Raw genomic sequence first — 141,933 nt, 5'->3', positions numbered from 1 at the left:
AGACCCTGTGGTGGCGGTCTGTGTCAGTCCTGGTTCCCTCACGCTGTGTACCAACGTGCACTTTTCCATCTCACCGCTCACGTCTCAGAAACCCTTCCAGGCGTCAGTGTCAACGTCATGCTTTTGAATGTCTTAATATCTTTCTGATTGTGTCTTTTTGCCCTTTTATCCTAAAACACTGAATATTTTGATTATGAAGACTGACCAAACGTTCAACTCTGTCTGAATGCAATAAATCACTGATTAACAGAATAAAATGTGATGTATTTATTTATTGTTGCTGCTGCTAGTTTTCCTCATTAATTTACTTCAGCATTCTCAGTTTTCCTTATTTATAGATGAGTCATAAATGTGCATTGTGCCCGTCAGCTCGATGTTCAAAGTCCTCTGCAGTCCCTCTGCACCGCTCTGAACTTCAAACACTATTACCAGACTATATTGGAACGCTTTTCTTTTCATACACTGGAGAATATGAGCCTTAAATAGTCCCCACGGCTCTGCAGCTCTAAATGTGCTGCAGGCTGTTTGTACTCTGTCTCTGATTATGGATCACTTTTATCAAAAGTGATCATAAAGTGAGTTTCTGGTGTGGACCCATACAGCACCAGAGCGGTGAAGGCTCAGCAGCTGGATGGAGAGAGGACAGCTAACCTGATGTCTAAGAGTCCTCTAACAGGGACAGAGGCTGTTGGTTTTAATGTCTGATTGTACATTTGTTCACATACAGTTCTATTAAATTCATCTTCTGTTATTTCACTTGAATAAAAACGTAAGAATGCATTTGGGGGGTAAAAATGCTCTATGACCATAAATCCACATTCAGTAATCATCGGAAAAAGTAGTCCGGTCCCAGTTGTCTGCACGAGAGAGAGAGAGAGAGGGAGGGAGAGAGAGAGGGGGAGGAAGAGAGAGAGGGAGAGAGGAAGAGGGAGGGAGAGAGAGAGGGGGAGGAAGAGGGAGAGAGGAAGAGGGAGGGAGAGAGGAAGAGAGAGAGAGAGAGAGAGAGAGAGAGGAAGAGAGGGAGAGAGAGAGAGAGGAAGAGAGAGAGAGAGAGGAAGAGAGGGAGAGAGAGAGAGGGAGAGAGAGAGAGAGGGAGGAAGAGAGGGAGAGAGAGAGAGAGGAAGAGAGAGAGAGAGAGAGAGAGAGAGGAAGAGAGAGAGAGAGAGAGCGCGAGTGTGAGAGAGAGAGAGCGCGACAGAGAGCGAGAGAGAGAGCCAGAGAGAGAGAGAGAGAGAGTGAGGTAGAGAGGGAGAGAGAGAGAGAGAGAGGGAGAGAGAGAGAGAGAGAGGAAGAGAGAGAGGAAGAGAGAGAGAGAGAGAGGAAGAGAGAGAGGAAGAGAGAGAGAGAGAGAGAGAGAGAGAGAGAGAGAGAGAGAGGAAGAGAGAGAGGAAGAGAGAGAGAGAGGAAGAGAGAGAGAGAGAGAGGAAGAGAGAGAGGAAGAGAGAGAGAGAGAGAGAGAGAGAGAGAGAGAGAGAGAGAGAGGAAGAGAGAGAGAGAGAGAGAGAGAGGGAGAGAGAGAGAGAGAGAGAGAGAGAGAGGAAGAGAGAGAGAGAGAGAGGGAGAGAGAGAGAGAGAGAGAGAGAGAGAGAGAGAGAGAGGAAGAGAGAGAGAGAGAGAGAGAGGAAGAGAGAGAGAGAGAGAGAGAGAGAGAGAGAGAGAGAGAGAGAGAGAGAGAGAGAGAGAGGAAGAGAGAGAGAGAGAGAGAGAGCTCTTTCAAAGCCTTGCGTGGAGCATCAAACACATCAAAGTCTAAACCGTGAATGTCCATCTGTGTAGATTACACAGTAATAAGACACACCCCTTTCTCCTCGAGGTGGATCTTCTCACCTCTGTGGGTCACGGTTCACCCATTGGTTCAGGCTCATGACGTCACACTGACAACAGCCAGGGAGAGAGCGGGCGGAGGAGGGGGAAGGGGAACAGCCGGCCGGCCGCACGTGTTGCGCACGCGCGAGTCGGCCACGGTGCACACGCTCCCACGTCATTTGTAAACATGTAAATACTTCAACTCTTTTTAAAACCAGACTTCCCTTTCAGTCCGGAAGTGCTCCGCAGCTGTGAGCGGCTGCTGCTCGTTACACCCTACAAACACCCCGGTGGCCATTTTCAGACCCTCAGCTGAACATGTTCAACGCGTTAATTATGAGAGAAGAAGAGCATCTGTCTCGTGTCACGTCCTGCATATTGAACCATGACATTCATCTGTAGTTTCACCTATCATTAAGAGGCGGGACTATTTCTTGACCCATTATCCATCCGCCAAGAACTTCCTGCACAAGTCTCCCTTTACAAGCCAGTGATGGCTATGGAGCAGCCCACAGCCACCTCCATCACACAATTCAGTACATTTACATAGATGCTGTTTTTAAAATATATATAATATAATTGTTGCTCATCTAATAGTTGTCTCGTCCATGTATTAAGTCTAAAACAAAACCCATTAGAACAGAAATGATCTCAGGTTACTAAATTCCTGCCTTTGGGTCTCCGCCAAGTTGCAGTTTACATCCATGTCTGTACAACATGTCATCACTTCTTTTATCCTTTTACACATTTATGACAAATTGACATATGTACCATGAATTCGTGACAACCCAAAACCTCTTGTAGAGATGTTTACAGGCTGTAACTGGTACGGCCCTGTGTGTGTATCATCCAGCATGTGAGTTTAAATGTTCACATGCTCATGTAAGATGCTTTTGCTCTCTGCCGTTGTTTGAACAAGTCAAACTTTTAACCTGTTGGTGGAACAAGATGAAAGTTAAAAATAAGATCATTAAAGTCTTGAGGATTCATCCTCTGGGGATCAGGAATGTCAGAACCAAACTTCCTGGAAATCCAGTGGTCCTGATGAAGGAAACAGTGCGGCCGAAAAACCTCCACAGATCCTGTTGGCTAGAATCCAGACCAACTTCTACACAGGGAAATAAATGGCCACACAATGACAATAATTCTCTGCATCATTTATTCAATAAACTCAATCATCCATATTAGTGGTATTTGAATTAACAGACACCGATTCTATAATGATCCTCCAGTCATGTATGATTAAAATGTGTAAATAACGGGCTTGTGTAATCCTCAGTCCCTCCTGAGCAATGGACTGGGTGAGATACAGCAGTGTGTAAGTCCTGAACTTTAACATCCATAGATTCATCTAGACGGGGTTCCTTTTCAACGGGCTTCTGCCCATCGCCACAGTGACACACATGCTCCATTGAGGTAGAAACATGGCTTCAACATCAACTATTCATGAGAAAGCACAACTTAAACTTTGAAATGTTGTGAATAATACAGTACTGCAGGGTTCCCCTTGAGGAGCTTAGAAGAAGCTTTAAAGTGCACCATAAAAGCATGATTATCACAACCACTCCACAATCTGGTCCTTACATACCCATTCATTCCATCATGCATATTTAATAACTCAGCTTTCATCTCGAAACAAGTGAATGCAATCGAAACATAAGTTAATGTGCGGATAAAAGTAGAACTAATACAGTGGTAATCATAACATTTCTGAAATTCGACAGGGACCAACATGAGTTCAACATGTCAATTCAATGAGGGAGTAAGAACTAACAAATTAAGAAGCCACTCTTGACAGGACACAATCACTGAGGACATGACACATTACATGAAAACACATCTTCATCCGAGCGCTGATTGTCACGGTCCATTTTTCAGTGTGCAAATTAAGTCAGAACAAAAAGGAATAACTGTTTATAATTCTCTATTACAATCCTATTTCCTCCTAATTCAGCAGATGGGTCTTGAACACACCACATGTCGAAGGTGGAAGATACCGAGAAGATTGAACCTGCCAGTAAATGTGACCCAGCAGAAATGAAAATGCCGAACATTGTCAGCCAGTAATGCTTATTATCATTGACCCATTACTGAGCCTTAGCTTAGCATTAGTGTTCCCCCTTCTGGACACTGTGCTTCTACTTGAAACACATGACAAACACAGACAATTGGCACAGTCACAGAGAGTAAAGGAGTTTCTAAATAAATTCAATTTATGACGACCAAACATGGCTGAGTCTGGAGCTAGAAGCAAGAAAACAGTCAGGGAGCAGAACTCTGTAGAAACAGCAAGACGTCGACATGGGTATTTCAACAAGGGGGTGGAAGCTAACATGTATGCAGGCAGGATATGATCCTACAACACAGAGAAACCTGCACGCAATAAGGCTAAAGACTGCATCATGCAGTTGAACGTTGAATAAAGAGATAGTTTCTCCGTAAGGACAGCGTTTGATCTGTGGACCCAGTTTGTGCCTCTCATGAACCCAAACTCAAATGATCAATACCTCAGTCTTTGAAAACCCTGAAGGTCCTGAACAACATTTAATGTTGTTGTTATGAAGATAATTCCATGTTCCTCAATCACCTTCCTGTCCACTGGGATGAACAAACATCCCATCCACAGCATGAAAGAGTTCTTTAAACCTGTTCCCAAAGTTGCATCTGTTTTATATTCACACAACCAAAGAAATCACATCTCTTTTCCTGTTTGGTACAGCACCAGAAAAAAAAGAGACTGCGTAGAAAAAAAAAGAGACTGCATAGCCCCAAAGTCCTAAATGATTTTATATTTTCTTTATCTTGTTAAAAAAATATATTTTGGGGGGAACTTCAAGGGCTCTGAACAAGAGCCACTGAGGAGTACAGAAGTACCTTCATAACAGCGTTAAGTGCTAATACAGGACCTTCTGGGAAAGATTGACAGGTATATATATAACAGATGCTTAGCTCTGTGACTTGAACGGGTACATAAGTAATACATAAGGTACAAACTGCTCGGTGAAACATTGCTCTAATCTAATCTGTCAAGTGCAAATCTATCCAGGAAGTTCCTGATGATGTACTCTAGTACAACGGTATAATATTGCCAGTATTTCAACTACCACTTTTCAAAAGTATGGCTTTAGCTCAGAGGTTGCACACAAAGCAAAACGTCTGTCTTCATTGTCCTCGGTTCATCCATCTATCACCATCATCCATCACCACGCAGGCCTTTACACTGGAGCGGTTCCATGCCTGTACAGAGTGTACCAGGTCCAGTATGCTTTTCAATCTGATTAGAAAACAGGACACTCTGAACTAGAGCACTTTACGCCGTGTGAACATAACCGATGAGGAACTAGTCATCAGTGTAATGAAAACATACATAAAGCAGATGTATTCTAAATAACCCAACAGAACACGTCAGCAGGACATCATTGTACCTTCAGTCATGAGAGGCGTCCTTAAAGGTTTAGAAGAGAGCACGGCTTCACTGTACGGCTGATATGAGCTCAGCTGTTTCTGTTGCGTTGTCAAGGCCACGCCACTTCCTGCTGCAAGGGTCACTTCGAAAGAGGAAGTGAGACTGCGTGCGAGCATCAAGAGGAAGAGGAGGTGGGGTCAACAAAGGCCAGAAAAGGATTCATTCAATGTGAAAGAAAAGGTCCTTTTCAAAAGATTCTGGTTAAGATCTGAGGAAGTGCAACAGGAGGAACTTCTTCACAACAGACTACACATCAGCAACTTTTGTAAATGCTCACGCTTACATTACCCAAATGTGATATGGAACAGTTCTTCTAGGTACCAACACCTTTCCAGTGTCCTCAAGTGTACAGTCCCTAGAGGTAGTTATTATCGCCAGGGCTCAGACATCCTGTTGGAACATGCTGGATGAGCTCAGGGGAAAGAACTGGCAAGGTCTTCCAATATCCACTCAACCAGACAGCCACCCTGCAGTGAGCCCAGAATATAATCCTTTCATCTCCCATCGTCCCAGATTTCCACACATAAAAGCTTGAAAAAAAAGCTGTTGAAGGGATTGGAATATATGAAGGACTTGAAATTAGGAGGGAAATATTGTTGTACTTGTGCGCTTCTCTTTGTGGCTTTTTATGCGTGTGCACGTCTTCCTTAACAGTTGGGATTAAAACAATTAAAATTAAAAAAATGTCTTTGTGATCAGTGGCATTTCAGGGGTTTCTTGGGGTGTTCCTTTGCCAGCTGGTCTCTTTCGGGTCCATGGATGCTGTTGGCATGCCAGGAGAACCACACAATGATAGAAATGATGGTGGTCTGGAGGAGGAACATCACCCCGTAGGTGGAAGCTATGGTGGGTCCTGGTAGGCGGGAGAGGATGGCAGGGGGCAGCAGCAGAGTCGGGCTGAGCAGGATGGCCCTCACCTCGGTCTTGATCATGTGGAGTTCGTCGAGGATGGATAAAAACGTGCAACAGTGGAACCACTGGTGGCTGTGCCCCCAGATGTCGAAGCGGCCCGGGGCTAGCCGCTCGGGGAACTTGCTGATGTTGAAGACGGCCGACATCAGCAGCCAGAGGCAGTGGCGATAGAAGAAGCTGGCCGTGGAGGTGGAAGCTGAGAAGGAGGAGGAGGTGGTGAGGTAAGGCGATCTGGTGAGGAGGCGGTAGAAGACCGGCGTGGAGGAGATGAGGAACGGGAGGAGGAAAACAAAGGTTCGAATGACGTACCGATGCCGTCTCCACCTCTGGCGAGTGTTGCAGCAAGATAAGACGCAAATGATTGCTACAACGCATGCGGACGGGATGTAGAAGGTTTCAAAAAACAGACAGAAATCTGGGATTGCATAGGATGATGTAAGAGATCCTGCATGTTCAAGTTTCAAGTCCATATGAGAGCCATTTCGGCCTCCCGTCTCCACGATCCCCGCCCGAGGGTGGATGTAGTAGTAGTACGCCAACGATGAGCCAACAGTGTAGGAACTGATAGTGCCGTAATCCACAAAGAAGCACACTTCCCTTACCACCAGAGACATCGAGTTGAGCAGGTGGGCCATGCTGCTAGCCATCAACAGACAGAACACCCCGATAAAGTAGTTCCACAAAGGATAGAAGAAAGGGGCGTCGCCATGCGGCGCACCTTCCCAACCGAACACCTCCACAAAATAGTATAAAAAAATAAAAAATGGGAGGAAGTGTGTCCAGAAGTTGCCCGTTTCATTGGTCGGCCTGAATGCCGATAGGAGGCAATCCCTCAGGCTGTAGTTTGGGAAGCGGTAGCCAGTCAGGATGAAGTTCTCTATGACCCGCGGCGGAACATCCGTATGCCTCAGAAGAGGCAACGGATGGCCACAGTTCAGAAGCATAATGTTTAGTGTGCAGACGGTCTATTTGAAGATAACTTTTCCTGCACAGCACTTGTGTGTATTGCTTGGCTGACGGCCTTATCACAGCATCGTGATCGATCACCACACAGTCTCTTGCTAATGAGTAGATAAGGAATCTGCAGACTCCTCCAGCTTGAAGACCTTTGATCCCGGCTCCTCTGTGGGCCCCGAGAGCTGTGGACTAATCCAAAGAGCAGAGCTGGTTTATAGTCCAGCTAAACTTGGGCCACCTGCTTGGTTAATTTTTCCTTTTGGTTCCCTCTAGCGTTGCAAAAGATCCAGCATGCACTGCTCGTCATGCATTTGATTTAGTTCCCTTTTTTGCATAGAACATGGTCTGTTCATTCACACGTCCTGTTGAGGACAGTTCTATAGCAGCATGAAGGTCACGTATTGCTGTCCCAAGGTTGAAAGTTAGTCCGATGTGTCCGCACCGCAGCAGAGATGTCCACGGAGCTCTGCGGTAAGTAGGTCACCGTGTCGGGCTGCAGCGGGCTCGTCTTCCTCACGGTCCCGGTCCATCAGCCGGGATCCACGTCGGCTACACTTCATTCCGCAGGCCGCTGCAGAAGAGAAGAACCCCGGGGACCGGGGAGAGACACGCGTGAAGTGTGCGGGAGTTGATCTCAAGTTGAACCAGAGCCCCCGGAAGCCAGGACACTGACGGGATCCTGTCGCCCCGTTAGTCTGAAGACAACCGGCATTTCGGCGAGACACCGCGGAGACAGGAGACTGTGACAGGTACCAGCGTCAAGCACCGCACGCCACAATGCCGGGATTCCGGTTGTGAGTTTCAAAATAAAACGGGGAGGCTGTGATATAACACTCTTTAAAGGTCATATTACAAAGTTTCCAGTAACCTGTCAGCTAAATGCAAGCCATTGATATTTCTGTCATGTTCACCACACGACTATTACATCACATTTAAATGAGCTTTATTGGCATTCCTGCAGTATTGCTGAACGCAGAATGGTAAATGGACCTGTTTAGATGTTTTCTAGTCTTCTGACCACTCAAAGCACGTTCACAGTACATGACATCATTCACCCATTCACACCCTGATGTCACCCATCAGGACTAACTATCATTCACGCACAGTAGGCACAGCTATGAGAGCAATGTTGGGGTTAAGTGTCTTCAACAAGGAGCTGGGCATCGAACCACCGATCCTCTGATTGAAGGACAACCCTGCTCACCACTGATCCACAGTCGCAGAATGTAGATTTGCCCACTTTTACAAATATTGGCTTATAATTCAGGATGCAACAACAACAACAAAAACACAATTACTGCTCTCCTACAATGATAACACATGACAAAGGAAAACTGAATATTGGAAACTATTTATAAAAAAATATATGCACAATAAAAGGAGTTTACAGTCAAATGTAATGGCAACGGTTAGAAACCTAGTAGTAAAAGTCATGTTTGGAAGGAACTTTTTATCTGGTACAGATATGGTTACATTTAGTTATGCAGCATTGCACTTGGCATCAAAGGTGATGTCAATTATGCGGACTTGTTTGAGTAGTAATGAGTAATAAGTCAGGATAGGTTGATAAACTGTAGTCTTGTAGTCTGTAAACACATAAGACCTGCACAATATCAGGCCTGAGTGAGTAGTCTAATATTAGACATATTTAAAGATGAGCTCTTCTGAATGAAGGAATACAATTGACATGTTTGATATTCATAGTAAAACATTTAATAAATGTTTTCTTTGAGTGATGTAAATAATGGACAGAAAATATTTCTGCATAGCGTCCTCTAGACCTAAAGAGGATTTGTTATTCCCACGGGCGAAAACTGACATTGCCACAGAATTGAAAAACAGCTACGGTTTTTATAATTTTCATTACATCTCGCTTTATAATTTTCTTTAGATTTGTAATTGTTTATTTACTTAAATTAATTATTCATGTCATTATAGTGTAGGGTATTAGTATATTGTAGTTTGCCTTTATCTTACACTGTACATTTTGCATTTTATTCTATGTCTTGCCTGCATTTTGTTGCTTGTTATGCCTGATGTCCTATGTTGCACCACCCACCACGCTAAGTTCCTTGTAGGTGTAAACCTACTTGCCTATTAAAAGTTTCTGATTCTGATTCTGATTCCTATAATATTGTATGCAATATACAGGGTATGTTTTGCAGCATAAAGGCTACACAGTAGTACACATATATTGTAGTAGTAATAGTAGTAGTAATAGTTCATATCCAGACGCATATTGCCTCTTTTCGTTTTGAATGATGTCACTTCCATTATAAAGAATTCCATCACAAAACAGTGGCGTTATAGCCAGGCCTGAACGGGACAGAAACCCTTACCCTTTTATTTTGAAGGCTCATTAACTCCGTTTCCGGTCTCCTTCGGACACGCTTGAGTAGTTCAACGGAGAGGGCCGAACTCCTTCAGAGCTTTGCCCCTTCTGCGTGTTCCTGCTCGGGTATTTTTGAGGGTTTTGTCCTAAAGACGCACACTGATGAAAACTAAGCTGGATACTGCAGAACGACGGGAGGGGGGCCGAGCCGAGCCGAGCCGAGCCGAGCCGAGCCGAGCCGTGCTAACGGTGCTCCCGTTATCTGCTTAGAATGTAATCTTGTTCGAGTACTCCAGTGTGTACTCCTGTGTGTGTGTACTCCAGTGTGTACTCCTGTGTGTGTGTACTCCAGTGTGTACTCCTGTGTGTGTGAGTACTCCTGTGAGTACTCCTGTGTGTGTGTACTCCAGTGTGTACTCCTGTGTGTGTGTACTCCAGTGTGTACTCCTGTGTGTGAGTACTCCTGTGTGTACTCCTGTGTGTGTGTACTCCAGTGTGTACTCCTGTGTGTACTCCAGTGTGTGTGTACCCCTGTGTGTACTCCTGTGTGTGAGTACTCCTGTGTGTACTCTTGTGTGTGTGTACTCCTGTGTGTGTGTGTACTCCTGTGAGTACTCCTGTGTGTACTCCAGTGTGTGTGTACCCCTGTGTGTACTCCTGTGTGTGAGTACTCCTGTGTGTACTCCTGTGTGTGTGTACTCCTGTGTGTGTGTGTACTCCTGTGTGTACTCACTCCTGTGTGTACTCCTGTGAGTACTCCTGTGTGTACTCCAGTGTGTACTCCTGTGTGTGCTCACTCCTGTGTGTACTCCTGTGTGTACTCACTCCTGTGTGTACTCCTGTGTGTACTCACTCCTGTGTGTATGTGTACTCCTGTGTGTATTCACTCCTGTGTGTACTCCTGTGTGTACTCACTCCAGTGTGTACTCACTCCTGTGTGTGTGTGTACTCCTGTGTGTACTCCAGTATGTACTCACTCCTGTGTGTACTCACTCCTGTGTGTACTCCTGTGTGTACTCACTCCTGTGTGTACTCCTGTGTGTACTCCTGTGTGTACTCCTGTGTGTACTCACTCCTGTGTGTACTCCTGTGTGTACTCCTGTGTGTACTCCAGTGTGTACTCACTCCTGTGAGTACTCCTGTGTGTACGCACTCCTGTGTGTACTCCAGTGTGTACTCCTCTGTGTACTCCTGTGTGTACTCACTCCTGTGAGTACTCCTGTGTGTACTCACTCCTGTGTGTACTCCTGTGTGTACTCCAGTGTGTACTCCTGTGTGTACTCCAGTGTGTACTCACTCCTGTGTGTACTCCTGTGACTACTCCTGTGTGTGTGTACTCCTGTGTGTACTCACTCCTGTGAGTACTCCTGTGTGTACTCCTGTGTGTGAGTACTCCTGTGTGTACTCACTCCTGTGAGTACTCCTGTGTGTACTCCAGTGTGTACTCACTCCTGTGAGTACTCCTGTTTGTACTTCTGTGAGTACTCCTGTTTGTACTCCTGTGACTACTCCTGTGTGTACTCCTGTGTGTACTCACTCCTGTGACTACTCCTGTGTGTACTCGTGTGTGTGTGTGTGTGTGTGTGTGTGTGTACTCCTGTGAGTACTCCTGTTTGTACTTCTGTGAGTACTCCTGTTTGTACTCCTGTTTGTACACACAGGAGTACTCACAGGAGTACACACACACAAAGGAGTACACACAGGAGTGAGTACACACAGGAGTACTCACAGGAGTAGTCACAGATGTACTCACTCCTGTGACTACTCCTGTGTGTACTCACTCCTGTGAGTACTCCAGTGTGTACTTGTGTGTTTACTCACTCCTGTGTTTACTCCAGTGTGTACTCGTGTGTTTACTCACTCCTGTGTGTACTCCAGTGTGTACTCCTGTGTTTACTCACTCCTGTGTTTACTCCAGTGTGTACTCCTGTGTGTACTCACTCCTGTGTGTACTCCTGTGAGTACTCCTGTGTGTAGTCCTGTGTGTACTCACTCCTGTGAGTACTCCTGTGTGTACTCCAGTGTGTACTCCTGTGTGTGTGTACTCCTGTGTGTACTCACTCCTGTGAGTACTCCTGTTTGTACTCCTGTGTGTACTCACTCCTGTGAGTACTCGTGTGTGTGTACTCCTGTGTGTGTACTTCTGTGTGTACTCCTGTGTGTGTGTGTGTGTGTGTGTGTGTGTGTGTGTGTGTGTTCCTGTGTGTACTCCTGTTTGTACTCCTGTGTGTACTCACTCCTGTGAGTACTCGTGTGTGTGTACTCCTGTGTGTGTACTCCTGTGTGTGTACTCCTGTGTGTACTCCTGTGTGTGTGTGTGTGTGTGTGTGTGTGTGTGTGTGTACTCCTGTGTGTACTCCAGTTTGTACTCCTGTGAGTACTCGTGTGTGTACTCCAGTGTGTACTCCTGTGTGTGTGTGTGTGTACTCCTGTGTGTACTCACTCCTGTGAGTACTCCTGTTTGTACTCCTGTGTGTACTCACTCCTGTGAGTACTCGTGTGTGTGTACTCCTGTGTGTACTCCTGTGTGTGTACTCCTGTGTGTACTCCTGTGTGTGTGTGTGTGTGTGTGTGTGTGTGTGTGTACTCCAGTTTGTACTCCTGTGAGTACTCGTGTGTGTGTACCCCACCCCCAAACATTTTTCAAAGTGCCTCTACCTTTCCCTCTCTTTCTCTCTCTCTCTCTCTCTCGCTCTCTCCCTTCCCCTCCCTTCGCTCCCTCTCTTCTCCCTCTCTTCTTCCTCTCTTCCTCTCTATCTCTCTCTTCCTCTCCCTTCCTCTCTCACTCTCTCTCTCGCTCCCTTCGCTCCCTCTCTTCTCCCTCTATTCTTCCTCTCTTCCTCTTCCTCTCCCTTCCCTCTCTTCCTCTCTCACTCTCTCTCGCTCCCTCTCTTCTCCCTCTATTCTTCCTCTCTTCCTCTTCCTCTCTCACTCTCTCTCGCTCCCTTCGCTCCCTCTCTTCTTCCTCTTCCTCTCCCTTCCCTCTCTTCCTCACTCCCTCTCTTCTTCCTCTCTTCCTCCCTACAGTACATAGTGCTACAGCAATGAGTCACCAACAATATTCTTAAACAGGAAGTCACCATTGAATAGTACCATTTCCTAACATTTGATCTATTACACTATTATTGTCACAACATCCAGAATGTTAGTAGTACTCATATCTATAGAGTTATTGTCTATTATGAGGGACTATGATGGTACAGTGGTTTCAATATAACTTTATTTTAGTCACTTGTCCATTTATTAAATGTCATAGGCCAATTTTTGTAGGCCAATATGATTTATATATTTCTTCGGACCTACCGCATCGGTTTTTGATTTGATACTATAACTGCAATTTCTCGTTGTAAGATCTAAGTTTTATTTCTTTGTAGCCAGCTCACTCACTATGCAGCTAAACCCGGGCCATCAAGAGGCAATGGAACATGTTTACCATTGTATTGAAATATCTATAATTAAAGAAATGTTTAATTGAGGAACTTATCACACGTATATTGTCTGTTTTATGAACAGTAAAACCAAAAGAGATACTTTTGGTGCTCATTTCCTCTGGACAATTAGGCTTTTATGTCATATATATTGACAAGCACAGGTTTCTGATCCAATATTCCTTTATATGCCTGTAACTGCATTGACACATGTCTTATTATATTTAGCATGTCTGATGCACAACCAAGAGGACTTATTTTGAAGACCACTGGCCCCTTTTTGCAACATTACATCCTGAAGAAAGTAAATGTTGCTCACTCGATCCCTTCCTGTAAAGTCCCAGTAAACCAGTAAACCAGTAAACCAGTAAACCAGTAAACCAGTACACCAGTACACCAGGACCATGCAGTATCCCCCACTTGGTCCCACTCCAGTGGCCAGATGTCAGGAAGTCTTTGAACTGGCAACAGAGGCAGGATGTGGTGGAGGGGGAGGGGCCACTTTCCAACTGTCCGTCACAGTTTAGCTTCCATTTTCTCCACCACGCTCACCTGTACACTCTGCTACACCTCCTCCACCAGCCTATTCACCTGGGAGAGAGCACACTGGGAGAGAGCACACTGGGAGAGAGCACACTGGGAGAGAGCAGGCCACACTGGGAGAGAGTGGGCCACACTGGGAGAGAGTGGGCCACACTGGGAGAGAGCAGGCCACACTGGGAGAGAGCACACTGGGAGAGGGCAGGCCACACTGGGAGAGAGCAGGCCACACTGGGAGAGAGCAGGCCACACTGGGAGAGGGCAGGCCACACTGGGAGAGAGCACACTGGGAGAGAGCAGGCTACACTGGGAGAGAGCAGGCTACACTGGGAGAGGGCAGGCCACACTGGGAGAGGGCAGGCCACACTGGGAGAGGGCAGGCCACACTGGGAGAGAGCACACTGGGAGAGAGCAGGCTACACTGGGAGAGGGCAGGCCACACTGGGAGAGGGCAGGCCACACTGGGAGAGGGCAGGCCACACTGGGAGAGAGCACACTGGGAGAGAGCAGGCTACACTGGGAGAGGGCAGGCCACACTGGGAGAGGGCAGGCCACACTGGGAGAGGGCAGGCCACACTGGGAGAGGGCAGGCCACACTGGGAGAGAGCACACTGGGAGAGAGCAGGCTACACTGGGAGAGGGCAGGCCACACTGGGAGAGGGCAGGCCACACTGGGAGAGGGCAGGCCACACTGGGAGAGAGCAGGCCACACTGGGAGAGAGCAGGCTACACTGGGAGAGGGCAGGCCACACTGGGAGAGGGCAGGCCACACTGGGAGAGGGCAGGCCACACTGGGAGAGGGCAGGCCACACTGGGAGAGGGCAGGCCACACTGGGAGAGAGCGGGCCACACTGGGAGAGGGCAGGCCACACTGGGAGAGAGCGGGTTAGGGTTACTCATAAATAGATGGGTAGATTGACTTTACAGTCCCTCAGACTAATATTGGACACTTGGAAGTCTGTTTCCTGGTGTAACTATGAGAAGCTCCTGCTGTGCACGGCGTGCTGCTCGATGCCTCAGCAGCAGCTCTGTGAGGAGGCCGTCTTCCTTTGTCTGCATGTGTAAACAAGACCACGTCTTGCCACAGAGGAACAAATATGCAGCAAGTCAAGTCACTTGACGGGTCATGTTCTGCCTTTACATAGTTTACATCTTACATGTTTTATTTAATGATGGTCGCACATGTTTGTGTCTGAGGTGCTGCAGTCTTTCTCTCCCTGAAGGTCAGAGGGGAGAACCACGGACGGGGGTGTGTGTGTGTGTGTGTGTGTGTGTGTGTGTGTGTGTGTGTGTGTGTGTGTGTGTGTGTGTGTGTGTGTGTGTGTGTGTGTGTGTGTGTGTGTGTGTGTGTGTGTGTGTGTGTGTGTGTGTGTGTGTGTGTGTGTGTGTGTGTGTGTGTGTGTGTGTGTGTGTGTGTGTGTGTTGCACATCTTGACAGCCGTTCATTCGATCTACTTCACACCTGGTGGGTGTGTTGCTGGCGACCCAGGGGAGTGCCATGTCGGTCGAATGTTCATATGCGAATAGTTCAATATGAATAAACATATCAACAGGTGAACAGCCCTCTATCCAGCAGTGGGCGGGGCTTCAGGCTCTGCAGCTGGCCAGATAACGTTACACGCCTCTGGTCTCTGGAATCAACTGGAAGCAGAATCAGACTGCAGTGTGTGTTCACCCCCCATGAATAAACTGCTCAGCTGTGGGACTTTAAACTAACTTATGACACTAATGATGTTACTGACAGCAAAGCTCTGAGGCCAACGTGTCACAGGAGTGTATTTCACCGAGTGACTGGTGTGTTTCAGAGGAACATTTCTTGCTTCAGGGGTACAATGAGTGAGAATAGCCCCAGGTTCAGGTCCAGATGTTACCAGTACCCTCTACTGGTAACATCTGGACCTGGTGATTCACAGCAGCCCCCTGCTCCTATATACGGTATGCTTATTGAAAGGTTACATTTCATGTATTTATGTAATGTGAATGACGAATGTGATGAAGTTGAAGTTTTCCCGTGACCCAGCGTGTGTTCTACTGCTATTTCTAATCGAGTGTGAAGTTTGTCTGAGTGCATGTTCACGTGCACGTTCCAGAAAGCAGCAGCAGCACAGGCCCAACGTTCAACGTCCCTCACAGGTCCCTCACATGTCACATGTCCCTCTCAGGTCCCACACAGGTCCCTCACATGTCACATGTCCCTCACAGGTCCCTCACATGTCACATGTCCCTCTCAGGTCCCTCACAGGTCCCTCACAGGTTCCTCTCTGGTCCCTCACAGGTTCCTCACATGTCCCTCTCAGGTCCCTCACATGTCCCTCACAGGTTCCTCACTTGTTCCTCTCAGGTCCCTCACAGGTTCCTCTCAGGTCCCTCACAGGTTCCTCACATGTCCCTCTCAGGTCCCTCTCAGGTCCCTCACTTGTTCCTCACATGTCCCTCACAGGTTCCTCTCAGGTTCCTCACATGTCCCTCACATGTCCCTCTCAGGTCCCACACAGGTCCCTCACATGTCACATGTCCCTCTCAGGTCCCTCACAGGTCCCTCACAGGTTCCTCTCTGGTCCCTCACAGGTTCCTCACATGTCCCTCTCAGGTCCCTCTCAGGTCCCTCACTTGTTCCTCACATGTCCCTCACAGGTTCCTCTCAGGTTCCTCACATGTCCCTCACATGTCCCTCTCAGGTCCCACACAGGTCCCTCACATGTCACATGTCCCTCTCAGGTCCCTCACAGGTCCCTCACAGGTTCCTCTCTGGTCCCTCACAGGTTCCTCACAGGTCCCTCTCAGGTCCCTCACATGTCCCTCACAGGTTCCTCACTTGTTCCTCACAGGTCCCTCACAGGTTCCTCTCAGGTTCCTCACATGTCCCTCACAGGTTCCTCACTTGTTCCTCTCAGGTCCCTCACAGGTTCCTCACTTGTTCCTCTCAGGTCCCTCACAGGTTCCTCTCAGGTCCCTCACAGGTTCCTCACATGTCCCTCTCAGGTCCCTCACTTGTTCCTCACTTGTTCCTCTCAGGTTCCTCACTTGTCCCTCTCAGGTCCCTCACAGGTTCCTCACATGTCCCTCACTTGTCCCTCTCAGGTTCCTCACTTGTTCCTCACAGGTCCCTCACAGGTTCCTCTCAGGTTCCTCACATGTCCCTCACAGGTCCCTCTCAGGTCCCTCACATGTCCCTCACAGGTTCCTCACTTGTTCCTCACAGGTCCCTCACAGGTTCCTCTCAGGTTCCTCACATGTCCCTCTCAGGTCCCTCACAGGTTCCTCACTTGTTCCTCACAGGTCCCTCTCAGGTCCCTCACAGGTTCCTCACTTGTCCCTCTTCTCAGGTCCCTCACAGGTCCCTCACAGGTTCCTCACTTGTTCCTCACAGGTCCCTCACAGGTTCCTCACATGTCACTCACAGGTTCCTCACAGGTCCCTCACAGGTTCCTCACTTGTTCCTCACAGGTCCCTCACAGGTTCCTCACATGTCACTCACAGGTTCCTCACAGGTCCCTCACAGGTTCCTCACTTGTTCCTCACATGTCACTCACAGGTTCCTCACTTGTCCCTCTCAGGTTCCTCATGTTTGGTGTTGTGGCCGCAGTAGGAATTGCAGCTAGTGTGACCCATGTACATATTTCACAACATAAACAACTATATTTGTTTGGTTATGTACAGGTTGCCAGATCTGGTCCGTGAGCACAGGTGTTGTTTTTGGTCCCTGTACAGGCACAGCAGTACCAAACCTGGCAACCTGGCCCATGAAATACATTACAGGTCGACTGCTGCCCCGCTGCACTGCAGGTCTGCCAGCTGGGCCTTGTGCCCCATGCAAATGACCAGTTTGGCATACCGTGTGCTCACACTTGGCATCCTCTAAGAAACACAGTGCGCAGTAAAAGTCAGGGGGGGGGGGGGCAAGAAAGAACATCCAGTACCAAAGCAGAGAGTCCTGCACAAGCAGAGGAAGGAACTCAGACAAGAAAACAAAGAGAAAAGAGTTGATATGAAAACACATTACAAAGAACCGAATAGAAAAGGTGTTTTCTGACTAAACAAAGCATGAGAGTAGAAGTCAGCATGAGTCCACAGCAGGGAAACAACATTTCACAAGAAGGACAGAGCGGTTCTCTCTTGGCTTGTGTTACCTCACGGCTGTGGTTCCCTGAGGGGTTTTATCTTCAAGCAGTTCACGCAACACGTGAAGTGGAAAGTCCAAACTATTAAACTGTTGGACTCTAATTAGTAAGCCTTTGCTGGACCTTCACAATGCAACCAGTTAACTGACACCTTCATCCAGCCCAGTGAAGGTTGCCAGGTGATGCATGGATGCCATTTGGCTGCTCCACAGCAAAGTAACCATGAGCTATAGTGCCGTCTGCCAGCAGTGGGAAGAAGCCTGCAAGAGCTTTATAAACTGCTCTGTACCACAGGAAGTGTGACACAGTCCTGAGCTTCAGCTGCTTTCTGCTGGGCAAATGAAGTGAATAGACTTGACCTGCATAACCATCTGCTCACACTGTCAGCCTGCGGCAAGGTGGACATCACAGCATGAGGCAAACTGACCACCATGTTGATGATATGAACTGGAATGTTTTTTAGTTGCATATTGTAGAACTGAAAGTGCTGATTTACATTTGGGTAAAAAATGTCTTTAAGCATTATCACTTCACCCTAAAACATATGTAATTACATACATTAGTATTTATTCAGTTTACTTCTAATATAATATATGATGTGATTCCCAGAAAGCTTTCTGAAGCTTGAGGAAATAACCCTGAAAGTATAAAACAGAAGACCTGAAGATAGAGCACCCACGGGTGCTTTGTTTGACTTTGGCCCCCCCTAGTGGTAGCACCAAAGACGACACCTGCAGTGCACGTAGCTCCAGCTCCACTTCCCAGGGACCCTGATAAATGTGGGCTGAAAACTAGACCGCTCTAATTTGATCTTGCATTGTATAATTAGTCTACAAACAAATACCATCAGAATAGTTCAACCAAGCACTGTTCAAACCCACTCAACGTTTCATTGCAGACAACATTCTTCTCAAACTGTCAAGTACCACAGGCTAAAGTTTGAGAAAGGTGTCAACAATATGGCACAAAACACAATTCGAATATTTCCTTTTCTTAATTTAATAATGGACCTCTATAAAAAAGAGTTTTGGATTTGATCATTTAACTCAACATTCCATAGCTTTAAATATAATGTACATTGAAACAAACAGATAAAGTGGATCATAATGTTGACAATGATCTTAAAGAACATGTTCATAAACATAGTACATCCTACTATGTCTTTGTCTGCATGTGTGTGTGTTTCTTTGACGAGTCCTCCTTCCTCTTCCTGCTGCTGTGACGGCTCTGCTGCAGCCTGTAGGTTTTTCTAGCCTGGACTCTCTCCTTCTCCAGGACCTCAGTGTCATCCAGAATCTCCAGGCATGGGATCTGACTGATGACATACTGTCTGAGGAGGCAAAGGTCAGCAGAGTGTGAACTTCACGTGGCGTAAACACAATGCAGTCCGATTACGTTACGTCTTACAAATAAAGACGCTGCACAGGGCTCAGAGTGCGTATTGAAGAAGATGTTCTGCTGCTATAGTTGTGACTTGAAAGGTATATTCACGGGGGCCCGGGGCCGACATGCAAAAGGCCCACCACCTCTCCTACATAGGAGGACAATTAGAGTTGCTATAGCTTCTTTTTGTTGTTGTTTTGAGTCTCTTTGCAGTTGTTGCATATTTTTGTGGTATTGTGTTTATTCTTAGTTGTTTTGGGTCTCTATGTGGTTATGTGGTTACACTTTGAAGTTGTCTTGAGTATCTTTGAAGTCATTGAGTGTCTCTTTCTTACCTTGTTGTAATGTGTTGGCCCCTTCTTTGTGTTCATTTATATGTTTGTACTGTTTTACTTACTTTGAAGTCTCTTTGTTGTCATTGAGTGTCTCTTTATAGTCGTTCTGAGTTTCTCATTTTTCCTATTTTCATAGCTGGAGTCTCTTTGAAGTTGTTATGTTTCTTTGTGGTCAGTTTGAGTCTTTTCTTTGTTGGTGTGTGTCTCCTTAAGTACCTTTAGTTGGTGACGGCCAGGGGCCACCCTGACCCTTTGGGCCCCTGGGCCTGCATTGTCCACTTGGTGAAGAGATACAGATCCATGTTCATTAGTTTCCAATGTAAATGGTCACTATACATTCTAAAATGATAGACACATAATCACTGGCTTGCCTGTCAACCGAGTAGTTAATGCTAATTAACTGGATCTGGACAGTTAACCTTTTTCTATATTGTGTTGGTTTTCCATGTTTGTATTGTATATTAGTTGTACTGTATCGTGCATGATGTGACACAGGACACCATATGGGGGCGCCATAGCACAAGATGGCTCATCAGATGGCTAAAGCGCCCACATTACCAGACCAATTATAGCCATGTTTATAGTTTTGTTTGTAGTTTTTGCAAAGATGGTTTACAGTTTTTGCAAAGAGAATTCAAAGTCAAGTGAAAACCTGTAAGATTAATTGTCATGAAGAAAGGATATGCATATTGCACAGAGGGTGTTTTGATTTTGGTTCCATTGAGCAGGCAGTGAAAAGCATGTTGTTGCTCACCTGTAGTCTTTGTACTGGGTCAGACTTCCTCCATTGAAATAGCTCGGTGCTGCCTCGTTGTCCATCATACTGAGGATCCTATTTATCGAAAGGAATATAGCAGCATAACAAATAAATATCATGTTCATATGCACTACTATACTAATAACACAACCCCACGCTCACTTTATGTTCGGGAACTTCCGTCGTATTTCTTCCACAAACAGCGGCAGATTGTTGATCCGGTTCTTGTTGATGCACACGGTGGTGACACTGGTCATGTAGGGGAACTTGATGTGAGATGTGTAGTTGTTGCAGTCCAGGATCAGAGTGCTGAGCTTCTCCAGCTGGTCCAGCAGAGCCGGGTTCCAATAAGGACTGAATGAAGGCCAACACGGCAAACTCAAGCTGCTCACTAACAACCACAGCTCAGACACAATAAATACAAATAAAATGTATTACTATTATTATGATAAGATTTCATGTGTGTCTTTAGCCATGTAACAGTATTGCTTTAGGGATGGCAACGTCCGTCGACCCACTACTTTAGTTCACACTGAAATATCTTGTGAATAGTTGGAATAATTGGTTTGCTATAAAAGTTTCACTTTAATAATCTCCAAAAGATTTATCCTCCTAACGTATTGATCCCCTGACTTCCATTCAACTGTCAGGCGATTTTTTAAACAAACTTTTAAAATGTGAATTAGGGGCGTTTCAATTAACTGGTTTGGAGCAAATATACAACAAAGTGTAGTTTGTGTAGTTGCTGCTTTGGGCTACACAATGCTGTAATCCACCAATGAAGAGAGTTGAAGAAGTGGAGACGAACTGGAAACAAAAGGTTCCCTTCAACCATCCAACCAAGCCTCCAGGAAGAGCGTCAGTCTTTGATGCACATTTTACAAAGTGGCCAAACGGTAGAAATCCAATTTCACGTGATGCCATGGGGCCCAAAAAGACTTTTCCTTATTTAGAAAGGGAAACTGTAAATCAGCATCATTTTTTTTAGGTAAATCAACTTCCCAGTAAGTCTTTTTTTGTCCGACCTTTGCTCATTATTTAGAATGTGGAGACGTAGAGACTGTGAAAACACTCTGCTAGCGGCAGCGACCTGTCAATCACTTTGTAGCCCCACCCTAAAGCATTATGGTCTGTTTGACTCTAAATGACCATACTTTACTAAATGAACATCATGCTGTATTGAAGAAGACTTGAAACTAGAGATTGAGACCAAAAACTAATGTTTACAATGTTTACTGAGGGAATAAATCAAGAGAAGCAGAGTCATTTATATAGACTTCTATACAACCAGAGGAGTCGCCCCCTGGTGGTCAGGAGAGAGAATGCAGCTTTAACACATGAAGCATAGACTTCTATACAACCAGAGGAGTCGCCCCCTGGTGGTCAGGAGAGAGAATGCAGCTTTAACACATGAAGCATAGACTTCTATACAACCAGAGGAGTCGCCCCCTGATGGACATTAGAGAGAATGCAGCTTTAACACATGAAGCAAATACTTTTATACAACCAGAGGAGTCGCCCCCTGGTGGTCATGAGAGAGAATGCAGCTTTAACACATGAAACATAGACTTCTATACAACCAGAGGAGTCGTCCCCTGGTGGTCAGGAGAGAGAATGCAGCTTTAACACATGAAGCATTGACTTCTATACAACCAGAGGAGTCACCCCCTGGTGGTCATGAGAGAGAATGCAGCTTTAACAGATGAAGCATAGACTTTTATACAACCAGAGGAGTCGCCCCCTGGTGGTCAAGAGAGAGAATGCAGCTTTAACACATGAAACATAGACTTCTATACAACCAGAGGAGTCGCCCCCTGGTGGTCATGAGAGAGAATGCAGCTTTAACAGATGAAGCATATACTTTTATACAACCAGAGGAGTCGCCCCCTGGTGGTCATGAGAGAGAATGCAGCTTTAACACATGAAACATAGACTTCTATACAACCAGAGGAGTCGTCCCCTGGTGGTCAGGAGAGAGAATGCAGCTTTAACACATGAAGCATAGACTTCTATACAACCAGAGGAGTCGCCCCCTGGTGGTCATGAGAGAGAATGCAGCTTTAACAGATGAAGCATATACTTCTATACAACCAGAGGAGTCGCCCCCTGGTGGTCAGGAGAGAGAATGCAGCTTTAACACATGAAGTATAGACTTCTATACAACCAGAGGAGTCGCCCCCTGGTGGTCAGGAGAGAGAATGCAGCTTTAACAGATGAAGCATATACTTTTATACAACCAGAGGAGTCGCCCCCTGGTGGTCATGAGAGAGAATGCAGCTTTAACACATGAAGCATATACTTCTATACAACCAGAGGAGTCGCCCCCTGGTGGTCAGGAGAGAGAATGCAGCTTTAACACATGAAGTATAGACTTCTATACAACCAGAGGAGTCACCCCCTGGTGGTCAGGAGAGAGAATGCAGCTTTAACACATGAAGCATATACTTCTATACAACCAGAGGAGTCGCCCCCTGGTGGTCATGAGAGAGAATGCAGCTTTAACACATGAAGCATAGACTTCTATACAACCAGAGGAGTCGTCCCCTGGTGGTCAGGAGAGAGAATGCAGCTTTAACACATGAAGCATGGACTTCTATACAACCAGAGGAGTTGCCCCTTGGTGGTCAGGAGAAAGAATACAGCTTTAACACATGAAGTATAGACTTCTATACAACCAGAGGAGTCGCCCCCTGGTGGTCAGGAGAGAGAATGCTGGTTTTAAGACACTTCCTCATTGGCTAGTGATGCTAGTGAGGCTAGTGACACTAGTTAGGCTAGTGACGCTAGTTAGGCTAGTAACGCTAGTGAGGCTAGTGAGGCTAGTGACGCTAGTTAGACTAGTAACACTAGTGAGGCTAGTGACGCTAGTTAGGCTAGTAACGCTAGTGAGGTTGGTAATGCTAGTGAGGCTAGTGACAATTGTGAGGCTAGACACGGCTAGTGAGGCTAGTGACGCTAGTGAGGCTAGTAAAGCTAGTGAGGCTAGTGACAATAGTGAGGCTAGACCCGGCTAGTGAGGCTAGTAAAGCTAGTTAGGCTAGTGACAATAGTGAGGCTAGACACAGCTAGTGACGCTAGTGAGGCTAGTAAAGCTAGTGAGGCTAGTGACAATAGTGAGGCTAGACCCGGCTAGTGAGGCTAGTAAAGCTAGTTAGGCTAGTGACAATAGTGAGGCTAGACACAGCTAGTGACGCTAGTGAGGCTAGTAAAGCTAGTGAGGCTAGTGACAATAGTGAGGTTAGACACAGTGAAATGTTTTTACAACTATTGGGTAGATTACTATTACACATGGTTCACACATAGATGTTAACTTCAAGATCAATTGTAATAACTCTGGTGATCTGCTGACTTTTTATCCGTCCTCATCATCAGTTAACAAGTTGTATTTGTCCAATACGTAAATAAATAACTGACATTCAAAAAAAAAAACCCTGGAACACGGAGTAGTTGTTTGGTCTTCAAGCTTGTGGTAATTAGGTGAAGGATACTCATCTAGCAGGTTGTAACTCAGGTCCAGCACCTCCAGGGAGTCTGTCTGTGGCAGAATGGTTTCATAGGGGATTTCTGTCAGGCTCTGGTGAGCAAGAGAAAGCCACTGAAAGCTCGAGGTGTGGCTGGGTTGGGTGTGTTGGCCTGAGGTGGGATGATCCATGACAAAAAAACTAAAAGAGCAGCTCCTCTTCACTTATTATGTCACGATCAAACCTTTAATAAACAGCACAACAGACATTAATGACTCAGAACAGAGTCTGATGAGTCAGAAATTGATGATGTTTGGGTTTCGAGTAGTTTTGATTAGAAATATACTACATTGACAATTTACCCCTGGCAGAATTCTGCCACAAATGTTCTAATCTAAAGACACGTATGTGTTGTCATGAAGACTAATGTTAGGATTGGGTCCACATTAAGTTACCATCTGAAGAAAATATCACTGTGATCATCTGAATTGGTGCAACCAGTTTAGCAATGAGGTTTCCTCTAAGCTAAAGTCCACCCTTGAAAACATCACAATACAGTGACATAATTGTACTTAACACACAGACATGAGATTGGTTTCAATCATCTCTCTGAAATAAAGTGCTAATCTCTTTTTTTAAGTAATAATCAATTTCTATTTCAAAGTTTAGAAGACAAACACTGACAGAAATTGTGACTTAAACGGTCAGATGGCACATGGAACGATAACCTCGATAACCAGAATACAAGTCCTATTTCTCAGAGACACTAGTGTGCTGATCTGTACGGTTAGCTGACATAGTGACATCATCTTAACACATAAAGATATCAAATATATCAGAAGGAAACAGAAAAAGAATAAAACGCTTCATTAAAAACAGCACAGAAAAAACATAGTTAATCACAGCCACTAAGGCCAAAACATGACCTGCAGAACGAGTGCTGCAGGGTGTGTTATGTCACCGGAAAGCCTCTTTACTCTAAAACATATTATGGAATATATTATGTAAACGCTGAGAGAGACTTCAGGTTACTTATTAATTATCCAGGTTTTATTATTAGGGCAGTTCTTTGTATTAAAATAGCCCATAAGTAAGCAACTGCTGCTTCACTGGACATGTTGCCAAACCCTGCTGAGGAATGCTCAAAACTAACTGCTGTTCCAAATGCTATTATGTTTTATGATTTACAGTAATAATCAATCATAACAACATGTTTAAACTGTCTTGGTGAATCCCTTAAATAAGATAGATGCAGCATAGACAGATGTAGCTGGACTTACCGAGCTGACGGGCATCTGCTCGACCGTTTCAGTGCACAAACCTCTGAGAAATGCTTGCAGCTCACATAAAAGGCCTTCTTTCATGCTGGAGATCACATGACGGGATAATCACATTGCTGCTGAACCTTGTGGTTCACAGGACCACTGGAACGCGTCTTCATAACAGTGAAGAAATGTCTACATGAAATATTGTTTTACTGTTTTTAAGTCGCTGTTCAAAGACAATGGCATATTATTGGAATGAAAAATAACATGTCCTCCATAATGGGGCATTTTTGGAGTAGATCATATACAGGACACTGTACTCACAAACACTGATTTCATTTATACAAAATATTAAATGAGGCCCTTTTAAAATGAAATGAAAAATGAATCAAGTGATTCTACAAAATATTCTATTAGAGCTTAATTTACACAAATCGATTTTATCTTGAAATATATGTTGATGCTTGTTTCCGTTTACAGTGCCAACTGAACATGTTTATGAATGGAAATAATGAGGCCGGAAGAGATGTTTGAGGAAATGAAGCATTCTAATCGTCATAGAAACATGAAACACAGACTTAGTCATGAACACTTAATCAAAGTGGATGCAGATGTTCTACGTGCTTTGGGTTCTCTTACAGCCCCAACATCCCATCAACAACACAGAGCAGTAAACACATGGCATTTACAGAATAATCTGTGTCAATTCGGTTGCAGTAATCTGATTACACACACATTGATTTAGGAATATGCACAATGCAAGCACAATAAACAGTACATGAAATAATAAAAGCCGTGACACTAGATGTGGACACAGGGTGCCTTCAGTAATGTTGCCCATAATAAACAATATCAACAAGCAGATTTAACACACAGTGACTTGGTTCTGTCTGAAATATGAAATCTCTTGTGAGTTTAACACGTATAACTATGGAAGCCCAGTGAGGCATGTGAGAAGAAAGTCTGATCTTAGTTGTTTTCTCTGTGTTTATGAAGTACTTTTCAAAAACAGATGGAAATAGGTTACGCCCATTTTTTTTAACTGTAGTTGCCAGGATAGTGTTTTGTTGTTATAATATTCACACATATCCCACAAGAGGCTTTTATATCTTTTTCCACACATGGGAAAAAGTTATTTTGAAAATATACCTTGCAGAACTTGTGTTTTGACAGATTGTCATGGCAAAACCTTCTTTATGGGGTCAGATAAGTCTCAATATTAATGCACACAGAGAGATTCACAAATACATTTTGTGATTTAAATGTTTCTCTCCACAAAAACATTTTTCAATGCACACAAATATAGTTATCAATATATATGAATGTTAACTAAATCTACTTTAGCATTCTTTTGAAGGGGTTTTGAGACTCTGATGATACTGCTTGATTAATAACCTATTACAGGGTGGGAACCTGGAACAAGGTGAGAACCTAGTACAGGGTGGGAACCTGGAACAAGGTGAGAACCTGGAACAAGGTGAGAACCTAGTACAGGGTGGGAACCTGGAACAAGGTGAGAACCTAGTACAGGGTGGGAACCTAGTACAGGGTGGGAACCTGGAACAAGGTGAGAACCTAGTACAGGGTGGGAACCTAGTACAGGGTGGGAACCTGGAACAAGGTGAGAACCTAGTACAGGGTGGGAACCTAGTACAGGGTGGGAACCTGGAACAAGGTGAGAACCTAGTACAGGGTGGGAACCTAGTACAGGGTGGGAACCTGGAACAAGGTGAGAACCTAGTACAGGGTGGGAACCTAGTACAGGGTGAGAACCTAGTACAGGGTGGGAACCTAGTACAGGGTGGGAACCTGGAACAAGGTGAGAACCTAGTACAGGGTGGGAACCTAGTACAGGGTGGGAACCTGGAACAAGGTAAGAACCTAGTACAGGGTGGGAACCTAGTACAGGGTGGGAACCTAGTACAGGGTGAGAACCTAGTACAGGGTGGGAACCTGGAACAAGGTGAGAACCTAGTACAGGGTGGGAACCTGGAACAAGGTGAGAACCTAGTACAGGGTGGGAACCTAGTACAGGGTGGGAACCTAGTACAGGGTGGGAACCTGGAACAAGGTGAGAACCTAGTACAGGGTGGGAACCTGGAACAAGGTGAGAACCTAGTACAGGGTGGGAACCTAGTACAGGGTGGGAACCTAGTACAGGGTGAGAACCTAGTACAGGGTGGGAACCTAGTACAGGGTGAGGACCTGGAACAAGGTGAGAACCTAGTACAGGGTGAGAACCTGGAACAAGGTGGGAACCTAGTACAGGATGAGAACCTAGTACAGGGTGGGAACCTGGAACAAGGTGATAACCTAGTACAGGGTGAGAACCTGGAACAAGGTGGGAACCTAGTACAGGGTGAGAACCTGGAACAAGGTGAGAACCTAGTACAGGGTGGGAACCTGGAACAAGGTGAGAACCTAGTACAGGGTGGGAACCTAGTACAGGGTGGGAACCTAGTACAGGGTGGGAACCTGGAACAAGGTGAGAACCTAGTACAGGGTGGGAACCTGGAACAAGGTGAGAACCTAGTACAGGGTGGGAACCTAGTACAGGGTGGGAACCTAGTACAGGGTGAGAACCTAGTACAGGGTGGGAACCTAGTACAGGGTGAGGACCTGGAACAAGGTGAGAACCTAGTACAGGGTGAGAACCTGGAACAAGGTGGGAACCTAGTACAGGATGAGAACCTAGTACAGGGTGGGAACCTGGAACAAGGTGATAACCTAGTACAGGGTGAGAACCTGGAACAAGGTGGGAACCTAGTACAGGGTGAGAACCTAGTACAGGGTGGGAACCTGGAACAAGGTGAGAACCTAGTACAGGGTGGGAACCTAGTACAGGGTGGGAACCTGGAACAAGGTGGGAACCTAGTACAGGGTGGGAACCTGGAACAAGGTGGGAACCTAGTACAGGGTGGGAACCTAGTACAGGGTGAGAACCTAGTACAGGGTGGGCACCTAGTACAGGGTGAGAACCTAGTACAAGGTGAGAACCTAGTACAGGGTGATAACCTAGTACAGGGTGGGCACCTGGAACAAGGTGGGAACCTAGTACAGGGTGAGAACCTAGTACAGGGTGATAACCTAGTACAGGGTGGGCACCTAGTACAGGGTGAGAACCTAGTACAGGGTGGGAACCTGGAACAAGGTGGGAACCTAGTACAGGGTGGGAACCTAGTACAGGGTGGGAACCTAGTACAGGGTGAGAACCTAGTACAGGGTGATAACCTAGTACAGGGTGGGCACCTGGAACAAGGTGGGAACCTAGTACAGGGTGAGAACCTAGTACAGGGTGATAACCTAGTACAGGGTGGGCACCTAGTACAGGGTGAGAACCTAGTACAGGGTGGGAACCTGGAACAAGGTGGGAACCTAGTACAGGGTGGGAACCTAGTACAGGGTGGGAACCTAGTACAGGGTGAGAACCTGGAACAAGGTGGGAACCTAGTACAGGGTGAGAACCTAGTACAGGGTGGGAACCTAGTACAGGGTGAGAACCTGGAACAAGGTGGGAACCTAGTACAGGGTGGGAACCTAGTACAGGGTGAGAACCTAGTACAGGGTGGGCACCTAGTACAGGGTGAGAACCTAGTACAGGGTGGGAACCTAGTACAGGGTGGGAACCTAGTACAGGGTGAGAACCTAGTACAGGGTGGGAACCTAGTACAGGGTGGGAACCTAGTACAGGGTGGGAACCTGGAACAAGGTGGGAACCTAGTACAGGGTGGGAACCTAGTACAGGGTGGGAACCTGGAACAAGGTGGGAACCTAGTACAGGGTGAGAACCTAGTACAGGGTGATAACCTAGTACGGGTGGGCACCTAGTACAGGGTGAGAACCTAGTACAGGGTGGGAACCTAGTACAGGGTGAGAACCTAGTACAGGGTGGGAACCTAGTACAGGGTGAGAACCTGGAACAAGGTGGGAACCTAGTACAGGGTGAGAACCTAGTACAGGGTGGGCACCTAGTACAGTGTGGGAACCTGGAACAAGGTGGGAACCTAGTACAGGGTGAGAACCTAGTACAGGGTGGGAACCTAGTACAGGGTGAGAACCTAGTACAGGGTGGGAACCTAGTACAGGGTGAGGACCTAGTACAGGGTGGGAACCTGGAACAAGGTGGGAACATAGTACAGGGTGGGAACCTAGTACAGGGTGGGAACCTAGTACAGGGTGAGAACCTGGAACAAGGTGGGAACCTAGTACAGGGTGAGAACCTAGTACAGGGTGGGAACCTAGTACAGGGTGGGAACCTAGTACAGGGTGGGAACCTGGAACAAGGTGGGAACCTGGAACAGGGTGAGAACCTAGTACAGGGTGGGAACCTAGTACAGGGTGGGAACCTAGAACAAGGTGGGAACCTAGTACAGGGTGAGAACCTAGTACAGGGTGGGAACCTAGTACAGGGTGAGAACCTGGTACAAGGTGGGAACCTAGTACAGGGTGATAACCTAGTACAGAGTGGGAACCTAGTACAGGGTGGGAACCTGGAACAAGGTGGGAACCTAGTACAGGGTGGGAACCTAGTACAGAGTGGGAACCTAGTACAGGGTGGGAACCTGGAACAAGGTGGGAACCTAGTACAGGGTGAGAACCTAGTACAGCGTGGGAACCTAGTACAGGGTGAGAACCTAGTACAGGGTGGGAACCTAGTACAGGGTGAGCACCTAGTACAGAGTGGGAACCTAGTACAGGGTGAGAACCTAGTACAGGGTGGGAACCTAGTACAGGGTGAGCACCTAGTACAGAGTGGGAACCAGGCACAGGGTGGGAACCTAGCACAGGGTAGGAACCTGGAACAAGGTGAGAACCTAGAACAGGGTGGGAACCAGGCACAGGGTGGGAACCTAGCACAGGGTAGGAACCTGGAACAAGGTGAGAACCTAGAACAGGGTGGGAACCTAGAACAGGGTGGGAACCAGGCACAGGGTGGGAACCTAGTACAGGGTGAGAACCTAGCACAGGGTGGGAACCAGGCACAGGGTGGGAACCTAGTACAGGGTGAGAACCTAGAATAGGGTGGGAACCTGGAACAGGGTGTTTTTTCTCACTTTCCTCTCAGGGTTTCTGGATATAAGAAATACTTTCAGTGGTTAATTAGAATAAATGCAGCGTAAACAATGTCGCAGGTTACTCTTTTTAGACACAATGTTGTCCTATAGTTATAAATGATATAAACAGTTCCAGCAAAGTTCTCTTTGATCCTTATTGGAAGTTTGTCTGGTATTGCAGTTTAAATGTCCCGAGGATCAGTCCTTCCTCCTGAAACAACACAGTGGCTCATGGCTGTGATGCTGTAACACTGTTGACATCAAGTTGTTCTTGAACACACGAAGCGATGGCCTCTACTTGTCTTGCAGTCCCTGATTTGCCACTTTGCCCTTCTCCACACCAGGACACACTTTTTGTTCCTCTTCCTTTTGGACCGAGGAGGCGTCTTTTTCCAGTTGGTGTAGCTGACCGGCTCACCAGCCGCCCATTCCCAGCGTCCTCGGCCGTCCCTGTCACTCAGGCCTTAAACAGTGGGATTAAAATACATCAGTTAGACTGAAGAAGTTCTACTACCATTGTAAAATAGATGTAATGATGAAAAAATAAACGTGAATTGTGTTGCAACAATTGATTCAAAGATACCCACCTATCCAAAAAGGTTTTCTTCCACTGAAGTCCCACAGCCAGTCCATGTCGACTTTAGAGAGAACGCTTGCTAAAGAGCCTTTGTATCTGAAAACCAATTGCCACAGTGCATATCATTCAGATGATATCGTTGTTATGCATGACAGACAACTAATCAGAAGCATACTTTCTGCCTCAGTTGGTGTTAAACTACCTCTCTCTGCAGGCCCTGTTAGCTGCGCTCCATGTGACTTTGGGCTCGCTGCTAAGGGAGTAACAGTAGCCACCATGAAAGGTCCAGCCCTGACCACACATCTGAGCACTCACCATCTGGGATTCAGGAGGACATGGGATGACACATGTCAATGATTTTATAATTGTTTTGTAATGTGCTGATAATTGTTTTGTAAGTCCTGATTATCTGAGACCCTTTATTGTCTAGAAAACTACATCTCTGACCTTTTATTTAACTGTGTCAGAAATGTATTTTTATCCAACCGAAATCAAGACAAATATCATATGACAGTTATTGGCTTCATATCATAGTAATTGGTCCACAATGGAAAATAAAAAACACTTTCTCAGCAGTTTACTTCACTATCTCAGCAGATTTCTGCTAAAGCTGAACATGTTGGTGTTAAGATTGACCGTGATTCAACGTTTCAACTGCAAATAAGGAACAAATCGTCGCTGTTTGGTGAAAACTGTATTCTTTTGGGAAATGATATGAAAGCCTGTGATTCTTGAAATAATTTAATACAATCTGACCACACAGTTTAGTTTGAGGATCCAATGGAATTTAATCACAAGCTTTTAAATATTTTGTATTGGTTGAATATTTGTAAAACTCACAGAAAGACAGAAGTATGGAGACACAAGGTTTCCGCCGGACAGCGACGATAACAGCATTGTATAATTATTGGAAACATATTGTGAATGTAAGACATCTTTCTCCCAGAGACGCAAAGAAGCTAGACGCTAGTGCATGCGTATTACATGTATGTCCAGTTTAATACCTGATCAGTTGGTGCCCAGGGTTTCCAGGAGACACCATTGCAGTGAAAGAGCTGGTTGCTTGTCTGGTTGAAGTGCAGGAGTCCCATCAGCTCTGGCACACAGGGCTTTGCTATGGTGTTATCAGCTTTAGCCTATCGGCCATGCAAATTCACAAACAAAATAATTTAGTGTTCCTTTATGTGAAATGCAATACCATTTTCCCACAATGATATACCCTAAAACAATGTAAATATGACAGACAGTTTTGAACTAACAGGTGGTGGCGACCTGTAATACCAATGTAGCCCTGAATGAAGCATACCCTGCGTTATGGTCTAATTGACATAAAGGGACCTTATTCATTTAGTAAATGAACATCACGCTGTATTGAAGAAGACTTGAAACTAGAGATTGAGACCATAAACTCATGTTTACAATGTTTACTGAGGGAATACATCAAGAGAGAAGTAGAGTCATTTATATAGACTTCTATACAACCAGAGGAGTCGTCCCCTGGTGGTCAGTAGAGAGAATGCAGCTTTAACACATGAAGCATAGACTTCTATACAACCAGAGGAGTCGTCCCCTGGGGGTCAGGAGAGAGAATGCAGCTTTAACACATGAAGCATAGACTTCTATACAACCAGAGGAGTCGTCCCCTGGTGGTCAGTAGAGAGAATGCAGCTTTAACACATGAAGCATAGACTTCTATACAACCAGAGGAGTCGCCCCCTGGTGGTCAGGAGAGAGAATGCAGCTTTAACACATGAAGCATAGCCTTCTATACAACCAGAGGAGTCGCCCCCTGGTGGTCAGGAGAGAGAATGCAGCTTTAACACATGACGGATAGACTTCTATAAAACCAGAGGAGTCGCCCCCTAATGGCCAATAGAAATAAAGCAAGTGTAACACATGTGCACAACTGCATTGATTGTTTTTTTCAGAGTTTGCAAGCTAAAGAAATGAAGTGACACAAAATGGTGACATCAATTATTTTGATTATCAACTCCAGGTGGCCCTGGTCCCAAAGCTGGAGATCCTGGCAAAACAAGGTTATTCGTTGCTGCCTCAACACAACTTTTTCAAGAAGCAGAGAAGGACCAGTAACATTTGTACTCACATGTCCTTTAGCCAGTGCGGTGTTTTGTGGTTTTGAGATCTGTCTGTGAGGCTCTGACTCTGGCTCAGTGAGCTCCTGCGGCTGTGCTCCCCTGCTAACCACACGGATGTTTGCCTTTCTGCCCGTCCTCGATGGGGAGGTGTTGTCCTCTACCTGCATTTGCATGATGCCATGATACTGGAATTAAAGAGACAACACAAACTAAGACTCTTGTGACTTTACGGTTGGGTCAGTCAGTGTCAGCCGTTGCCTACCGTGTAAACGATGTCTGTCCCGTTGTGAAAAACCGATGAAGGTGCAATCTGAAGGACGAAGCAGTCACAGTTTATAGTACAGTTAATAGTTTTAAGCTGTAACAAAGTCAGGATGAGAAGGAAGAGGTCAGCGAGAACAGGTACTTACAGACTTTGGGTTGCCCATAACTTGAAGTTTCTTTTTTGGGACATGTGCTCCGGGCCTGGAGATGCTGTCTCCACGGGCCCAGACCACTGACTCTGTGCCGAGGGGCAGCTTCTCTAGCTGAATGGATCCATGTCGGGGGTACGTGTCTGACCGGACCTCTTTCCCTACAAGAAGAGGAGCCTCGTGATCCTGGTGCAGCCGGGGCTGACCTGTGGTGTTGAGGTTTTAACAGTCGCAGTAGTGTCTTTAGATGAACATCATCAGAATGTTAACATACTATACTCTGGTGGTGAGGTTTTACAGACACCATACAGTCAAATCTCATAAGATGTTCAAAATAAACAGCTATGGTGTATTTGTACCGCTTCCCGAGTCCCTGATGGTGACTTGAGCCTTGCTGATGCTGCCGATCACGGCGCCTTCAGGGGAGACCAGCAGCACTTCAAACATCTCCACAGTCTCCTCAAGGTGATCCTGAATGATCTCGCTTTGCCAGCTCCTCTTGGACACTCCTACAAATACAGGACCATCACAACCTTTTCCAAGAGCAGGTCTCATGTGTTGTGGCTTGTGTATATGGTATCATGTGTTAGTCAATATAGAAGGATGTAGGAATGAGTAAGCATTTAGCACTTCTGGTTCCCTGGTCTCAAAGCCAGAGGGATGTTTCAATGGCTTTTTGATTAGATGGCTGAAATCAGGTATGTGATTACCAAAGTTTATTAAATACATCAGTAAATGGGCCACAAGTTACTTTTTGGACTTTTTCCTGTCTTATACTTTTATTACAATGGTCATGCATGATCCGGTGTGAGGTCAAAGGTCAGATATGTCATATATGTACAGATTGTAAAGCCTTCTGAGGATAATTTGTAATTGTTATTTTACTGGGCCTAAACATCTCAGAGATCAATTATCTGGTGATGTGGTTTCTGTAGATGGCATTTCCCTGGCATCCAACACCACTGTAAAGAATCTCTAGTTATCTTTGATCAGGACTTGTCCTTTAACTCCACGTTAAGCAAATCTCAAGGACTGCATTTTTTCATCTACGTAACATTTAACAAATCAGGCACATCTTGTCCCAAAAAGATGCAGAAAAGCTGGTTCACGCGTTTGTTACTTCCAGACTAGATTACTGCAACTCCTTATTATCAGGCTGCTCTAATAAGTCTCTTAAGTCCCTCCAGTTGATCCAGAATGCTGCAGCTCGTGTACTCACAAAAACTAAGAAAAGAGATCACATGACTCCTGTATTAGCTGCGCTGCACTGGCTCCCTGTAAAATCAAGAATCACATTTAAAATTCTTCTCCTCACCTACAAAGCCTTGATTGGTGATGCACCATCATATCTTAAGGAGCTTGTAGTACCATATTGCCCCACTAGAGAGCTGCGCTCACTAAATGCGGGGCTACTTGTGGTTCCTAGAGTCCTAAAAAGTAGGATGGGAGCAAGAGCCTTCAGTTATCAAGCTCCTCTTTTATGGAACCAGATTCCACTTTCAGTCCTGGAGGCAGACACAGTCACCTCATTTAAGAATAGACTTAAGACTTTCCTCTTTAATAGTGCTTATAGTTAGGGCTGAATCAGGTTTGCCCTGGTCCAGCCCCTTGATATGCTGCTATAGGCTTATAGGCTGCTGGGGGATGTTTTAGGATACACTGAGCACCTATCTCCTCTTCTCTCTCTCCTTATGGATGAATTTACATCTCTCCATTGCACCTTATTAACTCTGCTTCCTCCCTGGAGTCGTTGTGACTTCACGTCTCATAGGGTCCATTGGACCTGGAGGTGTCTGATGCTGGTGAGCCGGCCTCCCATGAATATTCATGTAATGTGTTTATGTAACTTTGTAAATGCTGTTCATTCTGTACACATGACATCTATTCATCTGTCCATCCGGGGAGAGGGATCCTCCTCTGTTGTTCTCCTGAAGGTTTCTTCCCTTTTTTCCCTGTCAAAGGTTATTTTTGGGGAGTTTTTCCTGATCCGATGTGAGGTCAAAGGTCAGGGATGTCGTATGTGTACAGATTGTAAAGCCCTCTGAGGATAATTAGTAATTTGTGATATTGGGCTATACAAAATAAACTGAATTGAATTGAATATACATTTTAGGAGCTGTTGGCTGCTGTGAAGAGAGGGAGCTCTGGCTGAGGGGTTGTTTCTCTCAAAATCCGATGGGAAGCCCCAGTGGCTGAATGTGGAGGGAATTAGGGAGTCGCTGGCTTCGTAGCTGGCTTAAATAAATAAGTCATCTCTACGGCAGAAACATGACAAGTGATAAAAGAATGATCACCTTGAGAAGTGAGGAAACTGCATGTATGACATTTGGCTGAGAACGATCAAGTTGAGAATGAACCTTCAAGCATAAAAATAAATGAAGCAGCAGCCCTGATTTTCAGTTTTAGTCCAGCACCCAAAACTACACTTTCAACAATTCAACAAATTAATCTTCAAGCTTAAAATTCCCCTGAGTACATCATCAGTAATCATCTTAGACTTGACAAAGCTGCTCCAAAGCCACAGAAAGCTTCTACAGACTGAGTATAACCATGAGGCATAAACCAGACATTATATAACAGTAACATTTGTAATAGTAAACACACAACACAAGCTTTCTACATCAATGAGGACATACTTTACCTGGGTCAAACTGAATGAGGGAAGAAGAGCTTGTGCGGAAGTCTTTTCCAGCTGTTGCAGTCACCTCCTTCACCTAAAATAAATAGATAGATAAAGAAACATGACAGAGAAACAAGTCTGAAAATCTGCAACAAAAAGGCCAAGTTCAATGTACGTATAAAGTGAGTTCAGAGCAGCTTTAATAACTGATGGCTTGCAGACCTTGACAGTGATATATGACGACTCGGCCAGGTTTCCTTTCCGGATGAGGTCCAGCGAGACCACTCCCTGTTCCTCACACACAGTGTACTCGGGCTGAGACAGCTCCACGCTGGACCAGCTGAACTCCAGTCTGCAAAGGCAAGGTCAAGCGCTGTGAAGACTAAAGTGTGAGTTCAGAGATGTCATAGAGATCTGTGTTACAAGGTGTTCCTTACATGTGAGGGGGCCCTGTGTTCCCTAAGGGATCAGACACTGTGAACTCCAGGCTGTCTGAGAGAGACTCTCCGTCTGGGTTGATGATGTAGGCGATGGTTCTCTTGTTCAGCTCCATCTGAGAGAAGCGCTGTGGTACAAAACCACCTGCAAGCGCAAACACAAGCTTTATTTTTCAATTCCAAACTAAGCTGTGATTCAGATGGCAATAAAAGGCATTTCTGGACCTGTGGTCATGTTTTCTAGGTAACCAAAGTAGGGCTGTCGAACAATGCAGAACATCAGCTCCTCTTCTCTGCTGTCTCTGTCTTGGGCCTTCAGCTCTCGAGAGGACACAGAGATCCCGTGTCGTCCGTCGCCGAGAGGCTCTGCTTTCCAGAGAGGAAGCAGCTTGACCACCTCAGGACAAGACTTATCCAGAGGCTTGATCTGAAACCATATATGGTGACTTATTAAATTACATTGAGGAACATTATTGAAAAGGTAGTTTAGTACTTATGAAATGACGTGGCATAGCCCATATGCCCATATTTTATAACACAAATGTTACAAATGTTAAAGAACATCTTATTTTTTGATCAAGTTTTATTTTACAAGATGTAATGCATCAGTTCCTTTGTTACTTTAAAGTTTAGTTTTATAGTGTTTGAACTCCTTTTTGATCAGATTTAGAACATAACAGTTCTGTAGTTTTAATGTAAAAAGGCCACATGGAAGTTGGAATGCTAAAGTCCTATTGGGCAAATACATAAGATTATCATTTTGCAAATGGTGCATGTGCATGTGTGCATTCAAGTAACGGTATGATTTCGTTATGAGTGGGAAGGAGATTAAAAATTTAGTATTCTTTTTTTTTCTATTGTAAGGACAAATATAAAGAATATATTTACCTGTCAATAGAGTTAACTTGAGCAATGGTTGTGATGAGAAATGAATTGATGATAAAATATAACAAGTACTCTCACTGACCTGATCCCCAGAGTACATAACTCATCCTGTGACCAGCTGAGGTTGCTGGAGAACAAGCCCCTCGTTTTGACCTACCTGAATAGTGAAGAAGACAGGTTCTGTGTGTAGCTGCCCGTCCAGCAGGAAACCCCGTTTGGTGCTGTCAGAGGCACCAAAGGCAAAGCGGTCGATCTGCGCCGGCCCCCCGGCATGTCTGTAGGTTACCTCCAGCTCCTGTATGTCTCTCTGGGTGAAGTTGGAGCCAGCAGTTAGTGTGGCTCCTCCTAAAAGCAGTCCGCCATACTGTGGAGGCTGGAGAAGGACAAAGGTCAGGGCACTGGGTGGAGTGTCGGGGTCAGACAGGACCAGGCAGTCAGGACCAAGGATCACGGAGGAGCCTTGTGGAACTGAGAGCCCTTTGTTGGAGGACAGAGACGGCAGGATGCGGTCCACCATTTCCACTGCGATCACAAAGCTTCCGTTTCGGCTGGTTTTACCGTTACTCACAACAAACCTGGCAAAACAGACGAGATGTTAGGCTTCGGAAAGTATGGGATCAGGTATTAATATTCTTTACTAGACACTTAGTATCTCAAAAGATGTGTGCTGCTCTTTTGTCATGTTGATGTGAGTGTGTGCAACCTACACAACTGATCTCAGAGCAGCTGTACTGATTACAAGATTATTCTGGTTTTAAGTTACAATCAAATCTGTGAAATGTTTGAAACACGACGTAGTTCGGGAACAGTTACGACGAGAACTATTGAACTTGAACACTTGTGATGACTGGCATGAGTATGGATTCTGCAACAATTTGAGCCATTAGCTCTCACATCTTTAAAGTTTGATGTGGCAAAGGTTATCTAACTGCTCCAGGCTTTAGGCATGTAGGCTTGCTCACCAACTATTAATCATACTTGCTTTATTTTAATGACAATTCAAAAATAATAATTCATCTTTTCAAAAAACATTTCCATTTTTCTTTGGCCATTGGAGCAGCATTGTATCATGACAGGAGGGGGTACTAAGTCCAGGTTACACACTGTGAGGGGTTTCTTTCACAAGTGCTCGAGTCTGGCAGCCCATAGTCGAACAGGGCAGAGAAAATTATGAAGATAAAGCAAATTAAAATTGTGACGACACAAGGAAGGCCAAGACCCTCTTCAGGTTATGGCTTAAAGGTCATTCAGCTAAGCTATGATTGTCTTAACGTTGTGCCAGAGATGATGGGCGGAGGAAGATTCATTTGTCATGGCAATCCTGACTAATTACATCTTGACTGTAAGTAATAATGTCAATACATTATGTTGATGTCATGTTATTTTCTGTGCCATGTAGGATCCCATTCTGAAATGTCTCATTCTTAATACAACAACTGTGACATCAAAACTGCTTCATGGGAGGAAATAATGATGGGATGTCATAATCCGAATGGCTTCCAGACTTACTGAAAGGTTTCCGTGGGTGTGGTGGCTCGGTTGTCGTGCACGTAAGCCACGAGGTTGGCTGCTATGTCCATCTGGCTGAAGGTGGAGATGGTCAGCCCAGGATGCTTGATGTACTCTACGTGTCCGTGAGCCGGAGGGTTGGTGATGATGTACAGAAGCTCCTCTGGCTTTTCTGTGCCATCTGTGGCCAACAGCACGTCCGTGGTGAGAACCACGCGGTCTCCACGGCTAACATTGGCCGGCTTCACAAACATGGCGATGTTTCCTGGAAATCACGGTTGAGGAGACATGAAGAGGCTAAAACTGGAGCCCCATCAGTTTGAATCATCAGTGGACAGAGGGCAGGGGAGCACGGTCACAAGCACATCACAAGTGGACCAATAAGACTAATGAAGTGAAAACAGTGAATTCCTGTACCTTTTTCCAGATCTTTGACAGAGATGTGGAAGTGCTGGGGGGGCGATTGATTCTTTCCATCCGACAAGTAGAAGACAAAGAAGTCCTGTGATTTAGCACCTGTGTTCACATAGCGCAGAAGGTTCATGTCCACCATCTCCTGGGTGCAGTTTGTCCCCGCTGTCAATGTCCTCCAGTCCTGACCTTCCTGAGACAGGAGCACAACACCTCCCAGTGTCACCGCAGTGTGTACAAGCAGCATATTCCAAAGGAATGGGAATTGGTAACGGAATTATTCTGTCCGACACCTTTCTGACTATTCATAACCAAAGACACCCAAGCATTGGTCTCTCCCAACTCCATAGGGCAATATCTGTCTCTTATGCTGCTAAATGCTTCACCATACAGTGCAGTGAATTTAAAAGAGCTTTTAAAAAGTGTGTTGGCCTGAATACCAAAATGAGCTAAAAGACACTAAAAGGTGAGTAAAGCTGAATAGAACTGTAGAGTTGGTTATACTTCTCTGTGGGTTCATCTTTACAAGTGACATCTTTCACTCTGCAAATAGTCATTCACCTATTTTAATAATTCCCATCACTTAAAGGTCCAGTGTGTAGGATTTAGTGCCATCCAGTGGTGAGGTTTCAGATTGCAACCAACCGAATACCCCTGCGTCACCCCTCCCGTTCCAAGCGTATCGTAGAGCTACCGTAGTCTTAAGGTAATATAAAAAGTCTCTCTCAGTGTTTGGTTTGTCCATTCTGGGCCACTGTAGAAACACGGTGGACTTGCACCCTATCAAGATATTAAGGGCTCATTCCAAGCTATCGAAAAACAACAACTATACTTCAATTAATTATACACTAACAGAAACATAGTTATGAATACTATTTTACAAGACCACCCATCCTCTGATTGAAGGAAGACCCTGCTCTGTCACTGAGCAACACTAATATCCTCTAAATCCTACACAGTTGAACTGACAGGGGACATACTATCACAATATCTGGTGTGTATATTTAACTCTGGACAGCACTGCACCAACCTTAAGCTGAAGTAGGCCTTGGGTGGGAACACTGTCAAGCGTGTACATGACCTCTGAAGAAGGAGTGTCACCGTCCTGTGCAAACAGTGCAACGCTGGAAATAAGCCTGGCTTCTCCCAATTCCACCAGCAGTCCATTGTTCCTGAGGGACAGCAGATTTGAGACAAGGTCCAGCTACTTTCCCACAAGGATGTGAGGACTCACTTTAAGGAGGAGCTGTATGAAGATGTTACCTGATGATGTGCGGCTTCTCGTCGTTGACTGGCAGCACTTTAACCATCACTTGTCTTTGGAGTTGGTGCCGGCCATCACTCAACTGAATGGTGAAACTGTCCTCTGTATTCTCTGAGTCATCGTGCATGTACATCAGATCCATACCTAAACGCAAATGAGCATACAGATTTATTATCAGTTTTATTTCCTGCCATCATAGCAGTCGATATGTTATTTTTAAACATGGGGATAGACCTGGTTGGTTCACTTCACCTTCAACTAGCTAACCATCCAACCAACGACTCTTTAGGTTCTGTATCGGTCCTCAAGCCCCATAGTTTAGAATATCATAGATCCAAGTAGAACCTGTCATAAGGGCGGGACTTCCTTTCAACTGCTACTTCAGCACCACGGACAGCACCATGCATTTATTGACATACAGCTCAGTTAGGCTACTGGTCTTTAGAGGGAGGGATTCTGAAAGATCAATGAGGCAGACATGTTCTTCCCCGGCACTCTTTCTGACACTAAGGGATGGAGAGGGGAGATGTCATCCTCCCTCATCCACCCTCAAAGTGCTGGACGTGGACAATGGTTGATGGGATGAAAACTGATTATTCAGTTGAAAGGCACATGTCAGTATTTTGTTGTTGATGACATACGAAACCTGGAAATTGTAGAAATTGGAAGTCAACTCAATTTTGTGTTTCAGACTATGTCAGTAAGGATCTGGGTTCGTCCAGATTTTGGATTTCCATGACTTTGAACCAATTGTGATTACTGAGCATTCTGTATATTCTATATTTCCATGAAAAGAAAACAAAGCTGTTATGATGGTACAGCTGCTATCCGGCTAACAGTCAAACATCTAGAAGACTGCTGGAGAACCCAGTGTAGTACACGAGCTGTTGAATGTAGCACGACAGAGAAGACAGAGACGAGACAGTGTAGGGACGGAAAGGCTGGAACAGCCGCGTGGTCTCACCCAGTCCGGTATCTTGTGTTTGGACTTGCTTGTTCCTGCGATGCATCTCTCTCAACATCATGTTATAGTGTTCTTGAAGCTGAATCGGTCCCCACATGTCGTAGTGGTAAAGTACGACTGTATCATAACTCCATTTTCGTTTTAATACCTGACAGATGAGGTGAGTTCTAGTTTCCAGTGGGAAACTCAAATATCACATTTCCCAATGTACATGAATGCAGCATTAGCTCTCAGATGACTTAAACCACAGATCTTTACAGATAATAATCAGTGACCTGAACTTTTACTTTGTTCTTCATTTTAGTCCTATGAGTAAAATAAGTCAGTGCCATAGGAGAAGTACCATTTGACAGATCTGTCATGGTGAAGTCCACCACAGGGCTCTGAGGACCGGCTGACGTTTCACTGCCGTGGGAGACGATGCGGCCGTGCTGCGGGGCTCTGACCACACTGAAGAGCAGGCTGTCCTCGGGGACGTCCAGATCCCCCGCATGTAGAACGGATGAGTCCAGCTGCTTCATTTCTCCCTCTCGTACCTCATCACAGGAGGACATCAATGAACACAGGACCACCAACACATGGTCAGTCGTAAGACGGAGCACAGACACTTACTGTGATGTTCCGAGCCACAAACTGTGGGGTCTCGTCGTTGGTCGGGTTAATGATGATGTAGAAGGGCACATGGGCAGAGCTGTGTTTGCCGTCTGATACACAGAACATGAACTGGTCAGCTGTGGGCTCCATCCTCTGGTGTCTGGACTGTACGTAGTTCACGTGACCCTCAATGATGTCTTTGTATGAAAAGGAAGCTGGGAATAGGGAGGTCACACAAAATATTCTTTTGTTTCCCCTTTTTTATGATAATACATACATATAAAATAGATATCATAAGGCTTACCTATGCTTATGCCCGTGTTGCTTTTTTCAAAGCCAGGACTGGGCAGAACATTTTCTATGTAGCCGAAGCGGGGCGATGAAATGAGACTGACCACCAGTTTGTCCAGAGCAGTGTCCACGTCAGAGGCCTTCAGATGAGATGCAGTTATGGGGGCAGAGCCACCTTCATCCACTGTGAAGATGTCGCCTACGAACAAACAAAAAGCACAAACATCATGCTTTAAAAAGCCCTTTAACTGACAAAATGATGAACCATAACCACAGTATTAATATTGGTCATGGGCCAAATGAAACTGTTTTAATCTTTAAATTATTTTCTATTTATCAGGCTTTGTTCAGGTAATTCTGGTGATTCTTGTAAAGTCTCTAAATGATATAGTGTTTGTTTTTATATTTCTAAATTGACGCAAAGCATCAGTGAATATGAGGCTTTCCTTTTAAGGGCCGACTATTGTGTGAGAAGAATAAACTAGACTGGCTAACACGTTGAAGGCTATTAAACAGTTACAGTCTCACACTCCTTTTAGCTCTGTTTGGTCTCCCATAAATCACGTAAACACTAAAGGTGCTGCTAGTGTGTGCATACGGGTGTTTGTGGAGAGGAGAAGCTTTCTGTTCTTTGAGGTTTGTTGTATCTTTGTAATGCATAACTAAAATGACAGTAAATATTTCTTTTGAACAAAACTAAATAAATAAATTGAACAAATTAGTTAATTTACACAACAGCAATGCCTAGTTACAATAACTGCTGACATATTTTAATAATACACAGCAATAATAAACAGCCACGGACAGTGCATTTAATTGCACCTGTGTTTTCTTCTGCTATGATAATAATAATAATAATAATAATAATCATATTTCTCCATTGAATATAATAAGTAATGGAGGTGTAGCCTTTGCGGTGTAAAGAGTTGAAAACGGCCCACCTGCGGTTAGAGAAGGGGGCTGGCTGTCGACAGGAAACACTGTGACCTGGAGGTCATACACAGGCAGGCTGCGTCGTAGTTGAGTCACGTCTCTGGTCTTAGTGAGGTGTTCTTCAGCGCAGCAGGAAGCAGAGTTTTCTGTTTCTCCGTCAGATATAACAAAGGTGACGGTGTCATGGCGAGGAGTGAGTCCAATCTCCAGTCCTGAAACCACAAACATAAGAAGTACGTTTAGAGACCGTCTCTACGATACTGGGCTTACCTTGTTTATCTCTCCAAGATATTTACTGTCTATATTATATCCAGGTGTTCTGTAAAAAGAAATATGTAGAGCTCTGAATGTTGAGACTGAGCTCAGTCATACAGTAGAATGTCAAACTATATCGGCCTATATACAGTATCAATAAGTATCCATTCAGCAGAGGGCAAGGGTCACACGGAGCTTAAACAATAATTCTGCAAGTTCATATTTTTTTCTATTTTCTTACGTCAAGAATAGATCATCAAAATGGACTCCATTATATAAAGATGGGTAAATAATGTGCAATTAAAGAAAGAGAAAACATGGGCTTCAATGTTGCTCTTTGAATGTGTGAAGTACAGATATGTTGGTACTGCAGCTGCTGGAAGTTGACAGTTTATAACCAAATGTAAATGCTAATGACAGAGCAGTAGTAAACATGTTAGCCTTAAGCCCACCTGTGTGTTTGTAGGAGATGATCCTCGCAGTGATGTCTGCCTGGATGAAGCGATCGACCACGATGGAGTTCCGGAGGACCACGCCATGATAAGGCTGCCGGGCGATCAGGAAGGTCAGGCTGCTGTTGTCGCTGTCTGCGTCCGTAGCGTAGATGTACTCAGCTGTGATGATGACTTCCTGTCCCTCTGCACAGCTGAGAACCGGTTTCAAACCAGCCACCAACACTGGGACCTCGTCATTGACAGGCAACACCTGGAGATGACATGCCAGTCACTGCAAGCTCAACAATTAACGGTCCCATTTTGATTTTCCTTTGTTCTGACTGCAAAGTGTAAATACTCTTGTTTTACCTTCACGTGCAGGACGAAGTGGACTGAATTGAATTGAATTGTTTTACCTTCACGTGCAGGACGAAGTGGACTGAATTGAATTGAATTGTTTTACCTTCACGTACAGGACTGAATTGAATTGAATTGAATTGTTTTACCTTCACGTGCAGGACGAAGCGGACTGAATTGAATTGAATTGTTTTACCTTCACATGCAGGACGAAGCAGACTGAATTGAATTGAATTGAATTGTTTTACCTTCACATGCAGGACGAAGCAGACTGAATTGAAGTGAATTGAATTGTTTTACCTTCACGTGCAGAACGAAGCGGACTGAATTGAATTGAATTGTTTTACCTTCATGTGCAGGACGAAGCGGACTGAATTGAATTGAATTGTTTTACCTTCATGTGCAGAATGAAGCAGACTGAATTGAATTGAATTGTTTTACCTTCATGTGCAGAATGAAGCGGACTGAATTGAATTGAATTGTTTTACCTTCATGTGCAGAATGAAGCAGACTGAATTGAATTGAATTGTTTTACCTTCACGTGCAGGACGAAGCGGACTGAATTGAAGCCGTCTGTCGCTGTGAAATCAATGTGGTCCTCTACAGTTTCTGAGCTGTCGTGATTGTACCTGATTTGACAAATGACAAACAACATTCAGATTTGATGAGTGATGAAACATGTTTGTAATTTCAATTCCTGCTGGTTTGAACAGACGACTTCACATCTAATCCTGGCTTCTGTTTGGCTCCTTGTTCATTTTAGAATTGATTTTAAGATGTTACTGATCACTTTTAAAGCATGTCTGAGTCTAGCACTGAATATATATAGAGGAAATGTTGAAACCATATGAGCCAGTCCCCAGACTCAGATCCTCAGACGGATTGAAGTTGTTCCAAAGTCGAAGCTTGAACTAATGGTGACCTTGCTTTTGCCTTCAGGACCCCTCGGCTTTGGAACCTTCAGGCTCGCAGAATCACTAATCTCTTTGAAATCACTTAAAACCCATTTTTACAGACTGGCTTTATGTGGTGTCGTCTTTTTACTTCTTCATTTATAATTTATGTTTTGATTATTATATAAATAATGTATTAATTATTGTTATTGTTATTATTATTATTATTAATAATAATAAAATATTATTATTAATTATAAAATAAAATAAAATAATATTATTAATAATAATAATAATAATAATAATAATAACAATGATTAAGGGATACAAATAAATCTGTTCTCATCAGCTTTGATAATTTATTACTTACCTCTCACAGTCCATCCTAATTTAATTAAAATATCAGCTGGTGACACTTGGCAAGTATCAGGAATAGCAAGAAACATGTTTATCAATTGGCTCACAGGGATGAACTGATACTGGGCTTTTCTACCTGGTTTATGATTATGAGAGATGGTATTATTCTTAATCTGGGGCCTGAATTTAAATCAAGATGTTCTGTGAACACTGCTTGTTTTAGTTGGTCTTTTTGTTCTTTTGTGATTAAAAAGCTATTCTCACAGCACACAACTTGAATTAACTTTTTAATGAATATACATTTTTAAAAATTGGCCACTTGGGAGTAGAACTCCACAATAAGCTATGTTTGACATAACATGACCTTATTAAATGAATATGGCTAATATTTTGGCAAGCAGTTGCCTATTTAGTCAACACAGACTAACATTAGCATATATTGGAGTCCTGGTTCTGTCAATCTGATTAATGTGAGTCCAATATTCACTTTTCTTTGAGCTCTGTTTTGGTCTCCACCAACTCCTGTAAACAATATCTAACATGAGCATTAATAAGGCTGTGTTTGTTCTGCCTTGTACTGGTCAGATATCACTTCCTCAGATGTTTATTAGATACACATTTTTTTAACAGTGTTAGAGGAATATATTACATTCTACGCCCACATGAAACAACTGAAGCAGGATGTCTGACCTAACTTTAAGGCTTTTTAGGTCTCGCACAGTGAAAGCCTGGTCTGGTTTCAGCGGGAGGCCGCTGAGATGCAGAGCCCCATGCTGCGGTTCCCTCTGGAGCGCCACCTGCAGGGCTTCTTCCACAGAGTCCACGTCTGACAGCACCAAGTGTTCAGGGCCGAGCCAGCACTGCCCCCCTTCATCTACAGTCAGAGAGTTGGTAATGACCTGAAACAGAACATACCCACACTTATATATACACATCCACACGCAATCAATTAGGTAAATACATTACAATAATAATAACTTTCATTTCCACCTGTGGCGACTGGTTGTCCACTGGCACTAGAGTGATGTTGAAGCAGATCCCAGTGACTGTTTTGCCCAGGAGGTTGGTGACAGAGAGAACAAACTGGATGTACTGGGGGTGAGGGCCGATGTCCATGACTGGAGGCATGTAGGCTACTTTCAGGAAGTTCACTGCATGCTAGAAAGAAATATACAATGACAAAATGTATATCTTGTGAGCTAGTCTCAATGCATGTAGCTATAAAGCTTTCTTGGAAAAAAATTAAGTCACCTGTGTGAAGAGCCTCAGCACCGGTGCATTGGAGTCTTTGGTGAACTTGGGTATGCTGTCGACTAAGAACAACCTCCCAGCATCTGGACTGCTGCTCATGAAGACAACAGCACACAATTCAGACTGACTGTTTTCCTACTGTGTCCACTGAGTTCTCTGAAGGTGAGGCACACTAACCTGTGAGGACCAGCGTGGAAAGGTGGAGTCGTAACCGTGTATGTAAGCTCACTGTCTGGAGACTCCTGGTCTACAAAGTGAAGCTGTTGCCGGGTTATATGGACCACTTCTGTTTCTTTGATCACGAGACACCGACTGGAACCAGGAACCTCTTTAGGTGGTTGGTCTGGAACAGGCTCTATGTGCACCACCACCACCTGCACCACAAGCATATGGATTACTGAATCAGAAATGATGATCTAAAATTAAATTTGATGAAATCAGAGATTATGGACTTTTTCCTGTTTTCATTGACTTATGTTAGCCATGCAAGCCACACAACTCAAGGGGAAACTATTTCAGTTGGTGGGTCAGTTTTCTCCCACTTTTGAACGGATTAATGCGGAATGTGTTGCCATTCATGGTTCCCATGATTTTGGTAATCTTTAGGTTGGCAGTTTTGGTTTCAGTCAAATGTTATGACAGCGGATAGATTGCCACAACATTTTGTACAGACATTCAGCTGTTTTTTATGTTTAGTGCTAATTAGGTGATGTTAGCTACAGTGGTGATCATGATAAAGATCAACTGCAAAACCTCAGCATGTTAACATTTACTTGTGATTGTGTTAGCAAGATGACGTTAGCATTTAGCTCAAAACATCACTGAGTCTATGTACAGCTCACAGAGCTGCTAGCATGACCTTTAAGCTAATTCATACGTCTGTGTTATGGTATACCATAACTCAAAAGTATGAAGCTTCGAAGCCAACTAGCCACTTAGAAATGTACCAAATATACCGAGCTACTATCTGGAGTTCATATTGTTTCTTTAATCTTAAAATCTGACCATTTGACTGTAAATGTCAACATTATCAGTGTTTTTCAATAGATTAAACTGACTTGTCAAAGTGGAAAAGTTTTTTTAGCAGCATTTATATCTTGTAATCTTGAAATTAGGGAAATTGTAACAAGCATAACAATAAATAGGATGTTAATTGTATCAGATCAGTCATTAATTCTAAGCTGCAATATTGCAAAAGTAAACCTCACAAGGGCCAGTTAATGAAATCCTAGGTCAATGTCTTAATGAGCATGGAGTTTAAATTGAAATGGTCCCTTTTCTTGTCTTCAATTCACTCACAAAATGACTATTTTCATTATTTTAAAGATGTGTGGCTGTTACCCACTTGAGGCTCTGACAGGTTGGGGGGGTCATGGAAATCTGACAGCACCACCTCAAAGAAGTCATCAAACACCTCGTTTCCTAGGTGCCGATAGTAAACCATGGACTGAGACAGGTCCCTCTGCAGGAAGTGGCTGACAGGATAACCTGGGTTAAACCAACAGAAACAAGACATGATTTGATTATGAAATGATTAAAACAAACTCCACCTCGGGTAAAATGAGAAAATAAAATCCATCCGTCTGACCTGTGAGCCCTGATGTTGGCATTTTCATAACCTCCCCTGCCTGTGGGGGGCGGGTGATGTTAAAGAGGATGTAGTCGTCGCTGGAGTCCATGTCTGAAGCCTGGAGGGTGGAGCCTCTCAGTAAAGCCATCTGGCCCTCCGACACCTCCAGCAACATGTTGGTGATGAGGACCGGAGCGCTGTCGTCCTTCGGCAGGATCTTGATGGGGAACTTGTGTCGGGTCTGATGGTGGCCGTCGGTGATACGGAAGATGATGAAGTCTTTGGTGGAGTCGCTGTCGTCGTGGTGATAGCGAACCACGCCCGCTTTAATGTCCTTGACAGTGAACATGAATCCCTTTCCCCCTGGAATAAAACAAAAAGTTGGATATGTGATGATATCAATATTATATTGATGACAAATTTAAGTAAATGTTATGGAAACTAAATACTTAAACATACACTGTATTAATTTAATACATATATATATTTAATATAATAATATATATATATATATAAGTATTTCAGGATATCCTGTAATCTTTGTTTTTAAAATGTTAGATACTAGATAGTCTTGCTCTTACATGCTACTAAAACTATCCAAATGACAACCTGCAAAGGGGAAGATCTTTCTTTGGTTGAACTATTCCAGTTATTGTCATAGTATGCAACCTGAGTAGACGTCACTTCACTTAAACTTGTGTGCAACCCTTTAAAATGTCGCTCAAAAAAAACTGACACTTCAAAATATGTATTAATATTATGTTATACATGATGATATGCAGTCATTTTCAGAATGTTAACCCTTTAAAGGATTTAAGTTGGTTTACATAAATCCACTGTTGTTGTTTTTTATGAAAAATTAAATCTTCGCTTTATATGACGGCTTGTTGATTAGCAATTGAATCAATACATTGTGCAGCCCCAGCCACCTTATGGTTTGATTGCACACTGCCTGATGATGCACCAGCTCCTAATGGGTTAACATATCTGCAGCACAGACAGATTTGAGCCAGAGCGAGCTAGAAATGGAATGAAGACAACCAGATTGAAGCTGTTGCGTCCGTACCTCTGACAGTGAGCCGTCCATGCTGCAGGCCGTCCACAGTGATGATACGAACCGCATTCAGGTTGTCGTTGTCCACAATCTGGAGCTGCTCCCACATTATTGGCCGAGACTGACCCTCCAACAGACTAAGGCCTTGAAGGCACATTTCTGTTAGAAATGCTACTTAGCTAAGTATACTGTACATGCAAAGACTCATTTGAAACTAACTAGTATGCATCTATGTACAAAGAAATTATTTATTCTTTGGTCTCACAGCTTTTAGATGTATGCTATGTGAAAGTCTTAAAGCTGTTTTTCTTTATGATCATTCACATAAACTCAGATGGGACTAACAACAGACACAAAAAAATAAGCATTCATTTGAGTTGTGTTTCTGTTCACAAGTCCAATATTTACTCTTCTTTCAGCTCTGTTTTCGTCTCCACCAACTCCTGAGATAAATATCTGGTTCTTTAGTTTGACTTTCTGATTGTGAGATGCTGCACAGTGAGCCTTTCAAAGCCCAAAACAGCTGCTGCGCTGCATCTGAAAGCGAGATTGTTGAGAGCGACAAAACCTTTTGCTAAAAGAGGCTAAAGAGCTGTTGGGTGTTACATCTCTACGGTGTTGTCACACGACTGGTCATTGTTAAAATAAGTTGTTTTTACAAGTTATTACATAAACAACTCAACTGATTCCATGTGTTTGAAAGATCAATGTGATGCTAGCATACCCATGTTCCAAGACACTCTGGGTGCATTCGTCTCTGCATTCCTTACAGACATGTGAACAGTCATTGATGGGCTCTTCTCAAAGAAAAAATCATGAACCTCAAATTCGATCTGTATGGGAAGATAACGACGATTTTCAGAAACCATTGACACAACCAAATGTATTGTATATGTAAGATAATGGTACATGAAAGGGAAGTGCTACCTCGTAATTCCTGCGGTGGGTGTTTGAGGAGTTTGGAGGTTGATACCCAATGAGCATGTCATTGAGATCCAGCCATGTGAAGGAGGAGATTGGGCGAGTATGATCGGACAGATGGGTGATGAAGCCGTCCACGGGCGGTTTGGTGATGTTGAACACCAAAAGTTGTTTGGGAGTTTCTTCGTCTTCAGTGTCTAGTGTGGCAGTGGAGAGTGGAGTGAGGATGAACTGGTCCACTTCAAGGATAAACATGGACATGAAGGACGGTGTGGGCGGCTGGTTGGACAATGCCCCGACTATATGCACGGGGATCCAGGCCTGTTCAGACTAACAGAAAAACACAATGTACTTCAAACTAAATTTCCTATATAAATTTCCAATTTTTTGTTTGAACGCTTCTCCTGTTCAGGGTCTGGAGCCGGTCCCAGCGGACTGGGTGAAGGTGGGTTCACCTGGACAGGGTTCACCTGGACAGGTGTCCAGTCCACCTCAGGGCTCATATAGAGGCAGATCACATTCACACATACAGGGGGTTTAGAGTCAGTTAACCTGAGCTGATGTCTTTGGACTGAGGGAGGAACCGGAGAACCCAGAGGGAACCCACGCTGACACGGGGAGAACATGCAGACTCCACACAGAAGGGCCGCCCAGACCGGGAACTGAACCCGGGCCCCTCTTGCTTTGAGGTGACAGTGCTAGTCACTACACCACCGTGCAGCCCTGTTTGCTAAATATGGATTGTATTTAATGCCAATATAAAAAAGCAAAGGATAAGAGAACTAAAAACGTTAAATCTGTGATCAAAATAAAGAAAAAGATTAAATAAAAAATCAAAGTGCTTGTAAGGAACAAATAAATACAAATTGTCAATCTTAAAACAGATAAATTACCTGATATGTGCTGCCACTCCGGGTGTCCTTGAGATCCAGTCTGATCGCGATGTAGTCTACGTCTGGCGATGGAGGGTCTATGTGCTGATACCTCAGCCCCATCAAAAGGAAGTCATCACAGGGAATTTTGGTGAACTTCACTAGCTTCAGACCCTTCAGGCAGTCTTCAGATTTACACATTGCTCTGGCTTTATTATCTGAATAATTACACAACCACAGAGAGATTTTTGAATTCTTGTTTCACCGGCTGAGTGTGACATCGAGATGAAGGCAAACTCAACTGGTTCCACGTTTACTAAACCAGTGCTAAACCAAGCCGTCTTTTCATCAGCAATCGGTTGCCACAGGGACCTAGTCTTGGTGAATTACCACTTACAATATATAAATAACATTCATTCTGCCCAATCAGGGCATTCTTTAGTATTTTGCAGATGACATCAATTTGAATGTATCAAGGTGTAAGCTCCTACCCACCTTCAGTCTACTTGTACCTCAGCGATCTGAACAGGTTGTTTGTTAATGACTCCAAAAACATCCTTATTAGTTATAAAATGTTATAGAAGTTATAAAATGGCTGTGGTTTTGAACACATGTTTAACATTATGAATTGAAACAAAACTACTATCATTCTTGCTGAGTCATTCACACGCTTTCTCAAAAAATAAGACCTTGATCTCAAATTAGACAAATAAAGTGTGTCATGTCACTATAAGAACATTGCATTTTAACTATTTAATGGGGACATAATTCTGTGAAAACTTTTGCAATGAAAAATATATTACCATTTTTTCAAAAATTCTAAACCCACTGATGAAGGATTATTGTAACAATGACTTCAAAGTTCATCTCTGATGCTTAAAGCCACTGTGTACAGAATGTAAAACTTGATGTGCCTTTTCATACCATAACAAATATGTATCTATGCCATCAGTATGACATCTAATTTGAAAAATGTTATACTCTCATAGAAGCTTCAAAGTTAGATTTTTGTTCTGCAACTAAGTCATAATATAGAGGCTGTTGGCTGTTGTTACATTAGTACTCAAAGGACAGAAATCACCTTTTAACACCCTTACAAAGTTATTAACCGGATAACATTGCTCTTATTTCTGGGTTTTGTTGTTCTTCTATTGGAGGATTCTTTCCTTATGCACTTATGGTACCCTAGGAATGGGTTTTTTCAGTCTCAAAGGTTACCTAGCTGCTGGCGTAGGGGGATGAAGCTCTCTGGCTCGTCCCCTCTTATCGTAACTTTCTCTGGTTCTCCGGTGACCAGTTGGCCGTGGGCTGGCAGGTGGGTGTCATGGCTACTCAAATGAATGCTACACTCCAGACTGGACCGCTGCTCATAATGGAAGGACACCACATTGCCATCCACGGCATCAGAGAAGCTGTAGAATTCAGGAACCTCCAGGGATTTGGGTCCCAGCTTTATGATGCTGCATTCAGGTTCCATAATGTCCACATGGAGAGAAAACACCTCCATGTGTGTCTCTGTCTCTGTGAACCTGGTCAGAAGAAACACAAGATGATCATACGGCCACACCAGCAAGATCGGCTTGTAGCTCCTTCACTTCGAGCTAAACACTCAACAAAGTCACGACTGTTTGCTGTGCTGGCTCCTCATTGGTGGAACGAGCTTCCCATTGAAATCAGGACAGGAAGTCTCTACAAACTAAAAACACATCTTAGTGACTACACCTTGAATAGAGAAGGTAGAGCCGTAGTAGCACTTTAGTAGCACTTAAATGTCTCTTACTGATAGCACTTTGTTGTTTAGCACTCTAGTAGCACTTAAATGTCCCTTACCGATAGCACTTTGTTGTTTAGCACTTTAGTAGCACTTAAATGTCTCTTACTGATAGCACTCTGTAGTTTAACGTTATTGAAGAAATTGTACTTGCTTGATTCTTGTTGTTCTGAGTTTGGACTCATGGTTTAATACACTTATTGTAAGTCGCTTTGGATAAAAGCGTCAGCTAAATGACATGTAATGTAATGTAATGTAATGTAATGTAATGTAACAGTGGAGAAAGACGATAAGCAGGTTTCCCATTTGAAGGATATCAGGAGTTTTACCTGTAGAGTCGAAGCTTGACTGTGTCCTCCTTTAACAAGGGACATCCGCTATGGACGTACTTCACCTCATCAGCCAGATAGTGGCAGTCAAATACCTGCAACAATAAAGGATTCAATACAGGCGGAGTTGGGACTAGGGTGGACCTGGACATTGGTTAGCTAACGTCATTGTTCACATGTAACTAGACACTTTTACACAAATGTGGTGACAAAAGAGAGTAAACTGATATAAATTACACTGCAGTATTGATTCATTTACAGGTCTATACTTTCCTAATAATTTCAAATAAATTGTAGAACAATGTCATGTATTACTAATTATATATTAATTAGTCAATACACTTAGGGATTTTTAATTGCAGTTAGTGTAATCTAGATTTCTAGTCAGAATGTGTGTGATTTCCACAGGCAAAAATACATATCGATACATTTGGAGAATGAAAAACTGTAATTAATATTAATTATTAATTAATAATTAATTGATAATGAATTTATATTTACTTGGGTTACAATGTAGCTCGGACATTTATAGGGGACATTTCTATTCCCCCTATAATTATGACTGCATAATCCGGCCACACTAATTGAATTAGTCTTAAATTCAGCAGAAATAATTTATATATAATTTATATTCTCTGAGATTAAAGACGTAAATGTACAATAAATATTTTCTTTCTTTCTTTCTTTTTTGCCAAGGAACCACATTGCTTTACTTTGCAAGGTTGAATCAACCTGATCACATGACAGACAGGCCTATTTAGAAGAGAGTCAAATATTGAATATAGTTTTTTCTCATACATTTGTGAGTTTTTCTTCAATCGCAGAAAATAACCTACAATTGCCCAATAGTTCATATAAAGGGCTTGATTGTCACCAACCATATGGAACTAAACTCTGTGGGCTTCCTCATGGCAAATGTTCCAAGTTTAATCCTAAACTTTAGTTTTGTGCTTTTAAGCATAACAAATGGCTCTGAATCTGGACAGTGTGCAGATGACTGTATCTGTCACTCATTAGAGAGGAGGCGGCCCGTCAACCTGGGTTCAGAGGAAGAAGAATAGACGGGTCCCTCCACCCACTTCCTAAAATACCCCTCTTTAATTGACTGAAGAAGAGGCTGCTGCAGACATGGGAATATATCTCCATGCCAGGTTGGTATAGGATGAAGAGCAGACAGTAAAGATCCTGAAAGAAGCTTTTACACTTGACCTTGGCTTAATGCTCCGGGGTACACAAAGTGGGATCTGAGAGCCGGTTACATTGAGAGGAACATGAGAGAATGTGCTCAACCCATCACTGAGGCCTTGTCATCATTACCACAACACTAATAATAGCTTCCATGGTTTTTACATGTTCGCTGTGTGCCATGGAAGCGTAATGCATGCTTCCATCCGGTTTTACTACACACGGTAAATAGCCTGGAACATTGTAAAAGAGTTTTTCCATTACCTGAGGCATGACTTTTCCTACTCGTTGAGTAATGGGCTCATTTAACACCACCTCCACCTTGCACGCATCCTTCTGACGGGGAATATGGAACTGCAGGTCCCCGTCCTGGAGGTAGGCTGACTGACCCCGTTTCACCTTTACACCCTTATTGACTTTCACAAGGGAACCGTGTGATGGGCAGGTCATTCCCAGCAGAAGCACAGGAAGCACGGTCCAGGCCAGTGTTTGACCCGGTGAACCCATCGCTGTCAGGCACTAGCTGATGTTTTCCAGGACTGGATCCAAACAAAAGCTTTCAGAAACACACTTCAATTGGAGAATGACGTAATCCAAGATGTCGCTCTCTTCAGAAGAAGCTTCATTTTGCTGTGGTTGTATTATTTTATTGTGCCATGAGTCTTTTACCAGTTCACATGATGGGTCAGGAGCTGTGAAGGAATGTAACACATTTCAGTGTGTGGCATTCCTTACATGAGGAATGTCTTTTTTGTTACTATACTGGAAACACAACATTCACAAAGCAAATGGAGAAAACCTCAAACACCAAATGAGAACTAAAGAGAAGCCTAAAGCAAAGCACTAAAAGCTGCATTTGTTGATTTTATTGTCTATAGTAACATTTTCATTTCAAGAAGCTGTGCTTTAAAAAGAACCAAGTGTAGTTTCTGTTGTGACAATTGAACAAAGGATGATACATGAACAACTTAGTGGACTGTGATAGTAAAAGACCAATATGTTTCTTTCTTAGGAGGGTTTCTAACTGTTGAATTGACCGAGAAGTATCTGAGTGGCAGACATGATGATTGCTGTTTGAGTTTTGTAAATGCTAAGGAAAGGTGCTTCCATGCTTCCTTTCTTCCTTTAGGACAGGGAACACTCGACCATCCTTTACGGATGGAAAGGAGATAATGCCGTCCCAACAACATTTAAAGCAATTCATTTGCAGATCAACACAGTTATGTTTTCCTTCACACTGTTGATTTTAGAGGGTGGAGCTATGTACAACATTTTTAGGCGACCAAATTAACCAAACTAGAGATTGAGACCATAACTCACGTTTACAATGTTTACTGAGGGAATAAATCAAGAAAAGTAGAGTCATTTATATAGACTTCTATACAATCTGACTTCATTTTGCAACCAGAGGAGTCGCCCCTGGTGGCCATTTGATTTATGACAACAGACTAAAATTGTAAAGTTGTTTTTGAACAGCTTCAGGCCTGTTTCACGTCTCTATTTGTGGACTACGTGACTTGCTCTGTGCTCAGCTTGTCAGGAAATATGTTCATTACAAACAAATGTGGGCCTTTCCCTGAGGCCAAACAGGCTCTCAATAATAATGACTTGATGTTACGCAATGACCTTTGACCTTTTTATGGAGTCACCCCCCACATAGGCCGTTCCACTACAGGAGACTACTGGAGTTAACATAGTTTTTAACAGCAGTAGTTTTATTAGCATCTATTAAAACTGTTTAATATAACCTAAAGGAGCCTTACACTCCTCCCCTTCTTTTGCAATCAGAGCCTATTTTCATGCTATTTACTGTTTTGCTATTGACTCTTAGTACCTTATTTCTCCTCTCTTCTCAATACAGTTTCAGCTTATCTCACCCTTTATCCCACTGAGGATATGTGTTGTAGCTGTTTTTTATTTGAAAACAGGCTTCGGATGTCATCCGGCCACATTCCTTCAACACTTTGTCTAGGACACCTACCACAGACCTCACACAGCAAGCCCCTTGAACAGAGGAGCACCTTATAATCAGCCTCTGCATCGGGGAACATGTTGTAGCTTGTCCCCATGAACAATGCTGGTAAGATCATGTTCAAGGAGCTGAGTGCAAAAGCAGGATATCAAATGGTTGCAACCCCCTTTCACATGGTAGTAAAGGGTTGTGTCTGTCACCAGGGATGGGAACCTGGACATGGACTCAAGTCCAATTCACGTCGCACACACGGTGACTTTAGACTTTACTTGGACTGGCAAAATATGACTGGGGAGCATCTTTGGGTTTGAGAGAGGAAAGGTATGTGTACATTAGATCATAGGCTGTCATTAGTTGGAGACCCAGTGTAACAAAACAATACAATTACTATTCTTTAGTAACTATTAAAGAATAGGTTACAGTTATTATTGCATGCCTATTAATGTTAACAATGGATTAACGTTAATCTATCTCCAAACAGCTATAGTTTTGGATTGTTTTTTTATTAGAGAGATCATTTACCAACAACAAATCAATGCTGACACTGTATGCTAATAGACAAAGTGATGATACAGCACACGCTGTGATTTGCTCAGGTATAGCCGTGCAGTGACCTGATGACATTCAGCAGATAATAGAACCTTCATTACAACCAATCCTTTCAGCTCTGTTTTGGTCTCCACCAACTCCTGAACAATATATCTGTGTCTTTAGCTGGTCCACTATGTTCACCCGGTAGAGTCCAGAGGGTTTACCGGGGCTTTAGAACTCAACACAGCTGATAGACCAAAAGAGTCCAGTTGCAAAACAATGGGCTAAAAGAGGCTAAAACGCTCCATAGAAGGGACGGGAACTGCTTAGTTTGGTGATCATTCTTTACATTACACATGGTTATTGCACATAGTTATATTGTACGTTGTATCCATCGTTAAAGATACTGATTAGTGCAAAAGCTCTTCTCTGCCCTGTGACCGTGGGGTCAGAATTAGGATGACAGTTAAATGAGTTGAACCTATAGTAAAGATAACAAGCATTCAGGTTTAGCTACTGTTGTATTTACTTACAGACATTAACAGCAGTCACTCAAAGGTATGTGGACAGTGGTCTCTGGGCCTGTTGTTCATATAGTGCAATAGAGGGACTTCTTATACAGTGCTATTGTCCAATAGTTTTAGTTTGGTCCTGTCCTGTTTCAACATGACAATGTGCACTACACCAGTTCCTTGAAGAAAGGATTTTCCCAGATGCGTGTGGTTTGCAGAGCCTTCACTTCAACCCCGTCATTTAGGATGAGCTGGAATACCAGCTGAGGGCCCTGTAACTCCATATCAGTGTTGGACCAGACATGTGCAGTTGTGTCTTTTCCTGTCACAATGAGATACCATTTTAGATGAAGGAAAGATGATGAGCCGTATCTTCCGTACTATTCTACACCAGTCGCATGACGCTTTGTACTGAGATGGGGAGCAAACCAAAGTCCAACCGCATGCCAGTCCTGAGTGTGGATCCTGTTTTAGCAGATAGCACCTGGCCCAGCATTGTGTGACCGTAGAGGATTACGTGTCTCTGATATGAGTGTAACGGCACAAAGGCCTCCCTAATCTGTCCTGTTGAAGATTTGAACGAGCCACTGACTGATGTGAGTCCCAGTGGGGAGGCTGCAGACGGGAGGTGGGAGTGCTGGGAAAGGTCCTAATGTTAAGCTGCCTGCAGCACTCTGAGGGTCCTGTCCCTGTTTGCAGTTGATCCTTTTCCTGTTTTGACAGAGCTTCATGTTACAGTCGTGATCGAATATAATGTCAACAAGATGCATCATGGGAGGCCGTCCCATTTCCTGATGTGTTGTGGATTTAGGTCCTAGCTAGACGGGCACAGACCAGCCTTGAATTAACCTCACATGTCAGGAGTGAACTGTTTTCTTTACTGACATGTCCTCCAGATGGGGGGTTCAGCATCTGCTGAGTGTCAGAGCCATCAGGTAATGACATGGATTTACATTCCCATAAGCTTGTGGTGCGTAGTACAGGATGCAGAGACTCAAACAAACAGCAGTGTTGTGGCACCACTCTCTCCAGCTCATGCACACCCTCTTAAAGGGGCACTCCACAGATTGTGCACATACAGGTCAGTTTACACATCATGAGGAGTTCTACTCATCCTGTGAACACAGTTGCATAATATTCTTTTGATTACAGAGGCTAGTAAATCAGTCTCACTCGTTTGTGTCAAGTTTGTACCAACAACTGCTTTGTGGCAACGGAGAACCGAGAAGTTAGAAAGAGTTGATGAAGAGTTCAAAATGATTAACTGTTATCTATTTCATCTACAGACGGCAACCTCCAGCTCTGAAAAGACTTGATTGTATAGAAGTCAATCACAAAATCTACTTCTCTCTTGATGTATTGCCTCAGAAAACATTGTAAACATGAGTTTATGGTCTCAATCTCTAGTTTCAAGTCTTCTTCAATACAGCGTGATGTTCATTTAATAAATTATAAGCAGAGTATGCTTTTGGGTGGGGCCAACTTGTGATTGGTAGGTCTCTACCAGAGTCGTATATGGCGTCTCTACGTCCGTCTTCCTCATCCAACTACGGTCACTTCTGCTCACTGGTTGCAAAAAAACAAGATGGCGACAACCAAAATGCCAAACTCGAGCCTTCAAGACCCTGTCACAAACCAACGGGTGACATAAGGACGACTACGTCCACTTCTTGTATACACATTCGGCCATCAGTCACCAGTTTACTAAAGGCTATGCCATCAGTAAATGGGAGGAGTTTGGGGTTAAGTCTCTTGCCCAAGGACACATCGACATGAACAATCTTTCTATTGCCTCACATCTGAGCCACAGCCGCCCAGGCATGATGGGTCTATCTAATAAGTCGCATTATGTTGCATCCAGCTTTATAGTGTATTAGGGACAAAACGTCAGGGTACCTTAGCCTCTGCTGCTTATAATTTTTGCCATTCTTTTTTAATCAGAACATGTGCTTTCTGTCTGTTTACACTAAAGTGCAAGCTAAGGGTTATAATCAACGGTCATGAAGGTCAAATAACATCCATAATTCCATTCTGATAGTAAGTAACCCTTCCATTTCCCGGCAGAATCCTTTCCAAAAGCCCAAACCAGTGATGATCACAGAACACACAGCTGCGAGGGAATGTGATTCGTCATTTAACCAGTGGCTTCGCTCCACAGCTGGGAATGTCTGTTACATCCATTCTTCTAATCTTAATAATGACAGGGTCCTTAGTAGCCAGCAATTTTCAAAGAAAGACGAGCCATCGGGGAAGAGGAAGGCATTCTGCTGGAAACATGAAGGAATAACATTTGGCTGCCATCCAGCAGCAAAGTCCCGAGCGTGCAACAGAATCCAAATGCTCCATAACTGCCAGAAACAAGAGCTGTGTATGTGATGAATGGGCACGTGAAGTGCAGCATGTGCACCGGTGCATGTTACAAAGAGCATATATGTGCAGTCTTAAATTGGCTGTGATCATTAAATACCATGTACTGATATTTTGACTACAGGAGTTTACTGAGACAATAAAAAGCAGATTCATCATCAAAATGATACGAGGAGACAGATGAGAGAACCACAGACAAGCAGTGCAAATCAGAGTCATCAGGAAGAAAATGACCTAAAAATAAAGAGGATGAAGAACAAAGTGACATCCAAGCAAACTTCTTATTATGTTCCTCAAGAGGAAAAGTCCCCAGTGGAGATTTCCACACGCAGTAAGACATGTCCTTACCTGATTTAAAACATCTGGTGCTTCTGCTTCTTTGTACCTACCTCTCTGCTCTCCTCTGCTTTCAACTGCAACTCCCTCATTGACAGAATCCTGCTCACCCCTCAGTGACAAACCCCACCCACAAGAGAGTGAGATGGGTAGGGGGGACGGAGGGAGGGACAGACACCGAGGACGCCTTCCTCCTCTTTTTGTCAGCAGACGGAGCGGAAAAAGCAGAAGACAAACCCGGAGTGGTGAGATCAAAGTCTTGTCCAAAGTGCCCGGTGGTGTAAGGAGCAGCTTTGTCATTAGTGAACAGGAGCAGAGATAAAAGGCTTTCCTAATGTGAGGAAGACACATGCAGGACAGAACATGGACCCCATTAGGCCTGCTCTGTGACATGATACATATCCTGTCAAGTCAAGGTGTTGGACCAGAAGACATGAAAAAACAAGGATTGTGTGAAATCAAATTAAGTCTTTGGTTATATTACATATTTGATCATTTTATTTTCAACCTAACAACGGGGGGTCTGATCCAGGTACCCGATCCCAGAAGGACTCACATGTTTTAGACCTGTGCCGGGGTCTGTGGCGCCTGAATGCGAGTAGCTAAAGCTACCTGAAGGTCTGTCTGCACTTTGAATTTAGTCCAATAAGCAAACTATGAAAACGTACACGGATGGCTGACATAAACTATAAGCCGAGGCCACACATTAAGATGATAAAATAGCATATTGCATATTCTTGCCCTGCTGTTAGTTAGTTGTTGGCTTTTTGTTTTATAACTGATGACATGTAAATGTAGATTGTATGGATCCAGTAGTAGAAGTGAAACGCTGCCCCCTATTTGTTTGGAGCTTGTTGCCGGATATCACGCATTTCACCTAAAGAATAGACTTCATGGAAATGATATATTGTCATGAAAGTTGTTGAGAAGAGTGAGGTCCCAAGCAGTGAATGAAACGTAAAATAAAATGACTTCACAATATTTACATGAACTTAAATGTTGAAACTTTGAGTCATTGACAGCAGGTGGTCTTGTCTGATTTTCTGAAATGAACCAATAATAAGCCGATCAGTGTCATATTTCCACCTTTTTGACAGTTACATTTAAAAAAAAAAAATTCGAAAGATGATTTGAATTGACTTTTTGCCTTTATTGAATACCAATATAGCTTCAGAAATGCCTGCCAGTTGGATTTCAACATGTGCTCCTGCAGTAAGGACTCTTCACCTTGTTTACAACTAGTGAACATAAGTGACCACATTTGGTCTGTGGAGGAGTGGTCAAGATACCGTGTATGGGCAGCGACCTGTCAAACCCAAGGTAGCCCCGCCCTAAAGCATACCCTGATTTATGGTGTGTTTGACTCTAAATGACCATATTTTACTAAATGAACATCGTGCTGTATTGAAGAAGACTTGAAACTAGAGATTGAGACCAAAACCTCATGTTTACAATGTTTACTGAGGGAATAAATCAAGAGAAGTAGAGTCATTTATATAGACTTCTATACAACCAGAGGAGTTGCCCCCTGGTGGTCAGGAGAGAGAATGCAGCTTTAACACATGAAGCATAGACTTCTATACAACCAGAGGAGTCGCCCCCCGGTGGTCAGTAGAGAGAATGCAGCTTTAACACATGAAGCATAGACTTCTATACAACCAGAGGAGTCGCCCCCTGGTGGTCAGGAGAGAGAATGCAGCTTTAACACATGAAACATAGACTTCTATACAACCAGAGGAGTCGCCCCCTGGTGGTCAGGAGAGAGAATGCAGCTTTAACACATTCAATTCAATTCAGTTTATTTTGTAAAGCCCAATATCACAAATTACAAATTTGCCTCAGAGGGTTTTACAATCTGTACACATACGACATCCCTGACCTTTGACCTCACATCGGATCAGGAAAAACTCCCCAAAAATAACCTTTGACAGGGAAAAAAGGGAAGAAACCTTCAGGAGAGCAACAGAGGAGGATCCCTCTCCCCGGATGGACAGAAGCAATAGATGTCACGTGTACAGAATGAACAGCACATGAAGCATAGACTTCTATACAACCAGATGAGTCGCCCCCTGGTGGTCAGGAGAGAGAATGCAGCTTTAACACATGAAGCATAGACTTCTATACAACCAGATGAGTCGCCCCCTGGTGGTCAGGAGAGAGAATGCAGCTTTAACACATGAAGCATAGACTTCTATACAACCAGAGGAGTCGCCCCCTGGTGGTCAGGAGAGAGAATGCAGCTTTAGCACATGAAGCATAGACTTCTATACAACCAGAGGAGTCGCCCCCTGGTGGTCAGGAGAGAGAATGCAGATTTAACACATAAAGCATAGACTTCTATACAACCAGAGGAGTCGCCCCCTGGTGGTCAGGAGAGAGAATGCAGATTCAACACATTTTCTCATAGACAACAACCAGACTTCTTATTGCAACCAGAGGATTTACCCCCTGATGAACACCTAATGTAATCATTATTCATTCCAATGCATGCTGCCTCGTGGGATGTGCAGACAGCAAGGAGCTGAACTATTAACATAACCGGAGATTACAAAGACGTGCATGATGTGCTCAAGCTGTACTGGGCAAAGGTAAATTAGAACAACACTATGGCGATATGTTCAAAAGTTTGAGAATTACAGTAATATTTTAACTGAAACACATAAAGCTGAGCAGTTTCTGTGTGAGTGTGCACAATGATTGGTGGTAGAATCGGCTGCGATCAAGAGGCACCAGCTCAAATCTTGCCTATAAGGCACCAAAATGGCCCGCGAGCACCACCTAGAGGGCCACAAACAACTTTTAGTTTTGCCCCTGTGGGCCGTGAGACCGCATAGGTTATCAATTGAAGACACCAGAGGTAGTACTGTTATCCATGAGACGCTCAGTTACAATATAGCTTCCCACCACTTGGTGGCGGTAATGCGTCAGTCAGTTGTTTTACAAGCTCCAATAAGCAGAAGAAGACACTCGGCCAGCCGCTAGCTTGTAGCGAAAGTTATGCAGAAGTATTTAGTGATTTAGTTATTGAATACAAATCAAACCCAGAGGGAGATCAATTAGTTAAACCAATACGGTGTTACTATTTGAATGGGCCCTGGGCCACTACTTCAAAAGTTAGGCCTCAAGGTCAAAAAGGTTAAGAACCCCTGCACTAGCCTATCTTTTCCTATGCTCTATTTTCAGTCCATGATCCCAGTTAAGCTAAATGGTGACAAGTTCCTTACCAATGGAAAAGACTAATACATAATGGGGATGCAGTTGCTCTACTTGCTCCATTGCTCAGGGGACCATGTGGCAGCCCGGTGGTGGCTTGTTGAGAGCAGAGCAGCTCACTACAGTCCATGGTAGAGTGTTTGTCAAAAGAAAGTAACATTCCTCAGCTCCTGAATGGGGTCGGTTCACTAGGTCCTGACAGCCCCTGTGGTTCCTGCATACCTATTTGGGAACACACTGGTACAGTAGCCTGTCAGGTGGAAATTCCAACTGCACTTTACCGGGAAAAGAAGTGCAGATAAAGGATCATATCAAACTGGTTGGAAATAATCTGAACTCAGAATGTTCCGAGGACTCTGCTTGGGATTGTTTTATATAACGTTGGTATTCCGGCTGTGCTCCGTCACAGGTTTGCTCATGATGGATCACCGCAGAGAGGCAGAGGATGACCAGGAGCACAACAAAGCTATTTTGGAAATGCTACATATCAATAAAGTGTCTGCGAGTCCTCAGGCTAAGCCACATCCTTACATGAGGGGGATCTATCAGCGATTGGACTCAATAGAGGCTCAAGACTTTGAGAGTTCAGATGGAACGCTGGTGCAGAGCTTTCGGAGTGTAGTTGGTAAGGATTTTAAATGTTTTAAATGTGTTAACTTTGCTTCTTTCTTCACATAATAATTACAACTACTGTATATAGTTTTACTGAAACCAATGCAATCACGAAAAGCGATGTTTTATATTGACTCTTTATTGCATCAAAAGAATAAAAGAACAAGGCAGCCTTAGCTGTGTTCCAACGATGATGTCATTGCATTGGGAAACCTGGAAGTTTTCCATCAGCAAAACACCTGATGTCAAATCACTACTTTGATTTTGGTGCACAATTTTAGGTAATATCAGAAACTTGTTTACCAGTTATTGCCACCTCTATTTCTGTAACACTGTGGGATAACATTCCATCATAACAACTCTCAAATCCCAAATCCCAAAAGAAAAATTGCTTTCACGCGGCTCCCAACATGGCGAAGGCTGAGCCCACGCTAGCAGCTAGCGGCTAGCGGCTAGCTACAACAAGAGAGGAGCGCATGGCAGGTGGCTTTAGAAAAAACATGGTGTTGCTGGCCATGTGTTTCTGGCAACGTGTCTCGTATAGACATTACTCCATCATGTCCTTAAGTTGCTGGTAGTTGATTGCTGCTATGTTAATACTCTGAATGCCATATATAACCTTTAAAGAGCACAAACACAGTGGTATGATCCTTTCAAAAAGCCTTGTATTGCAGTGCCTTGTCTTTTTATTCCTTGGATCTCCCAGGTTCACATAAAGCTCCCCGAGGATGGATCTGGTTCAATGTCAGCGGCCGGAACCCGTCCATGCTGGGTGCAGAGCTGGTTATGTACAGGAAGACCCTTAACCCCAATTCCATCAGTGTGACTGTCGCCCTGCACAGTGTCACAGCTTCACAGGGAGCTCTAGTGGAAAGTCCTGCCCTGGAGGAGAGACTGCTGACCCTGGATCAGCGATCCTCATCTGGATATGATGTGTTTGATGTGTCAGCTGCTCTTCCTTTGAAGCCTTTGGAGTTGGTGGGCTTTCAGCTGCGTTATACAGACGAGAGTGGGAGTCTGGTCCTTCATGAAGCCCTAACACAGAGTCTTTACTGTCTGAACAGAGGCTCCCTGAGTGAACCCTTACTGGTGCTCTACCAGTCATACCCCCTCCACATCTAACACTGGGACCACTTTTAGTGTGCAGATGATCACAGCTTTTTTTATTAAAACATATCTAATCCACCTGGTGGATATATATCTATATCTTTTTTTCCTTTAGTACTCTACTCGCAATGGGCATACTAGATCTATGTTCAATTTAAGGATTTAAGCAGTTCCTTAAAGTAACAAGAACTGAACTGTATCAGAACTTAATTTTATACACACGCTTTTGTTTTGGAAGTTTCTACCGGAAGTCTTAGAGCTGTTGTGTCTGACTTGGTTGAGACGTCAGTTTGACAATCATGGGAGCTCACTGCCCTCCAGTGGACTCAGCGAGTAACTGTAACACAACATTATATTGCTTTTTTTTATTTCTCGAAATTTCAAATGTAAGAGATTATATTATATAATTTGATATACAAATGACATATGCCCCCATCCCAGCTTCAGCTAGCTTTGTAGAAGATAATACATCCTGGATAGGACCACCAGAAACATTGCATTTGTATTTTGAGCACTTTCTTTCATCAAATGAAATGTACAATTGTAGGGGACTCGGCTGGGAGCACAGACTTTATAGGACTAGTGGGGTGTCTTACGATATAGGTGACAGGGTCCCTTTAAGAGCAGGTATTGTAACCAGGGCAACGGGATGGCGTTGAGGGGTTAAAGGTGACGAGATGTCAGTGTCACAGGTGATTTGTTTGTGAGTGGAATAAACGGCCACAGAGGTGTGCAGCCAACAGATAAACCTTGTCTACCGCGTTTATTCCTGTCCTCCACAATCAATCAATCAATCACGTTCTGATTATTTGTGTCATGTGTTACTTGTAGCTCATCATTGATCTCCACCTCACTTGCCATATATTAGAAGAAAAACTAATTTGATTTGACACAGAATGACTCAAACTGTAAAATCTTACTGTTGGACTCAAATGCTTGTGGTAAACAAAAAAAAGAATCACATTCTTGATACCAGACAATTAATATCAGGAACTCAGATTGTATGTATGATTCGATGTGAGGTCAAAGGTCAGGGATGTCGTATGTGTACAGATTGTAAAGCCCTCTGAGGCAAATTTGTAATTTGTGATATTGGGTTATACAAAATAAACTGAATTGAAATTGAATGTTGTTGTTGATAATGATTGATGATGATAATAAGGCTGTAGCTACCTTATAGCTACCACGTGAGGTTCTTATTAATATTTCATAATCATTTTTATTTAATTTCATAAGCATTTATAATATAATGACTTTGAGTTTTCATATTCTACAATTAGATTAGACATGTTCGTTCTAGTGCAAATTCATATGTTTGACTATTTTTAGGGGGGAAACGAAGCAGCTTAAATAATAATGAATGAAGTAATTTTCGAGCAGTTAAAGTGAAAATAATATTCCGAGTTGTCAAGCAAAGTGTGATTGTGAAATTCTTATTATGTTATTATCTTGTTATTTTGTTGTCATTATTATTGCGTAGCAGTATCTCTTTTATCATTAGTAGCCTACGTCATTCGGGACACAGGAAGTGGCCCGTCTTTCCACTAATATGATTGGTTGCATCCTCAGTCTCTCGAGCGTTGTTCGCAGCCAATCAGTGACGACCTCCCGCAGCAGCGGAACGCCTCCTCCAGGCGCAATTCGCCCAGAAAGCAGCGGATCTTCTTTTTTTTATTCTGCGGTTTACCGCGTCAACGTCCGCTTTGGATATCCTCGCGACTCCGTGTGTGAACGCGGACCCCGTAACGGACCCCGTCCCGGACCCCGTCCCGACATGCTCCCGATGCGGACCCGAAGCCGGCTGTGAGAACCTTTCGAAGCGGACCGAGTGGAAATGCCTCCCCGGAGCGCTGAACCTGTTCCACCCCGCACACAAAGCCTGTGAAGCAGGCCGAGTGTTTTTTTCTCCCCCCTCACGCGCCGATGATGCTCAAACATGTCGGGGAATCAGTACAAAGGCAACGAAGTCAGCTGCTGCATCAAATACTTCATCTTCGGGTTCAACATCCTGTTCTGGGTGAGCAGCTTTATTCTTGTATTCGCCTGCGCCTCTCTCGGGTCCAGTTCGGCTATTGTCGTGTCCACCGGCCAATGGGGAAGAAGGCCCCGATCATCACCGCATCTTAGCCTTCATATTCCTATGGGGTCAGCGCACGCGCGCCTTATTGTGGTTATATTGGTCCGGTGAAGCGGCTGCAGAGCCTCGCGGACAGCTAATCGGCTTTTAGGGGTGAAGGAGTGACGGCTCAGCCTCGGCTTATCATTCATATCACACTCACAACGACGGCTCAATGTCGTTCAGACATGACGTCACGTGTCTCAAGAAGTGCTGTCATTGGCGTCAAACGCACGAGCGACAGCAAAGTTCTAACGGCTTTAAAGCCACGTGAGGCGTTCAGGTGAATATGGTGTTTCCCTCACCGGTTCATGGGAAACATACTGCCGGTGAATAATGTCAGACTGTCACTTTACTGTGGCAAAAGAAAAGCAGGGGATCTTTAAATCAGACGTGCGACGGATCAATTGTGTGTCCAACTTTGATTTTTTATGTTTTTTATATTCTGCAACTCACAATACTGTCCATCATTAATGTGTCTGCTGATTACTTTCATGATGGACCAATGAAGCGCATGGTCAATAAAACATCCATGACAATAACAGAGCTCAAGCTTCTGTCATCAGATGTCCTGTTTTACCCAAAGATTTGAATGTAGCATCAATGAAGACCAATAACAGCAGCTTCCCTTTTGAGAACCTAGAACATCACATTGTTGCCGTTTCGGGCCTGATGTTCCTCTCACAGGCACAAAGTGGAGGTTCTCTGTGTCCACACACTCCCACGGTTCCTGCTCTCAAAGTACAAACGGGTTGGGTGGGTGAGAGGATGAATAAATACACTCTCGGCCAATCACATCGCTGGTCTCTTTGCTCTGAAACAGCTGAGCCAATCACACTGCAGCTCACACAGATGTGCAGCCAGGAGGCAGATGTGTTTTAATAATAATATAATTATTATACATTTTATTTATATAGCGCTTTTTACAAATGCGACAAAGACACTTTACAAACATAACAATCATAAGAGAGCTACACACTAAAAACATAGAACACACTAAAGAAGTTCTAAAAAGTGGGTTTTAATTTGTGATTTGTATAAAGAAAAGTTAAAATTTTCAAACACTTCAATAGTACAATGATGATAGCAACAAGTCAAAAAAACACAGAGCCCAGATTTAGTAGGTAGAAGTAAACGAGGCGGTCACACTCAGGATTCATGAGCTCCAGTTATCGGGTGTCTCTAAGAAGAAGAACAGCACTTCTACAGACCGGTCTGATGTGTGTGCGTCTTCTTCTTCTGCAGTTTGAGGGCGCTTTAATGAAGGTAAACACAGTGAGCAGTGAGTGTGATGTCACTGCGCTCTCCTCCAATCAGAGGCTGGCGGTTTCATCAACGCAGTCCTTCAGATGGCTGCAGGGAGGAGACACTTCTCCCTCAGCGTAAAGCAGCTGTGCGCAACACTCATCTAGAGATGAATGCATATTTAGAGATTGACCTTTTTTAGTATGCTCGTGTTGACACCAGCAGAGTGACACTGCTCCAAAAACAGGCCTTTATTCTCCGTTTGTTCCTCTCCTCCCACATGTGCACTTTGTGTTCTGTGCTGAGCACCAAAGGACCACACCGACGGTCAAAGAGAAGTTCAAGGTCTTTTAACTGCCAAAAACGATCAATTATCAAAATAGTCAATTCATTTTCTGTCAATCGATTGATCTGATGCGGCGATAGCAAGCTCATGATTTACTAATTATTGCAACGTACACATGTCATTTCATGCAAGGTAGCAAACGTCCCTCTCCTTTTCGGAACGCTGACTCAGCAGTTAAAGAACACAATGAAACACACAGTGATGAAAAATCACGATACATAAATAAAGAGAAGAAATTCATACCCCGAGTGGGCACGTTTTCATCCATGTAATAATATCAAGATGAGCGAAAGCTAAACAACAATAACAACTGCACGTTTCAGGTGAGATGTAATGATGTAATGATGTGAACCCCGGGTTCTGAATCAGCATCGGTGACTTTGTGAGGGTAAACCTCCGATGAAACAAACACCGACATCATAGAGGAATAAAGACGGCCACGAGGGCCTCAGAGGAAACGTGTCTGAATAACAAGGCGCCGTGTCGCGGTGCATCAACGCGGCGGCTGTGATCTGACTCGACTGTGGTGTGTTGCAGCTGCTGGGCATGGCCTTGGTTGGGATTGGACTGTGGGCGTGGAGTGAGAAGGTAAGCACACAGTATTACAACAGAATACTCTATTATGTTAGTCCTTCACTTCCAAATACTTTGACATGCTTTTTCTTTTTTATCATGATAATAATATAAAAAGCTGCACTAATGGGGGGCGGGGGGGTTGGAATTAAACCCACGGCTATGAGGTTGTGTAGGATGTTCTCCGCTACTAATTCACTCCGCTAATCAATATTTATATATAAACAATGTGTGTTATGTGAATTATCACCAACTCTGTCCCTCTGAACTGTTTTGCCTCTTTTAGCTCATTGTTTTGAAGCTAGCTAGATGGTTAGCTTCTAGCCGCCTGCTCTGCTGCTCCCTAGTGGGCAAACTAAGTAAATACAGCTTTAAATCCCGGCCCAAGTTCCATCCTCGTAAATGTGATTAAACAAACACTTGAAACTTATCAAACTGAGTTTACTATGAATGCACTGATGGAACCCAGGGTGATATTAATAAGAAGTATTTCACTGAATCAGTTCATATTCCCAGCTACAGATATGAATAGGTGTTAAAGGCTCCGTCAACCCTCTGTGGTGTTGGCGGCTGCAGAGCGTTCATCCGTCCTATGTTGGTCCTGAAGGAGACGCTGTGCAATAGATGGAGCTGTCTTTTCTTCATTTCCTCACATTCTTTCTTGTTCTTTCAAAGCAAGAACTGGGCTTTATAATTACTACACTGGACATAGCATATCAAATATTTCCTCTATTGGAGGATGAAAGATTTATTTTCGAGTGCCAGGCTTTTGATGTCCAAGGTTGGTGACGTTTACAACTTTGCTTATCGTTTGACTGCTTGTCTTTTTTTGCCACATCAGACTTTGCAATAGCAATGACATATGTCAGCAGATCTCGCCAATGACTTTGTAAAAACACTATCATAATTGACAGAAACCATCGGCAATTTGTAAAATAAGTAATAAATAAGTTCAATAAAGCAGGAAGGAGAAACAGCCCCAGTGATTTCTACACAATCACTCTCTAGATCTAGAGCCTTTGAGAGCATACCACGTTTGACTCGGCCGTTCTTCAAGTTACCAAACAGCTTCAGGTGAATTCCCACGATCCTCTGAACTGACGGAGGGCCGACCCTGATCTGCATGTAGCCCAGGAAAACCAATCCAGATCGCACTATAAAAAATCACCATACACGCAGACGATATCCTGTTAAATATGACGCCTTCCCGAACATCCCTCCAGTCATTCCCCAGTCTATCATCTTTAGTCAGTGGGTTAAGTAGGTGATAAATAAGTGTCTGACCACTCCATCACCTGGCCTAGTCCCAAGAGACGTCTATATACCAACATCTAATGGGATGCTGAGGTGATCTACAATGTAGGATTTCATACATCATCAAATGATATGAAATCAATGGCCGCTTGGACGGTGAAAAATCAATCTTAAAACCTTTACTTTAGAAATTCAACATCAGGTCACAGGGTTTTTTTTAAGTTCACCATTTACATTGTATAACTGCAGGAACTATTGAGTCGTTTACCAAAGTGAATGTACATTTGGTTATGCATTGATTTTATATATACTTGCACATGTAAATAAGAAAGTCTATGTTTTAAATGAATACATAAAGAAAGATATGATAATTATATAAGGGATATTATGAAGAATATTCTGAGGAATGTATTGTAAAGCATAAGAGGAAGATACTGTTTTTATTATTCTGAAGGGACCTTCCTGTCCTTGACCGGAAGTTTGACGTGCTGTCTCTCCCCTCCAGGGGGTCCTGTCCAACATCTCGTCCATCACGGACCTGGGGGGGCTGGACCCGGTCTGGCTCTTCATGGTGGTCGGGGCGATCATGTTCATTCTGGGCTTTGCAGGATGCATCGGAGCGCTGCGGGAAAACACGTTTCTACTCAAGTTTGTACGTTCCGTGATGGGACCGTTCGATATTTCACGTGCAGTGGTGTATGATGGGTAAACTCACCGTGTCCCTGTCCTAGTTCTCAGTGTTTCTGGGGATCATCTTTTTCTTGGAGCTGACGACGGGCATCCTGGCCTTCGTCTTTAAGGACTGGATTAAAGACCAGCTCAACCTGTTCATCAACAACAACATCCGTGCGTACCGCGACGACATCGATCTGCAGAACCTCATCGACTTCACTCAGGAATACGTACGTCTGCATTCACAGTTCAGTCATGACCCTGGAAATAAGCAACACGTTGAATGCATCAATAATTACAATGCAGAAATGTATATTATTTCTTCTTCTGTCTCGGCGTGACTTCAGTGGGAGTGCTGCGGCGCGTTCGGAGCAGACGACTGGAACCTGAACATCTATTTCAACTGCACCGATGGGAATCCCAGTCGAGAGAAGTGCGGCGTTCCCTTCTCCTGCTGCACCAAGGACCCGGCGGTACGAGTCCCCCGCTCTGCAGCCTGAGCTCGCAACCCATGCCGGGCTAATTAAATTAAATTAAATTCAATTCAATTCAGTTTATTTTGTATAGCCCAATATCACAAATTACAAATTTGCCTCAGAGGGCTTTACAATCTGTACACATACAGTTAATATTTGTTAATTCTGACTTCCCTTTATGCACGCTCACCTGATCACATCTTTGTTTTTCATTATATAAATGTGCTGAATTTGCTGCTGAACATCAGTGTTGTCATGGAGACGGTTTAATGCGTTGTCTTCTGTCTCCAGGAGGATGTAATCAACACTCAGTGTGGATACGACATTCGAGCTAAACCAGTGAGTAACTCGCTCACGCTTTCCTTTTGGCCATTTTGATTTTATTCACCTAGAAAATGTCATATTTCATCTCTTCTCAATGAAATGAAAGTGATATAATACAAACAGTGATTTTGAGGGCAGGTCAAAGGTGGATGAAATGAGCAAACATGCTTAGTTAGCAGACTGTTTGTGTCAACCTGTGGAGGTGAAACTGTGCCGCTTGTGTTGAGCAGGACGCGGAGCAGAAGGACTACATCAACATGAAGGGCTGCGTGCCGCAGTTTGAGAAGTGGCTGCAGGACAACCTCACCCTGGTGGCCGGGATCTTCATTGGAGTCGCTCTGCTGCAGGCCAGTTCCACTCACAGGTTCCCCCGACCGGAGACACAACCAGCGGCGCTGCAGCTCACCCTTTTGTCTTCTTTCATCCACAGATTTTTGGGATTTGTCTGGCCCAAAACCTAGTGAGCGACATTGAAGCTGTGCGAGCGAGCTGGTGAGAAAATGAACTTTCATACTTGAGTGCCCTCATACCCGTTTCACCAGTTTGTTTCTTCTGTTCTCATTCCACAAAAGGCCCATAATGTACTTGAACTATGGCTACTTTTACATCTTTGAATTTTAAGTGAATTGGCGTTGTCATTCCTTAACTACTGAGCTTCACCTTCATCATGTCAAAACTCACCTCATTCTTCCTCCTCCATGCTCCATCAGGGTGCCCCCCTCTCCCTCCACGGGTCGAATCCCACCACCCTCCAGCAGGAAAGCATCAGCGTACTCCTCATGACACACACACACACACGCTGCTTGTGTGTTTGTAGCCGGTGGGTGTGGTGATCCAGTTGTTGCGTTGTGTGCTTTGTGGGATCGGATGGATGATGTTGGTTTGGTGTCGTGTTCCCTTTAAGGGACACATCTGCAAACAGCTGCTGGGTGTTCATTCTACTCTTATTGTGCTATGGAGGCCAGAGTGAGCCACTGGACTCATTCCGTAATATTCCGGGTTTAATTATATCCATGGAGTTCAGGCAGTAAAATTAGTAAAAACTACCCCTTGTGTCCACAGGGGGCGCCAACATTAACACTGCATTACAGTTCCTCGTGCCATCTTTACAGGTTGTGTAAGCAGTGTTTCACCACATTAGGAGTATTGATCCTCATGACCCCCTAAAACAGCTGTTAGATGTTTACAACATCTGGCCACTCAAAGCGTTGTTAGAATGACTCCACATGAACCTCCTCTGATCTCCATGCAGTATCTCCTGTTTCACTCTGTGGCTGCTCGCTAGCTCATTAGCAGTAGGTTAGCATTTGGTTCCCATCCAAAGTCATTTTTCATGAGTAAATAGTAGTTTAGTTGCCCCGTAAATTCAGAGTTCTTGAAACTTCTTTTCCCCCCATAACCCCATAATAATCTACAATCTGACACGTCTGGAGCAGCCGGAGTAGAACTCCTGTTGGAGGTTGATACAGACTGCTGGACCCCATTTGATCCCCTCTAAAGACGACGAGGCTCAGAATGTCGGCACGGCTCTGATTCTGTGGAACGAAGGCGTGTTCATGTTATGAACAGAAGCCAACGTTATTGTGGGTGTGGTTAGAGGCGGCTTTGGGAACTTTGACCTTTTACGTGGCAGCCGATAGAAATATTTCAGAACTGTAAAATAACAAACCGACCACATACTGCTAACAGCATTAGCATTAGCATTGTGCGGGACACGTAGTTTCTTCATGGACGAGCCCTAACGAAAGGCTTTTAAATGCTGCATGTCGATGACCTCCTTCATGGTCCCGCTGAGCTGTGCATTAATACGCCTCGAGTCATGTGACTGACAAGTCTGTCTTTCTTCGTGGCCTTCTCTTCTGCCCGAGGACCTTCTTCTTCTTCTGAGTTTAAAGCGCTGATCCCGAGCCGCCGCTCTGCTTCCTGTTGTTGTTCACAAGCTTTCTGATTAATTAACTGTCTGTCTGCTCTTTTCCAGTTTCTTTACCTGATGCTGACACAGCATTTCAATTCAAACAGGTAACCCTTTTCTTATTTGTTCCCCCTGAAATTGACTTTGGCTGTATACGCCACTTAAGAATGTACAATTGATACAAAGTTAATTGTATTTTGTGTCGCCAACTGCCCTCAGATGCCCTCCTTCGAGCACATCGCCAGGGAGCCTCGCTGTCCTCCTGCACCTGTTTTTCTTCACTGAACCAGCACCTTTCCCCGAGGCACTACTACGTAAACGCTCTGTACATAACACCGAGTTGTTGAGGGGCTCGAACACGCACGCCGCTCAGCGTAGAGTTTTGTACATCTTTTTGATAATGATGGGTACCGTCGCTCCACTGCTGACCCCATCAAGCAGGACTGTGACGTCGCTGCTCGTCCCAGCTGAGCGCTTGTTTTGTGCACCTTTCCACCGCTCACTCTCCGGATCTGGTGGGTGGAGTTACAAAACTGAAAACAGACTGACGCTTCTTTTTTCTTCTTCTCACAACAACACCTTCTTCTTTTACTCTGGCAAACTTGCATTTAGAAAACATTTCACATGTGAACTTTGGCTTTTTTTTTTGTTAATGGGTATTTTTACATCGATACAAAACATTTACTAAGACACCGTCTGTATGGTGAAAGTTATTGGTTTCTAGAAGTATCCCTTTGATCCACAGTCCTCTCTGAGAGGAACAACGCTCTCCAGAGTCCAACGCTTTAAAGGGCCAGTGTGTAGGATTTAGGCTGTATTGGCAGACATGGAATACAGTATTAATAACTATGTTTTCATTAGTGTATAACCACCTGGAACTAAGACTGGCTGTGTTTTCATTAGCTTAGAATGGGTCCTTCATATCTACATAGGTTTGTAAATATGAAGGGCAGGGTTTGAAAAATCCAAACTAATCTTTTCAATGAAAAACTTATTATACAAAAAAAGATTTATATTTCTCAGTAGTAAGGATTTGAAAAAGTCCAGTTTCAGCATCTGTACTCAAACTAGCCCGGTCCTACTATCACGTTAATCCCTTATTTCACACTTTTTTGAAACGGTGTGAACATTTGAAATGACCTGGATCATTTTTAAACGTGTTGAAGGTCTGATCCACGTGTGTCGTTGTAACCCCGCCGTCATTTCATTTCATATGTTGGTGAGAACCGGGAGGAGGGGATGTTTCACCACGAACATCTGAGTGAAAACACCACCTGGTCGTCTTCACTGCCTCTACTTTGATGCACAATGAACACATCTGAAACGGGAATGTTCGGATGTTCGTTTCCCTCGGTGTTTCTTTCGATGTTTTAAAGCGATTATTTGCTCGAAGCATGCATCACTTTTGCAAAGTATTTGCAGCATTTTTCCAGTAAAGTATGTTCAGATTGATATTGTGGAGCTTGAACACTGAATATGTTCATCAACAAGGGATCAGCCGTGTTTCTGATTGTACATCTGAAGCAGACGGAGGAAGTGTGAGGAGCACTGCAGTCCGGCTGTCTCGCCTCTCACTCATCACGATTAGATGATCACATGGAACCCCACAAACACTGTCATGTAACTAACTCCTAATGTCCTCGTCTCATGTCCTGTTGAAATTGGACTGATTTTAATATCAATTACAATTTATTAAAGTGACAAAAAAATAAATAAAAAGTGCATACTTGAGTCTTTAAAGGGGTGTTATTTTTGGCACTCTGGTTGGTTGGTTTGTGCATTGCCACACACACACACACACACACACACAGTTCCTGGGCATCTTTAGATAGAAACTAGTCTGAAATCGGTTCATTCCAAACAAATGCAGATTGGTGGGAACTCATCCGATGAGTCACTCCCTTGACTCCCCACCCCCACTTCCTGTTTGTCATGAGGTGCAAACAGGAAGCAATCCTTTCAGACGGAGCTACAGCAGGGATACGTCGGCCATCACCAGCTATCATCTTTTAATTATCTGCTGAGTTACAATCCTCCAAATGTACAACTCATGACATTTACAACAAACACTTAAGTTTATAGGATTTTACGCAGTTACTATGGATACATCTCCACAGGCATGTGTCTTCAGAAAGAGCACAGATCTGATAAATAACCATTCATACCTTTAAAAAAAAACAAAAGCATGGGCCCAGACCAGGAAACAGGGTGGCACGTGAACATAGGGTGTCGGACATGCTGACGTGTTAGCAGAAACCCCTTCGACTAGAACAACTGCCATAAAGAGAGAACCTGTGGTTAAATACTTTGCTCCACAACACACGCTTTACTTCATACAGCAGAATTACACTCCTGGTTTCCATAGAGCCACGGTCGTCATTTCTTTTGGGGCTCTATCGTGTTACAGCTCAGGCTGTAGTGCTCCATTCTACTTTTGGAATTCTTAGTCTTGTTCTTGGCTGCTCTTCATAGATTACCAGTTCATGCCCCATCACAAAATGTGATTTCCTAGTGATGTTTTCTGGAGCTTGTACAGCGTTCAGAAGGTGTTCACCTGTAGAACTGTGGCTATGCAAACTGCCATGCATTGATTAGATGTCGGAGAGGCAATCTGCTTAAGGACCTATAAGATGGGAAACCTGCCAGGTAGGAGCAAAGTAACAAAAACATGATTTAGTCTTTTTAATTCAAGTCAATACCATCCATGTGAAATCAGAGACATCTTTGATTTGAATAGAAGAGACCTTTCTTTTCCAGACTGAATTGCATGTTTTGTTACTTTGTGCCCACCTGACATGACTATTCTTACCTTATAGGTCCGAGGAGTGACTACTGTTCACTGTACAGCTGCTGGAGCATAGGAAGTGTGTTTGACTACTGTGGAATTAAAAATCTGATAAAATCTATTGATCCGAGCCGAAACAACAAGTGCAAAAAAAAGTGTACAAGACTGGCCGTGTCAGTGGAGGAGGGCAGGCTGGACTTTGGGACTATGCGAGCAGTGGAGAGGTCAAATGAACACGGGCACACCTTTAACAGGACTAAAACATGCAGTTTCTAGTCAATTTATACTCGAGCTACATGGACACGACTGGGCACATCATGGATGGCTGCTTTTCTTAAAAATGAAGGAAAAATCACAACAGGAAGTCTTTTTTTTTTGTTCTTTTGTGCACATTTTTTCACTGGTGGGTTACCGGTGGATGGTCTCACAGCTATGGTCGTAAAAGAGTGTTGTCTCTTATCTATTGCGTTAGGCTGTTTATGGCGCCTCAGCTCCTGTGGACCTACTTATAGCAGAAGATACAAGTAGAGGAGGGGACCAGGGTTGGACTGATGCAGGTAGACCAGGGTTTAAGGGGCGTGGCTTCGTTAAGGACCTGCTAACCCACCTAAATAAATTCATTATTATGGCTTTCAGAGGAGACACAAGTCTTACAAACTGTTTCAGAGACGTTTCCACCCTCTTGAGGATTACATTATAGGTTCATTGTTGTAATTCAAATTATAAAATGACGTTAGAAAATGGTCAGATTGCATGCTCAGTCTAACCCTGGTGGGCGGGGCAGAGACATGAGAAGGTCTTGGCTGGCAGTTAACGCGACATGGTACCTTGGCACATGAAGATAGGGCACAGAGGGGAGAGCAGTCATGAGGTGTCACTGGGTGATTGGGTGTTCAGGCAGGCGTTGTGGGTGGGTGGGTGTGGGCGGGGTCAGACAGTCATTTAGCTCTGGGCAGTTAACCGCTGCTCTGTGAGGGACGCCTGGTGGGAGACCATTTTGTTTTCGTGGGCCCTCAGCTTGGACACCACGTCGATGAACGCCAGGCTCTGGACCTCTTTGTGGAGGGGCTCTAAAGAGAGGGGGGAGGGAGGAGTCAATAAACAGTGGAGAATGTGTTTGCATTGACAGCCAGATGACTCACTAACATATGATCAGCTGTGTTTAGAAAGGACATGGAACTGGTGTTCAAATAGGGAACCGATTCAACAGCTTTATTATTTACACTGTTCTGGTTTGTGCTTTCAATGAAAGACTCAAATTAAAAGATATTCTGCCCTTCAAACCACTGGAAAGCTTGTTGAAAGTGTTGAATGCATTAACAAATGGCAAAGCAGGAGCTATTTGAAAGAATGTGTGAATGAAAATACTATTTGTTTAAACATTTTTTTTTAAAGTATCATGGAGAAAGTTCCCTGTTGGTATTACAGCAAATTAAAAAGGAGCAGATGATACAGGGAAGCTTCTTACTAAAATATGATCTTCTTAAGCAGGCAAATGAAGAATAAATGCCTGTCTCTTCCATCACTATTTAAAAATTCATTAAAACAAGCTTTGCACTCACTATAGTTTCAAAAAGTTCACTGAGGGAACTATTACCAGCATCATCAATGTTTACTTTGAAAAATTAACAGCAAGGAAATAATGTCAAAATATGCACCATCACAACTCAGTGTACAGCAGTGGTTCTCAAACCTTTTCTGTCACGTTCATGCACCACCGCCCCAACAAACATATTTTTATTTATATAACTTTTTGTGACTCCTCCATCTGCTTTTTCAAATAGAATAAAGAAAATTGCAATCACTTTCAAGTAAACCAGATTGCTACATCAGACAAAAAAACAACAATGAAAACTATCTGTGCAAAAAGTAACTAATATTTTGCAAAAAATAGCTTATTGTTGCTGCAATTAACCTGTTTTGCACTGATTATGCTCAATGTTGAGCTTTTGTTTTGAAGGGCAAAAGCAGAAAAGCCGCTCTGACAAGGACGGCCCTGGCGAGTCGCCAAGAATCTTGGCCATCGCGCATGCGCAACGTAAACATTGACATGGTGAAATCACCATGTATTTATTAATGACTTTGTTTTATGTCCTGTAGTACCACTGCGCCCCACAGTTTGAGAACCACTGGTGTACAGTAATAAGTGCATGTGATTTATGCCTATTATTCACAGGTGTTTATTCAAAGGGTTTGTCTTTGGTTAAAGAGCCTCACCTGAGCCCATAACTGCACAGATGAGGATCATGGAGTTGTACTTGATCTCCGGTGCGCTCCTCTCGTCTGACAGCAGCTTGTGGAGCACCGACACCAGGTTGGCTCCGACAAAGTCCTTCTCAGCTGCGACTGAGAAGGAGAAAGAAAAGAGTCTCGGGTCAAATTCACTGAGAGACTGAGCTCCACCTGTAGACATGAGGTTGTTTTCAAACTCCCAGTAAATAAATACACAAAAAACAACTCAGTTCATTTCTATTTAGTCATTCGTTCTCACTCTTACCCAAATCCAGCGCTGCTATGAGACCCAACGCCACCAGAGCTTCGTTCTGCATAATCATATGCTCACTAGTTGCCATGGTAACTAAGTGCTTGACTCCTCCTCCATGGATGACGGCTCTAACGACTTCCTAAAAAATAAAAAGATAAATCCCTGTGATGCACTTTCAGAATTCTCTCTCTCTCTCTCTCGCTCGCTCTCTCTCTCGCTCTCTCTCTCTCGCTCTCTCTCTCGCTCGCTCTCTCTCTCGCTCTCTCTCTCTCGCTCTCTCTCTCGCTCTCTCTCGCGTTGGCTGTAATGACCAAAATAAATATTCTGCTTCCCCTCATTGCCACTGCCCATTTTTGATTGAGGTTCTATTTTATGTCAATTCTTGAGCACATTTAGATAACAACAAATCACCAGGTCTGTATTTAAGGAGGACGTGGGTTAATTGACGGTTCCTAAAGCCCTAAAGACTTGATTGTGTTGGACCTTGGACTTGCTGTGTCGAATGAGGGCAGACAGGAGCCTGTTGGACTCGCCCATCACCCCTGCGTGATCTTTGGCTTCACACCACTCCACTAGCCTCTCCACGAGCTTCCCATTGGTTCCCAGCTGGTCTGCGGCTTCAGCTGAAACGACACACACACACACACACACACACACACACACACACACACACACACACACACACACACACACACACACACACACACACACACACACACACACACACACACACACACACACACACACACACACACACACACACACACACACACACACACACACACACACACACACACACACACACACACACACACACACACACACACACACACACTTAATTGGGTGTTCAGGTTTTTCTTTCTGATAATTTGTACCCAAAAGTACCCAACTGAATTTCATTTGGTCTTTTTGGAAAAAAACTAAAATGGAAGTTGGCGTTTTGGATTTGTTGACTGAACTACTTTTTTTTTTATTTCACTCAGATTCTGAAGACTTTTTTTCATGAGAAACCATCTGTCCACTGTCAGGTCTTGAGCAGCAGTCAGCATATTTATGTGTCTTCATGAAAATCATCTTTTGATTATCACAACAAAGCTTAAGTAGAGCTGACGGAGAACAACTTTCACAGGGAAAAGACAGACATGATCAGATCTCTACCTTGAGTATCGATGAGCATGCGTAACGTCCCCAGCAGCTTAAACTGGACTGGAGGCATCTCTGACTGCAAAAACCTCAACACCACGTCTGCTACTCCAGCTGACAGCATCTTGGATTTGTTTACCACTGGAAAGAGGAAACAAGGCACATGAAACACCGAAGCAATCAAGCAATTATTCTTTCTTCTTTTGTTGTTAGCAAATGTAGTATATGCTATATGCTAGCTAGCTATATATAAATAAAATATATATACATACATACATACATACATACATACATAAGAATGGAAGGAAGGAATCTGGTCTGCGCTGAAAGGAGTAATAAAGTTTGGCCTAACGGTACTGGTGTGGATGGGATTCGATTGTGTTGTACAAAGAGCTGCTGCTGTATTGACATAAATGGGATGGACAAACTAATTTAAACAGTTGTCCGTATAACAGGTACTCTAGAGCAAGAGAAGCACAACGGTACCATAACCCTCTCCATTTGTACCCAGACGAGTCAGGTCTTTTTACTAGGAACCAAGTGGACCTTTGAAGACCTGTAGATGACGTAGGTCCATGGAGTGTGTGGGCTCTCCTCACCGGGTATGGCCAGGTTCCGTAGGGCGCTCAGTGCTGCATGCTGAACGGTGACGTTGCCTTCCTCAACGTGCCGATCCAACAGCTTCAGAAGCTTCTGCACAATGCCAGTGTCCACCATGTGGATGCAATTCCCATCTACACTCACAAACATAAGAGTGGATACCTTGATGTTGTGTTTCTGACCAGTGTTGGGTCTCACACTTCCAATACTAATCACATATCATTCATATTCAAACATCCTGAAAGTGGTTTATTTGCCCCAATACATCACCCTCTCAGCTAACAAGAGAAAATGACCACTTTAAATACTGGGAATGAATGCATATAGAATATCTATCTCTGTTGTACATTAGTGCTATTCCCCTCTTTCCTAACAGGGATGATTAATGTGTTGGTCAGTAACTTTCCACAATGTGAAGTCAGACTCACCGTTGCGAGCAAAATTGGCAATGGCCAGAGCCCCAGCGAGCTGCAGCTGGTGGTTATGGGATGGAATCCAGGACAGGACCCTCTGAAAGACGCTGCCCTTTCCTCCCTCAAACAGCTTCTGCATGGACTCATCTAGACCACAGAGGGAAGACAGGTTACTGCACGCTGCTGCTCATCATGTCCCTGACGGGGTCAGTCGGTGCAGATGAACAACCTCAGACACCTTTTGGTCATTCTGCGTTCTAAAAAGGCAGCAAAGGGCCTTCTCTTGTATAGCTTCATGTTGTAGACACTCAAGCGTTCATTCTGTAAACTGCACACTACTTTCAGTGTCTGCATAGCAACAAAGAGGAAGGAGCATGTGGACAACTCGATTGCTCCATCGCTCATTAGATTTGTGAACTGTGTCATCCCAAAAGATATATTTAGAACACACCATGTTCAGGTCTCATCCACTGCCATAAAACATTTACATGAAGGTTGAATTATTAATACTAAAGATCTGTGCGGGGCAGAAGACTGTCCATAAAGGGGACGATGATGACCTTGTATCCATCCTGCAACGGTAATCTAAGAGTTTGAAGTAAGTATGAATGTTTAATGATTGTTACACAATGTTCTTTTGAAGTTCAGGTCCAATCCAAAGGGAAAATGTGCATACAGTATGCTCTGGAACTGAATTAAGATGTTTTTGAACCACAACACAAAAAAGACATTTTACTGTACATTTCATGACAGAACACATCAAACTAAGCAAGTTTACCTCCCAGCAGCAGGAGAACCATGAGGTCGGAGGCAGTCTTGAGCTGGGCGATGTCCTCCTCCCTCTCTCCGTCTACAGTCTGAGCCACCACCTCCAGGAGACACTCCACCAGGCCTGCCTCCACCAGCTGGAGCTTTATCACATCTGGCAGAGGAAGCAGGAGACAATATTGAGAGCAGAACGCTCTGCTGCTGCAGTGGGGCATCATATGTGCATCACATGATGGCCTCATCACGAGCCAGCCAACTGCATGGACACAAGACGTTAGAACCAAATCTACAGATGAACCAATGTGCATTGATATTAACAGTTGGTGGAGCTAATTCTCAGTCCCATGAAACAGAGGGAACAAGGAGGAGGTTTGGTTGAAATATAGCATTTATGTTTGTGTCTCCTCATCATGCACAGATCTGGAGGCTTTGTCTGCTACTACTTCTCCATCTCTTTGTTGAAGCGGAAGCTTGCGAGGACGTTTAGGTCTCAGGCTTCGTATACGTCGCGATGTGTCGGCCTGTAGTAAATATCAACCAGTGGTTTAAGTGGAGCGGATTAACTGACTATTACCATCTTATACTACTTCACCTTACGGGACAAATGTGTAAATGTTTACTGCACTACTTGTATTTAACAACTTACTTTTAAGATTAAGATTCAGACAAAACATACAACCATATTTTGTTGCAGAAAACGAGACGCCTGAAGAAATCCTCTGAAGTATTTTCATGATTTTATAAACCAATCCACTGAAAAAAATTATGCAATATTCCTTTGACGTCAGAACAATATAGGGAATTACTCAAAAATAAAAGCAGTATAAAATCAAAACAACAAGAGTAACATTTGTCACTACTAAACTTCTATACAATATCTATAAGAGGACAATTCCCTATCAAGGAGGAGTAGAGAGAAAACTGTACTAATGTATTAGATACGGTATCTTGTAGACCTTAATCACGATGTTTTGAAAAAAGATAAAATAAAATTGACACCCTACCATTTTCTGCAAGTGGAGCCAGAACTTCAAAAATCATTTCCTTCTTCTCGTGCTCGGACTGCTTCTGGAAAAGACGCACCAGCTCCTCAGCAATGTTGGTGGAAGCAAACTGCTCTTTGCTGGACTCTGAAAAGAGGAGGACCACGGGCATGTCATGAATGAGAGGGAATCCTCTACCCGACATGGACATCTCATGTGCATTATATTACAGTTAAAAGTCAAGCTGACATCACAATTCAAAACTCAGGTCACGGTGAATCTCTCATTTATTGTTGAGATTTTTTTATTCCTGAAAGAATTATTCCTGACAAGGGATGGTATCGTTAGAATTGAACGATACGAGAACTCTTTAGTAGTTATTTTAGATGACAATTAATTAAGAAAAGAATCAACATTTCTTTATTATTCTCGTCTTTCTTGAGCAGCAACACAAAAATACATTCTCAACTAAAGCCGAGTGATTATCTTTCCTTTATTACCCGGTTCTTCTGATCAAGAATAGACTTAAGACTTTCCTCTTTAATAGTACTTATAGTTAGGGCTGAATCAGGTTTGTCCTGGTCCAGCCCCTTGATATGCTGCTATAGGCTTATAGGCTGCTGGGGGATGTTTTAGGATACACTGAGCACCTCTCTCCTCTTCTCTCTCTCCTTATGGATGAATTTACATCTCTCCATTGCACCTTATTAACTCTGCTTCCTCCCCGGAGTCGTTGTGACTTCACGTCTCATAGGGTCCATTGGACCTGGAGGTGTCTGATGCTGGTGAACCGGCCTCCCATTGGCCCTGCTGATGCCCCGCCCCCTCCTCTCTACCTCCTTCTGTTTCATGGGTTGAAGTTCCATTCATACATTGCCATATTCATGTAATGTGTTTATGTAACTCTGTATCTCTGTTCATCTGGTCACATGACATCTATTCTTCTGTCCATCCGGGGAGAGGGATCCTCCTCTGTTGCTCTCCTGAAGGTTTCTTCCCTTTTTTCCCTGTCAAAGGTTATTTTTGGGGAGTTTTTCCTGATCCGATGTGAGGTCAAAGGTCAGGGATGTCGTATGTGTACAGATTGTAAAGCCCTCTGAGGCAAATTTGTAATTTGTGATATTGGGCTATACAAAATAAACTGAATTGAATACTCACCAAGCTCAGCCAAATTCCCAAAGGCAATTAGACACATTTCTGTCAGGGCTGTGTTGTGGGAATGGATGCCGAGCAGCTTCACCAGAGTGGGAATCACACCCATATTAATCAGCTGAGCTTGTAAGGAATCTGCAAAAAAAGAAGAAAAAAAGATACAGAAAGACAGACAGTGGATCTAATGTTCCAAACATGACGTAGAGGAGGTCAAGAGGAAAATGTGAGAGTTTCGCTCGAAAGCTGATTTGCTTCAATAAACAGTAACTATTTGTAGAAATCTGGTATTAAAGCACATTCTTCATCTTAAAATTAAAAAGATGAATTAATAAGAAACCAAACCTTTGGCCAATGCAATATTACATTACATTACATTACATTAACCTTTGGCCAATGCAATACACTATATGGTTGCGCTGCTACAGCCTTAAGACAAATGAACCTGCTGAGCTTTTATCTACTTTCCATCTGTTGTACGATTAAATAGTAGTGGTCAAGCTACTGAACATGCCTGGAGAGCAATCGATGGTGGAGGAAGACAAGAGTGGGAAGATGAGCAGGACAGATGAGAGAAGAAACAAGTCCAGTTAAAGTCTCAAGAGCAAGACTCAAAAAGATCTTTTCAGATGATTATTGAATGTCAATCATAACGTATAGTAGCAGGAAAAGCTAAACCATAAATCCATGGAAGAGTAAGAAGTTAAAAAGCCAATTCAAGCGAGGCTACATCTGTCGTTTGAACATTCACCATCAGAGACATCGTGATGTGATTATGATCCCACTGCTGTGGTGTATTTCTACTGAGTGCTACAACCGTTTCCTGTTCGATGAGCCTTGATATATTAAATATGCTATTAGATTTCACAAATGCACTTGACTTGAGTAGACTAAGACAACAAAAACAGGGGGAGGGGCAGTAAGCACAAACGTTCTGGGAGATGCCACCGGTACAAAATAGCACTGATGTGACCCAGAGACCCAGAACTGACTGAGGGCCTCCAAATGGCTCTCCAAATGGCTCTCAAAATGGCGACGGCTGAGCTAGCAGCTAGAATGCTAACAGCGACCACTTGCAGAGTGTGCGTGACGTGCAGGCCCAGATTACGTCGTTGTCTTTTGTGCGCCGTTATTAGCTGGAACCGCAAAACCGTAAACAAATGTACTGCTCTATAATAAAAAAAAGTGCACCTTTTAATACAAATATTGACCAATATGCGTTTCAGCTGCAAATATCAAATATTGGTTCGACTAGAATCAATGAAACTTTTTCTTTTACATTCGTTAGAAATTAAGTCAGCTCGATGCTGAAAGATGCAGAAAGCAAGAAAAACCCTTTCATTCTGTTAGCGTAACACAAACCCTTTCATTCCGTTAGCATAACACAAACACTTTCATTACGTTAGCGTAACACAAACCCTTTCATTCCGTTAGTGTAACACAAACCCTTTCATTCTGTTAGTGTAACACAAACCCTTTCATTCTGTTAGCGTAACACAAACCCTTTCATTCCGTTAGCGTAACACAAACCCTTTCATTCCGTTAGCATAACACAAACCCTTTCATTACGTTAGCGTAACACAAACCCTTTCATTCCGTTAGTGTAACACAAACCCTTTCATTACGTTAGTGTAACACAAACCCTTTCATTCCGTTAGCGTAACACAAACCCTTTCATTCCGTTAGCGTAACACAAACCCTTTCATTACGTTAGCGTAACACAAACCCTTTCATTCTGCTAGCGTAACACAAACCCTTTCATTCTGTTAGCGTAACACAAACCCTTTCATTCTGTTAGTGTAACACAAACCCTTTCATTCTGTTAGTGTAACACAAACCCTTTCATTACGTTAGCGTAACACAAACCCTTTCATTCCGTTAGCGTAACACAAACCCTTTCATTACGTTAGCGTAACACAAACCCTTTCATTCCGTTAGCGTAACACAAACCCTTTCATTACGTTAGCGTAACACAAACCCTTTCATTACGTTAGCGTAACACAAACCCTTTCATTACATTAGCGTAACACAAACCCTTTCATTACGTTAGCGTAACACAAACCCTTTCATTCTGTTAGCGTAACACAAACCCTTTCATTCTGTTAGTGTAACACAAACCCTTTCATTCTGTTAGCGTAACACAAACCCTTTCATTCTGTTAGCGTAACACAAACCCTTTCATTCTGTTAGCGTAACACAAACCCTTTCATTCCGTTAGCGTAACACAAACCCTTTCATTCCGTTAGCGTAACACAAACCCTTTCATTACGTTAGCGTAACACAAACCCTTTCATTACGTTAGCGTAACACAAACCCTTTCATTACGTTAGTGTAACACAAACCCTTTCATTCTGTTAGCGTAACACAAACCCTTTCATTACGTTAGCGTAACACAAACCCTTTCATTCTGTTAGTGTAACACAAACCCTTTCATTACGTTAGCGTAACACAAACCCTTTCATTCTGTTAGCGTAACACAAACCCTTTCATTCCGTTAGCGTAACACAAACCCTTTCATTCCGTTAGCGTAACACAAACCCTTTCATTACGTTAGCGTAACACAAACCCTTTCATTACGTTAGCGTAACACAAACCCTTTCATTACGTTAGCGTAACACAAACCCTTTCATTCTGTTAGCGTAACACAAACCCTTTCATTCCGTTAGCGTAACACAAACCCTTTCATTACGTTAGCGTAACACAAACCCTTTCATTACGTTAGCGTAACACAAACCCTTTCATTACGTTAGTGTAACACAAACCCTTTCATTCCGTTAGTGTAACACAAACCCTTTCATTACGTTAGTGTAACACAAACCCTTTCATTACGTTAGTGTAACACAAACCCTTTCATTCCGTTAGTGTAACACAAACCCTTTCATTCCGTTAGCGTAACACAAACCCTTTCATTACGTTAGTGTAACACAAACCCTTTCATTCCGTTAGTGTAACACAAACCCTTTCATTACGTTAGTGTAACACAAACCCTTTCATTCTGTTAGTGTAACACAAACCCTTTCATTCCGTTAGCGTAACACAAACCCTTTCATTCCGTTAGTGTAACACAAACCCTTTCATTCTGTTAGTGTAACACAGACCCTTTCATTCCGTTAGTGTAACACAAACCCTTTCATTCCGTTAGTGTAACACAAACCCTTTCATTACGTTAGCGTAACACAAACCCTTTCATTCTGTTAGTGTAACACAAACCCTTTCATTCTGTTAGTGTAACACAAACCCTTTCATTCTGTTAGTGTAACACAAACCCTTTCATTCTGTTAGTGTAACACAAACCCTTTCATTCCGTTAGTGTAACACAAACCCTTTCATTACGTTAGCGTAACACAAACCCTTTCATTACGTTAGTGTAACACAAACCCTTTCATTCCGTTAGCGTAACACAAACCCTTTCATTCTGTTAGCGTAACACAAACCCTTTCATTCTGTTAGTGTAACACAAACCCTTTCATTCTGTTAGTGTAACACAAACCCTTTCATTCTGTTAGCGTAACACAAACCCTTTCATTCCGTTAGCGTAACACAAACCCTTTCATTCCGTTAGCGTAACACAAACCCTTTCATTCTGTTAGTGTAACACAAACCCTTTCATTCCGTTAGCGTAACACAAACCCTTTCATTCCGTTAGCGTAACACAAACCCTTTCATTCCGTTAGCGTAACACAAACCCTTTCATTCCATTAGCGTAACACAAACCCTTTCATTATGTTAGCGTAACACAAACCCTTTCATTCTGTTAGCGTAACACAAACCCTTTCATTCCATTAGCGTAACACAAACCCTTTCATTCCATTAGCGTAACACAAACCCTTTCATTACGTTAGTGTAACACAAACCCTTTCATTCTGTTAGCGTAACACAAACCCTTTCATTCCGTTAGCGTAACACAAACCCTTTCATTCCATTAGCGTAACAAACCCTTTCATTACGTTAGTGTAACACAAACCCTTTCATTACGTTAGCGTAACACAAACCCTTTCATTCTGTTAGTGTAACACAAACCCTTTCATTCTGTTAGTGTAACACAAACCCTTTCATTCTGTTAGTGTAACACAAACCCTTTCATTTCGTTAGCGTAACACAAACCCTTTCATTCTGTTAGTGTAACACAAACCCTTTCATTCTGTTAGTGTAACACAAACCCTTTCATTCTGTTAGTGTAACACAAACCCTTTCATTCTGTTAGCGTAACACAAACCCTTTCATTCCGTTAGCGTAACACAAACCCTTTCATTCTGTTAGTGTAACACAAACCCTTTCATTCCGTTAGCGTAACACAAACCCTTTCATTCCGTTAGCGTAACACAAACCCTTTCATTCCATTAGCGTAACACAAACCCTTTCATTCTGTTAGCGTAACACAAACCCTTTCATTCCATTAGCGTAACACAAACCCTTTCATTACGTTAGTGTAACACAAACCCTTTCATTCTGTTAGCGTAACACAAACCCTTTCATTCCGTTAGCGTAACACAAACCCTTTCATTCCGTTAGCGTAACACAAACCCTTTCATTCCGTTAGCGTAACACAAACCCTTTCATTCCGTTAGTGTAACACAAACCCTTTCATTCTGTTAGCGTAACACAAACCCTTTCATTCCGTTAGCGTAACACAAACCCTTTCATTCCATTAGCGTAACACAAACCCTTTCATTACGTTAGTGTAACACAAACCCTTTCATTCTGTTAGCGTAACACAAACCCTTTCATTCCGTTAGCGTAACACAAACCCTTTCATTACGTTAGCGTAACACAAACCCTTTCATTCCGTTAGCGTAACACAAACCCTTTCATTCCATTAGCGTAACACAAACCCTTTCATTCTGTTAGCGTAACACAAACCCTTTCATTCCATTAGCGTAACACAAACCCTTTCATTCCATTAGCGTAACACAAACCCTTTCATTCTGTTAGCGTAACACAAACCCTTTCATTCCATTAGCGTAACACAAACCCTTTCATTCTGTTAGCGTAACACAAACCCTTTCATTACGTTAGTGTAACACAAACCCTTTCATTCTGTTAGCGTAACACAAACCCTTTCATTCCATTAGCGTAACACAAACCCTTTCATTCTGTTAGCGTAACACAAACCCTTTCATTACGTTAGTGTAACACAAACCCTTTCATTCTGTTAGCGTAACACAAACCCTTTCATTCCATTAGCGTAACACAAACCCTTTCATTCTGTTAGCGTAACACAAACCCTTTCATTCCGTTAGCGTAACACAAACCCTTTCATTCCATTAGCGTAACACAAACCCTTTCATCGGCAGCCAAACAGATCCAACTGTTGTCGAGAGCCAAGAGACACTTAGCAGGAGGTCTGATCCATCAGATCATATTGCTGCTCCGGTCAACAAGGCGTCTTGTCACAAGGACACAAACTGTAGCATAGTCCAGGAACATGAAGCAGGTAGTCATGTTCCTCATGTAGTCATAGTAAATCATAGTCATAGTATATATATCACAGAAGGCCCATAGAAAGTAATGCAGATACTTAGTGAATATAGAGACACGTGGAAGAGAGCGCATACTATGTAAACTGCAGGATAAACTTCCATCTATACTCTTCTTAAAAATCTTGGGTTGTTTTTGAAGCCAAATAGATGAGGTGTACCTTTACTTTCAACTTAACTGTGGTATTTCTAAAACATTGTACACATTGCATGACCTTTTAATGAGAATTAAAAAGGCCCTGCAACTAAAGGGAATAGGGCAGCCTTTTTGTAAATGAGCTTATTCAGTTTCTTTCAAAGAGCACAGAGCAGGAGTGAGCACGTGCTAAGCCTAGATTAGCACAAAGACAGGAACGCTGGGTAAACAGCTAGCCTGACTGTCCAAAGTTTTTAAATTCCCGACCACCAACTGTAAAGCTTGCTGATTAACACACTGTATCTCATTTGTTTTAACTGCACACAATCAGAACAAGATAAATAGTCTAAAGCAAATCAAGTGGCTCCAAAATGCTAACATCAGCATTACAGTGACAATGCTAATATGTTGCTGTTGAGATGATAATGTTCGCTATTGATGCAACCGTAGTTTAGCATGATGACATAAGCTAATTAGCGCGACACATGGCAATCCATCCAATAGTGAGAGCTGTAGAAAGATATTTCCCTTTAAACCAACATCAACCTCATGGCGGCGCTAAATGGCAAGTCATTATGATACATAATGTGGGACCCATAAATGTCTGTACAACATTTAATGGCAATCCACTCTAGTTGTTGAAATAGTTGAGTCTGGACCGAAGTGGTGGACTTGTGTGGCCATACCTAGAGACACAATGCCAGCATGGCTACAAAGCTGGGTGAGGAACTAGCTAATGAGTCCATGTTTACAATTTAAACTTACTGCAGCAAGGAAGAGGGGAGAAAAAGTACTGCTACTATGAAAGCTGACTCTGCAAATATTAATAACTGCAGATTACCTCAGAGATGGAGTTGGAAAAGCAACAGACGGCATGGTAGAAAAGATCAGGAGAGGGGTCAGTCCAAAACAGGAAAGCATAGAATGTTCAGTGCAACCATAATGTCTGAGAAATAATTGAGGCGACATCGTCTGTGTATAAGAAAGAGAACATCCGCTGATTAGTTGATATTAGTGAACAGTTGTTCTTGGGGAAGCTGGTCATTACCATTATCATTGCTATAGTTCATCAGCATGCCACAAAAGACAGTCAAGAGCTTCTCATTTTCCGGCTCAGTATTTTGGAAGAGGGACTTAATGTGTTCAGCTACTATCTGAGCCCCTCCTGCCAGGTCAACTGCACTCCTGCCCTCATCTGCAAAACAAAGAGGCCAGGACACAAATCAACCACAAAGAAAAGGAAAAGGAAAGTAAAAACAACCACAACCTGAAAATATACATATGAAAGCAATGTTAAGTAAGCAGTACAAAATATACAAATGAATGCAAACTAAGGATAGAAGACATTAAAAATATGTGTGGCAACATAAAGCAGTTTACTAATTATTATTATTTTATTGCAGCCAAGAATAAAAAAAAAATCAACACTATGCACAAATGCAGAATTATAGAACTGCAATCTTAAAAAAGAAAAGAAGCTTCAATAAACAGACTATTGACAACGGATATGTTTGGAATAGTCAAGCCTCTGTCCATTCCCAGATGATACTCTTTGAAGGCCAGTACACTTTACCGTTGATATCCATTACAAACAGAGAAACCGTACGGTGGACCTGCCTCCGGACGCTACTGTTAGTCACAAGAGAACAGAACTACAGCTAATGTTGTGCTTTGATTTTGTAATGTAAAATCCAAATGTAATTAGTAACCGCAACACAATTATATCTTATGAGAAAGTGTGTGCAAGATCATTATCCCACTTATATACACACACACACTGTACATATACTTGTACACTCTTATTTGATTCTTCCATCAGTAAACTGCATTAATGCAGTCTTATTGTAAAAATGTCAGGGTGCTGGTACTGTCGAACCTTATTAGAAACTATGTGGATTTCTTCTCTGTCTGGAGGAGTGGAGCCCTTCTTTACTCCACAGACTGTCCCCATGACATCACCTATTGGTTTGCGGACTGCAGTTCGGAAGCCTCCAGTTCTCGCCGACTTTGCAACCAGAAGAGACATGAGAGGTTTTTCCGCGACCAAAAAGGTTTCAAAAGAAAGAAAGAAATGTACACTTTTATTGATGCCCGTGGGTAAATTCTTCTCTGCATTGACCCCTCCTTAGTTATTAAGGAGCAGTGGGCTGCAGTGAAGCCCGGGGAGCAACTGGGGGTTCAGTGTATTGCTGAATAACTTCAACATGAACTATGGGGAGAGCGGGGATGGAACCGGAGACCTTGTGGTTACGGGAAGACCAATCTCCCTACGAGCTACAGCAAACCCTAAAACTACTCACACCGGACAACGCCTTGGTAGCAACCTGTCAATCACCTTGTCACCCCACCCTGCTTCATGGTCCGCTTGACTCTAAATGGACCATCAATTACAAAATGAACATCATGCTTTATTGAAGAAGACTTGAAACTATAGATTGAGAACATAAACTCATGTTTACTGAGGGAATAAATCAAGAGAGAATTAGAATAATTTTACAACCAGAGGAGTCGCCCCCAGGTGGCCATTCTTTGTATAACCCAATTTTACAAATCAGAGGTTTTTACAATCCTTACAACGTCTCGTTTCATTGGACCCTCACATCAGATCGGGAAAAACCTCCCAAAAGAAACCTAGGATTCCTCTCCTCGGATGGCTATAAGTGCAATAGAGGCCATGTGTACAGAATGGACAACATGTGAAAGAAGATTAGAAAGAATGCAGGGCTCTTCCACAATGGCTTCACTTTTTGGAGCCGGAGGTTGCCGCCTGCTTTACTCTAGGGAACCCAGGGAAGTCATGGGAGTTTGCGTCCAGGACTCTGCGAAGATGTATCGACTGTGGAAAGGTTGGAAGTCAGGGCCGTTCCGAACCATACAGTCCTCGTTTAATCACAGCAAGAGTTGGGTACATCAAATCTGGTTGGACTATGCAAACAGCATCGTATCCGACTGGGGCTCAGTGGTGAGCAGAGTCGTCCTTCAATCAGAGGATCGGTGGTTCGATCCCCGGCTCCACTAGCCCATGTTGATGTGTCCTTGGGAAAGACACTTAACCACAAAATTGCTCCCATAGCTGTGCCTACGGTGTGTGTGTGTGTGTATGTTAGTTACTGCTGATGTGCAGGTGGAACTGTAGCTCCTCCCATCAGTGTATGAATGGGTGAATGATGTGTTAAAGCACTTCGAGTGTCTGGAAGACTAGAAAAGCGCAGGTCCATTGACCATCCATCCACGCACAGCCAATGCGTGGAAAGCATCAAGTATGTTGGTATCTCCCTTTGGAGTATACTGGAAGAGGGTTGAGTATAACCGCTGCTCTTTCACTCTGAAAGAGGTCCCTTGAGGTGGTTTGGGCGTCAGAGAGCACCCTTACTGTTATTCCCTTACTACTAAAGATGTACGGCAAAGGTATGTCTGAATATACCCGACAAAGATTCTTAAAACTCAAAGAACACAATGTGACAAACGGATTTTTATTTTTTTTATTTTGATATTGTTTTTTATTGTCATCAAGTAAGAAATGTTTGTAATGACCAATGAAAAATCGTATGTATGTACGTATGTATGTACATATGTATGTATTAACGTATGTACGTACGCATGTATGTATTAACGTATGCATGTATTAACGTATGTATGTATTAAAGTATGTATGTATTAAAGTATGTATGTATTAACGTATGTATGTATGTATGTACGTATTTATGAATGTATGTACGTATTTATGAATGTATGTACGTATGTATGTATGTACGTACGTACGTATTAACGTATGCATGTATGTACATATGTACGTACGTATGTATGTACATATTTATGTATGTATGTATGTACGTACGCACGCATGTATGTACGTACGTATGTATTAACGTATGCATGTAAGTACATATGTACGTATGTATGTATGTACATATTTATGTATGTATGTATGTACGTACGCACGCATGTATGTACGTACGTATGTATTAACGTATGCATGTATGTACATATGTACGTACGTATGTATGTACGTATTTATGAATGTATGTACGTATTTATGAATGTATGTACGTATGTATGTACGTATTAACGTATGTATATACGTACGTATGTATGTACGTATTTATGTATGTATGTATGTATGTATGTACGCACGCACGCACGCATGTATGTACGTATTAACTCTGCTTCCTCCCCGGAGTCGTTGTGACTTCACGTCTCATAGGGTCCATTGGACCTGGAGGTGTCTGATGCTGGTGAGCCGGCCTCCCGCGTTGGCCCTGCTGATGCCCCCCCCCCCTCCTCTCTACCTCCTTCTTTTTTCATGGATTGGAGTTCCATTCATACATTGTCATATTCATGTAATGTGTTTATGTAACTCTGTAACTCTGTTCATCTGGTCACATGACATCTATTCATCTGTCCATCCGGGGAGAGGGATCCTCATCTGTTGCTCTCCTGAAGGTTTCTTCACTTTTTTCCCTGTCAAAGGTTATTTTTGGGGAGTTTTTCCTGATCCGATGTGAGGTCAAAGGTCAGGGATGTCGTATGTGTACAGATTGTAAAGCCCTCTGAGGCAAATTTGTAATTTGTGATATTGGGCTATACAAAATAAACTGAATTGAATTGAATTAACGTATGCATGTACGTACGTATGTACTAACGTATGTATGTACTAACGTATGCATGTATGTACGTATTTATGTATGTATTAACGTATGTATGCATGTACGTATTTATGTATGTACGTATTTATGTATGTATGTATGTATGTATGTATGTACGTATTAAAGTATGTATGTATTAAAGTATGTATGTATTAACGTATGTATGTATGTATTAACGTATGTATGTATTAACGTATGTATGTATTAACGTATGCATGTATGTACGTACGCATGTATGTATGTACGTATGTACGTATGTATGTACATATGTATGTATTAACGTATGTATGTACGTACGTATGTATGTATTAAAGGATGTATGTATTAACGTATGTATGCACATATGTATGCATTAACGTATGCATGTATTAAAGTATGTATGTATGTATGTGTGTACGTATGCATGTATGTACGTATTTATATATGTATGTACGTATGTATGTACATATGTATGTACATATGTATGTATTAACGTATGCATGTATTAAAGGATGTATGTATTAACGTATGTATGCACGTATGTATGCATTAACGTATGAATGTATTAAAGTATGTATGTATTAACGTATGTATGTATGTGTGTACGTATTCATGTATGTACGTATTTATATATGTATGTACGTATGTATGTACGTATGTATGTACATATGTATGTACATATGTATGTACATATGTATGTATTAACGTATGCATGTATTAAAGTATGTATGTATTAACGTATGTATGTACGTATTTATGTATGTACGTATGTATGTATTAATGTATGCATGTACGTATGTATGTATTAACATTTTAATTAACGTATGCATGTATGTACGTATGTATGTATTAACGTATGTATGTACGTACGTATGCATGTATGGATGCATGTATTAATGTATGCATGTATTAATGTATGTATGTATTAATGTATGTATGTATTTATGTATGTATTAAAGTATGTATGTATTAACGTATGTATGTATTAACGTATGTATGCATGTACGTATGTATGCATGTACGTATGTATTAACGTATTTATGTATGTATGCAAGTATTTATGTACGTATTAACGTATGTATTCATGTATGGACGTACAGTATGTATTAACGTATGTATTAACGTATGTATGTACATATTTATGCATGTATGGTTGCATGTATGCATGCATGTATTTATGTATGTATTAACATATGAATGTATTAATGTATGAATGTATTAACGTATGTATGCATGTATTAGATCTATTTTACTAAAGCAATAAGGCAGCATGTGTGTTTCTTTAATGTAGCAGGCAGCTGTGTCTCTACACTCTCCCAATGAGTCTGATAAAACCATGGCCCCCCTAGACTCAAACAAATGTCACATCCCCCCGGATTCCACAGGTCGCCAGCTTTTCAAACTAAGCAGCACAACTGACAGCTGTAATTAAAGCCTCCAAAGCTGGCTGTAAACTCAGGCTTTAAGTCTGCTGCTCCTCCCTGTGCTCAAAACTCAAATACTCCACTGCTGCTACAGTCACTCATTGAATTTCTTAAAGCGGAGAAGATGCCACTAATCAGTATTATTGTCATATAAACGTGATACATGCTCATCACTAAACAAACGATAACATGGTTTTTTTGATCACACGTAGTTCAAAACTATATTTTCCTTGAACCCAATCCATTTATCCCAACTTCAAAAACGCAATAACCAAATGCATCTTAACTTTGTTTGCATTAAGATATGCCATCAGCCATGTGCATACATTATATATATATATATTTATATTGAAGCCTTTTAGTTGCAAATGAGCAGGTACCAGGAAGGTGTAGAATGGGAGCTTATCATGTCAAAACATTTGCACTGTGAAATATTTGATGTGTAATGGGATCGTCTATTAGCAGCCACACGATGGAGGTTTCATCTTAAGAACAACGTAAATACTCTGAACAGGTCACATTTTAACTGCATCTTTGTAAAGATTACTTTGACATTTTAATTTGCTGACGGAAGTTGCATTGCATATGAAGTAGGTCTGTTAGTTTGAAAGTACAGTTAATTCTAATCTACATACATTTCTTCAGCCCGGACATAATAATCATGGTAAGAACATCTGGCTCAGATTTGAAGCCTCACCAAAATGCCAAACGCCATCCCACTCAGTGGGTGACATTAGTCACAACCTCAAAAACTAAGCGATCAATAGATTATGATTTAAATTATGATGGGCTTTGTATTTTATGAATCCCTGTCAACTGATAAATCATACCAGATTTATTAGACATGATGAAAAATAAATCAGTATTCAAAGCAAACTCAATTCCACGTTCTAATGTATATCAAGCGATGTATGAGTGGAAATCCCTCCAACAGGTCACTTCACAAAATATTGTTTAGCTTGAAAATGTCATTAGAAAACGCATCTTGGTGGCTCAATATTTGGTTTAGTTTTTGTCATGACTAATTCTACATATTTTTCAATTTTTTTCTTCGATGGCAGTGGAAATTCAACCGATCAATTCCAGTGTTCAAACCTAACAGACAGCAACGCAGCAACTGCAGTGCCCTCTCTGCAGATGCTGTGAGAGTGGTGAATGCAAAGAGACCACTCTGTTAAGGGCTGTGAGGCTGAAACACCGGGTTGAACATCAACGCTTTCAGAAGCAGAATCCCTTTCATGACTCATTTTCTGTGTGATGGCGATGACAAGGCTCATGAGGGATTCAATGTTCCTCGTGCAAAGCAAACTCCTACTTACGGCTGTCGTAACAGATGTTGCCGAGCGCTCGGCCAGTCTGCAGCAGAACCTCCTGGTTGGCGGAGTGCAACAGCTGAATTAGAGGAGGGATGAGGCCGGCTCCGACACAGGGACTCCGCATGAACTCTGAGAGGGGGAGAGGAGTCGGGGGACAGGTCAGTATCAAACGTCTCAAGTTAAACGTGCTCGAGCAAGTTAAGAGCGTCAAACTGCTATATTACTCACGTCTGCTATAACTTTACTCATAGTATCTGTAGTACATGTAGTGATCACATGATCAAGATATGCAGTGCCTTGAACAAATGAAGAAAGGTAAAATGTCATGAAAGAGTGACACCGATCCAAAACTAGTATGATCAATTAGTACATTGTTCCCAACACGTCTCTTTCTCTGCAGGAGCTCCAGATCTACTCGAGAAGTCTCAATCAAAGCAAAGGTTATGTCATGTGGTGCTTGGGTCCACTCCTTCACAAAACTAGATGGAGAAAATCTGACATTGCTGCGACATGTTCTACCCATAGGCCTCCACTTCACTTTAAAAGGGACAGTGTGCTTGCATGAGGTACTTCTCCATAGTCCGTGTGTTACAGTAGATGAGTTTGGAGAAACAGAAAGTACAGAGCAGGTGCAAAGCACTGCTGTGGACGGGGTCTAGACACCTTGGTAAAGCAAGTCAACATGACTGAACGAAGCAGAGATGACAGCTCAAAAGGGGTGAACATTTTCTAAATATAGCAAATAATTGAGATTTTCTCAGCGTCTAAAATGTGTTTTGCTGCAGCGTTGCTTTGCTCCCGATTGGCAGCTGCTTTCCATCACTGTCAATCGGAGCTGCAGCCAATAAATATACAGTTATTAGTCACATGGAATGAATGCAAATTGGAACATTTCCAACTGAAGGCTGAATCCAGACGTTACTGGTGAAGGAGGCTTAAGATACGCATCACCTAACCGGAGCGTCCTGATAGCTACCTGCACTGTGGGACACATGAGGGGACGAGGGACGGGACACAAAGAGGTGATAATGCCATGATTCACATGCTCTGTATGTGGACTAGTCTCCACTGTGAGCAGATATCCATTTGGGAACTCGTGTTGCATCATGTGGCTTTGGGAGGGGATGAGGCCCGATGCTCTGCTTCGGTGGCGTTTCATACTAATTAAATCACACGCCTTTCTACAGCCACTCTTGCCCGGTGCAGCTTTAAACCATCACGTCAGTTCAGACTGTCAGACTGCAGAGGGAGTTGTCTCGAGCCCACAGTCACTTGGCTTGCTCGCAGACATTTCCGGAAGCCGTGACAGTTAAATGCCAGCGGGTTGTTGCCAAGCTTGGCAAACTGCTGGGGAGCAGCCTAATCATTAGCTGCCATCTCGCAAGCTGCTAAAAAGACGTTTATTATCCTAACCTTTTCTCGTCCAGAGTTCTAATGACGTCGGCTTCTTCCCACTTTAAAAGCTTCTCCTGTGCTCAAGCAAAGGCATCATGGATAACTGAAGCGCTCCAACGCTGCTGTTATGCAACACTTGAGTCCTTACACAACCAACTCACAGACGGTGACAGCTTATGGCCTGTCAATCAAGCATGCTACTGTTTAAGTCTTCAAATATTTGAATCCATGGAAATATTCTGCAATATCCAGTCCCACCCGGTAATGTATTCATGATGAAAAAGCAAAAAGGATGAGAGCTAGAGGAAGGGTAGAAACGGAACGCTGCCGAATGGAGGACCAGAAAGTCAGAATGCTCCTGTGTGGATGAGCGTGGAAAACGACACCTCACCATTTTTGGCCAGCTCAGCTATGATGTTGGCTACTTTAGGGGTGCAGGAGGACTGGGGACTGAGCAGGGTGGGGAGCAGGGGGAGAATGCCCATCTCCTGGATCTTCACACTGGCCTCGGTGTCTGCAGGAGAAATAAAGAGAATGAATGTAATGTCCATGAAAGGGGTGGTTTAGCTGCAGGATTGTATGCTTCTCCATCGTCAGTGTATTAGCTACAGTGGGCAGCAGCAACAAGTATTAGACACCTAAAAGCATCTAGCTTTATTTTATTTATTAATATTATCACACATTCTTCAATGAAAATTAAAGAATTAAACTAAGAGTTAATGTACAACCTGCTCACTCTTGCATACATATGCATATGTAGCTAGAACAACAATCAATTTAGGAAGCTGATAATGAGAAGTGAAATAAATCTGATAACGATAGATTACCTAATCGGTTTTATTTTCTTGCATCAACAAAGAACAAACATCAATTAAAATGGGTTGTTAAATTGTAACCAATATCTATATAGTAAATACAATATTTTGTTGGTGTAAAAATGTATTTGTCATTGCTCTGATAAGCAAACTATGTCATGGACATGTACCAAAACCTATATAGCAGAAAAAAGCTAATATCAACCAATATATTGCCAATATCAGGATGGAATTCCTCCTACATTTTTAGCTTGACTCATTTATGGTCACAAAGAGAAGAAAGATCGTCATCTGAGGAAGGGACGTCACAAGTCAGTGATCTTGCAGATTTATTGTGTAGCACACTGCAAGATGGCTCTGATTAAATCTTGGTCGCAATCTGTTTCACACTTCAAAAAAACACTGCAAAATATCTGTTTCACAATATCTGCTTTACACTGCAAAATATCTGTTTTACAATATCTGTTTCACACTACAAAATATCTGTTTTACAATATCTGTTTCACATTGCAAAATATTTAGAAGAGGACATCTGAAAGCCTTGGCCATAGTGGACGGGGGAAGAATTGTCATGAAATCTGGTCCAGAGATCCAGGTCCCCCTTTTCCTCTTTTTGTCCAAGACTTTGCTTTTTGACCAGATACCTGCAAAACTACTGACAGTCCTCTCAGCCTCAGATGTACTTTGGGTTTATTGATTATTAGTAAATGTTAGCATGCTAACTACGATGGTGAACATGGTAAACATTAAAACTATTATCTTGTATGTTATTGTGTGCTGTGTCCTGTGAATTCTGTCTCATTTCATGCCGTACTCAGACAGAATTTGGAGTATAATTTCTGACAATTTCGGTCAAATTTAATGCTGGCTGGATATAATTCATCAAATGAGTAACCAACCAAATTATTCTGAGGGTTTAAATCAGACGACTGCTTTTTCCTACATTCAAATAAGACAGACAATACGACATGGATGTCACTAGGTCCAGGGTGGGCAGACTTCAGAGACTTTCATGGGGAACTTAGAAAGGAGGCGATGGATGGACACACTAGGTGTGAAACGGGCTCTACTTACTGTTGTTGGCGAGTGCTTTCAGCAGGCAGTCCAGACAGCTCTCCACGCTGTCAGTGGCGCTGTCTGTGGACGCCAGCTTCAGCTTCTCCAGGGCGTCACTTAGGTTGTCTGGAAACAGAGACGTTCAATGAACAACGGCTGGGAGACATGACGACAGCAGGAGGCCTTTACATGCTTTAATGTTAAAAAAACACGTTATTTTCTCATACGGTCTGTCTGAATATACCTGTATTCACCCTTCGATTTAGCAGCTATCTCTTTAAGCCCCACTCCCAAAAAAGCTCAGTCTGCTCCGAGAGGCTTGTGAGTAAAATATGGTGTACCTTATTCCTATGAGTCTGCATGTGTCATAGTCAACGAGAGGTGGGGGGAAATATAGTCTCCGTCTTCCTCACGTTGTAAGCTAGGCTAACTACTAGCGCCATTTGGTAAGGGGGCTGAGCTCCAGCAGCCCAATATGGATACAAACCAACCGGCCCCTCCTGATTAAAGCTGATGCATTTCACTTATTCTTCTTCTTCTGCCTAACTAAATAAATGGTGAAGTGAATCAGGAAGTAGATGGCATCTTTTTTTGCCAAGGATTTGCGTCACTACTCAGTCATTGAGAACCAGAGCTTTCTCCATGTTGCACACTTTGAACCGAGACACAACATTCATCTCCATGTTTTCACAAACAGTGATGCTCTACAACCAACCGGAGCTAGTGTCATGAGTCTCTGAGGATGGGAGTCAAATGCTAAACGTGGACAGCCGTTGCCACAGATGCATGTATAGTTTGTGTGTTACATGTTTCAAAAAGCGTTATTTTATGAGAGCTGAATGCCCATAACAGGATGATTTGGTTGAAGACAAATCTATATTATTTATTAGTGAATAAGGGCAGCTTGGTATGTCAAATGGTGTTGGTTCTCTTTGCAGTGCTGGAAATGTAACCCTCCAGTTGACACATCTCTTCTATTAGTTACTAATATTGAATTAATAAAAGATAATGGAAGTAAATGAATTTGTTTTATTTAATCCTGAATCATTACAAATATGCAGTGTTTTTAAGATAGAAGATCAACACAGTGGTAAAAAACAGAAAACAATATTCCGTTTGGTAGAGTAAAAAAAAAAGAAAGATCATTAATGTTCTAAAGTACTACATAAGACAAACACAATAATGACCAAAGACTATTTTATGTTGATTTGTGCATTTTTGTCATAAATGCAGCAAAGTCTCAGAGCTACCGATGACCGCATCTGCATGCACCTTTGTTGTCATGGAGATGTATTAGCAGTAGCCCTGCGATGGATTGGCAACCTGTACCATGTGTGCTGGCAGAGGTTCCAACACAATAAGCGGTTAAGAGATTCGGTGAGAGGATGGAGGATCAGTTCTATGGGATGACATTCAGGACTTTGTATTTGATATCGATATACTACCATCTGACCTCTTTAGAAAAATCCATCCTAGTCCAATTCAAAGTGATATTTAATTGACGTAATATTTAATGTGGGTGCTGAGTGTATTTAAAAAGGTGAAACTGCTGCAGGAACACAATAAACAGCGCCAGCACAAGCAACCCTCTAATGGCTGACTGATAGATAGAGCTTCTTCCAAATCTCATTGGGAACCACTATTTTACATTTCAAAAATAGGGATGACAAACAGCAAAACCTGCACCTGAAACCTTGTTTCATTAGTGATATTAAAATACCACTTCCAAAGGGGTTTTGAGACGGATTCTTGCCAGATGTTGAAATGTTTAATCTTTAGTCCTCCCAAATATAACTACATCAGTAAGAGGTCTGTGGACTCGGCCTCTAAAGTGCCTGACACCAGTGATAGTAGTCATTCCGCATGCAAATCGACACAGAATATCTTAACCGGCGAAGACCAAAGAGGGCTCTACTAAGAGGGGGCAGCCCTAGAAGGTGCACCATTGGTCGGTCAAGTTGTTTTAGTTACCGCATTGGACGTCGCACGTTAAAACTGATCGGGGCGCCCAGTAGCTTCGACTGGCTCTTATGCTCAATGGGTTACTCGTTGCTGTGTTCTCCGAAACACTCGTGGGGCGTACAAACAAAACAGTCTGTGCAGAAGGACGACGTTAGCAGGGGTTACCAGAAGAACGGCAAAGAGCACACATGGCTGCACAGAACTCCTCAAAGCCGAGGCAGACCATCGGAAACTTGTATCTGTCCATGGACATTTTATTTTGCCTTCATACAATCTGACCTGAAAAGAAACAAATGTTGTAAAGCACTACGGTTGAAAAATCATGAAAACTACTTAATTCCGCTGGCAAAACAGTATGTATTCAAATGCAGATGTTTAAGATGTCCAGTTGTTAAAAGCAAATTGGACGATGACCGTTTAAAAAGATGAATTCATTATTTCAGTTGCTTTTAGCAGATCATTTATCGGTGGCAGTTGTGTCCTCAGTTGTATTGCAATGAACTAATGTCTCATTCTACAGACTTCTGTATACAATAAAGAGGGGGGAAAGCATTGAACTTGTCCACCTTGAAATGAAAGCCTACGTGGTGACGACACATTGACCATTCATGGTCGAGCCATACACTGCTCTTCTTCTCTTTACTCAATGAGAACTGCAAGCCCTCAAATCTGCGACACTGCCCGCCATTTAACCACAGATACTGAATCAAAGATTTATGCACGTCAATGACATCCTTCCTGTTATTCTTATTGATCAGTGAAAGAAACAAATTACAGATTGCGTATTTCTTCAATTCAGTTTATGTTGTATAGCCCAAAATTACAAATTCCCCTCAGAGGGCTTTACAATCTGTACACATACGACATCCCTGACCTTTGACCTCACATCGGATCAGGAAAAACTCCCCAAAAATAACCTTTGACAGGGAAAAAAGTGAAGAACCCTTCAGGAGAGCAACAGAGGAGTTTACCTCTCCCCGGATGGACAGAAGAATAGATGTCATGTGTTCAGAATGAACAGAGATACAGAGTTACAACACTTACAATATGGTGACAATGATCTTAATGGGTGACAAATGCCTATAAAGCAAGTTCCTTATAGTATGCGTTATATGAGCTAGAGTGATGCTTATTCACTGGGTCTATATTACTCTGTTTTTGGATGCATAATTACTTGCAGCCTCCGGTCCACACTCAGCAGAATCTGATTAGGACCGACTTGTCGGGTTGGGTCCAGAACGCACTCTAATTACTCGAGAGGCTGACACACTACTTTCTCGTCCATTTTATCGACCGTCAATAAAGAATAAGATTCATTTTAATTATCTAAAAATGCTGCAATAACAGGGGGAGCTGCCGTCCCAGGATTGTGCCAACAAACCAAGTGATGAGAAGTTGCATAAGGATTGCAGACACTCGAGCAGTGACCTGTTTTTTTCTGCCGGTTGCTCGTGCACTGCACAACCCACACATCCATCCTCCATGATAGATGCCTGATAGCATGACAACATAAGGGGTCCAGTCTGGGATCAGACTTCATGGAACACCTCATCCCCTGTCAAACACATAATGCTCCTTGTGCCACTCAGGGACGCCACATGTGGGAACTGGTTGTTTTTAAATGTGATAGATGGAGAGGTAATAGTAAGTGAATGTTTTAAAGAGATATTCATACTGTATATACACACAGTCAGAGCAGTGCAGTATAAACAGCAACACGAAGTGGGCTGATGGATCCTATTGCATAACAGCTGTGGGATGGAGGGGTGCCATCGACATCATCCACAGCGCAGCCTGCCATTTCAGGGGACGCACATTTCATCTGGAGACCCGGACCTCCGAGCCATCTCGAATAGAGGGGGAGCGAGGGGCCAAGTGAATGCATCGCGTTGTCAGAGCCGGCGGGGAGAGCAAGGAAGCCACCCCACCCGAGCACTGAAGCAGACTCGCACGCGCACCTGCGCGCGCATGCACACATACATGACTTTGCTACAGTCAGCTTTTCACACGACTAACTAACATTAGAGTACTTAAGCAGATAACTATGAGGGTACTGCATGATGCACCACAGCCACCACCCACCGTCCATGGCCGCTTCGACGCGGTGAGATGATACACGTCCTACGGTTTAACTAACGTTAAGTGGTAAGAACAGTTGTGAGCTAGCTCTGCTCGGGGCGCGCTGGTTGCTAGCGGTCTACTCACCCATCTCAGCAGGATGTTGCTCCGGAAAATAAACCGGCGTGTTAAGCTCTCCAGGGCAGCTGTGGAGCGAGTCGTAGTAGCCGGGAGGCCCCGCTTTCCCTTCACTGTGTGTCCGTTAAACCGCCTTAAACTGGCGAAGTTAGCGGGTTGAGGTGAGCTAGCTAGCTAGCCAGTTAGGAAGCAACAGCAGCCACGGGCAGTGCCGCTCAGATGGATGCTGCTGCACAGTGGCCTGTACACCGGGTGACGACCGAGTTAACACATCGGACTTCCTCTCACATCCACACCAACAGTCAAGACCTGCTGGCTGGCACTCCCCTGGACGACAGGCTCAATCTGACATGCCAAACCGGGGATTTAGAGTACCCTTTCCGGTTAGAGCCTTCAAAATAAAAGTACTTGAAGGTGTCGTGTGGCGCATAACCAGTAGATGGCAGTCTGAGGCAGCCCGATGCTAACCAATGAATTAGAAACACAGCGTTGTGCCATCAGTGTCTGATTTAATATAGAATGTATAACGATCGGTTTATTATTAACTTACACGTATATTTTATTGAATATGTATTAAATAACTATTTTCAAAGGATTTTTGAATGAATGCACATTTTAAATCGATTTTTTGTTAATCTCACGTACCCCCTGGAGTGCCCCAGGGGTACACGTACCCACATTTGAGAACCATTGAATTTTATATTTACCTTGGCCAAAGAACACAAAAAACTAAAGGTTGGGAACCACTGTTTTGAATTAACGTAATGCCAGGCTGAAAAGTAGTTAGGAGTAGTAGTAGTAGTACAAACTTGTTGTGTTGCACCTCTAACCCCAGTGATGTCACACTCTGGGACTATTTTCTCGAGGCTACTGAAATGCGATACACGTTTGGTGGCTACAACATTATCAGGAAACACTGCATAAACTTTCATTGCTATGCAGATGATACTCAATTATATATATCCATCAAACCAGAGGAGACCAACCAGCTCGCTAAAATTCAAGAATGTCTTAAAGACATAAAAACATGGATGACCTGCAACTTCCTGATGTTGGGGGGGGGGGGGGCATCAGCAGGGCCAAGGCAGGAGGCCGGCTCACCAGCATCAGACACCTCCAGGTCCAATGGACCCTATGAGATGTGAAGTCACCTCATGTCCACAGACATTGTGAGTCATGTTCTAATGTTTTAAATGAGTAAAAGCTGCACACAATCATTATGGTTTGGGCTGAAATATGCTGAGATTTAATTTAATATGTCTTTTGTTTTTTTCAATCAGTTGTGTATTCATACATTTCCTGAAACGTATATATGAAACTTTCTTTGGTTCAGAAACGTCGTCATTCAACGCATTTTGTGGTTTGCAGAAACGTAAAATGTCAAGATGTTCCTGGGGACTGGGTTGGTTTCTAACTTCTAACAAATACGTTCCTAATCATTGTTTGCCTTGCAGTGAGGATGGACTTTCACCAAGGAGACCGCTGTTTCTGTCGCTTGTGAAAACCAAAGTCAACATTGACTCATTTTAACTTACATCTGTCACTTAAATGATGTAGCAAACATACTTATTTTGAGCCAAACCTTACACTCCACTAAACCTAACCAGTCGTGTTCTTCTGTCGCTCTGTTTTAATTGACAACATTAACCTTATGTTTTACGGTTCCCTCAAAACCAAATTGTGAACCGAGTTTGGTTGTATGAGAACGTCATTGTGAAGGGGGCTCACAGGGACTGCATGTATCTGTGTTTCTAGAGGCAGGCAATAATACAAGATCAGGTTGGAATTAAATACATAATACATTAAATAAAACCTACGGTAAAAAAAAGATCAAGTACTTTTCAAAGTGCTGCATGTAACCCACAGCATCATTTGATCCAGCCTGAGATACAACATTAATAATAGTGTTACCCTGTGGAGCAGCTCTGTGTTAAGGCCAGACTTTCATTGGACATTTTGGAATATCTTTTGCTACGATTCACAACTCTTCTAGTTGTAACGCAGACTGATGTCACTCATAAAGGAGGAAATGTCAGAGACACCTTGTGTGGGGGAAGGGTGGCAGAGGGAGTAGGAGACCGTCTCCCTCCCTCCCTCCGTCTCACACACGCACACACACACACACGCACACACCCACACACACACACACGCTCCCACACTCCCCGCCTCACACCATCGCTGGCCAGCAGCAGCCTCTGACGGCTGCATCCTCCGCTGTATAGCAACGCGGCTTCTCCATCCTGCTCTGCGGCGTCTGCCTCTTGACATCCACACCCGCGCACTGCGTGTCGCGTCTCCATCGGGATTTCATCTCTCTCTCTTATTCGTTGTTGTCCCGTTTGGAGACACAACAACAGCGTGGACATGATGGGAAACAAGGAGCGACGAGGCGTGAATTGCAAAGGCTTGCTGAAGAGGAACTGGCTCCTGATTGCCACGATTGTAGCGGTGCTGCTCGGTACGTGGAAGCCCCTGAACGCCTCATCATGCATGCTGAGAGAATGAGAGCTTCATCGCGGTTATCTGTCCGACCCTCTTTGTTCCAGCATTCAGATGGGCTTGCAGCTGCTGTCACTGTAAATAAATCAACCTGTCTTGCACCAGCTGGACACACAGCAACAGTGACTGCTGCGTGTGTGTCAGGGATCATGATCATTCATAATAATCATTCATAAAAGAAGGCTGCGTGGCTGATGCGAGCCTCCGTCCTCCGCAGGCAGAGAGCAGTCTGTCTGGACGTGACCAGACTGATGCTGGGTCCGGGGGCAGCGGCGCAGGCTGCGGGTCCTCCGGTCCAGACGCCCGGAAACAGTCGCTGTCTGCCGGCGTTGCTCAACACGTGCAGACCGCGCGGACCTCGGAGGAAGAGTTCCACACTTGTGGCGTATGGGTTTGCTTTGAGCGCGAGCCGCTGTGATCAAGTACGGCAATTAGCCTAGCTTAGCATAAAGACTGGAAGCAAGGGGAAACAGCTAGCCTGGCTCTGTCCAAGCCTTTCAGCCAGAGGATCGCCGGTTCGATTCCCGGCTCCTTCACACCGGTGTGAATGGATTAGTTCTTGCTGATGTGCAGCTGCACCTTGCATGGCGGTGCCTAGAACTAGAAAGGACAAGTCCATTTACCAAATATATTCATATTGTACACTTTATATTTATTATTTACTTTTCCACAGTTACTTTTCCAAATGCTTAAGAACCACTCGTCACATCATCATCAAATACATCCCAAAACACAGCCACTTATTACAAAATAAAAAGGTATACTTTTAAAGCCACTTCTGTTATTTCCTTCCACTGAAACCGAGGAGTCCAGGTGTCATTCAAACAAAGGGTGACACTGCATGTCACGAGACCAGATAGCCTTATGACTGCTACAAACAATGTAGCATTTAAAGCTATAGTTCAAACTGAGTCTGGCGCAGTGACATAAAACACACTGCGCAAAGAAAACATAGTACTTTACTGTTATACTCTTCCCAAAAGTAGCCTGATTGCACAAATCATATACTTTTTGCGAGATCAGTAATTTCCTGGTTTTAGTTTCTGGTTTGTGGTTTTTAACAGTCCTCGTCTCATATCTAGGTAGGAGCAAAAATGGTTTTATGAAGTGTTCAAGTTTGTATCTCATTCTGCATACAATCTGCACTGTTCTCTCTCTGATATATACCCAAAGCCTTTGACAAATAGATGTGAATGATTATTAATCACACTGCCCAAATTATTGACTGTAAAAAGGGGACATTCATTGGGATTTCAGTTGGACTTCAAATTAGGCTTTTTCTGAAACCTGTTTATGGATTGTGAGCCTTTACCTAACTTGGAGTGTGGCACAGAGTATTACACATTAAACACTTTGTGTTTTAATAAATGCACTACCTGCTATGGTAATAATTACCAGGTACTATGACCTGTGAACACATTAGCAATCACTGGGACTTCCTGGATTCCATGCAAATCTTTTGGATGGATATTAATGGGCACTTTTAGCCTGCCTCTAATCATTGTATGAGAAAGATCTGTCTTGTAAATTAATGCTATTCCAGGTGTTTGGTTAGTTAATGTTCTGGCATAATGTGAACTGATATATCAGGAGACACGATAATAAACAGTAACAAAGGCTTAAACATTCCATTTATAATTTTCGACAAAGCAAGTAAGATTGTGGCACGTTCTTGCCAAATTCCCTCCATCTCAGTATCATTATTTTGAACTCAGTACAGTTTAAAGGTTTCAAAACTTCCCAGGTGTGCTGGTGAGAAATGGCATGCTTTCTGGTGCGGTTCTAAAACCATGGAGTGAATTTCAAGAGAACACGCAGGGTGAGCCGCAGGGTCCAGACCTAAAGTTGTGGACCTGAAGCTACAACGTGCTGATGTGCGCCATCTACAGGCATTGTGAGATTTGTTACAGTACATTTACGGTTGAATAAGGATGGGACGCTAACCTTGAGATCCTTTAGTGGAGAGTGATCATTCCATGTGTAGCAGAAGTAGATCTGATCTCTTGTAATATTTCATGGGCAAAATCATGAGCTGCCAACTGATATTAAATTATCCCTGATTACAATACAAGAAATGATGACACTTGATTAATTCAATCATATGCTAGCAGTTCCTGTCGGGTTGGCCGATGCTACTCCATCGCACATCCAGACAGAAGCGGTACGTTAATGTTATTTTTTGTATCATAACTAGTTGTTGTACTCTGAGAATGAATAAGTTGAACATTTACTTCTTCTATCGCCGCTGGAGTTTTGATTTCCCAATGGTCATGGTTTCCCTGTTGTGCTAAATGAGACGTTACCATCATAAACGGAATAATAACTGAAATTCACAAGGCAAATAAATCCCACACAAGTAATTGTCAGTAGAAACTGTTGAGTGGCTTCTGCTCTTCAAGTCCACCAGATACTCACTTCTTTCTTCGCTCTTTATTAGTACTCCTGCTGCTGAGGAGATGTGTATTTTATAGGATATAAATTAAAGCTTATTACCTTTTTTACCATGCGGTGGGCATTAATTACCGAGACCCGCCACAGTTTCACGATCAACCAAAATTATTTGTCCACTTTTCCCGACCTATGTGTTTATGATTAAATTGTATAGAAAAGCAGTAAATTGGTTACAAGAACACACAGTTCTTCATTTTTCTCTTAAAGCTCGCCAGATTGATGCATTGTGTTGGCTGTAATGAATAGGAGAGCGATGTAGCATTTCGTTAATAGTTACACCACTAACTATAGCAAGCGCGATTAAAGTGATTGTGTGCCAACACCTTGGTGGTTCACCTCGGTACACCAGAAAACAGGAGATCTGCAGCAGTAAAACTCTTTGCCTGCAGGTGGTACAAGTGTTCAAATTGTAGCACCTGTTCTGTTGTATAGCAACTGTCTCTGCTGCTGGTACCAAACGGTAGCTGGTGGAGAGTCTGCAGCTTGCTGAGTGTGAAAGGTTGAGTGATTGTCGATAGCTCTGCCTGGTCGTGGCGCCCACGTACGGTTCGCTGCGTCAGTGTTTTACAAGCGTCTCTTGTGTGTGATAGCACAGATGGAGGTCTGGAGTGGGATACATGTGAAGTTTATAGCTGGAAGATGCAATTTGCGTTGTGCCTCGTAAATTGAAACCTCACTGATGTGCAATAATGTGACAGTTGCTAATGCAGAGGAAAAATCATGTGCATTCATTTAAGCGTAACCTTATACCAAATTTAATGTTGCATGTTCCCATCAGCTGTGCTCATGAGTTTTACAAACGCTGGCAAGGTGTGTGGCATTCTTTGAAGAAAACACGAGTGACAAGGCAAAACACTTTTTTTTATTTTAAAGAGGATTTTAATTAAACTATAAGGCGTCACAGTCATTACACAAAACATAGCAATGAAGAAAATAATAGTCCCCTCAGTTCTTAATACTGTGTCTTGCCCCCTTTAGCACCAATGATGGCTCACAGTCTTTTGAGATCGTTGTGGATGCACCCTTTTATTTTCATCTTGGCAAAAAGCCTCCAGGTCCCATTTGAGATCTCCCCAAAGTGGCTCAATGATGCTGAGGTCAGGACTCTTACCGGCTTATAAAAGCAAATGGCCCTCCAATATTTTCCGATAACATTCAGCATTCTTTTTTTTCCAGCGAAGCCTGTATTTCGGCTGATGCTGCTTGTGGGTTTTTCTTTGCATCGCGACCAATTTCCCTAGCAGCTGTAGCTGAAATCTTTGTTGGCCTGCCTGACCGTGGCTTGGTATCAACAGAACAGCTACTTATTTGCATATCTTTTCATATCTTTTTCCAGATTTATAAAGTTCAACTACCTTTTTCTCGCAGGTCAGTCAGTGCAGCCTTGGATGAAAATGTGCAGCGGTCTCAAGAGCTAAGAAACTCATTGACTATATATACATAGACACTAATCACAATCCAACAAGTGGGGAAACTTACCCTTAATTACCATTTACACCTTAGTCTGTCAACTTGTGTGTATATTATCAGGCCAAATATTCAAAGTATTTAACATTTAATCAGAGCCATCTGGATAATTTCAGTTATCATTATGATTTAAAAAGGGCACACACAATTATGTGATGATAAATGGCTCCCCGTGACCACTAACCTTAGATAAAAGAAACGTTTTCAGCATGATCTGTCATGTTGTCCAAATAATGACCAACATTTCACAAATTGATGTAAACTTATGAAAACAACGGCATATGCGGGACTCATCCATTTTCTTCAGCTGAGACCAAGAATTCTTTATGATAGGATTTTGTCTTTCTCCTGATCAGGGATCAGTTTGGGCGTCGTGGTCAGAGAGTATGCATCCCTCACCCACCTTCACAAGCAGTATTTCGGCTTCCCAGGAGAGATCCTCATGAGAATGCTGAAGCTTGTCATCCTCCCGCTCATCATTTCAAGCATGATAACAGGTAACTTGAACATATTTCTTTCTGTTTGTACTATTGGTCATAGTGATGCACTGCATTGGCATATATGGAAGTGCATGAAAACAACAACAACAACGAGATGACACAGTTTCCTGATTGGCTTTGAGATGGTGTTCCCCTCTTATGTGCCGGTCATGAACCACCATGTTCACGTCCGGGCCCTTTGCTGCACGTCCTTCCCCATTAAAATCAATAAAGGCTTATCATCCTTACAATCCTTACTCAAGGTTCACTTACTTTTTTAGTTGTTGCTTCATAAGGATAAACAGCGTCTTCGTCTTCGTCAGCTCCATCAGGGATGAGCTCATTCAGAGCTTCGTATTTAGTACTAGGTAGTTATGGGAGGAAGTTTGCTCACCCCATCCGATGATGAAGGCCGTGAGATGCAGTTGAAAGATCAGAAAAGAATCTGGTATAGACCCTCAAGGTATCATTATTTTATCAAAATACTATTTCCAAGGCTTTTTAGTAAATTAAATAATCTACAATAGAATGTGCAGAAAATGTATGCCAACATGAATGTCAACATACATAAAGAGATAAATAGAAAACTATTACATTCCCTCTTTTTTAAAATAATCTTTCAACATTACCTGTGAAGTAAAACATGTATCTACACGAGCTCTGTCCTCCACCACTTAAGGATACATAGTCTGACCAAATAAGTTCACAGATAAAGGACTCACATAATGGGGAGATCCATGACAGAGGCCAAAGGGCATCCGTGAAAAAGACCCAATCTTTTAAAGTTTTGACCAGATACATTTATTGTACATACACATGCAAATGTGAAGATTGTGAGTTTGAGCTTAATCAGATTCAACTTCAAAATCTTCATTCTTTTCTGTTGATACCTGAGAGAACAAGCTTCAATTCAGTATTGTGCTTTTTGTCCACAGGTGTTGCAGCCCTGGACTCTGAGGTATCAGGAAGAATAGGTCTGCGAGCTGTTATTTATTACTTCTCAACAACCATCATTGCAGTTATTCTTGGTGAGTTCATTATTGTTAAGTCTCCTTGTCAATAGCATATAGGTTGCTTTACAATTAAGTCACTCAAATGGGTGAAAAATGAGTCAAGGTGTTGTCATTTGCAGGGATTATTCTGGTGATGACTATCAAACCGGGAGTCTCTCAGACAGCTGAGCACATTGACAGAGCGGGGACGACGCCCAACGTGACAACAGTTGACACACTCTTGGACCTCATCAGGTGATCTCAAAGCCATGTGATACAAATGTATCATACCCATGAAATGTCCAGTCATTCAGATGTTAAATACGGTTTGAAAATAGAAATACATGACTTCAAATGAGCTAAACTCACTTTCAGAACAAGTATGAACCCTTTAGATGTCGTTCAACCGCATCAAAAGTGTTTATACTGGTTCTGCATGTCCACAGTCGAAGGCAGGTGAAGCGCCTGCCAACACAGCCTCCTCCTAATGCCCCCATCTCTTTGTGTCTTGTGCATGTCTTAGGCCTTTGTCGATGAATGCGATGAATTGTAGTACTGCAGACCATTGTAGTGTTCACGGTCACCGGACTGTCGGGAGTCATTTACTCGAAAAGTTAAAACCTTTGGTCAACACAGAACATTAAGTAAACTCAGAAATGTACCTCGACATGAAAAGTGGACTCGCCTGTCATGAAGGTTTCTTCAGCTGCTGTGAGTTGATACAAGTACTTTGTTAGCACACCGTGGCCTTTAATTCCAGAGCTCTGAGGTTGAAATATCCAACCTTCAGTGTCATGAATAGCTGACAATGGCTTTTGTTAAAAACAATGACCTGGAAATCCAATTCACCCAGAACATTCTGTTGAGAAAGTCCCGGCTTCACTGGAGAAGGTATCTGCAAGTTTGAGTGTTTTAGCTCCCTTGCCTCAATTATTCACCGTTACATCCTCTTAATGATTATGAATGGTTTTGACCAACATAAAGAGTAGTTGCAATGAACCATCTCTCAGGGATGTGTAATCCACATCATTCGGCACTGTCTGTCACTCACGCACAATCTTGTTTTTCAACAGAAACATGTTCCCCGAAAATCTGGTGCAGGCTTGTTTTCAGCAGGTAAGAGGTTGCGCATATCCATCATTCATCTCTGTTGCACTTTCTACCCATGTTTATCATGTCAGCCTCCACCAGGGTCTGGTGAGCAGAGCTCTGTAGCCATGTTGAAGTAACTCTGATGTTGTGAAATTTGACCACACTCTAGTACAAGACCAAGCGCAAAGAACTGGAGCCTCCGAAGGTTTCCGCCAACGCCACCACAATCCCACCTCTCGCCACCACTTTGATGTCGGTGGTAGAGGTAGGTGTGCACGTTACTCTGTTCTGGTCTTCTAGAGCAGTCACTAGCTCGCACTACAGTTCACAAGTATCTTCTGTTGGGAACAGCCATCAACATGTCTGTTGGGGTTTTGATCTTTACATTCGCAGTGGGTCATTGTGGATCCATCTGCTACACTTTACGTGTCATGTTTCTGCACCTGGCAACCCACGTCTGATCTAAATGCATCAGAAGTAAAGTAGCCACGGGTCACTGGGCTGCACAGCTCATCAATGGCTCTTTAGAGTAAGCTAATGTGGTTGTGAAAGCAGCTTCCTGACCTGCTATGGTTAGCTGAATGAATCCCCTTCTTGTCTTCTCTCTTGGCAGAACATAACCAAGGAATATAAAATCATCGGGACGTATTCGGATGGAATCAACGTATTGGGGCTCATCGTGTTCTGCGTTGCGTTTGGCCTCGTCATTGGGAAGATGGGCGAAAAGGGACGTATCCTCTTGGAATTCTTTGATGCGCTGAACGAAGCAACCATGAAACTGGTTCAGATCATTATGTGGTTTGTATGAAAGACTGATCTATTCAATTACATTTATTTTGTATAGCCCAAAATCACAAATCACAAATTATCCTCAGAGGGCTTTACAATCTGTACACACACGACATCCTCCGTCCCGGGACCTCACATCGGATAAGAAACAACTCTCCAAAAAAAAACTTTAACGGGAGAAAAGGGGAAAGACACCTTCGGGAGATACATTATGCATCTAGATACAACATTCAAATATTTGTGTTAACTAATTGCTTTATTTGTATAAGCAACTGTTTTTTATCAAAGAACACTAAGACAACCAGTATTTATTCATATTTGAGAAGCTGGAACCTGTGATTTAATTAAGTTAGCATTTTATCTGTCGTACAAATGCACACTGTTTGCTATCATCTTAGATTCTATGCACCAAATGACTCCAACTCAATGTGTTTTTTCAGCTACATGCCAATAGGGATCCTGTTCCTAATTGCAGCTAAGATCATCGAGGTTGAAGACTGGGAGATCTTCAAGAAGATGGGTCTTTATATGGTGACGGTGCTGAGTGGGTAAGCTGTCCCATTACTCTGTATCCGCCTGTTCCAGACACTGGGATTTATGGTTGACATTTGGGCCAATTCACCCTCCATTGATACAGTAAAAGCAGAGTTCTGTGTAGGCACTGATAAGGGCCAAGGACATTTAAAACTGCTCAACCTGCAGCTGCAGTAATGAAAGCTTCGCCCATGCCACTAAATCTAAGTGACACCATTAAAGACTGTACAGTAAATCCCCTCCAGTTAGGTCACAAGGCTCCCAATGCTCCTGTGAGGACATTTCGTTCACACTTTGTTGTAATGTTCTGAATGCAGCTTTCAAAGCCTATCAAAAATCGTTTTCATGCATTATTGCTTTATGATATTGAATCACAGCGACACCTCACTTAATAACATGTGGGTTTGTCATGTGAAAAGTCATTATCGGTGAATAGTTGTTTCCCAAGAAATACGAGAATTGTGCATTGTACCGCTTTAGTTTTGAGGAACATCATTCTATTGCAGCTTTTCACTGGTTTGAATAACATCAAATGGAGTAATTGTTCAGGCCCGAGCTCACATGGTTGTCAGCCTGCTGATAAAAAGAGATTTTACTTTATACCTGGTTTTACTGACATCTTCTTTGAGCCTTGAGCCTGACAAAAGGTATAGCAAGTGTTTTTTAACGCTTTGGAGGAATACTTTAACATTTAGTGAAACATACTTGATTGTGTTTTTTCAGTAAGATGAGAAGATTGGCATGAAAAAAATACACCTACAAACAATTGTAAAGAGTACTAATTGACAATGTTCTATCTAATTAGTTTGAGAATAAACTCCAATTGTTGGTGGGCATTTATTTTAAAATTTTTAAATTCTTGTATCTCTGCGTCCAGTTTTTTGCTAAGCTAGGCTAACTACTTACTCTCTAAAATAAAGCTTACTCCAAAATAAGTTGAACTATTCCTTTTGCAATTGCCCTTTGGGCTGTTTAAGCCAAGGCAGCAGTAGAGTGTGTTTCATGTATGTCTATAAATGAGAGTAAACGTTATTTTAATAAAGTATGGCCTTAAAAACACAACCCGGTCTTTATATTTGTATCAAAAATAACATGTGACAGTAAAAGGGCTGTGGCAAAGAACAGACTCGACCCCAAAAGGCATATGAAAGTGTATCTAGTTCTGTAATACAGAACATAGTAATGTCTGTTTTGTTCCTCAGTCTAGCTATCCACGCCACCGTCTGCCTGCCACTGATCTTCTTTGTCATTGTGAGGAAGAACCCGTATACATTCACATTGGGAATGGCTCAGGCCCTGGTGACAGCACTCATGATCTCCTCCAGGTCAGAATTCACTGAGCCCCTCACTCTGCTTGGAAAGCCAAATTAAACATGTTCATATTTGTGAACCAAAACCATTGTGTGCCAACCGCTGTCTTGTCTTTCAGCTCTGCCACCCTGCCCGTCACCTTCCGATGTGCCGAGGAGAACAATCGTATTGACAAGCGGATCACCCGATTTGTCCTCCCAGTGGGTGCCACCATTAACATGGATGGGACAGCGCTGTATGAGGCGGTGGCTGCCATCTTCATTGCCCAGCTGAATGACTACGCTCTGGATGTGGGCCAGATTGTTACTATCAGGTACATCATAGTTACTAAGGGGCACTTCTGACTGCAGGCTATAAAAGACTATAAAATACAATTGTTTGTGACCAAGAAACATATTTCTTGCCAGGTCAGATGTATATTTTCTGGCTCTATTTGGTTACGGTTAGGGAACCTTTGTTGTCATTGATGGCATAAAGTACTAATTGGTCAAGGTTAGGTTAGGGAACCTTTGTGGTCATTGATGGCATAACATACTAATTGGTCAAGGTTAGGTTAGGGAACCTTTGTGGTCATTGATGACAAAGTACTAATTGGTCAAGGTTAGGTTAGGGAACCTTTGTGGTCATTGATGACATAAAGTACTAATTGGTCAAGGTTAGGTTAGGGAACCTTTGTGGTCATTGATGACATAAAGTACTAATTGGTCAAGGTTAGGTTAGGGAACCTTTGTGGTCATTGATGACATAAAGTACTAATTGGTCAAGGTTAGGTTAGGGAACCTTTGTGGTAATTGATGGCATAACGTACTAATTGGTCAAGGTTAGGTTAGGGAACCTTTGTGGTCATTGATGACATAAAGTACTAATTGGTCAAGGTTAGGTTAGGGAACCTTTGTGGTCATTGATGACATAAAGTACTAATTGGTCAAGGTTAGGTTAGGGAACCTTTGTGGTCATTGATGACAAAGTACTAATTGGTCAAGGTTAGGTTAGGGAACCTTTGTGGTAATTGATGACAAAGTACTAATTGGTCAAGGTTAGGTTAGGGAACCTTTGTGGTCATTGATGACAAAGTACTAATTGGTCAAGGTTATGTTAGGGAACCTTTGTGGTCATTGATGACATAAAGTACTATTTGGTTAAGATTAAGAACCTTTGTGGTCATTGATAAGAGATAGTACTACTTATGGGGCTGGGTATCATTTTAACAATTACAATGCCAGTACTAATAGCAGTAACTACCCTTAAAATTGATACCAACACCATTCGATTAATGGATGGAAGCAGTCTGTCCCACTGACTAACTAATCAACACCCTTCGTTAAACACTGTTACCTCTGTCATCACTGTTACCGTTGTTAGCACAATTCACGCTGTTTGCACCGTTAGTTGCTAGCACTGTTAGCCGCTGGCTCAGACATCTCTGTGATCAGAGATGTGTGCAGGCCGGAAATCCCGGTTTACAAATGGGCCCAAATTGGATAGATTGCAGGTATTGTTTGACTGGAGAAGATGCAATACTACTTGGTTCTGGGGGTTATTGTGGTCAATACCTTAAAGCAGGGGTGTCAACCACTGGGCCACGGACCAATACCGGCCCGCAGCCCAGTGGTTGGGACCACTGCTTTAGCTATTAGAAAGTGAACTGTCTGTGATACAGTGCTTACTACGTAGTCCATTTTGAGAGTTTTACCACACAATGCACCAGGAAACATTATGTGGTAAAACTCTCATTTCTCTTTCCTCACATTTCTCCTGCTGCATCTTCTCCCTCATCCTCCCCACTAATCCGTTTCTTTCACCGCACATTGCAGGCGCTCTATCTGTCGGTGCAGTTGGATTTGGAGGTCTTGGCATGCTAGCTGTTGCAGTGCATTCTGGGACTTGTAATATCAGCGGTATTCGTCCTATATACCGGCGGCCCAGTTATGATAGACATAAGATATTTCTTGCGGGCCAGATAAATTTGTACCGACGGCCCGTGGGCCTTGAGTTTGACAAGTCTGACTTAAAGGTATTGAGTATCAATACTCAGACCTAACTGATTGGTTAAAACCTACACAATTAAAATAAATAAAATAAAGTCCTGCTTGGTTAAGGCCAGGGAATGATCGCGATCATGGAATCAAGAAATCAAAGTTGGGTAAAGTAACACAACTCAACATCCGTGTTCCCAGAAATGCCCTTAATTTTATATATAGTATTTATGATCCTGATATTGTGCTCCTTGTATTACTATCATCTGATGTTCTGGTACAAACTGCATATATCTAAGTTGATTTTGTGCGCAGAACATTTTTAGGCCACCGATGTCCAGATTTCTCACATTTCATTTATGCATGTTATTATGAAGAATATTTATGACATTGTGTCTGTGTGTTGCAGTATAACAGCAACAGTTGCCAGTATTGGAGCAGCAGGAGTCCCTAATGCTGGGCTTGTCACCATGGTGATAGTCTTAACAGCTGTTGGATTACCTGCAAGTGATGTCACTCTGATAGTCGCTGTGGATTGGCTGCTGTAAGTTTTTCCGTTGACCTTTAATCTCGAATGTTCTTTCACCTTTCCTACTTTCCTACGATGCTGTAGTTTGACTTTGATTGGTATGTTTCAGGGACCGGTTCCGTACCATGATCAACGTTCTTGGCGACGCGTACGGAGCCGGTATCGTCCAGAAACTATCCAAGAGGGAACTGGAGAGGATGGATCTGACATCTGACGCAGACGTCGCTAACCCCTTCGCTCTGGAAGCCACTTTGGATGACGAAGAGTGCGAGAAGAAATCCTATGTCAACGGAGGTTTCACTGTCGACAAGACAGATGCGATCTCCTTTACTGAAACCTCTCAGTTTTAGCCTGTGGCGGGCTCCGAGGAGCAGAGAAAGTGCCATGCTGCTATGGATGTAAAACGGAAAACCTTCCATCATGTATCAGCACCATGACGAGAGAGGAAAACTATCCAACCAGACCATCCAAGCTCCGACATCAGCAATAGCAGCCTCCCTTAAGCTTATCCAAGATGATCACCCTTCATGTCGGACATTTACTACCACGACTAGATTAAAGTGCTTCCTTCTTAAACTCAAATTGTGCCAAGATTTTAAAAAAAGTCAGTTTTCTTTTAAATAAGAGTGTGTTCTTTCTTGCAAAAATGCACTCAAAAGAAGAGATGTTTGTACGTGTCTTTTGGATGTATCTTGAGTGTGTGTGTGTGTATTTTAATGTATAATTTAACAAAAGTAAAAACAAAACAATAATCTTAATTTGAGACTCCATTCCCTCTTAATTTGCTCTTTGATTAGACAATAATAAGTCTGGATGATCTTTATTGCGTGGTTGTTGTTAAAACTATATGTCCCATAATGCACTGCTTGTATATCTATCTGTATATTTAAACTGTGCCAAACTTATAAAGAGGTTTTTCACTGAGTTGCATGACGCAATATGTTAAAGAAATGTTAATCGCTGGCTGCAGACTGATTTTTTTATGGAGACTTCCCAGAGACTGGATATGATTAACCAAGGCTTATGAAGTCATTGAACACTGTGAAACTTCAGTACATTGTTTTAGAACCACATCACTAACAGTCATTGATTTATTGCAAAGTATAATGATCATAATTAGTGTCTGTGTTTAGGCAGTGAGGCAAAATATTACATTACATTAGATACCCCAAATTGTTCCTTCTCATACAAAATTATTTTGATTGTCACCTAATGGATTTATAATAATCCGATAATCAGAGTGTAACTTTGCTTCTATTCTTTCATGGTGTAGGGTTGAAATATGTGCTAATGCTCCCAAACCAATGGCTGAGCTATGACGTGTGGTAAGCTCCAATGCGGTAAACTGAATTTTGCATGTTAAAGGTATTTCAGTACCATTGGTAAATAACAGTTTGCCATTTTGGTAAATATGCTTCTATGCTTTCCGACCAATATCAATGTTGAGGTATTCCTTTGATACAAGTACAAGAACAGAACCCAAACAGAAAACTACGACAGCTTTTTCTTCCATCGTTTTATTTCCCGAGGCAAATGATCAAATGCTGACCCGGATTTGGTCAATTCAGAGCACCCTTTGGCCTCTGGAAAATTGTAATGGGCATGTTCAATTATTTTCTAATATGACAGACTAAAATATTTAATTAATTTATATATTAATTATATTAATAATCATTAGTTGCAGCCTAAATTTAGCTATGAAATATATGTTGTACTAATCTGATAGTAAGGGCTAAGAGGTAAAATGGGGGAACAACACTAGCCAGGTTTCCATCTGAAGGTATCGCATATTTCTAATAAATTTGAAGGAAATCTGCAAATCAAAATGAGAACGAATGCTTGTTTCCATCCACTACCGTTATGCGATTATTAGAAGTTAGTTAATCTAGATTAACACCTCATGATGCTAATTCTCCAGTTTGAAAACCCACTTCGAACCTCAAACTGTGAAAAACAATTTAGAAAACTCAATGGAAATATGACATTTCTGTTTGTTTTATGCGTTGTAGTGAGGAAGGTTACATCGGGTCTGTGTGGAGTGATGAGGTTGATGAGATTCTTTGGACGTTGAAGCCACATGCTTCATGTACTTCATGCTTCATCATTAATACGCTAAATCTGTTCATTGTAGTTTCATTGTTTGTCGCCTCGGACAAACACTTTTTTTGGCAATATTTCACTATTTTGTAGATATTTTTCAGCTTTTCCACACAGGTTTGTTTGTGAGAAAAAACAATGTGCATTAAAACAGGTGGATGGAAACATAATTAATGTGCTTAGTTCATTTTATGCCAATCTAGTAAATACATTTTGATAGTTATTGTGGGCAGGTGGAAATGATGGCAACGATGGCAATTACTTAACCAGTAGTTTTAAAAACACTATGGACACATTGGTGAGATGGACAGACGACCAATGGGCCTGACCTTCAATGACAGTTAATGCCACAAATGATACAAATGTCTGTACTTATGTTAATGCTCCGAGGCTGCACTGTTATTTGTGATGATCACTGCGCGTGATGCTTGTGGTCTAACGTTTCTTTTTATAAAATGTATACCCATGTCTGTAACTGAGCTGTTTATTTGACTCCGAGCAGCAGCTGAATATTATGATGCCTACACATGCACATACTGTACAGTACTTAAGCTTGGAATAAGTAGTGTAAAGTTGTTTGGTGAAGTCAACTTAAAAAACACATAACCTGGGCCCAACAGGGTTTTCTGTTGTACTAATTATGGTATGTGCCCAGTGAAGGTCCCATAATCAATGTTTCCAGCATGATAATCAATACCATTGTCTCTAGGTTGTAGTAGCAGTCATTCTTTTCTTTGGTTTACTTTACATCATGCCAAGAGTCTGAGCCAAATACCTTTCCCATCTCCTGGCAGGACAAACAATAATCCATCCCAACACTCAACTCAATGACACTCATGTTATCCCATAATGTTATCCCATAACATCACATATGGAGGCATTTTCTAGAACTACAGACTCAGCACATCTGCATTCTACACGCAGCCATCAAGCTTCTTGGTAGTTTGTTGCTCAGATTGTGGTAGAAATTAAACTATCGGGTAGTTTACAGCGCATTATCCTGCTGTGGGATGTGTTCCACTTGAAGCTACATGGTGCATGATGCTCGTTAGACATGCTACTTTTAGTGGTCTAGCTTGGGGGGAAAGGTCACCTAAGAAACTCCTGGGACATTTTCTGCAGCTAATGTGTCAATAATTAACCATGTGCGTAGCTAGGCCGGTGTAGAAAATTAGCAAATGCATACACTACATTAAAGAGGTTATAGGTTGATTTCAGTGGTCCAGTTTGGAACAATCCCAGAAGAGAGACTTTAGATATTAACATCTGTCCCCAGACCAACAACCATGTGCCAATACTGTGCAGTGTTAGCTTCTACCTAGCATAGAAACAATATCTAATGCTACTTTATATCTTTCCGCTTTGTCCTTCACAAAGTATCATGCAGTTGTTCAGAGGTCATGGAGTGTTGAAAGAGTAAACCAATGTCTATTTTCAGAATAATACAAATGTCCAATGGATCAGCGTAATGGTGTTCACCGAGTGCTGTCAGGTTCAGTGTGATTTCACATACTGGACATCATTGGAACATATCTGGTGATGTGTATGTGTTATGGGCTTCATGAGACTTTCCATTACCTTTCCCCAAGACGACAACATTCCAGATCCATTGTGAGTCTCAGTATCTTGGTTTCAGTCGTCCATACACTGCCAAAAGGGCCATATTTAAAATAAGACAGGGCGATTGTTTGTAATTCCATACTGATCAGAAATGATAAGCCCGAACAAATCAGGTTGTATTCTACATTTCAAAAGCACATTGGCATCAACCCATCCCCCTTTCACTCCAACTACTTGAGTACTTACAGCATGTGAATCAACATTATGTGTAACTGCAAGCAAATAAAAGAAAGTTGCTCATTATTTGCCTGTTTTTGTTGTTTTTATTGTTGTTATCGACTAACCATATATTTTGAGTAAACTGGTTGAAACAAGTAATATTCTGCTAGTGTAGGAACATTCACAGTGCAGTTTTCTTCTGTGACATGTTTATATATGCAAAATAGGCATTAACTTATTACATATGTTTTATACATTTACAGAAATATCTAAATAATAATAATAATCAAAATAAATCTGACAAAATGATTGTTTCATTTTGTTGACACAGAGTCAAAGTTTTTTTTAGAGTGAATTTTGTATCACTCCATGAATCTGAAAATACTATCAGCAGGCATAACCATGCTTTTAGGAATATAATGTTGTATATATTAGACTATAAATGATACTGGAATGTTTGGTGTACGTGTGTAAGTGCTAAGTGAAGACTGGTTCAGAGTCTAAAGAAATCTCATTTAGAGACAATTTAAATAACTGTAATATAGAATTAAATACTTTTTACAAGACACTAGTTTAATAGGGTGAAAACAGAAGTAACTAATAGACGTTCCCAGTTGATTACTTACATTAAGCCAATCATTTTTTGTATTACAGGTTTTCCAAAACGTTATGTTTAAATATGCAAATGAGGCATTATCTAATGGTAACTTTTGGTGAATTTAGGAGAAATCTACAGACGCAAATAAACAAAGAACACCTGAATGTGTATGTGGATTAGCCTGAGGTGTCGGCCCTCGAGACCTACCACACAACCCTATTTAAGACAAAATATGGTTTATGCTTAAAATAGTTGATGTTTTTTATCAGTTCTTATAATCATTATTATCTCAGTGCACCTGATACATTTAACGTACTGTTTGCCTTTCAGATGATTTGCCACATGTGTATATAGTGTACTGTGATTGTACACAGAATTGCATTGTGGAAGAAAATATGTATCTGTATGAACATTGCTGAATCATTGTTGCGATTGAATAATTCAAAAGTGGACTAACCGGGATGCAGGAATAAACCATACAAGCCCCTACTCGCTGCAAACTGTCTGTTATTTGCAGAATGAAGACTTGTGTTGAATCTGCACTGCACTGAGGCCAATAGTTTGACTGCTTGTTACACCAAAATAGAGTTCTGCTTCAGCAGCCATTCCACAATAGATCACAATGTCCCCGATGGAGCCGGTGGTTAATACCACGCAGTCAGGGTGAGCAGCTATTGCTCTGATATACAGCCGTAGTTCACACAGATAGACACAGTTTGCTTTGACCTTCTGGGGATTCACCTGAGGACTCGACAATGTCAACTTGAAAGAGTACCAGAATGGGGACGTATGGCTTCAACCTCCCATTACTGAGTAGTGTGAGGTTGAAGTCATACGTCATACTAAACCGAGGGATAACAATGAACTTCTACACGCGATATTTGAACATGAAACACATTACCAAAGTTATCATGTGTAGACATGTACATGTTTGTGTGTGGATATTTATCAAACCACTGCAGTGTACCTCTATGTACACACACACACACACACACACACACACACATCAGGAGAGTCTTGACCTCTGAAGACTTCCTTGGCAAGGTGATAGTCTCTACCCCTAAAGGAGAGGAAAGAAACCGACATCACACATGTACAGCAACAATCACCGTTCAATGCTTGATTTAGAAAGGTGTTCCCAGCTTGTCATTTGTAGTACAGTTGATGTAGCGAAGGTTTACAGGACAGTCTTGTTTTAGTTGCCAGTATAGATACAAGACAGTGTTACCATGTGGCCATTACATGCTATGCATCTTAAGCATGATGTGGGCGACTGTGGGTCAGTGGTCAGTGGTTAGCAGGTCTGTCTTTCAATCAGGTGGTTGGTGGTTCAATCCCCGCCCTAGTCCATGTGTCCTTGAGCAAGACACTTAACCCTGAATTGTTCCCTGTAGCTGTGTCTACGGTGTATGAATGTAACATGATTGTAAGTCGCTTTGGATAAAAGCGTCAGCTAAATAAAATGTAATGATGTCACTCGTTTATTTCATGTGAGTCCACCTCACCGTTCCAGAGCCTGGGCAAGTCGTCACGGTGGACCTGGAGAGATGGACCTCCGGGCTAAAACCTCGTCTACCTCGGAGGTCGAGGCCCCCTGAAACACAATGTCATATTTTCTTTGTGGTATCGTTGATTTGAGATCTTGTTTGTGTTCCAAGAGCTATTTAGTAAAGTGGCAAACTCGTGCTAAAATTCCCACGGATAAGTTTGACCTCAAAGACACTTCAATGGACAAGCTTGCATATTTGGCAAAATCCTTTAAAAAAAATTTAAAGGCAGGTCACTTATTAAAGCCAAGTAAAACACAAGGGATTCAAATCACCCGTACTATAAAAGTTAACATGGTACAAACCAGAACAACAGGAGTTTTGAGTTTGATTAAACATCTAATTAAAACAGGCTTCTCATTGAAATATGATGATATATATTTCTGGAAAAGAATCTCTGTAATATACGTACATATATATATATATATTTATATATTACTTACATAGGCAAGTCTGCATACAGCTTTTGGAGTTGTAAGGAGTCCCCGAACACGCGCTTGGACCTCTTCCCATTCTCTGTGAGAGCTGGACTGAGACCTGGACATCATACCGATAGGCCTTCATTTCATTTAGATATTTTGTGATTATATTCTCCACCTACAGTATGTAATGAGGTGCATGCTTATATTATGAATGTCGAGGAAAAGGACCTGCGGTGCCTGGTGTGTCGCCTGGAAGAGCGCCACCGCCCTGAAGGTTCAGGACCTTGGTGGTAATCAAGAGGGTCACGTGTCTCTGAAGAACTGGAGTCGTCTTCTGATATCCCTCCAACCTACCAATGGAAGCAGAGGGTTTCTGTTCACCGTCACATTAATGCATCTGTTCCTCGGCAATGGATTTACATCACCCTTTAATTATGCTCAGTTGCAGTTAAAGGCTACATCATTTCAACTTAAATGTATGATATATTTAGATTGTAACAGATACCAAATCTACATACTATCTACATACATAGTACATACCTCATCATCATTTAAATGTAGGCCTGTGTATTCAAACATTATTACGGGTTCCAATCCCATAATTAGAAGTCCCATGTTGTGGATTTCAAGAATAGTTCAACTTGTTGGTAATTTTTATTTCTGTCCCAGAGCAAGATGAGAAAATGAGGTCCAGAGCTGGAGTCAGTATGTGTAGCCTAGCTTAGCATAAAGACTGAACACAGGGTGAAAAAATCTGCCCAGTTTCACAATACACATTCTAACATCTTTAAAAATGTTTATTTCATCTGGAAACAAACAGAAATCTAAAATCAATGATGTGTGATCAACCTGCTGGAACTATTTCCACCATCTGGGCGGAGCTTCATTAACCCTGCACGGTACGACACGGTGCTACTCAACTCAACTTGCTCTTTTTCAGTTTCCCATTATGGTAATGGTAAATGGACTGTATATATAAAATACTTTTCTAGTGTGTAATGTTGTTCATTCTGGTCACATGACATCTATTGTTTCTGTCCATCCTGATCGAGGCTCCTCCCCTGTGTCTCTCCTGAAGGTTTTTCTCTGAACCGATGTGAGGTCCCGGGACATAGGATGTCGTATGTGTACGGATTGTATAGCCCTATATATAAAGGGCTATACAAGATAAATTGAATTGAATTGTCCAACCACTCAAAGCACTTTATAACATGTCATCATTCACCCATTCATAAACTGATGACAGGGGCTGTACCATCAGGACTAACTAACATTCATTCATACAACATTCACACACTAGGCACAGCTACGGCAGCCATTTAAACCCAATTACAGGTTGAGTGCCTTGCCCAAGGACACATCGACATGGACTATCAGAGCACTATGGCAATAATAATAATTCTTTATGAGTCCTGCAGCGGTGAAAAAATACAAACATCATATTTGACATTATTTACATAGATGAAATGTTTGGTCTCTGCATGTTGACCCATCCTCAGTAAATAAGGAGCAGTGGGCTGCTGTGAAGCACCCGGGGAGCCACTGGGGGTTCAGTTCTTAATTCGACATGCGAACTATGGGGAGACCAGGGATCGAACCAGCTACCTTGTGGTCTCAGGACGACCACCATGAGCTACAGACAGCCAATTAGCTGAGATGTAGGAGCTACCAGTTGAGGTTCATACATTTGAGTGTTGATTTTTTATAAACAAGATTCAATGACCTTTAGACATGTTGTCGTTGCATTTCTAAACTTTGGACAGCCAGGCTAGCTGTTTCCCTGTGCATCCCGTCTTTATGCTAAGCTAGGCTAACCGTATCCTGACTTCATCTGATAAACCCGATAACTTCCTGTCAAAGAAGCCAGAGTCAAAAGAATATGAATACAATATACAAATCGTTTCCTACCAAACCGTTGGAGGAGGATGTCCACCTGCCAGTCAGAGAAGATCTCACTAAAACAGTCAAAAGAGTCACAACAGATTAGAAGAACAGAACGTTGACTGTGTAGATTACAGCCATGTCAACAGAGCAGTATACACTAAACTTTACAAGCTTTTATGGTCACTTGTTGGGGCTATAATCCATGTGTAGTAGACTTAAAGTAGCATCAGACATTCTACCTTTGGATGAAGACCTGGTCAAAGGTGAAGAGGAGTTGGTAAACACTGCAGAGCGCTGGGGCGAGGAAGATGGACCGGCTCCGGGCCAGGAAGTCCTCATCTACACGGGAGAGGGATGACACGGGGAGCAGGATGTTCACAACCAAGAGGGTTGGGATAAGAAAGGTTTAAGAGAATGGGAGACAACTCATATAGACGATGTTCAGAGCAGCAAATATGTTTCCTGAAAGATAATAATTAGCCATGGAGACCAACCAATCCCCAAAGGTCCTCTCAGTCCACTGCTGTGAGACCCAACTGTCAAATCATCAGAGAAATCACAAACTGTATCTGTAACTTTAAAGTGAGGCCATACAACCTCTGAATGGACAAATAACACAAATGAGAAATGCACTTTCTGACCAATGAAACGCTCCCTTGGTCAATTCAATGCACTCGGGGGTTTGGCTGTTCCCTTCTCTTGGTCTGATATGGCGTGAAGTGTTCTGGAACAGATCAATTAAGCACAACACAGGCTAGCTTAAAGACAAAAACCAAGACCAGAACACACCAGTCACACTCATTCTGTTAACTGGAACTGTTGGTCGCTGATGGGAAACTATAAACAATATGAAAAGGTGAGAAGAAAGGCAGAGCCCCCAGCGGACTGATCGTCTCCATAGCAACGTTACAGCTCCTAGACCAAATAAAATGAAGTAAAGCTATAACTTTCCCCAGAGCTTTCAACCACATCTCATGGTCCTTATCATCTATTGGAGATGCTCAGCTGACGCCACCTGACCTCAGTATGGGGCGTCAGTCGGGTATGAACAACTCTGGTGAAGACCAACAGACGTAATTGAGCTTGGAAAAGTAAGTGACAGACATGTTGATCCATTTAGCATGACGGGAGCCCTGTTGGTACACAAACACACCGAGGGTGTCAGACGGACATCTGAAGAACATCTCACTTGGTCGGCTTGATCACATGAGGTGGGTATCTAGAGGGCCTGCCAACCCACACACTGGGAAATAGGACAACAGATTGTTCTTGCAAGTCAATCAGAGCAGACTGGGCGTGTCATGGTTTATGGGTTAGGTTCATACATGTGTCAGTAATCCCTTGTTATCCATAAGATAAACAGGTTCCCACTGTTACATGGCCACAGACAGCTGATGTTGGGTGGGTCACATGGAGCACTGAGCGTGCAATGTAAAATTAAATAAAGTGAAATCAACATGAGTTTGGATGCATTTACAGTTATGGGATGGACATTTGTTATGTGTATGTTATGTTTAAGTGGTGGATCTGTAGTATATGACCTGTTTTGGAAGTATTTTTTTTAATTTGTTTATTTGATAAGGGACATTAATATAAACATTTCTGTAAATGTGCCAGAGTTAGCCAAGAGGCTATTTTTCATCTGTAGTCCCAAGAGGCAGATGTTATGAAACAAACCTAAAAACATAAGATTACATATACAATGTACAAACAAGCAACATAAAATAAGGGAGAACTATGTTAAAATGGACAGAATAAAAACGTCCATGTCAGAGACCCAAAACATAAAGCATACAGAGTAAATTAAATATATAACCACAGACAGGTAAACAACAACAAAAGACATACATGCAGGTGGAGTGAATGGTCCACCAGCAAAGTCAAGACATACAGACCTAAAAACAGACAGTCAACAACTGACAGACAAACTGATTGACTGACAGATTGAGGACGGGTAGGAGCAGTTACAGTCTAGTGCTGACAGAGCTGGTACTCATGAACCATTTCTTTGTCTCAGCTTTAAAATAATTGAATGATTGTAGTATCCACCTCATCCCCTCAGATTATGTTGTTATTATTTATTATGCTTTTGTAACTAACTGTCAAACCTTCTCTACGGTGAAACATCCCATAACATGGAAGAGGAGAGAGAGGACAGTGATATTTGTATTAGATTAGACAAGTTAAGAGAACACTCAGTGCTGGCTTAGCTCTTCTCTGCCATCTTGTGGCTGGAAATGGCAGCAACGTTTTAAACAAATCAATTGTTAATTCTTAATTAAATATGTGCTGTTTGTGCTCACAGGCTGGGAGGTGCTGCTTGTGTCCCAGTTAGCTGGGCCTGCAGAGACCAGGCTGAGCCGAGCCAGGCTCAGAGGGGACAGGGACCGGGCTCTGGGGACCCATGACGGGGACCCGGCACCTCGCCTCCTTCCAAGGGTTAGAGGTTGGCTCCTCTGGGGGGAGGATCTCCTGGGTCTGCTGGAGTGTTTCCTGTTCCTCTTCATCACTGGCCCCTGGAACAGAAGAGTGGATGTCTCAGAACCAGCGTTAGCTTAAACATAACATAAGGGCCGGGCTTTCTGCTGGAACCATAGCTGGAACATTTAAATCAAATATTCATTTGGAGATGCAAGCCAAGGGAGGTATGCAATCATAAGTCATTCAAATATGAACACACGATCTCCGAGTTAGTTATTCACTGTGATCTACACTTTCCACGGATATCATTATTATATCTGCTACATGTATTTATTAGTGGACTGCATGGCGGTAGCACTGTCGCCTCACAGCAAGAGGGGCCAGGGTTCCATCCCCGATCCCAGATGGCCCTTCTGTGTGGATTCTGCATGTTCTCCCGGTGTCAGAGTGGGTTCCCTCTGGGTTCTCCGGTTCCTCCACAACTGAGACTCTAAACCCCCCGTAGGTGTGAATGTGAGTGTAAATGGTTGTCTGTCTCTATATGAGCCCTGAGGTGGACTGGACACCTGTCCAGGTGAACCCTGCCTTCACCCAGTCAGCTGGGACCAGCTCCAGACCCTGAACAGGATTAGTGGTTCAGATAATGGAATTAGTATTATTGCTCTTTCAGTGCCGGTAAATGTGGATATCTGGAGTGCCACACCTTTAGGACTACATTTGCAAAGGTGCAACATGTTTTTCTCACAAGCCAATCAGAGCAGACTACTCTTAAGAGACCAAGCGTTTCAGACAGAGGGTGAATACAGGTATATTCAGACAGACAGCTCTGCGTTGTTCAACATTAAAGCAGGTACACATGATCTCCTGGAAACCCAGAAGTATGAACCTGAAGAGGAGTGTGATACGTCTCTAGTAGTGGACTGTATCATGTGTGGGTCTGCTCCTGCCAGAAATCTAATCTGGTTCAGTTAATGTGGTCACCTCAGAGTTACCTTTGAGTTATCATGCATCATCTACATAAATGTTGAGCCATGTCTTTACCATGAGTACGTTGGGGTAAATGTTGATCTCCGCATCAGCTGAGCACTCAATGATGGTAGTTTTGGTGGAAAACTCTAACCTTGGAGCGATACCCTGGAAAAGAACAAGAGGAGAAGAAATATGTGAGCCATAATTACATATAACTGCAAACATCACACTTATAGACCGTCTTCATCTTGTCCCTGCTACTGTGGCCAAGGAAATTAATAATGTGCTAGTGATGCATCCATGTGAACAGGCTCCACACAGTGGGAACTAGACAGCATTAGAAGTGTCAGAGGGTTGGACCTACTGGGAAGTGAACTGCTCGGGTCATCAGAACCTCTCGGTCCACTCCAGAGGAGGAGTGAACCAGTTTGGGCTGTGGGAATAAGAAGCGTCGAGCATCTTCTTCAAAGCAGGCCAGAGGGTGCGGCGCTGCAAACACAAACACACTTCTGCTACTTCCTGTTCTCCGGGCCGTAACCTGCTGGTTGGGTTAAAGTCTGCAGCGCTACATGTCGCCATATTTCTAACCAGTGGAACAAAGAAGTATGAATGTATAGACCAATAACCTCACCTGGGGGAATCAGTTGCATCAGTTCAATAGTGACCGTCTCATCTGGGGAGATATATATATCTGATATAATATATATATTATATATGATGATATATATGATGATATTATATATCATGACAGGCAATTCATTTATGAAGATAGAAATCTGAGATGGGATAATGTCTGAAGAAGAAATAGTAATATCTGCTACACAGACAGTATAGGTGTTTACAACCAAATATTAATGAACTTACATTGAAGCATGACAGCGATGTCTCCAGGGTCCACTGCATGCCTGAAAATCTAGACCAAAAAAATATTCATGTTGTTGTTTTTTATTCTATTCTATGGCTTCCTTATTTTACAAATAATATTGATGTTGTATAGCCACCGGAGTGGTTATTGGTAGGAACGGTCCAGTACAGTTGAATTCATTTATGGTATTAAACACAGCTAACTTTATGGAGAATGGTAATATCTAACATTTATTCCCATCTGTAATCAGAAGTAGAGACGTACCTTTTCAAAGGTCATCTTCTCATGGAAGAGCAGAGGAAAGACAGCAGGGAGACGCTGGGACTGAGCGCACTGCCCCATGAAGCACATGCTGAGGGAGAGGTGCTCCTTGGCTGGCAGGTGGACTCCAGGACAAGAAACCTGCGCGTGGGAGGAACGTGGACGACTGAGAGGGATCCATGTGTTACTGAAGGCCACTTCTGGTTCAGTTGGACTAGCGTTGTCTCTTGTTCACCCTTTATTCAAATATGTATTTCCCTCTGAGGTGGATTCAGCATGGACATGATTGGAATTGTAACACACAAGAACAATGCATCACCTTGTTATGTCTCCTAAATCATTTATATGTATTTGTAGTTGCTTATATATATATATATATATATATATATATATATATATATATATATATATATATATATATATATATATAGAGAGAGAGAGAGAGAGAGAGAGAGAGAGAGAGAGAGAGAGAGAGAGAGAGCGAGAGCGAGAGAGAGAAATAAATAAATTATATAACTGCAGCAAAACAAATATACATTTGTCTTCTACATGATCATCAACTGGTGAGGATGTTTGGCCTCAGACATGCTGCACGGACAGATTCATATTTCTGAGACTAATGAAAAGGCCTTTTAAACAATAATCCATCCAATGCATATAGTCTGCAGGAAGCGGTTAGAAGAGTAGAAGCAGAAACTCCACTGTTTACTACACCCAATGCTAAAGCTACAGATCACAGACAGACAGGTCTTGTTACCATGGACAGACAGACAGGTCTTGTTACCATGGACAGAGAGACAGGTCTTGTTACCATGGACAGAGAGACAGGTCTTGTTACCATGGACAGGGAGACAGGTCTTGTTACCATGGACAGAGAGACAGGTCTTGTTACCATGGACAGAGAGACAGGTCTTGTTACCATGGACAGACAGACAGGTCTTGTTACCATGGACAGAGAGACAGGTCTTGTTACCATGGACAGACAGACAGGTCTTGTTACCATGGACAGAGAGACAGGTCTTGTTACCATGGACAGACAGACAGGTCTTGTTACCATGGACAGACAGACAGGTCTTGTTACCATGGACAGAGAGACAGGTCTTGTTACCATGGACAGAGAGACAGGTCTTGTTACCATGGACAGAGAGACAGGTCTTGTTACCATGGACAGGGAGACAGGTCTTGTTACCATGGACAGAGAGACAGGTCTTGTTACCATGGACAGAGAGACAGGTCTTGTTACCATGGACAGACAGACAGGTCTTGTTACCATGGACAGAGAGACAGGTCTTGTTACCATGGACAGACAGACAGGTCTTGTTACCATGGACAGAGAGACAGGTCTTGTTACCATGGACAGAGAGACAGGTCTTGTTACCATGGACAGACAGACAGGTCTTGTTACCATGGACAGAGAGACAATCCAGATACTACATTGGTCCACTTGGTGTGGGGGGGGGGGGGGGGGGGTCTCACCGCTCGGAACTTGAACTCGACCAGAACCTTCAGAGCGTTCCGGGACATCGGACTCAGGAGCAGCTTCAGCCGAATCAAGCCTCCTCTTCTCCGGGTTCAGCGTTGACATATCTTGTTACCATGGACACAACAACTTCCGGGCTTCGTTGCTGGAGCAAACAGGGGTGTCCCGTCCATGTTTGGTAAACGTGTTATTATTATTATCATTATGGCTCGATCCCAGTTGCCACGCTCAATGCCTTGGAGGTCCGTGAGGGTTCGGTTCCCCCCGTCACATCAAGGAGGGTTCGAGTCTCTCAGGCATGTTGAGCCCTTCCGGAAGTCAGCATTGGATGCACTTCGCCCAAGGGAAGTACCCACATTTCATTGCAATGTGACGTTAAACAGGTAACCAGTGAGGCGTAAAAGGTACAAATGGGTGTTCATCCTGATACTCAGAGCATTAAAGATTGAACTTAAAAACACATGAAATCAGAGGATATGTATTTATTCAGCAAATTCTTCATTTTATCTTTGAAGTTGTTTTGAAAAAAGACTATTACTAGATTATTAGACAAACCTCTCGTCTTGTGAGGGAAGAACAGGGAGTAAAAGTAGGATAAATACCCACCCTCGTGGATCATATTTTGTGACGTTGTCGTCGGTGGCGATCCATTCGTATGTTCAGCCCTCAGAGGGCTCAGGGGTTAAGGCCCTAGGGGGACACCAGAGGGTGATCCTCTGTCACCACGTACTAAAACCGTCTCCCTGATAGAAATGTTTTCACGTAACTATCATTAGGCCAGGCCTGATTAAGACCCATTGATACACTTGTTTTTGTGACGCTGCAGTGACAGTTTGATTGATAGATGATCTTTCAGAACACTTCCCATTGGCCTTTGTTCTTCAGTGGTCACATGGTTCCACGACATGTTGCTGTGGCACTGTGATGTGAACACATTTTAACATTTGCTTTAATTCCAATGTAGCTTTTAACGTCATGTCCCCATAGCTGTCATGTATGATGGCATACGGGGCAGTATCATGCTGCTCTACTTGTAACCAGGGCCAGAATTGCTCCAGCAACGAACCCCGGAAGTTGTTGTGTCCACGCTAACGGGACGTCCCCTCTGTCTAGATCACATTGTTCATTCCTTTAAGAAAATGACACCTCTATGCAACAGCCTCTCCAGACTGGTCATCAGGCAGGATTTAGTGGCATCTAGTGGTGAGGTTACAGAACAGTTTTCTACCGCTCATAACATTTCATAGTCAGAATTGATGCTACTGGTGTCAGCCAGTGCACCTGGTCTCTTGCTTCAAAATCGGAAAAAACTGAACAACGATGCATGTAGAAATTATAATAATAAACTGTATATTCTGCCAAAAACGTAAAACTGAAATTTCAATTAGCTGTGTTTAACTAAATGTTCCCCCATTACCAGTAGGCAAAAAGTCAAAATCAATAAATATCTGGTTTTAAAAGAAAGAAAAAAAGCATTTTGAAATTTCAAAGAAACCGATGCTTGTAAACAGCCTCAGCATCAATATATCCATGTGTTGTGAACTTTGGTCAAAGTTGTCAGTTTGAACTGCGTTTTAGGTTCTTTTCTCGGTCTGGTCCGGTGTGTCGGGGTCAGAGTCTTCCTCTTCTTTTGCCGGGACAGCTGTTCCGTCCTGGCCGACGGCCACCGCTCCTTTCCTCTGAGGCAGGACGGTGAAGAAGGCCTCCTGCCAGCTGCTCTTCTCCAGGTAAGCCAGGACGATCTCAAACACTGACGGAGGGACCAAAGCACACTTTTAAAACCCAATGCAGGCACTGATGGGAGCTTTAGAGTCAACCAACACACATAATCGAGATCGCTCAATTGATGCTTTGGCCGTGCGGTACGGCAGCTCCAATTGTCAAGCCTTCCAATCCAAGGCTGCACATATACAGCTGCTGTTAGGTGTTGGTGTGATGCGTTTGAACATGTGCGTTGATTAGATGTGGCCTCCAGCAGATTGCCTCATTAAAGTTATCAGATTCCTTGTTAACGGCAAGTTTTAAATGCCAAAATATTGCCAAATAGGCACTTTTGCCATTTTTTTTCTCCGACACCAAATCGCCCGCCATCGTATTGTCACGATGTACTCGCCGCATGCACGAACACTGTAGCGCTGCGACGCCACGGAACAGCGACTACCGCTGCAAGACTTTAACCAACTAGCCTGAGCTAAGTGAGCGGTGCGGTTCCACGAAGGGTCATCATTGATATAAATGCTTATATATTGTCATAATATTATGCTCGAATAATGTTATACTCCAGTTCAGAATAACACATAGAAGGTGAAATGTACGTCTGGGAATGTCTGCTTCTCACAACAAACCCATATGTTATCTTCTAGTGTCATTAGAAAGTGGCCTGGCAGGGCTCAGTCCTGTGGAGAGAGGAGGTGATGGACTAATACCCCTCCTTGATAAATCTCAGCGTCAATTAGAAGTTGGGATGATGCATACCAACCTGTGAAGAAATCTGTGCATGTAAAGGCCAGGCTTCCGGTTCTAAGGGAGAGTTGTTGAGACTCCCCTGGCATTGCAATCTCAGCGCTTGTACTTTGCTTGTGATCAGAAATAAATCTACCAGAACGAGAGAAGTTGTTGGCTGAATTCTTCCAAAGGCTCTACCAGGCAGACAATTTTGAACCACGCATACAGCATCCCAACCCCCTTATCACCATGTAGAGAAGGCAAACGCTCCAAGACCTGCCATGCATAGCCATGGTTGCTAAGCGGTTATTGGACACTATCCCAGCAGAGTAAAACTGGTCAATGACCACGCATACTGACACTTGTCCTTACCATGGTTGACTGCCAGAACCTTCCGACTGTTCATCTTGACAAAATTGCTCAGAGGGAGCTGAGCGTGATCGATCCCCAGCTCCTTCGCCCTCTCAAACGTGATCCCCTGTAAACAAAACCAAGACAGGAAGCCAACGAGCACCAATCAGCAAGCAGGAACTACGACCAACACGGCATTGCAGCCTTGAAGCCAGACAGACCTTGTGGTGGTTGTGGTCCACCAGGCCTCCTATCACATAGGCCTTGTTGTGGTCCAGCTCTTCCAGCACATTGGGGGAGTCCGACGTCAGGTACACCAGCTCCTCCTGCGCCACAACTTCACTGTAGTGCTCCGTTTTAATGGTGATGTCCTGCACAGAACACACTGTTAAGCCATACTGCAGAGTGAACAATGACCATCTCCACAAGAACATTGATGCAAAGCAATGCACTTGCAAGGATCACAGACAAAATAATAAACTAGAAAACGTCTGCAGTCACATGGAAAGTCATGACACTACTATAAACAGAAGTAGTATCTTTAGATTACATGTTTGTCCTCAAGTAACTTCAGTTTAGTTCCATTAATGCCAATCGGATGTTGGAGGGTGGCAGATGAGTTATGGAGTCTCGCAGCCGGAGGACAGAAGCTGCTCTGGAGTCTGTTGGTGCGCAGGCTGTGGCTGGAAGGCGGATGTATGTTTTTATATCCTTGGAGCTCTTCACAGACTCCTCTTCTCACCAATATTGTAGTGGCGGGGGAGAGAAACCCACACAAACACAGGGAGCACATGCTAACTTCACAGACTCAGTGTCACTCAGTGCAGATTCTGCCAGTCGGGAAAGGACTTCTGCTTCGGCCGTATGACCAGTATTTTTGGAATAAAGAAAGACTTCTCTGGTTCTGCTGGATCCAGTTTATCTGCCAAAACGTGCGCACACAAACAGCCTTTTGGCCTTGTCCCAAACAAAAGCCAGACTGCAAAGAGATGCTTGGTTGTGGAAAAATAAAATAGGTGCCTACCTTCCAGTTGACCCATCCTTTGTCCTTCTTGTCCATGCTCTGCTTCAGCTGCCCCCCGAGGCTTGTCAGATACAACTGGGGAGGCGAGAGTCGTGGTTTTAGATCAGACCGGATTGTTTCTCCCGTTTCATGCCAGTCAGCAGCCACTCACCTGCACTGGATGCAAGGCCCGTCTGTTCTCTGAATAGCACCGCTGGACCTGTCGGTGAAGCTTCCCGACATCCTGAAGACACAACCACATTATCGGTCAGGAGTCAGAACCTCTAAACACATGGGGGGGCGGTCCCTCCACAGTGGTTCCAAGAGTGCGTCTACCTTGAGGAGCATGAGGTTGTCGAAGCTGCAGTCCACCACCAGCCTCAGTGAGCTGGGCGTCACCTCTCTGCGAAGACGTTTCCTGGCGCTCTGGGCCTCCTCCTCATCCTCCTGATGATGATGATGAGGCCTCTGCAGCCGGCGCTGCTGCTTCTTCTCCTTCCGTTTCTGCCTGCAGCAGAAAGCACAGGACATGACGCCATACTGCAACACTCAAAGATAATTGAGAGTATAACATACTTGGATCCATTCAGTCTTTGTTTAGAATAATACTGATGAAGATTCATGATTTGTATGCAGTATGATGGGCAAATTAAACATGGTCACAAAAAAGCAGCAGCCAGCTGTTAATGTTATGATAGTGAACCGCAGTAATAAAGTGATGGAATGAATAGATATTTTAGATGTTCCCAGTAAACACCATCATCGCTGAAAGCACTGATGACAATAACTGCTGACTCATCGGTGTCGTCTTTTAGCAGAAAGACCCCCGTGTGTAATAATGCTGGACTCACTTCCGGAGTTCCCTCTCTGCTTCCCATTTCTGCTGCTTCAGCAGCTTCTTCCGCTGACTTTTGGACACGGTCTGGTTCGCTCCGCCGCTCTCCGGCTGCTGGCTGCTCCCGGTACCTCCAGCATCGGAAGCTTCCCTGCTCTCGCTTCCCTCAGCCATTGAGGGGCATTGAACAGCTTCCTCGGAGCGAAGAGCCTCTGAAATACAACCTCGGGCAGTCAGGCACCGCCACGAGAAAGGAAACAGCGAAATAAGCTGTTCAACTCCGCCACACAGTTTCCACATGTATTTATGGTGACGCGCATGTGACGTCATTTAACCGCGCCAGATGCATTCAAATGCTATCTAAGCCGGTCGAACATTTTGAATGAGGTCGTTACTATTCAGCTCCTAGAACAACGTGATGTACAATCACAGCCCTGCATTGTTTATTGTGTCTGTCTTTGTGTTCCTATTGCTCACACCCAACCTTTAATCCATGATACAAACATAATTAAAATCCTATTCAGTTCATGTTTATACATCTCTGGTATACACACACTCATACATAGAGAAGCAGCATTCAGAAATCTGTGGTCACCCAGAGGTATTTGATATATTCATAATCAATACATTTCTGATGCTGATTTGTTGAATTTGGAAGAGGGCATTGCTTTGGCGTGTGTGTGTGTGTGAGTGTGAGTGTGAGTGTAAGTGTATATGTGTACGTGTATGTGTATGTGTATATGTATATGTGTGTGCGTGCGTGTGTGTGAGTGTGAGTGTGAGCGTGAGTGTATATGTGTGTGTGTGTGTGTGCGTGTGTGTGCGTGTGTGTGTGTGTATGTGTGTGTGTGTGTGTGTGCGTGTGAGTGTGTGTATGTGTGTGTGTGTGTATGTGTGTGAGTGTATATGTGTATGTTTTAGTGCGTGTGTGTGTGTGTGTGTGTGTGCGTGTGAGTGTGTGTATGTGTGTGTGTGTGTGTGTGTGTGTGCGTGTGAGTGTGTGTGTGTGTGTGTGTGTGTGTGTGTGCGAGTGTGTGTATGTGTGTGTGTGTGTGTGTGTGTGTGTGTGCGTGTGAGTGTGTGTGTGTGTGTGTGTGTGTGTGCGTGTGTGTGTGTGTGAGTGTGTGTATGTGTGTGTGTGTGTGTGTGTGTGTGTGTGAGTGTGTGTATGTGTGTGTGTGTGTGTGTGTGTGTGTGTGTGTGTGTGTGTGTGTGTGCGTGCGTGTGAGTGTGCGTGTATGTGTGTGTGTGTGTGTGTGTGTCTCTGCAACATGATCCTGTGTACTCCCACCTACATGGCCCTAACCAGGTGTCTCTCTGCGCCCACAGCCAGCCAAGCCTTTAACCTGACTGCTTATTTATTTACATTCCAACATCATCGCTGCTAAGACAGTTTTCAGTCTCACAAAGACGCAGCTAAATTGTTAGTGCTGAACGGCACTTCAAAGTCATTTTTTGTTCAGCTGTGGCTGTAAACAACACCAAACCTGCCTCCACAAAGTGCTTATTCTGTTAAAGCAATAGTTTAACACTGGGATAATACACATTTTTGTTTGCTGTTTGGCCTCTTTGGGGAGAAACAGACAGAAAAGCCACCAGCCTGTGCTCAAGTTTGACTTAATGTGCCAGTGGTTTATGTATATCATAAATTCACTATCAACAAGAGAAAAACACAAACAAGAGGTCTGCAAAAGGGATTCATGTTTATTACACGCTTATTACACATTTAGCATCAGCCTCTGATGAAACATCCCTCGCGGTATTCAGGACACAGTTTTGAAACAACACATTACATTTGCAAAAACACATTGAAATCACAAACTTTAACAAAGCCTTCATTTGAGCATTACTTTCAAGTGGGATTATAGTTTCATTTCCACATCCAAACCCACCACTCTCTGCTGTGTGTTCACCATTTTCTACAAATGTTCTACACAAATATTGTATGTTTAAAAAAATTTAATTGGGGTCTACTTATAAAGAAAGTTCAATTGTGACGTATTTTTCCACCTCGCCCTGGTGTTTTTTTGCCTTCACAATAAATACTGTCTGTCCAGAAAGTTATAGTCTCAAAGCCCTGTTGAGTGTCCTGGTGCAGGGCTTTGAATCAGAGATGCATCAGAACATCAGTTCTTTCTTGAGACCTGTTAAATAAGGTATTTTCACTTGTGCAGAACTTCACATCTCTATACAACACTCTGTAGCTTTCCTCTTTGCATGTAAAGCACTTTGTTTAATGCGCATAAAAAAAACTGCAGGAATAAGAACCCGAAAACATGGCAGTGAAATGATAAACCCAAATGTGACGCGTTAGCTTGAAGAGGCCAGTGAATTCTAGAGGGATAACAGACTATTTAAGGTAAACTAAACAGTAAATTATTTGTGAATTCTGATGCGCCCCGGGCTCAGCCTTAGAGATAGGGTAAGGAGATGAGGTTCCTCCGTAGGGGGGCTGGGTTAAGCCTTAGAGATAGGGTAAGGAGATGAGGTTCCTCCGTAGGGGGGCCAGGCTCAGCCTTAGAGATAGGGTAAGGAGATGAGGTTCCTCCGTAGGGGGGCCAGGCTCAGCCTTAGAGATAGGGTAAGGAGATGAGGTTCCTCCATAGGGGGGCCAGGCTCAGCCTTAGAGATAGGGTAAGGAGATGAGGTTCCTCCGTAGGGGGGCCAGGCTCAGCCTTAGAGATAGGGTAAGGAGATGAGGTTCCTCCATAGGGGGGCCAGGCTCAGCCTTAGAGATAGGGTAAGGAGATGAGGTTCCTCCATAGGGGGGCCAGGCTCAGCCTTAGAGATAGGGTAAGGAGATGAGGTTCCTCCGTAGGGGGGCTGGGCTCAGCCTTAGAGATAGGGTAAGGAGATGAGGTTCCTCCATAGGGGGGCCAGGCTCAGCCTTAGAGATAGGGTAAGGAGATGGGGCTCCTCCGTAGAGGGGCCAGGCTCAGACTTAGAGATAGGGTAAGGAGATGAGGTTCCTCCATAGGGGGGCCAGGCTCAGCCTTAGAGATAGGGTAAGGAGATGAGATTCATCCGTAGGGGGGCCGGGCTCAGCCTGAGAGATAGGGTAAGGAGATGAGGTTCCTCCATAGAGGGGCCAGGCTCAGCCTTAGAGATAGGGTAAGGAGATGGGGCTCCTCCGTAGAGGGGCCAGGCTCAGACTTAGAGATAGGGTAAGGAGATGAGGTTCCTCCATAGGGGGGCCAGGCTCAGCCTTAGAGATAGGGTAAGGAGATGAGATTCATCCGTAGGGGGGCCGGGCTCAGCCTGAGAGATAGGGTAAGGAGATGAGGTTCCTCCATAGAGGGGCCAGGCTCAGCCTTAGAGATAGGGTAAGGAGATGAGGTTCCTCCGTAGAGGGGCCCAGCTCAGCCTGAGAGATAGGGTAAGGAGATGAGGTTCCTCCATAGAGGGGCCCGGCTCAGCCTTAGAGATAGGGTAAGGAGATGAGGTTCCTCCATAGATGGGCCCGGCTCAGCCTTAGAGATAGGGTAAGGAGATGAGTTTCCTCTTTAGGGGGCCGGGCTCAGCCTTAGAGATAGGGTAAGGAGATGAGGTTCCTCCATAGGGGGGCCAGGCTCAGCCTTAGAGATAGGGTAAGGAGTCTCATCAGGAGGGAACTTGAAATTGAGACCCTACTCCTTTGTGTCGAAAGTAGTCAGCTGAGGTGGTTCGGGCATCTAATCAGGATGCTTTCTGGGCATCTCCCACTCAAGGTTTTCTGGGCACGCGCCACTGGGTGGAGACTCCGGGGTGGAGGGATATCTCTCAGCTGGCCTGGGAAGGAATCTGGATCTCCCAGAATGAGCTGGATAATGTTGCAGTTGAGAGCTGAAGCCTGGTCAGCGTTCTGGGCCTGCTGCCACCGCGACCCGACCCCTGATTAGCGGCTGATAATGGATGGATGGAAGGAATATGCATCTGATATTCAGAATACAAGTAGGGAATTAGCATTAATTTCTTTGAATGACATGACATAAGTGGTATTGTTCCCATGAACATGTTTTGATTGGCCACAACTGGAATCTTGCCTCACAGTTTGTTTTTGTACGATTTATCAATCAAGGCACTCAGATTATTGATTAGGTTTAGAAATCTTTTTGCTTGCTATATACAATATGTTTATTAATCTTTTGGTTTTTCTGCCATACTTCAGCACCTATAACAAATGATCTAAGAGTAAAAACAATGTAGGATGTCTTTGTACGTTGTGAAACTGACCCTTTAATTTAGACTTTCTCCAATCAGAATATACAATATGTTCCTAACAGTTATAATATGTTGATAGACTGCAGTAGGGGCAGCAATGGGGCAACATTTACATCCAAAACAGTGACCACAATTTACCATTATTTACATGAAAAAATGTCAGCAGCTCAGTAAACAGCAAACTTCTCAATTCAAACTAAAACCCCAACCTTTATAATCCATTAATTGCAATATAATACAATATCTTTCTACAATCACAATGCTCTTTTCACAAATGAGGGGGTATTCTTTTATGTTTATT

The 141,933-nt window shown here is 43.1% G+C and overlaps 10 protein-coding genes across 11 annotated transcripts in view; 4 read left to right on the top strand and 6 right to left on the bottom strand.

Annotated features, from left to right (window-relative positions):
* aco1 (aconitase 1, soluble) overlaps window positions 1-251 on the top strand; it is a 12,619-nt gene extending 12,368 nt beyond the window's left edge. The window contains exon 21 of the mRNA XM_034556640.1: window positions 1-251. This exon is cut by the window's left edge and continues 1,304 nt beyond it. The gene's annotated coding sequence lies outside the window, so the exon portion shown is untranslated.
* The window catches only part of paqr9 (progestin and adipoQ receptor family member 9), an 11,190-nt gene extending 3,287 nt beyond the window's left edge, over window positions 1-7,903 (bottom strand). Inside the window, exon 1 of the mRNA XM_034556645.1 lies at window positions 5,232-7,903. Coding sequence (XP_034412536.1) covers window positions 5,968-7,128 — 1,161 coding nt within the window. The 5' untranslated portion in view covers window positions 7,129-7,903 and the 3' untranslated portion in view covers window positions 5,232-5,967. The remainder of the gene's footprint in view (window positions 1-5,231) is intronic.
* A 10,814-nt stretch (window positions 7,904-18,717) lies between these two features.
* LOC117747439 (U2 small nuclear ribonucleoprotein A') lies at window positions 18,718-23,689 on the bottom strand. The gene is made up of 4 exons (XM_034556648.1): window positions 23,526-23,689; window positions 20,200-20,391; window positions 20,035-20,112; window positions 18,718-18,892 (listed from the first exon to the last, which is right to left on the bottom strand). Exons 1-4 carry the CDS (start codon window positions 23,687-23,689, stop codon window positions 18,718-18,720), a joined length of 609 nt encoding a protein of 202 aa, XP_034412539.1.
* A 6,268-nt stretch (window positions 23,690-29,957) lies between these two features.
* Window positions 29,958-59,845, bottom strand: frem1a (Fras1 related extracellular matrix 1a). Its single transcript, XM_034556649.1, has 37 exons — window positions 59,791-59,845; window positions 54,325-54,752; window positions 52,876-52,970; window positions 51,994-52,304; window positions 50,797-50,993; window positions 49,910-50,233; window positions 49,707-49,815; window positions 48,995-49,126; window positions 47,947-48,291; window positions 47,704-47,846; window positions 46,536-46,732; window positions 46,359-46,449; window positions 46,098-46,265; window positions 45,798-46,006; window positions 44,393-44,486; window positions 43,519-43,771; window positions 42,820-43,023; window positions 41,892-42,077; window positions 41,606-41,802; window positions 41,337-41,529; window positions 40,029-40,173; window positions 39,796-39,937; window positions 38,772-38,958; window positions 38,355-38,619; window positions 37,003-37,420; window positions 36,186-36,387; window positions 35,961-36,105; window positions 35,746-35,875; window positions 35,545-35,617; window positions 33,263-33,412; window positions 32,901-33,109; window positions 32,753-32,800; window positions 32,499-32,675; window positions 31,399-31,530; window positions 30,597-30,712; window positions 30,405-30,490; window positions 29,958-30,280 (listed from the first exon to the last, which is right to left on the bottom strand). The coding sequence occupies exons 2-37, from the start codon at window positions 54,565-54,567 to the stop codon at window positions 30,078-30,080; spliced, it is 6,519 nt and encodes a 2,172-aa protein (XP_034412540.1). The 5' UTR covers window positions 54,568-54,752; window positions 59,791-59,845; the 3' UTR covers window positions 29,958-30,077.
* Window positions 59,846-59,923: 78 nt separating this feature from the next.
* On the top strand, window positions 59,924-64,725 carry LOC117748170. The gene is made up of 3 exons (XM_034557807.1): window positions 59,924-60,023; window positions 63,401-63,616; window positions 64,310-64,725. The coding sequence occupies exons 1-3, from the start codon at window positions 59,924-59,926 to the stop codon at window positions 64,723-64,725; spliced, it is 732 nt and encodes a 243-aa protein (XP_034413698.1).
* A 1,585-nt stretch (window positions 64,726-66,310) lies between these two features.
* Window positions 66,311-75,359, top strand: tspan5a (tetraspanin 5a). The gene is made up of 11 exons (XM_034556646.1): window positions 66,311-66,727; window positions 68,955-69,005; window positions 70,750-70,896; window positions 70,976-71,146; window positions 71,264-71,389; window positions 71,684-71,731; window positions 71,947-72,063; window positions 72,147-72,208; window positions 72,427-72,536; window positions 73,695-73,735; window positions 73,838-75,359. The coding sequence occupies exons 1-9, from the start codon at window positions 66,647-66,649 to the stop codon at window positions 72,497-72,499; spliced, it is 876 nt and encodes a 291-aa protein (XP_034412537.1). The 5' UTR covers window positions 66,311-66,646; the 3' UTR covers window positions 72,500-72,536; window positions 73,695-73,735; window positions 73,838-75,359.
* On the bottom strand, window positions 67,832-104,742 carry rap1gds1 (RAP1, GTP-GDP dissociation stimulator 1). 2 transcript variants are annotated; one of them, XM_034556642.1, is made up of 16 exons: window positions 104,366-104,742; window positions 100,217-100,324; window positions 98,719-98,841; window positions 96,936-97,061; window positions 90,616-90,762; window positions 83,964-84,092; window positions 82,827-82,952; window positions 81,833-81,976; window positions 81,070-81,201; window positions 80,641-80,775; window positions 80,057-80,182; window positions 79,382-79,521; window positions 78,911-79,037; window positions 78,631-78,759; window positions 70,960-77,483; window positions 67,832-70,866 (listed from the first exon to the last, which is right to left on the bottom strand). In XM_034556642.1, exons 1-15 carry the CDS (start codon window positions 104,367-104,369, stop codon window positions 77,356-77,358), a joined length of 1,824 nt encoding a protein of 607 aa, XP_034412533.1. In that variant the 5' UTR covers window positions 104,370-104,742; the 3' UTR covers window positions 67,832-70,866; window positions 70,960-77,355. The 2 variants fall into 2 exon arrangements, with proteins under 2 accessions (XP_034412533.1, XP_034412534.1); XM_034556643.1 differs by lacking the exon at window positions 90,616-90,762 and having other exon boundaries at window positions 104,366-104,727.
* Window positions 104,743-106,720: 1,978 nt separating this feature from the next.
* slc1a1 (solute carrier family 1 member 1) lies at window positions 106,721-118,825 on the top strand. The gene is made up of 12 exons (XM_034556644.1): window positions 106,721-106,814; window positions 111,130-111,270; window positions 112,188-112,280; window positions 112,385-112,499; window positions 113,318-113,360; window positions 113,506-113,601; window positions 113,950-114,134; window positions 114,566-114,673; window positions 115,862-115,984; window positions 116,089-116,283; window positions 118,356-118,490; window positions 118,585-118,825. The coding sequence occupies exons 1-12, from the start codon at window positions 106,721-106,723 to the stop codon at window positions 118,823-118,825; spliced, it is 1,569 nt and encodes a 522-aa protein (XP_034412535.1).
* Window positions 118,826-124,477: 5,652 nt separating this feature from the next.
* spata6l (spermatogenesis associated 6-like) lies at window positions 124,478-132,842 on the bottom strand. The gene is made up of 12 exons (XM_034557390.1): window positions 132,795-132,842; window positions 131,322-131,459; window positions 131,057-131,105; window positions 130,824-130,865; window positions 130,557-130,681; window positions 130,265-130,357; window positions 129,106-129,318; window positions 127,042-127,141; window positions 126,827-126,873; window positions 125,147-125,268; window positions 124,940-125,033; window positions 124,478-124,543 (listed from the first exon to the last, which is right to left on the bottom strand). Exons 1-12 carry the CDS (start codon window positions 132,840-132,842, stop codon window positions 124,478-124,480), a joined length of 1,137 nt encoding a protein of 378 aa, XP_034413281.1.
* A 1,124-nt stretch (window positions 132,843-133,966) lies between these two features.
* On the bottom strand, window positions 133,967-137,758 carry trmt10a (tRNA methyltransferase 10A). Its single transcript, XM_034557643.1, has 7 exons — window positions 137,449-137,758; window positions 136,934-137,105; window positions 136,770-136,841; window positions 136,619-136,693; window positions 135,816-135,965; window positions 135,616-135,721; window positions 133,967-134,548 (listed from the first exon to the last, which is right to left on the bottom strand). The coding sequence occupies exons 1-7, from the start codon at window positions 137,730-137,732 to the stop codon at window positions 134,373-134,375; spliced, it is 1,035 nt and encodes a 344-aa protein (XP_034413534.1). The 5' UTR covers window positions 137,733-137,758; the 3' UTR covers window positions 133,967-134,372.
* Window positions 137,759-141,933: the final 4,175 nt, after the last annotated feature.

The sequence above is a fragment of the Cyclopterus lumpus genome, chromosome 18 (assembly GCF_009769545.1).
Source record: "Cyclopterus lumpus isolate fCycLum1 chromosome 18, fCycLum1.pri, whole genome shotgun sequence".
Lineage (NCBI taxonomy): Eukaryota > Metazoa > Chordata > Actinopteri > Perciformes > Cyclopteridae > Cyclopterus > Cyclopterus lumpus.
The sequence above is the reverse complement of the archived record's forward strand: the minus strand, read 5'-3'. Positions and strand labels throughout refer to the sequence as shown.

What these genes read in the sequence shown, in the direction of transcription:
- LOC117747439 (XM_034556648.1), bottom strand. Translation starts at nt 23,689, where the DNA reads ATGGATCATCCCACCTCAGGCCAACACACCCAACCCAGCCACACCTCG. An exon ending in CGGAAGTTCCCGAACATAAA is followed by an intron (nt 20,113 to 20,199) that starts GTGAGCGTGGGG and finishes TTCGATAAATAG; the next exon opens with GATCCTCAGTATGATGGACA. An exon ending in ACCCAGTACAAAGACTACAG is followed by an intron (nt 18,893 to 20,034) that starts GTGAGCAACAAC and finishes TTGCCTCCTCAG; the next exon opens with ACAGTATGTCATCAGTCAGA.
- frem1a (XM_034556649.1), bottom strand. Translation starts at nt 54,567, where the DNA reads ATGGGTTCACCGGGTCAAACACTGGCCTGGACCGTGCTTCCTGTGCTT. An exon ending in CAGAGTGTCTTGGAACATGG is followed by an intron (nt 49,127 to 49,706) that starts GTATGCTAGCAT and finishes TGTGCCTTCAAG; the next exon opens with GCCTTAGTCTGTTGGAGGGT. An exon ending in TGTCAAAGATCTGGAAAAAG is followed by an intron (nt 38,620 to 38,771) that starts GTACAGGAATTC and finishes CGTGATTTCCAG; the next exon opens with GAAACATCGCCATGTTTGTG.
- LOC117748170 (XM_034557807.1), top strand. Translation starts at nt 59,924, where the DNA reads ATGGGTAGGGGGGACGGAGGGAGGGACAGACACCGAGGACGCCTTCCT. An exon ending in CAGAAGACAAACCCGGAGTG is followed by an intron (nt 60,024 to 63,400) that starts GTGAGATCAAAG and finishes GCTCCGTCACAG; the next exon opens with GTTTGCTCATGATGGATCAC. An exon ending in GAGCTTTCGGAGTGTAGTTG is followed by an intron (nt 63,617 to 64,309) that starts GTAAGGATTTTA and finishes TGGATCTCCCAG; the next exon opens with GTTCACATAAAGCTCCCCGA.
- tspan5a (XM_034556646.1), top strand. Translation starts at nt 66,647, where the DNA reads ATGTCGGGGAATCAGTACAAAGGCAACGAAGTCAGCTGCTGCATCAAA. An exon ending in GGTTCAACATCCTGTTCTGG is followed by an intron (nt 66,728 to 68,954) that starts GTGAGCAGCTTT and finishes GGTGTGTTGCAG; the next exon opens with CTGCTGGGCATGGCCTTGGT. An exon ending in ACGACATTCGAGCTAAACCA is followed by an intron (nt 71,732 to 71,946) that starts GTGAGTAACTCG and finishes TGTGTTGAGCAG; the next exon opens with GACGCGGAGCAGAAGGACTA.
- rap1gds1 (XM_034556642.1), bottom strand. An exon ending in TGGGAATTTGGCTGAGCTTG is followed by an intron (nt 82,953 to 83,963) that starts GTGAGTATTCAA and finishes TCCTCTTTTCAG; the next exon opens with AGTCCAGCAAAGAGCAGTTT. An exon ending in TTCGACACAGCAAGTCCAAG is followed by an intron (nt 79,038 to 79,381) that starts GTCCAACACAAT and finishes TTTATTTTTTAG; the next exon opens with GAAGTCGTTAGAGCCGTCAT.
- slc1a1 (XM_034556644.1), top strand. Translation starts at nt 106,721, where the DNA reads ATGATGGGAAACAAGGAGCGACGAGGCGTGAATTGCAAAGGCTTGCTG. An exon ending in CATTTCAAGCATGATAACAG is followed by an intron (nt 111,271 to 112,187) that starts GTAACTTGAACA and finishes TTTTGTCCACAG; the next exon opens with GTGTTGCAGCCCTGGACTCT. An exon ending in GTCGCTGTGGATTGGCTGCT is followed by an intron (nt 118,491 to 118,584) that starts GTAAGTTTTTCC and finishes GGTATGTTTCAG; the next exon opens with GGACCGGTTCCGTACCATGA.
- spata6l (XM_034557390.1), bottom strand. Translation starts at nt 132,842, where the DNA reads ATGTCCCGGAACGCTCTGAAGGTTCTGGTCGAGTTCAAGTTCCGAGCG. An exon ending in GATGCAACTGATTCCCCCAG is followed by an intron (nt 130,682 to 130,823) that starts GTGAGGTTATTG and finishes TTGTGTTTGCAG; the next exon opens with CGCCGCACCCTCTGGCCTGC. An exon ending in CATCCTCCTCCAACGGTTTG is followed by an intron (nt 125,269 to 126,826) that starts GTAGGAAACGAT and finishes TTCCATTGGTAG; the next exon opens with GTTGGAGGGATATCAGAAGA.
- trmt10a (XM_034557643.1), bottom strand. Translation starts at nt 137,732, where the DNA reads ATGTGGAAACTGTGTGGCGGAGTTGAACAGCTTATTTCGCTGTTTCCT. An exon ending in ACAACCTCATGCTCCTCAAG is followed by an intron (nt 136,842 to 136,933) that starts GTAGACGCACTC and finishes TTGTGTCTTCAG; the next exon opens with GATGTCGGGAAGCTTCACCG. An exon ending in GGGCCTTGCATCCAGTGCAG is followed by an intron (nt 136,694 to 136,769) that starts GTGAGTGGCTGC and finishes TCGCCTCCCCAG; the next exon opens with TTGTATCTGACAAGCCTCGG.